Source organism: Lagenorhynchus albirostris, chromosome X (genome assembly GCF_949774975.1).
Source record: "Lagenorhynchus albirostris chromosome X, mLagAlb1.1, whole genome shotgun sequence".
Taxonomy (NCBI): domain Eukaryota; kingdom Metazoa; phylum Chordata; class Mammalia; order Artiodactyla; family Delphinidae; genus Lagenorhynchus; species Lagenorhynchus albirostris.
Genome location: NC_083116.1, coordinates 15,209,667 through 15,353,845, shown reverse-complemented (window position 1 = coordinate 15,353,845; position 144,179 = coordinate 15,209,667). Strand labels below are relative to the sequence as shown.

Genomic DNA, 144,179 nt, shown 5'->3' with positions numbered 1-144,179 from the left:
AAGAAAAAGTAGGTCTGCATATTACCACCGTATTCAAATGTTCAGTTGGACATCAGTGAAATTTTTAAAGCCAACACTAGTTTATTCTGCTTTCAGACGTTTCACATTTGTTTTAAATTTTTATTGGAGAATTGTTGCTTTACAATGTTGTTAGTTTCTGCTGTACAGCAAAGTGAATCAGCTATACATATACATATACCCCCTCTTTTTTGGATTTCCTTCCCATTTAGGTCACCACAGAGCATTGAGCAGAGTTCCCTGTGCTATACAGTAGGTTCTCCAGACATCTCACATTTCTCAACAACCCATACCCATTTTCCCAATGAAAGTTTACAGAGAAAGACTATCTGGACCCAAAGGGCAAGGAACAGTAGACTGCATTATTTTTTTCTTTTTTTTTTCTTTTCTTTTTCTTTTTTTCTTTTCTCAGTGCATTTAGAATAAGAATCCTGTTCCTCACGCTGGGCTGGAGCTGGCCCTTGTGGGTTTCACCAAACTTGCTTCCTTCTAGTCTGCCTTTTGTTCACTAGGCCACACTGGCCACCTTTCTGGAAATGACCAGCTTTTTTCCATCTTGGAGACTTCAGATTTTCTGTTCCCACTGCTTGGAATGTTCTTTCCCCAGCTCTGGGCTTAGCTAGTTCCTTTTCACCCATGGGGCCTCAGCTGAAATAGCACCCCTTGGGAGAGGTCTTCTCTGACCATCCTTTGTTTCTTTGTTTGTTTCTTTTATCATAACCCACAATTAGGTTAATTCTTTTGTTTGCTTATTTGTAGTCTTTCTCCCTCACTAGAAGGAAAACTTCTCAGAGCAAGGCTGTCTTATTCCTATGAAAAATGTTGACCCCCCCCCCAGTAGTATCCCCTGCCCCCCATGGCGCTTACGATGCCTCCCTGTTTATGCCCATTGTAGCTGTCCTTACAACCTGAAATGCTCTTTCTTTCTTTTCTTGTTTATGGTCTGGCTCTCTACTAGACTCTGAGCTCCACGAGGGCACAGAATGGGCCTGTCTTATTCATTTCTATATCCCCTGTACCCAGCACAGGCCTGGACACTGGATGAATGTCAGAGCCTTAGCATTTGTGTTTAGGACAAAACACCATGGTCACCTCTTCCTGAGTAAACGCTGACTGCTTTTAACTGTCTAGTCTAGAATTGTGGTGGTGTTGGCTGCTAAGTCCAAAGGCATCTCAGTCTAGGCTGCTATAACAAATTACCACAGGCTGGGTAGCTTATGAACAACAGAAATTTATTTCTCACAATTCTGGGGGCTGGAAGTACAAGATCAAGGTGCTGAGAGATTTGGTGTCTGGTGAGAGCCTTCTTCCTGGTTCACAGATAGCCATCTTCTCTCTGTGTCCTCACATGGTGGAATGAGCAAGAGAGCTCTCTGGAATCTCTTTTATAAGGGCACTAATCCCATTCATGAGGGCTCCACCCCCACGACCTAGCCACCTCCCAAAGGCCCCACCTCCTAATATCATCACATTGGGAGTTAGGATTTCAACATATGAATTGTGGGGGGGGCATACAAACATTCAGTCTAGCAAAAGAAATAATAAACAAGAAATGATGTTTCCTATGCCGGTTGTGCATCTAAATCATGGAGAACTTAAGCACAACTTCTGAATGGTATCATAGGAATGCAGAAGTGCATAATCAAGTGTTTAGGAGACTGGAAAACTATTTGTGTTACTTAGCAGCTGCAATGTTGAGAAACATATTTTATGCCTTGTGTGCACTGTGAAAATACAAACAATCTCTCATTTTTGAGCATTCTCCCAGCTCTTAATTTTTAAAATCTTTTTCATATTACAGAAGTAGCCATGAAGCCAAACCAGATAATACAAGCTACATTGACTAGCTTAGAAAATCCAGAGATTAACAGAGTTAATTGCTACAAGTTGGAGCAAACTGGGAGGGTCCCAAATTTTGAAGGAGATCTTCTTTGAGGTGGAGTACCTGCTGAGAGTTGTGGTGGGGTGGACCCAGCTCCCCACCTTGCCCCTCACCGCCACTAACATGACTCTTTTGTCTTCCACCCCTGTATCTGGCTTCTTGCCTTGGTAACTTGTCTTCATGCAGTTAACAGATCTTTTTTATTTTATGGACACAATATCATGTCATACTCAATAAGACTCTAAACTTAAATGCCTAGGAATTTGCAAACACTACACATGGATGAATGGACTTAGTCTATACCCTGCCTAGCAATTGCTGAGATGGTGGGGTTTATATAGAACCTTGCCTTGCTTGTGTCCTTTACCCATCTACTTTTCCTTAAAGTTAGATCTTCAGAGTTCCAAGAGGATTCAGGAAGTGGGCTTGCAGATTAAGTGTACTCTCAGTTGTTTTCAGCTAGGAACCAACATGTCTTTCTTATTTTCTAATATACTGATGCAAAACTCCTTTGGCACTGCTTATAGACTGTTGTACAACTTGGTATAATACTTCTCAGGCACTGAGCCTTTTGAGTTATTGCTTTCTCAAATTCCAACCAAGGCTATGGGAATTCTGTACAAAATTCTGTTAAAATACCTTGTTCGAGAATATCCAGATCATGGTTTTTCAACTCTGTCTTTGATCCTGTTCTATTTGCTAAAGATAAAGAGAACGGAATCTTGGAAACCCTAAAGCTCTTAGGTCCAGCTAGAACAATCCCTACCCGCCATCCCCACTAACCATTTACCTGGGGCTACACACGTCAGCGTTACAGAGCTTGCCTGTGCTCCTGTAGCAAGCTGTCACCCTGCTTTCCGTAAGGTTAAGTGGGTCCCACTCTATTCTGTCATTTTGGGGGCAGAAGAGTCAAGAATGATATAGCTATTGTTTTATTGCCATCTAAGGAAGCATTTATTTTATAAATAAGCACCACCTTAGGAATCAGAAAGAATGCAAGCTGGCCTTGCAAAAATGTGTCAAGATTTATTCATTCACTCACTCAACAAATATTTATCAAGTTTCTACAGGTGTCACTCACTGTGCTATATGAGGCAGATACTGTAGTGAACAAAATAGATAAGGTCCTTTCTTGGAAGGAGATTACATTCTAATGAGTCTCCTAACAGAAAAGGTCTTCGTGAATATAAATTGAATAAATCTGGTTGAACATTTGTTTGCCTGACCAGCCTAGTTTAGACCCTTATTATCTCTTGTCAGAGCTATTGCACCATCCTTCTAATTAAGTTTCAACCCTCTCCAGGTCAAACTTCACAACACATCCAGGGTTGGATTTTTTAATAATTGCATAATTTAAATATGTATTATATAATGTATGAAAATTATAAAAACAAACAATTCAGAATCAAATATCACATAATGAAAAACTACAGTCCTCCTACCCACATTTTACCACACCCTAGTTCTGTTCCACAGAAGTAACCACTTAAATACTTTTTGCTGTTTCTTCTAGTAATTATGACCACATTTCTTTAAAGTATGATTTTATTGGTACTTCTAGGTTCACCAGTTTCAGACAACATCTATTGATTTCTTGTTATGCTCAAAGAGCACTAAACAGATGAAGATCTAACAATCTGACACTATATAGTTCTGTTGTAATTATATTTTAAAATAAAACAAGTGTTTACACTGTTACAACTATGTTAATATCCTTTATTGTAGAGTCAAATAATATAATATTCATTTTTTCCTGGCATGTCTAATTACCTACTGTTTTGTTTTCTTTTATTTTATCTATTAATCTACATACCCTAAATGTTCTACAACTTCTCCGTAATATTAGATATTTCATCAAGTACTCTTTTTTTCCCGCCAGAAATCACGCTCCGAGGGTCTCCTATCTTCCCACACCGGTCTAGACTTAAGGCCTGCTTAAGTTTTCATCCTGAAACTTCCCCACACTACACTCCCAGGCAGGATCCAGTTTCCTGAATCCCATTTCTTTTCCAGTCTTGTTTAATTCCCTCATTTTGCTAGAACATATCTTCCAGTAGTTTCTAAGAAAGATGCGTGATCCTTTGCTTTTCTTGCATTGAATTAATGATTGAATATTATTTTTCCTCACATTTTTTATGGCATCGCTCCATTACTTTCTAGCCTCCAGTGTCGCTCTTGAGAAGCCTGATAGTGTTCTGATTCTCCTTGGTATCATATGTGACTGGTTTTCCAGAAGGTTTAAGATATTTCCGTAAGTCCCTCTAGTTCTGACATTTCAGCCTCCTCTGTGCTGTGCCTGGTGTCTTCAAGTCATGAGCCTCTCTAGTCCATTTGCTTGGATCTCTTTCTTGAGGATGACAGGTGTAGTTGTTGCTGTGTGATTCAGGGTGAGGGTGAGGGTGGCGGTGGAGGTAGGGTGGGGGTCAAGGGTATCTGTCTAAGGCGCAGTTCTGATCAGGTAATGCCCCTGCTCAAAAGCCTTCATGTTTCTTTCTTGCCCAGTAAAGCCAACTCCAAACTCTTTAGCATGGCATTCAATGCCCTCCAGGATATGGCCTAACTTTCCTGTCCTGATTTAGGGGGCCACTAAACCCCAGTGTTCACCTCCAGGCCAACTGGGGTCTTGACATCTCCCAAACACAATAGGGGCCTCTCATTTCCATTGTTTCTATTGTGCATTGGTATCCCACACACAGCTAGAATGCTTCTCTCACTGAACGATACCTGTTAAAACTCCACTACCCTTCAACGCCTCAAATGGTGCCTGCCCAAATTAAGAATTGATCTTATCATCATCAGAACTTTTAGTACTTCTTTGGGTTCAGTCTTCACTTTGTCTTCCATGTACTATAGTCATTGGTGCACATGACTGTACTGAAAACTCTTTGTGACGATTCTAATGTAAAATTTAGGGGGTTTGGCTCCAAAGTCACCTAGCACACCAAATGGCATATAGTAGGTACTCTGTCAATGTTTGTGAAATAGATAAATCTGCGAGTTTTGTAAATGTGGAAGAATACTGTCACATTTTAACAGCTTTATGGGAATATAATTCGCATACCAGGCAGTTCTGTATAGTTGAATGGTTTTTAGTATATTCATAGACTTGAGCAGCCATCACCACAGTCAGTTTTAGAACATTCTCATCCCCCCAAAGCAAAGCCCTGTAGCCGTTAGCAGACACTCCCCACCCCCCAAATCCCCAGCCCATGGCAAACACCTACTTCCTGTCTCTAATTCTGGACGTTTATTAACCGAAACCATAAATATGTGTGTTTTTTTAAATAAATTTATTTATTTATTTATTTTTGGCTGTGTTGGGTCTTCGTTTCTGTGCGCAGGCTTTCTCTAGTTGCGGCGCGCAGGGACTGCTCTTTATCGCGGTGCGGGGGCTTCTCATTGTCATGGCTTCTCTTGTTGTGGAGCACGGGCTCTAGACGCGCAGGCTCAGTGGTTGTAGCTCACGGGCTTAGTTGCTCCGCAGCATGTGGGATCTTCCCAGAGCAGGGCTCGAACCTGTGTCCCCTGCATTGGCAGGCAGATTCTTAACCACTGAGCCACCAGGGAAGCCCAATATGTGGGGTTTTGCAACTGGTTTATTTTACTTAGCATGTTTTCAAGGTTCATATCGTAGCATGTATCAGTTCTTCATTCCTTTTTATTGACAAACAGTATTCCATTGTATAAATATACCACACTTCATCCGTTCATCAGTTGAACGACATTTAGTTTGTTTCCACTTTTTGGCTATTTTGAATAATGTCACTATGAACACAATATATGTAGCACGTGTGTATACACAAACACATAGATACATATGTGTGTGTGTGTGTGTGTACATATGTTTTCATTTTTCTTGGATATATACCTAGGGGTAAAATAGCTAGAACACATGTTAACTCCATGTTTAGCTTTTTGAGGAGCTGCCAAACTGTTTTTCAATGTGACTGCACAGTTTTTCCACCAGTAATATAGGAAGGGTCCAGTTTCTTTACAACCTGGAGAATACTAGTTATTGTCTGTCTTTTTAGTTTTAGCCATCCTAGCAGGTGTGCATTGGTATCTCTTTTTTTTTTTTTTTTTTTTTTGCGGTACGCGGGCCTCTCACCGCCGCGGCCTCTCCCGTTGCGGAGCACAGGCTCCCGACGCGCAGGCCCAGCGGCCATGGCTCACGGGCCCAGCCGCTCCGCGGCATGTGGGATCCTCCCCGACCGGGGCACGAACCCGCGTCCCCTGCATCGGCAGGCGGACTCCCAACCACTGCGCCACCTGGGAAGCCCTGGTATCTCATTTTGATCTTCATTTCCCTAGTGGCTAATGATGTTGAACATTTTTTCACATGCTTATTGGCCATTTGTATATTTTCCTTGGAGAAGTATCTATTCAAATCCTTTGCCAATTTAAAAAATTATTTCTAATTGTATAAAATACACATAGCATAAAATTGACCATCTTCACTATTTTTAAGCGTACAGTTGGGTGACATTGAGTACATTCACATTGCTGTACAGCCATCACCACCATCCATCTCCAGAACTCTTTCATCTTGCAAAACTGAAACTCTGTACCCATTAAACAAGGCGTCTCCCTTCCCTCCTCCCCTTAACCCCTGGCAACCATCATTCTACTTCTGTTTCTATGAATCTGACTACTCTAGGTACTTCATATAAGTGGAATCATACCGTATTTTTCTTTTTGTGACTGGCTTCTTTCACTTAGCATTTTATCCTCAAGGTTCATCCATGTAGGAGCATGCCTCAGAATTTCATTCCTTTTTAAGGCTGAATAATGTTCCATTGTATGTGTATACTACATTTTATTTATCCATTCATCCATTGAGGGACACTTGGGTGCTTCCACCTTTTGACTGTTATGAGTAAGGGTGCTATAAAAGTGTGCATTCAAATATCTCTTCAAGAGCCTGCTTTCAATTATTTTGGGTATATACCCAGAAGTGGAATTGTTGGATCATATAGTAATTCAATGTTTAAGTTTTTGAGGAACTGCCATACTGCTTTCCATAGTGCCTACATCATTTACATTTTCACCAACAGTGTACAGAGTTCCAATTTCTCCACATCCTTCTCCAACATTTATTTTCTTTCATAAAAATAATTTTTCACTTACTTTCTTTCCAGTTTTATTGAGATATAATTGACATATAACATTGTATTAGTTTAAGGTGTACAACATAATGATTTGATATATGTCACATTGCAAAATGATAGCACAATAAGTTTAGTTGACATCCATTAACTCACATAGTTACAATTTTTTTTCCTTGTGATGAGAACTTTTAAGATCTACTCTGTCACTGCGGTTTTGATTTGCATTTCCCTAATAATTAGTGATTTTGAGCATATTTTCATGTGTTTATTGGCCGTTTGTATGTCTTCTTTGGAGAAATGTCTATTCAAGTCTTTTCTCCATTCTTTAATCGGGTTGTCTTTTTATTATGGAGTTGTATTTTTTATATATGCTGTTACAGGCACCTTCCAAGATATATGATTTGCAAATGTTTTCTCACGTGTGTTGTTTTTTCACTTCCTTGATGGTGCCTTTTTTTTATTGAAGTATAATAGTTGATTTACAATGCTGTGTTAATTCCTGCTGTACAGCAAAGTGACAGTTATACATATATATACATTCTTTTTCTTATATTCTTTTCCATTATGGTTTATCCCAGGAGATTGGATATAGTTCCCTGTGCTATACAGTGGGACTTTGTTGTTTATCCATTCTAAGTAGAATACTTTGCATCTACTAACCCCAAACTCCCAGTCCATCCCTCTCGTACCCCCCTCCCCCTTGGCAACTACAAGTCTGTTCTCTATGTCTGTGAGTCTCTTTCTGTTTCATAGATAAGTTCATTTGTGTCATATTTCAGATTACACATATAATTGATATATGGTATTTGTCTTTCTCTGTATGACTTACTTCACTTAGTATGGTAATCTCTAGTTGCATCCATGTTGCTGCAAATGGCATTATTTCATTCTTTTTTATGGCTGAGTTGTATTCCATTGTATATATGTATTGATGGTGCCCTTTTGAAGCATAACATTTGTTAGTTTTGATGCATTCCAATTTATCTATTTTTTCTTTTGTCACTTGTGCCTTTGCTGTCATATCTAAGAAGGTTTTCCCTAACCCAAAGTCAGCAAGATATACTCCTATATTTTCTTCCAAGAGTTTTTTTTTCTCTTCATATTTTGGTTTATTTCCTTTCCATTTTAAATATTTGACTGTTATAAAGGGTACTAGTTTTGTTTCACTAAATTGTTATTGTTGAGCATAAGATTGTTTCTCATTTTAGAGTAAACATTCTCATAGTTAAAATATCATATTTAATTTTTTTCTTTCTATTTTTAATAGTATTTATTGTTTTCTTTCTAATTTTATAAGCAATACCTATTCATAACAGACAGCTAGAAATGCATAAAAGCATAAAGTAAAAAATAACATTCACCCATAACCCCCCCATCAAGATAACCCATTAGCATTTTGATACATTTCCTCCCAGTGTCTCCATATTTTTTTCTTTTTTTAAATTCTTTTCCATTATGGTTTATCACAGGATATTCAATATAGTTCCCTGTGCTATACATTAGGACCTTGTGGTTTATCTGTCAAGAGTTTTATAGTTTAGCTCTTACACTAAGGTCTTTGATCCATTCACAGTTAATATTTGTATATGGTGTGAGGTAGGGACCCGAGTTCATCCTTTCACATGTGGATATCCAGTTCTCCCCACATCTGTTGAAGAGACTATTCTTTCCCCACTGAATGGCCTTGGCACCCTTGTGAAGAATTAATTGATCATCCATGTTAATGGGTTAATTTTTTGACTCTCAATTCCATTCTGTTGTTCTATATGCCTGTCCTTATGCCAGTACCACACTGTTTTGATTGTTGTAGCTTTGTAGTAAGTTTCAATATTGGGAAGTGTGAGTCTTCCAACTTTATTTTTCTTTTTCAGTATTGTCTTGGCTATCAACCTCAACCACTGTGCCACCAGGGAAGCCCTTATACCTCTTTTTAAAAATTTATTCCTAAGTATTTTATTTGCTTTGATGCTATTGTAAATGGAATTTTTCTTAATTTTATTTTCAGATTGTTACTGTGACATTTTGAATAAGAGGTAAAAAATCACCATGAGCAACTTCTAAGTTTAAAATCAAAGTTTGGGGCTTTCCTGGTGGCGCAGTGGTTGAGAGTCTGCCTGCCGATGTAGGGGACACTGGTTTGTGCCCCGGTCCGGGAGGATCCCACATGCCGCGGAGCAGCTAGGCCCGTGAGCCATGGCCGCTGAGCCTGCGCGTCCGGAGCCTGTGTTCCGCAGCGGGAGGGGCCGCAACAGTGAGAGGCCCGCGTGCCGCAAAAAAAAAAAAAAAAAGATAAATAAAATCAAAGGTTGTTCATATTTTTATGTTGCTGTTTTCAAGGCGTCCCAATGTTTTACAATACTTTACACAGTAATACAGCTTTAAAAAATTATCTCATTAGTATGTTTTGGTAATGTGGAAACAATTGACTTCACTAATGGATTTAATATCATCATAAAAATTCCAAGCCAACCCCATCCTATCTGAGAAAAGTTAATGTGAAACTGCTTACTTTGGTTCTTCCCGAAACTTGTCTGCTAATAAAGTATTTAATATGTTTCTTTCATGAGTGGGTATTTCTATATAGTTTTCTAGAGGACATGGAAAATTCCAGGTGCCAGTATTAATCTCCTCCTTTCTTTAATGAACTGAGAATCTGATCCAATGAGATTAAACTTTCCTCACAGACCAAGATCAGGACTCTGCTGTTAAAGTTCTGGATGAATTTTGGTTTTTGCACTAGACATAAATTCACAGCAACTCCTCACCTACAGAGGTTAATCTCTCTATCTCTTCTCCACCCTGGCCTTAAGACATCACAGCTAGCATGCTGTCCTATCCTTAGATGGCTGGCTCCCCTTGCTCCATGTTTAATTAAATAGTGAACAACATCATCAAAACATCTAGTATATTGGTCAGAACTCAAGTACACAGTGAATATTAATATATTTCCCTTGAAACAATGTCTTCTTTTGATATTAAAAAAAGGTTTCTGTGCTAATTAGGGGCTTTAAATTATTTATCCAGATTTTGTGTCAACTTTGAAAAAGAAATTTCATAGACTGGAGGCATTAGGGAAGTTGGAAGGAAACTTAGAAAGCCAGGGCAAGGGCCCATGAGCCAAGTTCAGCCTGTAGACATGTTTTATTTGGCCCCTGTGAATATTTTAAAACTATTTAGATTAGTTGCCAACATTGAAAAATCAGGCAGTTTCACATAAAAGTCTGGATCTCTGGCTTTTCTTGAAAAAGTGGGTAAACTTGGCCATGTCAGGCCCACACTGCAGCATGGCACATATGGGGGCAAGCATGCTCCCGGGTGTCAAGGTCCTCCCTGCCTGACCTGTCTGACCCCAGGAGGCCTTTGAGTCTGTGACTCCTGAGCTAATTCAATTCCCTCCTGAGGTGTGGAGACAGGCTTGGAGATTACTGCTCAAAACTAGTCATCAGCTGATTACTTATCAATTCCTCAATTTGTTTTGACTCAAATGCCAAGAGTATTATTCATAAACAGATAAAATTAGGGAAGAGCTAATTCTTCTAAATGTTCAAAGGATTTTCTTGCTTGAATGGCATCTCCATTGGTGTGTTTAGGCTTTTGAAATATAATTAACTGAGAGAGGAGCTAAAAGGAGCCACAGCTAAACAAAGATCAGACACATCTTAAAACAATAAAATGTGCTTGGAATCATTTTTTAAACCTGTGTCCCACTTTAACTCTGACCTCCTCTTTACAATTTTCTTTCATTTCTCTCCTCTTCTTCTGAACTCGTAAGCTTTACTTATAGACCCGGGTAACAAGTAAGTTAGTACTTAAGCATTCATTCATTTAATAAATATTTATTTGAGCACTTACGAGATGCCAGGGGCTGATCTAGGCACTTGGGATGGCACAGAGGACAGAGACAAAAGTCCCTTGTGCAGTTTACAATATATTGGTCATGGCTTATATTTCTTGGGAGTCTTCCACAGCAGACTGCACAGTGTTAGGCACTTAGTAGTACATGAATAAATACTAATCAATTCATTAGCCAATTGATGATTGAGTCAAGGACCCTGGACAGTCTTCTAGGAGCAGGCTGTCAGTAGGAGAACCTGGTATGGCAGGGCTTAGGAATGCCCTATTTGCAAGAGATAATGTCCCTGGGATAAAACAAGGGGAATAAAGCAAGCATGAGGAGTTCTTCAGTCTTTTTACCTCTCACATAGGTCATGAGAACTCTGTAATACCTCTATGGAGAAGTGAGCAAACCTGCACCTCAGCCCCTCAAACGTGAAAGGAGACGTTGTAACTGAATGTCGTCCGTGTCCATCCTCTTGGGTATAAAAGATAGAAACAGGTCTCTTCCGAGAGGAGAAGCAGTGACCAGGTGGGGTCTAGTGTTTGGCTGTGGACAAGCCTCTTGTCTGGCCCTTGGAGGACTGCGGGTAGCAGTTGGTGTGCGTATTGGTGAGGGGGAGGTTGGCCTCTGGAATCTGATCGGACTATTGAAATAGTTCAGAAATTAAGACAGAAAACTCCCAGTAGAGATCAGAGAAACCAGAGCTGGTCATAGCTGATGATTACTAAATCGTATCTTAGTAAAAACTAGAGGGGTTCCACTGAGAACTCCTGGCTGCGGTCTCAGAGTTCTGAACCTTCCATTCCTTCTATGATTAAAAGTGACAGGGAGAAGGGAATCTTGCCGATCTATGATCCAAAATTCCCCCCAAACAATTATGTAAGTCAATGGTAAATCATGATCCAATATCTCTTTTAAAAATTATATGCAACGGTGAGGAACACATACATGAAAAGAAGTCAATCTGTGCAAGTGTAGTGGAGTCAGAGTGCCTAGGGTTGAATACCGGGCAGCCCTCTTGACTGTGCAAGCCTTGGTAAGTTGCTTAACTTCTCTGAACCTTCAGTTTCCTCATCTATTAAATAGGATAATATAGTACCTCCTCTGTAGGGTTGCTAGGTTGGCATATAAGCCTCAATTGGCCGACCTGCCTTTGGGTCTCATATTTTTATGGAGCTCCTGGACATAAGTAATTAAATTTGTTTTTCTCTTCTTAAAAAAAAAAAGATTCAGTGAGGTTGTACATGTAAAGCTCTTTTTAAAATGTCAGGCACAGAGTGGTCAACAAACATGAACTATTTTTCTTTCTTTATTCCCGCCTTGTTTTAAAAAATCACATAGAACTAAGGCAGTTTATATTTGTACTGAATTCGCAGCAATTAACAATGTGGTATGCGAGCTAAGAGACTGGGGGTTGGAGCAGATAAGAAAAAGTGATGCCTTAAAGCGATGGTAATTTCAGTCAGTCTCTTCTACTTCATGGCTATCTTCAGAGTGAGTTTTGCAGAGAAGTGCCTCTTACCCAATTCCCAAATATAGACCTAACTGCACCGAGAATGGCTCTCACTCCTAAATCATTCCAGTCTAGAAAACAAGTCAAGAATTATTTTGCCTCCATTTTTGTTCAATTTTGCCAAACCCATTAATCAGTAAACAACATAAATCATCTAGCTCTTCAGAATTCAACTGCTGTTAACAGTCAGCCAACTCTAAGCTCGATTTAAACTGAGGGTGAGAGAGTGATGTGTATTCGTACTATAAGCATATATGGTAGGAGTCTGCATGTGATGATCTGGACTAAGAAAATAATTATACTGACATGATTTAATCCCAAACAGAACAAATCTCCCAAGCCTAAGCTGGCTTTTCCTCACTGGGTGTCTCTGGCCTCCCTCATCTCTAGTAATTCTAAAAAGGGAATGCTAGGCTATGATACGTGTGACCGCATTTAAAAAAAAAAAAGTTTTACAGTTATCAGTGGCTTTCAGTTCTCAAGTAACAGAAAAATGGTTGACTATTACACCTAAATATTCTGAATACGTATGTGCCTTTGTTTTGAATTGCTTTTTCTCCAGTGATATTGTTTGCTATTAAACAGTGAACAACTGAAAAATTAATGGTTGAAAAGTAATGTTTAATTAACTTTTTATCAGACACCAAGTCCACTGCTATATTTAGCAACTGAACTGATAGAGGAAGCTGCTGCGGAATTAGTCAGCACATCAGCCTGTTAAATATCAAAGAGCAGAGGAGGCCTTTTGTCTCAGCATTGAACCAGAGACTGAAAATGCATCTAATTTTAGCATTTCCAGAGGAGGATAAAAAGATGTGAAACACAATAATCGGGAAAAATGTCATGCACAGCCTCAGTATGTGTTTGTCAGAGGAGAAATGCTGGGAGAATGGCAGCAGAAAGTAAGAGGTCTGCCCAGAAGCTAGAATTCATCATCACAAGTAAATTCTTTAAAATAATTTATCATTAAGCTAAGACTCCCATCTACACAAGAGGTCCTACAGACTAATACAGAATATTGATTAGGTGGCGGGTTTTTTTTCTAGAAGCAGTTGCACGTGGTCTACTTTCCCATTTAAGGGCTCCAGGGCATCATCAGTGCAATTGAAGGGAAGGATTAAAGGGATAAAGGAAAAGCTTTCTTTTCAGGGTGAGTTTTTATTTTCTATAGAAGAGCTTCTTTTATTTTGAGGGTGTATATCCAGGTACAGGTGGAGGGAGGAGAAAGTGGGTGAGATGGACACTCCAAGAGATCCCAGCAATCCTAATATATTTTAATGTTTTAATTGTATTATGAAGGCAAAGCTCACATTCTTAATGAACAAAGTGGAAAGAAAAAGAAATGTGAGCTTTGATTACTTATGATAATTTTTTAATTATTATTACTTTTAACATCTTTATTGGAGTATAATTGCTTTACAATGGTGTGTTAGTTTCTGCTTTATAACAAAGCCCAGAGGTAAACCCACACACCTATGGTCACCTTATCTTTGATAAAGGAGGCAAGAATATACAATGGAGAAAAGACAGCCTCTTCAATAAGTGGTGCTGGGAAAACTGGACAGCTACATGTAAAAGAATGAAATTAGAACACTCCCCAACACCACACACAAAACTAAACTCAAAATGGATTAGAGACCTAAATGTAAGGCCAGACACTATAAAGCTCTTAGAGGAAAACATAGCCAGAACACTCTATGACATACATCACAGCAAGATCCTTTTTGCCCCACCTCCTAGAGAAATGGAAATAAAACAAAAATAAACAAATGGGACCTAATGAAACTTAAAAGCTTTTGCACAGCAAAGGAAAACATAAGACGAAAAGACAACCCTCAGTGTGATAATTTCTTAAAATTTATTTCGGTGTCCCAAGACTCTGGACCAGTGCTTGGCACATAGTAGGTCTCAATAAATATTTGTTGAATAAATGAATGAATGGTTTCATGTCAAGATGGTGAAGTGAGCATATGCATAATTCTCCCCACACTATTTCAAACACATAGGAATGATCTATAAGGTCTTTAAAGATATATTTAAAAGTACATAATAATCAAATGTGAGAAGAAAATCAGCATGGATCTAAACTCCAGTGGTAAGCCATGAGCAGTCAGGGCCAGGACTTCAAGTCCATGGGGGAATGGGGCCAAACTTGCCCAGTATGTGGTACAGGACTGGAACCAGGATCCCAGTGTGAAGCCAGAGTCAAGGACCATGCTTTCTCCCTGCAAGCAGTGGCTGAAAGACCTCTGCCTACCCACGGGGATTGCGCCAGGATCTCCTGCTTGTCTTAGGCGGCGGCTAAAGCAGAGAACTCTAACTAACATGAGACTTATACCTGGGCTTGTGCCATGTGGGTATGGGCATTAGGACTGCTAAATCTTGCAGGGAAGAAGCCTTGAGCTGAGCTCCTAGTAACTTGAGGCAGCTGAGAAACCACCCCCACAGGGATAAGCATGCTGAAGAAAAGCCCCAAAGAAGATTAGCTCCCAAACAAAACTGTTTAATTTATAGGAAGTTGGACACCATGAAAAGTAGTCAACAGACCCAATATCTGAGGAAACAGAGATAACAGAATGGTCTAAAAAGGACCGTTAAGCAAGCTTGTGTAAAATCTTCAAAGACTATATTGTGTTTGCCTGATGTGAAATACCATTATATAGTATGCTAGCTTTTGTGTAAGAAAGAAAGAGAAATATGTATATATGCATCTGCTAATATCTGCAAAATATATTTTGCAGGAAGGATAAACCAGAAATTAAGGAAATTGATTGCCTAAAGTAAGTGGATATGAATGGGATGCAAGGGAAGGCAATGGGACTTCTCTGAGTGTATTTTTGTATATTTTGTCTGCTAATTACATTAATATTTTAGATTTTTTAAAATAAAATTGAATCAGTATGAGAAAAAAACTAAACTTTAATATAAACAAATAAACTAACCTAACTGTATATCACATTGAAAATATAACTACATAGTAGAATAAAAAGGAATTAGTCCAATAACTTTTAACGCAGTACTCTCACTGTACACCCTCAGTAGGCTACATTATACAGATAAAAAATAGCTACAAAGCAATCATGAATATTTTTAGTAGGTTTATTATTGGTAAAATATTGCTATAGCAATTCTGAAGCTATTTTGTACATATCATTGGATTGAGCAAATAAGTAAATATACTGTAAATGAGCAAATACATTAGGAGTCAGGATTCTCACTGTGGGTAAAGGGAAGTACAGACTACATTTTGGGGAAAAGAGAGGAAGAACCATGTGGTGTTAGACTGGCATATAGCTATTAGAATGAACTCATGATTTTAAAATATGTATCTATCTACTAAAAGGGCTTAGAAGCAATGATACCCCAGTTGTGATGAGCACAGAGCACCTTGATCTTGTACTCTAAATACCACATGCCTCAGGTTGAGTTCTCTGCAAACAGACATTGGGATGGAGTTCAAAGTACAAGATACTTACTAGGGATCAATAAATGTATAAAGATTGGGGAGGGGAGGAAGCAGTGTTGAGGAGAGAAAGAAGATTGCAAGCCTGCCAAAGCTTTAGTAAACCCAACAGGGAGCTCTGGAGCTGGTATTTTGCCTCCAAAGAGTGACCCACATCGAGGTGAAAAGCTGGGTCTTTATATCCTTGTCTCACTCAGTCACTGGTTGTGGGCTCCTCCAGGAGGACATACATATAGGTGAAGTGGTTTTGCAGCTGAGGCAGACCCTGAAGGAGCTGACAGCTGGAGGCTACCCACTGACTACACTCCCCACAGCTGGGCAGTAAGTCCTTTCCTACAGGGTGATCTGGACGGCACATCTCCATGACTACCACGCTATTCCTCACTAAAAGGAGCTAGATCTCCTTGGAAAAGGGGCTCATTCCATGTCCAGGGCAAGGAAAGAACAAAGTGAGCCTGGAACATCTTGATATGTGAAAAAGTGAGGAAATACCCTAAATTTGATAGACTTTTGTAAAAAAAAAAAAAAAAGACAGGAGGCAGCTAGAAGGGGCCCCCACTAGCCAAATTTGAGATAATGTGAGCATCAAAATGAATAAGGGCAGGAAAGAATTATAACACATTGAATAATAATAATAAATAAAGAGCCCATGAGTTCATACTGATACTGAAAAAAAGTTCCAAAAAAAGTGGGAGGAGAAGGGAAAGCTCTTATTTATAGGAAAATTCCAACTGATCAATGTAGAAGAAATGATAGAAAGTCATTTTATAACCACCACACTAACAACTGATTCAGGCAAAAATCATCACTGGGGACTTCCCTGGTGGCACAGTGATTAAGAATCCTCCTGCCAACGCAGGGGACAGGGCTTCGAGCCCTGGTCTGGGAAGATCCCACATGCCACAGAGCAACTAAGCCCGTGCGCCATAACTACTGAGCCTGCGCTCTAGAGCCCGTGAGCCACAATTACTGAGCCCGCGCACCTAGAGACCGTGCTCCACAACAAGAGAAGCCACCACAATGAGAAGCCCGCGCACCGCAACGAAGAGTAGCCCCCAGTCGACACAACTAGAGAACACCTGCGCACAGCAACGAAGACCCAACACAGCCAAAAAAAAAAAAAAGCATCACTGGATGCTAAAACTATCAGGTGAAATCATGTTGAGGACTAGGACATTCACACTGTCTCAAAATATCACTTCACAGATCTTACTAATTACAAGGGGTAAAGGAACCGTTACAATTGGGAAGTCTGGTGGAAACCACCTGAACCAAGTGGTCAAACCTCTCATTACAATAACGGGACAAGCCGACATCACGTGCCTTCCGATGTGATGCACTAAGGCACTAAGAACACATCACTTATGTTGTATCCCTGCCAAAATGTAAAAAGTCACACAAATCTAAACTGAGGTACATTCTAGAAGAAAAACTGACCTGGGCTCTTCAAATTGTCAATATTGTGAAAGCCAAAAAATAAAACTGGGAAATCATTTTAGATCAAAGCAGACTAAAGAGACATGACGTGTAATGCTGGATTCTTGATTGGATTCGGGATTAAAAACAGCTATAAAGGATGTTATTGGAACAACTGGGGAAATTTGATTATGGGTGCAAACTCAATGATATTACATCAATGTTAAATTTCCCAAGTGTAATAATTGTACTGTGGTTATGTAGGCATATGCCCTAATTTTTAGAAAATGCATGTTGAAGTATTTAGGGGTGAAGTGTCATGTCACGTGTAACCACAGCTACCAAATAGTACAGGTAGATAGATGGACAGATAGATACATAGATAGACGCATAGATAGATGGATATAGACATCCACACACACATAAAGCCAATGTGGAAAGCTATTAACAGTTGGTGAATCTAGGTGAGGTATATATGGATTTTCATTATACTGTTCTTGCAACTTTTCGAAAGGTTTGAAATATTTCAAATTAAAAGTTGAGAAAAATACAAACAAAATACCCACAAAATTTCCAATGATAAAAAGGGGAAATTAGCATACATAAAATTATAATAATAGATTTTGAAATCAGAGCATGCAATTATAAATCAATTGAATAAAGAATAGAAAAGCAATAGAACAAAACAAAAAGATGTTTCTTTGAAAATATCAACAAAATTGAAAGCCTTTAGTTAGAATGTTCAAGGGAAAAAAGTAGAGAAGACTCAAATTATTAAAATCTGAAATGAAAGAAGTTACATTACTACTGAACTTACAGAAATTAAAAGGATTATAAGTGAGTACTATGAACAAATATATGCCAACAAATTAACCTAGATGAGAAAGAAAAATTCCTAGAAAGACACAAACTACTGAAATTGACGCAAAAAAATAGGAAATCTGGAGAGCTATAGTAAATAAAGAGACTGAACTAGTAATTTTAAAATTTCACACAAAGAAAAGCTCAGGACCAGATGTCTTCACTAGTGAATTTATCAAATATTCAAAAAAGAATTAATATCAATTCTTCACAAACTCTTCTAAAAAGTAGAAGAGGAAACCCATCCTGACTCATTCTATGAGGTGAGTATTACCCTGTTACCAAAGCCAAATGAAGACGTCACAAGAAAGAAAACTATACACCAGTATCTCTGATGAATATAGATGCAAAAATCCTCAACAAAGTACTAGCAAAACGAAGTCAGCAACATGTAAATATATAAGAAGTATTATACACCTGACCAAGTGGGATTTATCCCAGGAATGCAAGGTTAATTTAACATCAGAAAGGCAATTTACGTAATTCAACATATCAGTAGAATCAATAGAATTGATATAGAATATCTATATCAGCAGAATAAAGGACATGTGATCATCTCAATACACTCAGAAAAAGCATTCTCAAAATCCAACATCCCTTCATGATAAAAACACTCAACAAACTAGCAAGATAAAGGACCTTCCTCTACAAAAAATCCACCACTAACATAATATTTAATGGTGAAAACCTGAAAGCTTTCGCTCTAAGAGCAGGTATAGGACAAGAATGTCCATTCTTATCACTTCTACTCTGCATTGTACTGGAGGTTCTAGCCAGTGTAATCAGGCTAGAAAAAGAAATGAAAGACGTCCAGATTGGAAAGAAAGAAGTAAATCTATCACTACTTACAGATAACATGATCTTGTATGTGAAAGTGTGTACAGAGCCCACAAACAAACCTATTAGAACTAATAAATGTGTTCAAGAAAGTTGCAAGGTAGATGATCAATACGTAAAAATCAATTGTAATTTGATATGCTAGCAATGAACAGTCCAATAGTGAACTTAAGAAAACAATTCCGTTTATAACAACATCAAAAGGATAAAATCCTCAGGGATAAATTTAACCAAAAAAGTATAAAACCTATACTCTGAAAACTATAAAATGCTTTTAAAGTAAATGGAAAGACATCCCATGTTGATGGATTTGAGGACTTAATTTGTGACGATGACGATACATCCCAAATTGATCTACAAATTCAATGCCATCTCTACCAAAATCCCACCTGGCTTTTTTGCAGAGATTGACAAACATCATTAGTCATCGGGGAAATGCAAATGAAAACCACAGTGAGATACCACTTCACACATACCAGCATGGCTATACTAAAAAAGACAAGCAATAACAAGTGTTGGTGAGAATGTGGAGAAATTGGAACTTCATATATTACTGGCGAAATTGTAAAATGGTGCAGCCACTTTGGAAAACAGTTTGTCGGTTCCCCAAAAGTTTAAACATAGAGTTACCATTTGACCCAGTATTTCCACTCCTAGGTCTATATCTAAGAGAATTGAAAACATATGTCCACACAAAAACTTGTACGCAAATATTCATAGCAGTTTTATTCATAAGAGCTAAAAAGTGGAAACAACTCAACTGTCCTTCAACTGATGTATGGATAAACAAAATGGAATGGACAAACCAAATATCCATGTAGTGGTCTGTTATTCAGCCCTGTAAAGGCTGAACCTTGAAAACACTGTGCTAAGTGAAAGAAGCCAGACACAAAAGGCCACATGTTGTGTAATTTCATTTATATGAAACATCCAGAATAAGCAAATGCATGGAGAAAGAAAGTAGATGAGTGGCTGCCAGGGGCTGGGAGCGGGGCATGGGAAATTGCTAGCCGAGTGACTGCTCACGGGGTTTGTTTTTGGGTCATGAAGAGGTGCTGGCATCAGATAGTGGTGATGGTTGCGACTCTGTGAATATGCTAAAAACCAATGAATTATACACTTTTAAAGGGTGAATTTTGATATGTCTCCGTAAGTGAATCAAGTGTGTGTAGAGCGGCATAAAAATAAATAAAGAAATAAAGGGTGAATTTTATGGTAGGTGAATTATATCTCAATTAAAAAACCAACAGGTATTAGTTAAGGCTATAATGGCAGTCATATTGTAGTATATAAATGTACCAAGTCAAGATGTTCTACGAAAACAGCAAAACAAAACTTGGAGCTAAAATCATAAACAACAAAAACGCAAGAGTTGCAGGTGGAGGTGGGAGAAGTTGTTTGGGAGAAGGATAGAGATACTCATTCCACTAGGCTAAATGATCTAAATAGAACGTATAACTTCTAAAATGATGGTGGCAGGGAGAGAAGGAGAGGAATAAAGTCATGATGTTGAGTCAAACAGATAAACAAAAATAAGTTGCAGAATGATATATACTAACGGTACCAGTATTGTACATCAAACATAAAATCGCAAAACAAAACCAACTCATAAGAGTGGTTGACTCAGGAGAGAGAAGGGAATAGAACTGAAGGCAGTGGCCAGTATTAAATATTAATCTGTACTATTTAATTATCTTATTTCCCAAAAGAGACTTAAAATATAAAGTGTTAACAGCTGTTAATTCTGAGTGGCAGAAGAATGAGTGTTTAGTCTATTACTCTTTGTACATTTATTTTAAATGTCTGAAAATTTAAAAAAATATATAGGGAAATGTCAAATTAGATTTTCAGCCCACTTTTATTGATTTCATGTGTAATCTTGAGCAAATCACATAACTTTTTTCTAACGTGATTTTTAGACTGTAAAAAAGAAAGATTTACCAATTGTACTTGTAAAAATGGGCATTTCAAGGTGGAAAGGTGGGGAAGGAATCTAATATTTGCCGACTGTATGTCTGAAATTAGGCTCTGCTCTACATGTGGTATGTAATTTAATTCCATCTTCATATTAAGCCTGTGATTTAGATAATACCAGTCCCAAATTGCAGATGTGGAAACTGGGATGAGGAAATTAAGCCAAACTAGGTTACGAATATCACTGGGGATACGTGAAGAATTGCCAGGAGTTCATGCGCACATTGAGTTGTAAAGAAATCAACGTCTAGACCTTCAACTCCCTAACATGGATCTGCAGAGAACAGTGAATCTCCCGCAGGTGGGTTCTGCATTCCCACCTCCTCTTTGTCAACAGCCCTTGTCACATTTTACAAAAGAAAAACAACCCTCTTCCCCCGCCCCACTCCATCGCTAATTTGATTTTGTTAGGCCCTCCTGGTACCTAACAAAGGGACCAGCCAAAATAAAGTGTGTTGATGTGGAAAAACGAATGACCCTAATTACTGCTTAACAAGAACTTTTGCAGCAAAGGTGGATTCTAATGCTTTGTTTTCAGCAAAATTGCTGAAGGATCTAATGGAGTTGTCAGTTAATAAAGCATTAAAATTAATTTTTGATGATAGATCACGATGGGATCTTGGGTACGCACCTCAGAAGAAATACAAAGAATTGTGTGACAATGCTGTGAGAAAAAAATTTCATTTCCTTCTGTTTCTGGGACCAAAGCTTCTTGGTGTTTACGTTCTTAAATAGTAAAAAAAAGAATCAAAATAAAATCGATACTGAACCCTATCTCATTCTAGCAATAAGTAATATTTATCCACAAATGCATGAACTAATTGAGAAACACCTTATCCATCTCTAAGATGCATTTCCAAAACATTTTTACACTGTACATTTAAATTATTTTTCAAATTTTATAAGAGTTAATTTTTTTGATCAATTGTTTATTAAGGATAACTCTATTCAGATAACTTTTTAAAAACACATAGAGCCTTATGGTGATAGGAAATATTAAAATTTCAATTGAATTGCTCTGGCTATTGGTGGGAATGTAAATTGGTGCAGCCACTATGGAAGACAGTATGTACGTTTTCAAAAAATTAAAAATAGAACTACCATATGATCCAGCAATTCCATTTCTGAGTATTTATCCAAACCAAAAACACTAACTCGAAAAGAAAAATGTGGGACTTCCCTGGTGGCCCAGTGGGTAAGACTCCACGCTCCCAATGCAGGGGGTCCGGGTTCGAACCATGGTTGGGGAACTAGATCCCGCATGCATGCTGCAACTAAGAGTTTTGCATGCTGCAATGAAGATCCCGTCTGCCACAACTAAGATCCAGCACAGCCAAAATAAGAAATAAATAAATATTTTAAAAGAAAAGATAAATGCACCCCCAGGTTCACTGCAGCATTATTTACAATAGCCAAAATAGGGAAACAACCTAACTGTCCATCAATGGATGAATGGATAAAGAAAATATGGTTTATATATACAATGGAATATTATTCAGCCATAAAAAGAATGGAATCTTGCCATTTGAAAAACATGGATGGACCCTGAGGGCATTACACTAAGTGAAATAAGTCAGACAGAGCAAGACAAATACTGTATGATCTCTCTTCTATATGGAATCTAAGAAAAAAAACACACAAAAAAACAAGCTCACACAAAGCACTGATTAGTGGTTGCCGGGGGCAGGGGGATCAAAAAGTAAAAATAAATTAAGTTTAATTCATGTTTTTATTTTTGTTGCAGAGAATTATAGAGAGAGAGCGATCAGAAGCCAACTTATAAACATAAAATATGTTACATTAGGACAAAATTCTGTGGGAGAAGTGGAATGGAGATATGAGTTTAAGGAGATAAAAAGGAATGATGGTGGGTACGAAACGGCTATTGTATTCAGATTCAATTGGACAGACTCAAAAAGTGATGTAACCATTTTATTTTAGAATGTCAGTATTTACTTTGTACCCCCAATAACTTCCCTTGTAACTATTTAAACATGGGATGAAAAACGTTTAGATATCAACTTCCAATATGTGAGTGGGTAAATAGGTTTTCAAAATTATTTTAGGGAGCATGTGAGCAAAAAATGTTTTACTTTAAAAATGTTTTCTTTGTTTTTAACCTTTTTTTCTTTTTACTATAGTCACCAGAAGAAAGTTTGAAGACACCTGAGTTTATAATTGGTCCTGGGTCTTACAGGCAACAGGTGGTCAAGCTCACTAGCTACACAGCAGTGATTACAGCACTTACTTCAAAGAGCTGGAAACTTTATAGGTGAGATAAGCTGTCTTGAGTATATTAAATGCAATCAGAGCAAGAGACATTTATGAAAAATGCTATGAGAAAAGGGAGAGGTTATTTTCAGCTGGGGTATCAGAGAGGAGTCTGAACAGGTTCTGGCATCAGAGAGATGGGTCTTTGTAAAATGGGTACAATTTGGATCAGGGGAGACGTGGGTGAGAGAAGGTATGAAGGATTAACTCATCCATCCATTCATCCAAGAACCATTAACTAGAAACATATCAACCAAATATAATAAATGAGCCTCAAAAATATCCTGATTGGAATAAACAAACTGTAAAAACCGTTTGGGAGACATCTGGGAAACTCTGAATCCTGACTGGGTATTTGCTGATATAAAGGGATTTTAGTTAATTGCTTTGAGGTGTGACAATGATATTGCACTTATGTTAAAAAAAAAAAAGAAAATCTCTATCTTTTAGCAACATATACTGAAGTATTTCTGGATGGAATATGATGTGTTGCATTTGCTTTAAAATAGTACAGTGGGGCTTCCCTGGTGGTGCAGTAGTTAAGAATCCACCTGCCAATGCAGGGGACACGGATTCGAGCCCTGGTCCAGGAAGATCCCACATGCCATGGAGCAACTAAGCCCGTGCGCCACGACTACTGAGCCTGCGCTCTAGAGCCCACGAGCCACAACTACTGAGCCCACAAGCCACAACTACTGAGCCCACGCGCCACAACTACTGAAGCCTGTGCACCTAGAGTTCGTGCTCCGCAATAAGAGAAGCCACCACAACGAGAAGCCTGTGCACCGCAACGAAGAGCAGACCCCGCTCGCCGCAACTAGAGAAAAGCCCGCGCGCAACGAAGACCCAGCACAGCCAAAAATAATTAATTAATTAATTAATTAAATTGTAAAAATTCCTTAAAAAGAATAAAATAGAGTGTGTGTGCACGTTGGAGGAAATGGATAGGGAAATGTAAATGAAATAAAATTGGTGTTGATAATTGTTGAAGATGGATGTTGGGTACATGTTAGTTCATTATACTATTTTCTCTGTTTTGTATATGTTTATATTTTATAATGAAATATTTTTAAAACAAATATTAATTGAACGCCTACCATATTCCAAGTGACTAGAGGTATAAACAGGAAAGACACGTTGCCTGCCCTCAAGAAGACTATGATCTGGTGGGGGGAAAAGATCCCCAAAATCAACAGGTCTGTACAGGATCACCTGCTGTACTCACAGTATAAACCAATTGCCTTGGGAGCAACTAATTCTGACTGACTTGGTCAGGGTTTACTCTGAAGATGAGGTAAGGCTTGACTGTTTCACGAGTAGAATTTACAGGACTTGGAGACCTATTAGACATAGAAGAAGGAGTAGAAGGAAATGGAAGTTTACCTTGGGCACCAGGGCAGGGGCGGCACACCATTAACAAAGACAGGGAATACAGGAAGAGAAATGGGTCAGGGGAGGGGTAGGCATCAGGGGTATACCTTTGAAATGTAGAGATGTCCAGGAAGACATTGAAACTGTGTTCTAGGCAGAAGTAACAAAGGTTTCCAAGAGGGATGTACAGGGTGCGTTTCAAGACCCTCCTAGACCTCAGGCAGATGGCCCATAGGGTCTGAGAGGGAAGAGGTGGGAGGTAAGGCTGGCCGAAGCGGTAATGTGCTCACTGGGGATTAAGCTGGACTCCACCATTGCCACCATGTGTGATGATCATGAAATGGTGCAACTGTCAGTAGGCTTGAGGCCCCTTGTGGAAGAAGACACTTGAACTCTGTGGGTTACAGGGATAGAGAAGTCATGAAGATGAAATATGCAGCATCACTTTGTAAAAAGAATCATTTACCAGAAAGAAGCAGCCACTTTGGATGACCACAGTAAAAGTGATTACCTCTCTTCTTGCATTGTTTTGGAAGCGGAGTACACTGATTTGGATTGAGGGCTCTGGAGCCATGCTGCTTGGTTTTAAATCCCGGCTCCAAAGTTTCTTAACCTCTTTGAGCCTCAGTTTTATCACCTGTACAGTGTGGATAATAGTGTCTAACGCGAAGAGTAAATAAAATGAGGAACAAATAAAATGCTGCATATAAACTGTCAGGTATGTAATACAGTTTCAATAACTTAGAATCATTGGTCAGAATGTACTTTTTGAAGAGAAGGCAAAGGACTCGACTACTTCATATGCCGATAAATGCTTCATATTTCCTTCCCAGGGTGCTTTAAATTCTGTCGAAATCTAAGACCCTTCTCCTCAGGCCTATTTCATTACTCAAACAGAAATGAAAAAGATCAGATCTGAGATCATACCATCTGATTTCAGTCTGTTTAATTTCTTTTTGCTTCTTGATGCTGAAAACATTACCAGAATGTGGCACACAAGTTCACAACTTGGGCCGCCTCTTTCCTTTCATCTGTTTTGCTTATTCTGCAACACAGTCTCCCACATATTTTAAGTGGAACATTGTGTTTCCATGACCCACAAAAGTTGAGTTCAAATCCAAGGAGATGAAGTGTTCAGAGGCAGACAGGGCTGGCCTAGGGTGTAGACCAAGCATGGGCAACGTGGAAGATCTGGGCCTTGCACCTAGTAGGAGCACATCAGGAATATCTAAAGAAGGGGGGAAGGGAGGAAAGAAGGTGGGGGCCGGAGAGGAGGGGGGAAGGAAAGATGGAGAAAGGAAGTGGGGAGGAAGAAAAGGATCTTGTGAGGAATGAACCACAACTAACACTGATGAGTGCCAAAGGATGGCCAGAAGGTTCCCTGGGAGAGGGCCCTTCATAGAGCCCTCCATCTTGGATGGCTGTTTGGGGGCTGGGCGCTGGGCCGCTACTCTATTCCAGGAGTTGCCTGCAGCGGAGCTAATTGTTCAGAACCTTCTTGGGATCAGGGTCTGGCAGATCGACTTCTTTTCCTAGCAAGCATGAAGCCACAGCCTCTCCTGCCAACCAGAAAGACCAAACATCAGTGCTTCTGAGGGCTTGTTATGAGAAAAGGGAAGGGCCACGCGCCTGGTGCCAGGGGAGAGAAGGGAACCTTGCAAGGGCTTAGGCTTTCTCATAAGGGAGGCCAGCGCCCAGTTTGTGTACCCCTGGGGAAAATAGGAGTCATCAGACTGGATTTGCTTGATCTATACTTACGGCTGGCCGCCCTCCACCCAGCCCTCTGATCGGCATCTTAACAGTGGAGAATTCCTTTAAGCAGATGGAGGGCCCGTCTTCCTCGTGGACCCCAGCTGTCATTTCCTCTGGGCTAGGCAGGCTTCTCTCATCAGCAATCCCTCCCTACTGATTATCCCGCCACATGCTCTCATCTCTCAATGAAAAAGAGAGAAAGGAATCTTCTCTTGTCCCTAATTGTCCCTCCCGGTCCACTCCACTTCTGTTCCCCTTTACAGTGAAACAGCTCAAAACAATTGTCTATACTATGCTGTCTCTACTTCAGCTCCAATTTCCTCTCCGAACCCGTTCCATCAAATCCTTCCACTTCCCTACACAGGCACCACCCTAATCGAAACCACCATCCGCTTTGATAGGGACTATTGGGAAAGCATCTTAACTAGTTTTCCTGTTTCGATCCTCAGTCTCCTCTGAATCTTTCTCCACATGGTAGTCAAGGTAGTCTTTTAAACACATGAAAGGATGCTCAACATCACTAATCATTAGAAAAATGCAAATCAAAACTACAATGCGATATCATCTCACACCGGTCAGAATGGCCATCATCAAAAAATCTAGAAACAATAAATGCTGGAGAGGGTGTGCAGAAAAGGGAACCCTCTTGCACTGATGGTGGGAATGTGAATTGGTACAGCCACTATGGAGAGCAGTATGGAGGTTCCTTAAAAAACTACAAATAGAACTACCATATGACCCAGGAATCCCACTACTGGGCATATACCCTGAGAAAACCATAATTCAAAAACAGTCATGTACCAAAATGTTCATTGCAGCTCTATTTACAATAGCCAGGACTTGGAAGGAACCTAAGTGTCCATCGACAGATGAATGGATAAAGAAGATGTGGCACATATATACAATGGGATATTACTCAGCCATAAAAAGAAACGAAATTGAGTTATTTGTAGTGAGGTGGATGGACCTAGAGTCTGTCATACAGAATGGAGTAAGTCAGAAAGAGAAAAACAAATACCGTATGCTAACACATATATGTGGAATGTAAAAAAAAAAAAGGTCATGAAGAACCTAGGGGCAAGATGGGAATAAAGACGCAGACCTACTAGAGAATGGACTTGAGGATATGGGGAGGGGGAAGGGTAAGCTGTGACAAAGTGAGAGAGTGGCATGGACATATATACACTACCAAATGTAAAATAGCTAGCTAGTGGGAAGCAGTCGCATAGCACAGGGAGATCAGCTCGGTGCTTTGTGACCAGCTAGAAGGATGGGATAGGGAGGGTGGGAGGGAGGGAGATGCAAGAGGGAAGAGATATTGGGGATATATGTATATGTATAACTGATTCACCTTGTTATAAAGCAGAAACTAACACACCATTGTAAAGCATTTATACTCCAATCAAAATGTTAAAAATAAATAAATAAATAAAAATACAAATAGGACCTAGAATACTACTGGACAATGAAAGAGAGCCAACTATGGATACACACAACTTGGATGACTCTCAAGGGAATTAAGCTGAGTGAAAAAACCAATCCCCAAAGGTTACAAACTGTATGGCTCATTTACATAACATTCTTGACAGGACAACATTGTAGAAATGGAGGACAGATGAATGATTGCCAATGGCAGGAGACTGGGGGGACTGGGGAGGGGGTTGAGGCTAAAGGAGCAACAGGATGGATTCTTGTAACGATGGAACTATTTTGTATCCTGACTGAGGTGGTGGATATATGAGTCTACGCGTGATAAGGTTGGATAGAACTAAATACACACACGAGCACAAGTAAAACCAGGGAAATAATAAGATTTGTAGATTGTACTAATGTCAGTATTCTGGTTATGATCTTGTACTATAGTTTTGCATCGGGGGAAACTGGGTAAGGGGTACATAGGACTTCTCTGTATTATTTCTTACAAATGTATGTGAATCTACAATTATCCCAAAAGAAAAAAGAAATAGGAAAGAAATATAAATCAGGTCATGTCATGCCCCAGGGGTGAAGCCATTCATTCACTAGCTTCCCATTGATTTTGGAATAAAACCGTCTGTTGACTAGGATGCAGTCCATGATCTAGTCTGTGCCAGTCTGTTCAGGCTTATGCTACCCTCCCCAGCTCTCCTGGTGCCAATCACAACCACCACCTCATAGTCCTAAAGCAGCAAGATTTGCCCCCTCCTGGCTTTCATATGTCTGCTCCCTCTTTTCGCAAGGCTTTTCCCTGGCTCTTCCTATGGTTGCTTCTTTCATAACTTTCAGGGCTCAGCTTAAATGCCACCTCCTCCTTTCCTAACCACACAATTTGCACCCTCTCCTTTTGCTGCACAGGCCTAATCCCAAATTTGATTATTTTCTCACTTCTTAATCGTCTGTCTCCCCACTAGATTGCAAGCTCCCAAGGCAGGGTGGCGGGTGTTCTGCTTGACTCTGCCATGTATCCTCAGCGCCTGGCACTGTGCCTGGCACACGGTGAGGGCCCAGTAAACCGAAGGCTGAGTGAATGAATGAGTAGCCACGTGCCGCTTTGCCATCAGTGCTTTTTCGAATGATGCAAAGCCCTCTGTATGGTAGCTTTGGGCTCATGATGGGGCTCCTTTCGCTCCCCCCGGCCGATTACTAAGGGAAAGGGTCGCCGGTGGGTCCTTCGGCGTCCCTCAGAACCACGGGGCTCCTGCAGTCTGGGCCGAATCCGGGTGCGCTCCGGACACGGGCCGCTTTGCAGGGGGTGTGCTGGCTAGCGTAGGCCACCGGTGAGGCCACCTTCGCTCGACTCTCTTTGTTGCTCCCACCTCCCCAGCGCCGGCCGCGGCTGCCTGCAGTGACTCGTGACTCCCCGCCGGCCTCGAGGGCTGCGGCGCGAGGGCGGGGGTCCCCGGGCGCCCCCAGCCCGCCCTCCCCTCGGCCTCCGGGGCGGGAGCCGGCCCTCCAGGAAAGCGCTCGCCCCTGTCTCCTCGCAGCCACCTTCCCCGCGCGGCCGCGCCTTGCAGTCAGCGGGCCGCCCCCCGAGACGGAGGCACGTGGCCGCACGGGGTGCGTGGCGCCCTCGCCCGGCCCCCGGCCGGGCCGGCTCCCGCGCGCGCGCGCGCGCGCGCGCCCCGCACCGCAGCCCCCGCAGGCCGAGCCCCGGCTGGCGCACGCCCCGCCCCGCCCCGGGCCAGCCGCGCCCGCCCCCGCCCCCGCGCGCGCGCGCGCGCCCTCCCTCCCCGCCTCCCCCACGTGCCCCTCCCCTCGCGCCCCTCCCGCGCCCTAGATCCACCGCCGGGCCGAGGGGGCTCAGTCCGCAGCCGCCGACGCCGCCGCCGCGCCTTGGCCTCGGTGCAGGCAGCGGCCGCCGCCGAGACAGCCGCGCGGGCGAGCATCCCCAGGCTGTAAGCCCGCTTTCTCTCCGCGTGTGCGTGCATGCGTGTGTGCCTCCCGCCCAGCGGGCCCGCGTCCTGGGGGAGCGGCTGCCCTCCTGCCCCGCCGCCGCCGGTCGCGGGCTGGCCCCCGGGGCGGGTATCTGGGGCCTCGGGCCTCGGCCGGCCGGCCGGGGACGGGGGCTGCGGGATGGCCGGCCGCGGGGTCCCCTCCTCTGCCCTCCCGCCGGTGCGTGCCTCAGCCTCCCTCGGGCTCTCGCCGCAGGGGTGGCGGGCGGAGGGGACCGGGAGCGCCTGGAGGTGGGGGAAGCGGGAGGGAGGAGGGGGCTCTCCCTGGTTTCCTCTGCGGAATGGTGGGGAGTGGAGAGAGAGGGAAGGGGTTCCCTGGGCTTTCTGCCCGAGGATGGCGGGCAGTGGGGGGAGTGGGGCGAGGTGGGGGGCACCTCTCGGTCTTCTCAACGAGGATAACCGGCTGGGAGAGAGGTAGACGGTGGGGAGAGCGGGTGAAGATGAAGTAGAGGGCTCCCCTCGGTTTCCTCCTCGAGGACGGGGAGGGAGTGAAGGGGAACCGGCCTCGGTTCGCACGACGAGGTGGGCGGGGGTGGGCGTGGGAGGGAGTGGAGGTGAGGGGCTTCCAGGGTTTGCTCGTCGGGGATGCTGTGGTGGGGAGGGGGGGGAGCCGCGCTGGTTCTTCTCTAAGGGGATGGCGGGGGGGGGGGTTGGCTAATGGGGGTGGGGGGAGGGGGGGTTCAGCTCCAGCGCGAAACCTAGAGAAGGAGGAAGGTTTTGTAACATGGGTTGAGCCTTAGAAGGTGGATTTTCAAAACTGCAGGGTGTGACCTTTCCGTCTCAGAAAGCGTGAAATCCCTACAAGGTGCCGTCTGTTCTAGGCTCTGGGAGAGAGGTTTCTGCTTTCGAAGTTTCTCTTTCTCTTCCATTCCTCGCGGCCTCTTCTCAGGCATCCAGGACTAGGTGGAGGTTTGGAAATCAGCAAGGAAAGATTGTGTGTGGTTCGTGTTCGGTGCTATATTATCTTCTGCGTTTGAGACTGTGCGGGATTCTCAGGTTTGTTTTGATTGCCCTTTACAATAAAAACCCTGTACCAGCGAGACCCCTTGGGAAAAGAAGAGAACAAGGTTTATTAAGGGGACTCCAGGTTTGGTTTTTTAATTTCCTGAAGTGCAAGAGATACGTCGTTGTAGCATTTTGCTTGGCTTTCAGAAGACGTAGTAATAGAATAAACGTATGTCTTTGCTGGAAGTCCCCTATATTCATTTAAATTACTCCATCGGGATTATCTGAGCCCCCTTTGATTTGAATTTGGAATAGATCCAGATTTCCTAATTGGAGCCATCATTTTGTAATTGCCTGTAATTCTTTCCTGGGTTATCAAATCTATGGCAAGCTTATAGAGCACCAGGAATAATTTTTTTTCGTTATCTTGATTAAGACAGTTTTAATGTAAATTTTATGTTGTTCTTTGGAAATGTGAACATTTGCAGAATAGCATACATTTAAATTATGAGCCCCTTGGAATTTTGCAAAGCCTTTCCCTCCCCAGCTCGTCTCCAGGAACAGAACCCTCCCCATTCTTTACACTGAGGAAGCAAGGGCTTCTGGGATGGTAGCTTTGCCTTTGGAAACTCATGCTCATATTTGCTTAGGAAGAATACATATTGAAAAGGTTTAGGCCTTTAATGTGGTGATGCTATACGTGCTTTCCCATTTTGGTTACATAAGGTTCCAATCTAGTCTTTACCTTCAGTCTTTAAAAATGCTTATTTAACATTTTTCAGAGCAAATATAATCTTTATGCAACAGGAAATTGGTCAGATACGCCATGATTTGTGTGAACCACCTACCAATAAGTATATAGTCTAAGACTACCATATGGATTCTGTAACCATATATGGTTTTTGAAATTCTAGGCTGCCATTCCCATATTGAATTTTTGGAGAAGGAAAGCGCTCTTTTGTTTTTTGGGTTTTTTTTAACCAAGTCTAGATTTTTGAGTGAAACTTTTAAAAAATGGTGTAAGATTTAAATTGGGAAAATTCCTCTTATATGATACCAGGAAATTGAAGCTAATTTAATATGGATCAAACTAATGGACCACTTAAACATGATAATTTACTTGTGTACTGGAAATGATAAACTGGAAATGTTTTAAGTGGAAATAGAGGTTTTGGTCTCAAAGGTGGACGAGAATGCATTTATTGTTTTTTATAAATTTATTTATTTTATTTATTTAGTTTTGGCTGTGTTGGGTCTTCGTTGCTGCACACGGGCTTTCTCTAGTTGCGGCGAGCGGGGGCTGCTCTTCGTTGCGGTGTGCGGGCTTCTAATTCCGGTGGCTTCTCTTGTTGCAGAGCACGGGCTCTAAGTGCACAAGCTTCAGTAGTTGTGGTGCACGGGCTTAGTTGCTCCGCGGCATGTGGGATCTTCCCGGACCAGGGCTCGAACCTGTGTCCCCTGCATTGGCAGGCGGACCCTCAACCACTGCGCCACCAGGGAAGCCCCGAGAATGCATTTAAACACTATTATTTGCACCATTTCTAATGTTAATGTGATACCCGTTCTATATACTGGGCAATGATCTTAAAATAATACTTTAAGAATACAATTTAAATCTGACTGTTTTTTTCTCTTACGAATAGAATGTTGGGAGTGGTGAAGTCCTTTGCAGAGAGAAGCATGTGATGGTGGTGGGCCTTAAGTTTCTCTAGACAAAAAGAGTAAATGGAGTGTCTTTTGCGCAGCTTTTTAAGAACCTGTTGTTTGCCCTGCGGGACTGGAGAAGGGAAAAAAAAAGATAAGGAACCTTGAAAAATTAACAAACATATGATCAGATATCTTTCTAAATATTCTTTAAATTTTTGCTCATATCCATTTGAAAAGTAATTTGTAAGTCAAGGCTTTGCGTAAGACATTGACTCTTACCGCTAAAGTTTTGACGTTAAAAACACCAAACAAACTGTTCACTGACGGATGGCAGCTAACCTCCTGAGGCTGATCCATCCCTGTTTTCCTGCTTCCACCGCCCGGCTGCCTCCTTGCCGTCTCGTGCCAGCAGCTTTGGCCCTTATAATCTTGCGGGAGCTGAGCAAATGTCCGTGCTTGCTCGAACTTTGGGCCTTACCTGTTGGGCTGCTTTCCCCAACTTTTGCCTACAAAATTTTTTTGGTTAATTGAATTTTCCAGTTGTTTGGGTTTGGAGTAAAAGGGAGCAGACTGTAATTATTTTCTCTTAAAAGATCTTTTCGTTCAGCTCCTGTTGAACGAGAGCAAAGAAAGTTTCTTTTTTTTTTTTCAACAGAGTACTTAATTTAGCAGAATATATGACCATTTATTTATTCAACCAACATTTACTGAGTGACCGCCTCTGTTGGAGGCTCTGTGCTAGGTGCTGGGGTGCACAGTGGATAAGAAATGGCTCCTGCTTTCTGGTGCAGTTAGTAAAATGAAAAATAGACAGTGAATTCGTTGTGAATAATCAAGAGTTGTCCAGAGTCTTTTGGACTTTAACATAGCACTTTATGTACAGTAAACATGCTTTAGCCATGCAAACAGGGGAGCCGTTTCTTTCCAGGGTATTAGTCACTGCATAAATTCCATCTCACCTTCCCAATGAAGACATACTTAGTTTGGGCAATAACATGGTTTATAAGTCATCTTAAGGTCAATGACCTTTTAACGTTTTATGTAAAGTAATTAGGACATAGCAGATTCCTTGATATTAAAAGTTCAGCATTTTGTATGACTGTATAGAGTAGTGAAAAGATAACCAGGCCAGCATTCCTTCCTGTGACTTAAAGCAGCTTCTGACAGCAAATTGGGCCAAAAAATTTATTTTTCTATGGTCACCTTTGAATTACAGGTACTAATGAATGATGGAGCCCAGAGGAGTAGATAAGACTAAATGGGAGGGCGAGTAAACCTTTGTCCTCCTGCAGGGCTGCCTACCGAGAAGTCCCATCTGCAGAAAGTGCTAGACGAGTGGTTTTTAACTGGGGCAGTTTTGTCCCCTAGGAGACATTGAACAATGTCTGGAGACAGTTTTGGCAGTCACAGCTTGGGGTGTGTCTAGTAGGTAGAGGTCAGGCAAGGGGCTTAAACATTCTAGGATGCAAGGGGCAGTCCCCCGCACTGGAGAATCATCTGACCCAAATTGTCAATAGTGCTGAGGTTGATGTAATTTCCTCTATGAAATGCAGTAGAACTTAACTTCAGGAGAGTAGAGAACACTAACAGTGTCTTGATGTGACTGAGTTGTTGGCCAAGCTTACTTTACTAGTCTTTAAAGTGACTAGTACCTGAACATCGACCCAAATCATGAAGACCAATAGAAGCTACCATTTATGGTACTTAGCTCTGTGCCAGGCACTTGTATACCTTGTCTAGTCTCTTCATTTTTAAATTAAGAGCCAGGCTCAGAGAGGTAAAGTAATTTGCCCTTGGTTGCACAGCTGGGCGCGGTTAGGAGACATCAAAATTGAGATTGTCTTACCCCTCAGAAGTTCATGGTTTTGAGCACAATGTCGTACTGTCTCCCTTACTGTGTGCTCTATTCAAAGTCTTAACAAAATTAAAATTACTACATGTGCTATATACCATTGAGTTTGCTGGAGAGTAATTAAAACCATGAACGTTAAACTTGATCATACTTGGAGTAAGTGGCCAGGAGTAGGGGGCGAAAGGGAACTGGTTACTTGAAGGCCTATGCTAGTTCTAGAAAATATGTGGGTTGAATTTACACCCATTATGTAATTTGATCCTCAGAGGAACTCTGCAGAGTGGTTATGATGCACATTTCATAGATGAGGTTAGTTAAGTAACTTGTTTAAGATTGCACAACTAATAAGCGGCAGAGTTGGGATTTGAACTTCAGTCCTGTGACTAAGCCACTGTCCCTTGCTGCTTGGTCTGGAGCTTGGTGTTGCTGAAGGGGAGTGAGGCGAGGACCCTGCTGCAGAGAGGTGAGTGACTGGTCCTGGGTAAAAAGTCGTTTCGGAGGTAATGTGTTGTAGACACAGATCACATCCAGGTGGAGAATGGAGAGGTGAACTATAATGCTATACCTTCCTCAACTGAGGAGAATTCAGCTGAACATGAAGTTTGTTCTAGAGATCTACCCTCACTGAGCCTGCAGTTGTCATTTGGGGGAACTTTATTGTCTGTCTTCCTTGAAAATTGTACTTTTTATGGTGGTGAAGCTGGAAATTACCTAATTATGTTTATATCCTTTCCGCAGCTTACCTTCAACCTTTTTTGGACTGTCGTATAGAACTTAACAATGATAGCATTTAGTTTTGTAGTCTTTGTACACAATTTAAACATTTATTTTTGCTGTGGACGTTGTTTTTATAACAAGCGTCATCAAATTCAATATTTGTGTTTTCCATATGGGGGGTATGTTTTGTTTTGACAGCTAAATATTTATTTTAACTTTTGATGTGTTGTGTTTTAGAGCATAGCAAGAGAAAAAAAAAAAACCCAGCCCAATAGCAACCATATTTTGTCTGGAAAGCTTTTTTTTTTTTTTTTTTTTTTTTTTTTTTTTTTGGTGGGTAGAAGAAGTACCTCATGTTTCATTTCATTTACTTTAAACTGGAAAGGAATTTTAACCATGCTTCTCAAGGGCCAGGATGCTGGAAAAAAAAAGTTATTTAGATAAAACGTATGTTTTGATTTCCACGTAGGACTGTGAGCCATAGATTCTGATTATAATAATAATGTCCTGATTCTGACTACAGCGGCCAGCCACTTGGGTAATCAACCACTGTGTGCAGACACGCATTGTGATACTGTCTGACTTCATATCACCGCCCCCCCGTGATTTTAGAGTAGACTTGAGAGATCTGGTAAAACTTGCAAGAATGCACTAATCCTTCTGAAAATCTATTTTTTAAATGATAAGAGTGGTACTTTTTCATTGTAGGGAAATTTAGAAAATACAGACAAGCCTAAAGAAAATAAAAATCAGTTATAATCCACCACCCAGAAGTTAGTGACAATGTTTTGTATTTCTTTGTTAAATGCAGTGATTTTTTTCATGGTGGACTCAAGTCCATTGCAGAATCTCCAACTTATAAGTGTAGTCTAAGGTTTTTTAAAAATTTTAACAAAAGATCCTCTGAATTACTGTTGCATCTCTAGATAGAAGTCATGGCCATGAAGAGTGAAATGGGAACGCCACCCGAGAGTTAGAGAATGATCATGTGGCCTCCTCATGTAAGCTCCTTAAAATTCTTTCTCCTCCAAGTTGAGTAGTAGAATTTCAGCGCTAGAAAGGGCTGTCAAGACCCCACCCCCCTGCTTTGTTTTAGAGGTGAGAAAACTGAGGCTCAAAGGGGCCAAACACCTGATCCAAGGTCATGTGATGTGTTAATGTCAGAGTTCCAATTTGAAGTTTTAGGTCCTCCATAGGTAGGTAAGTTTTAATTTCCTAATTAAAAACTCTTCACAGGCAGAACTTTTTGTTGGCTTGTCCCTCAAAAGAACAAGGTATTATGGTGAAAGTATATTAACTGTATACTGAAGGATACCAAAAAGGCCAGTTTTTTCCTAATTTCAGAAAATGATCAAAACAGTTGTTTGCAGAAATTTATCATATTATTTGCTTTACTGAAATTGAATATTAGTGGTGGGGAGCCTCTTTTGTGCATCTAGCCTTTACTTTCCTCTGGCCTAGGGAGCAAGTACAAGTACCAAGGCCTATGGAATATGCACAGAGTCACAGAAATGCAGCAACGACTTGGTAAGAGTCTTTACACATACTAGCCTGAAAGACCCCAATTGAAGCCATCGCTGCATGAAAGTTTTCTTTTCCTTTATAAAACGAAATGTCTGTTAAAATTGTGGTAAAGTTCAAATTGTGGGAAAGAAATTGTAAAGAGTGCATTTGCTTCCAAACTCAGGTAGGAAGTTATGGCCAATGCTGGCACAAGCGCATGCGCGCGCCCTCACGTGCGGTTGTTGTTTTAAATCTGGCGCTGTTAAAAAAAAAAAAAAGTTCTTCAGCTTCCCGCCCTTTCTTTCTTCGCCCTCTTTGTGCTTTCTGTAGCTGTGTGGGCCCCTCTCTCTTCGTGTCTCCTTTGCCTGGGTGTCTATTTTACTCTCAGGGTGACCTTTTTTTCGGTCCAATGGACTCTGCCCACTTTAATTTTTCCGGGCTCCAGGGTCGTCATCAAGTTTACCTGCCGCTGCGTCTTCCCCTTCCCGCATTTGCCAGTATTACAGTTACCCCCAACCTGGGCCAGGTCCGTTTTCCAGCCTAGGATGGTCAGGGAAGCTGCTCTCCAGAACAGGTGTCGGGTGAGATCTGGTGTCCCTTGATACAGAAATGTCACTGTTAGAATAGAATTCAACAAAATACATCTGGAGATTACATAGGCTGTGTACACATGTAAACCTGTGAACACAAAATCATCCCTTTTCTGTGGCCAGGGCTCCAGCAAACGCTAAAGCTACGTGAAATAATGAATATGGATACTCACTGCCAAGGGCTTACCATTGGAACAAGTGAGAAAATTGTCCCCTTGCCTATAGGGCTGTGCTGCGAAGTAGTTTCCCCTCCTGTTCCTCATTATTGCCTGCTAATGAATATGTGCATTGTCAGCGAGCCGCCAGCTCTTCCCAGCTTCCTGCAGCACACTGTACTGCTCTTCTGGAAATGGGTTTTGCTCTGTATTTAAACCAATGAGATTTGCTTGAGCTTCATTTTGGAGCTACTATGGGTGTAAAATACACAGATAGAAGATACACGTGTACCGGCTTTGTAAGTGCAGTGAAACCTAGGAAAAGAAAAGAGCAGTCAAAGTAAGTCTTGGTTGCCAGCAGTCTACATTTTGTGGGATTTATATTTTATTCACGCACCTAAAAACTCTGGTTCTAGGGGCAGGACAGGAAGAAAGATGCAGCCGTAGAGAATGGACTTGAGGATACGGGGAGGGGGAAGGGTAAGCTGGGACGAAGTGAGAGAGTGGCATGGACATATGGACACTACCAAAGGTAAAATAGATAGCTAGTGGGAAGCAGCCGCATAGCACAGGGAGATCAGCTCGGTGCTTTGTGACCGCCTAGAGGGGTGGGATAGGGAGGGTGGGAGGGAGGGAGACGCAAGAGGGAAGAGATATGGGAACGTATGTATATGTATAACTGATTCACTTTGTTATAAAGCAGAAACTAACACACCATTGTAAAGCAATTATACTCCAATAAAGATATATAAAAAAAAAAGCGAGTCATGTACCAGAATGTTCACTGCAGCTCTATTTACAATAGCCAGGACATGGAAGCAACCTAAGTGTCCAATGACAGATGAATGGATAAAGAAGATGTGGCACATATATACAATGGAATATTACTCAGCCGTAAAAAGAAACAAAATTGAGCTATTTGTAATGAGGTGGATGGACCTGTCTGTCATACAGAGTGAAGTAAGTCAGAAAGAGAGAGACAAATACCGTATGCTAACACATATATATGGAATTTAAGGAAAAAAAAGTCATGAAGAACCTAGGGGTAAGACAGGAATAAAGACACAGACCTACTAGAGAATGGACTTGAGGGTATGGGGAGGGGGAAGGGTAAGTTGTGACAAAGTGAGAGAGTGGCATGGACATATATACACTACCAAACGTAAAATAGACAGCTAGTGGGAAGCAGCTGCGTAGCACTGGGAGATCAGCTTGGTGCTTTGTGACCACCTAGAGGGGCGTGGGGTAGGGAGGGTGGGAGGGAGGGAGACGCAAGAGGGAGGGGATATGGGGATATATGTATGCATATAGGTGATTCACTTTGTTATACAGCAGAAACTAACACAACATTATAAAGCAATTATTCTCCAATAAAGATGTTAAAAAAATTAAATTAACAAACAAACCAAAAATAAAACAAACCAAAAAAACTCTGGTTCTTACATATATTCAAAGCATAAAATGTTCCATAGACCTTCTAATCACAAGAATTTGCAATATCCACCGAGTTCTAAATGTGCTTTTCAGTACTAAGGACATGATAGATGGGAGTGTAGAGATGTTACCGTCAAGGTTGTTTTGACGAGGATGGTACAAAAGTAAATTTCTCTACTCGATTAACAAGTTTTGTTATTCACTTTCACTTTTAGAGTGCGGATAAGGCTGCTTGGCTCCTGTCAGATTAAAAATGTGTGATTTATTAGGAAGAGGTTAAGGGCTGGTTTTTCACTGAATTTCTGCCTGGTCTAGTATTAGACTTTATTCTTGTTTGGGAAGCTGATGGCCAGCGTCTGTCTATAGACATAATCAATCATCTGTACTTTCGTGTGACCAGTTGAACTGAAGTTCAACAGGTGCCCCTCCCAGGTTTCTTAGAGACTAAAGCGTACACACACACACACACACACACATAAATTCCAAAAATTTTTGTATCACTAAGCCATAGTAGTGGATTTAGACATTTGAATTAACAAAAATTTATGTTTTTCAATAGTTTGTAAGAAACACCCTGTAAATAATGGTAGTTTCACATACTTAAAACGATTTTTATAAAAAGTCCTCAGGCAGATGGCTTCTAGAAGCTAAGGAGACACTTTAAGTTCCTTGTCAAAGGTTCTGTGTCTCCAGATGCCAGGGTCAGTTCAAATTTTCAAATTCTAGGCCCTTCCCTTCTAGGCCATAAGATGCAGACTTTTCCAGTGTAGTAAGCACACCTAACCACACTAAGGAAAGAAGCCAAGCAGCCCAGCTAATAGGAGGTGAAAATGCATACTCGCATCTACAGATAAAGCAGTCGGCCTTTGTTAGAGACACTTTTAAAATATCAAACCCTCCCCAATTTATTAAAGAATAATAGATATAATTGTATATAGTTAATTGTATATAGTTAAATTATATCTATATATAGATATAATTGTATATAGTTAAATTGTATATAGTTAAATTGTATATAGTTAAACTATATATATACAATAAATAAATAAATAAACTATATACAATAAATAAATCTATTTTAAATAAGTTACAATAGATAGATGAGTTTGGGATGAACAGATACACACTACCGTATACAAAACAGAGGTTCGGCTGAGGGGAGGGACGCTTCAGGGAGAGGCTCAGCCACGGTCAGCAGGCTTGTTGCTTTTCTGGTCGCCACTCCCCCGGCCAGCCCGACAAGATGCGCCAGTAGCGCGGCACCGATTCCTCTCGCTCTGAGCAGCCTCACCCTTTATACCGGAAAGCTGGAGGGCACTGTGGGGAAAACAAAACAAGAAGAAAGTGGAGGAGGTGCTAGAAGAAGAGGAAGAAGAACAAGTGGTGGAAAAAGTTCTCGAGCGTCAAGTGGTAAAGGGCCAAGTGGAGCACCTCCTAAAGTGGAAGGGGTCCTGAGATGAGGACGACACATGGGAACCAGTAGAAAACCTGGATCGCCCCGGCCTCATTGCCGAGTTCCTGCAGTCACAGAAAACAGCACACGAGACAGATAAATCAGAGAGAGGCAAGCGCAAAGCTGATTCTGATGTGCAAGATAAGGGGGAGGAGAGCAAACCAAAGAAGAAAGAAGAGTCAGAAAAGCCACGAGGCTTTGCCCGGGGTTTGGAACCGGAGCAGATTATTGGAGCTACCGACTCCAGTGGAGAACTCATGTTCCTGATGAAGTGGAAAAACTGATGAGGCTGACCTGGTCCCTGCCAAGGAGGCCAATGTCAAGTGCCCACAGGTTGTCATATCCTCCTATGAGGAAAGGCTGATGTGGCATTCCTACCCCTCGGAGGATGATGACAAAAAAGATGACAAGAATTAACTCTCCTGACTACCAGCCCCTGTCACATCTGACTGTGGGTTTCAAGCGGGGAAAGAAAGAGTTCTACTTGTCTTGACACCATAGACGTGGCTTGAGAAGATGTCCTTTGAAGAGCCAGTGTAGTTTCTGTGCCCTACAGCAGCCCAAGTGCTTTAAAAACGCTCCATGCTGTATAGTTTGCACACCCATCCCAGTGGAGGGGAAGGACGGTCAGTGTTTCAAGACAACCCATTCTGAACTTTGCTGAGAAAAGCAAAGGGCCTTCTATGAAGGACAAAACTTGCAGAATGAGATGTGGGAGAGCAAAAGATACTGTAGATCTTCAAAGAGCATCTCCACAACCCACAGCCTTCTTCCCAATAGTGTTAACTCTGCATTTTTACAGCATAGCATGTATGTAGTTTTTGAGTATTACTGGTGTATTATTTGGGGCGGGAGGGATGAGGTGGGAAAGAAGGGAGGTGGGTTAGGGTCATTTTTGTTAAAATTTGGGGCCTGATGGGGGAAGTGGTGAAACAAAGGAAAGAACAACTAATGATGATTTGGTTCTGTGTCCAGAATATTTCATCCTTTCAAAAAATGTCATTGGCAGCCTAAATGAGGACTGAGACACTGTTTAAAAGCTGTGAATGCCTGAAACTTAGAAGCCAACGTGTTCCCTGCCTGAGCTTAATGCTGTTCCCAACAAAGGACTAAGCCAGTTAAGAAGTTACCAAAGCTGTGGTCTGTGGGATGGAAACTGGTTGAGGAGGAAAAGTCTTATTGGAGTGTATACACAGGGAGATCATTCTGTCTTAGAGGTGCTAATTCTTGAAATTGACAAGAAGACCCTTTCTTTTCCAGTCACGAAGTTATAAATGTCAGCTTCTCCACCCAAGCCACTGGCTGAAGTATTTGGGGAAGGGCAGAGGGTGGTATAGGAGGTGGGAGAGTAGGGAAAGGCAAGGGCCGATGCTCTTAGGGTGGAAAACTCTTGGAGCCTCTGTTTCTTGAACTTTGAAACCATTGGTGGTAGGGTTCAGTCACTGACAGCACAAGTTCACTGAATCACTTCAGGAGTTGAATGATTTCTGAAGCCCTGGTCTCAGGAGAAGATTAAACTTTCATACTGGGGCAGTGGTTCACTTTAAAACAAAACAATTTTTTTTTAATCCTAAGAATTAACTAAAACCCAAAATGCTGTCTTGAATCATGAGATCCATCAGTTCTTGACATCGTCTAGACCTGCATCTGGAACTCCACTGTAAAATCATTTTAGGCATGTGTTAGGTTTCTGTGAACACTTTTGTTTAACTGTTAAACTTCATACCAACACTGTCAGTTTTTGTCTTAATGAAAGTATAGATTTATAAAAAAACACACTAAAAACAAAATAGATAACAAGGACCTACTGTATAGCACAGGGAACTATATTCCATATCTTGTAATGGAAAGGCATCTGAAAAAGAATAGATATATTCATATATGGATAAGTGAATCACTTTGCTGTGCACCTGAAACTAACACAACATTGTAAATTAACTATACTTCAATTTAAAAAATGGTTTAAAAAATAACAAGAAAATAGAAAAAAATGAAGTGTACAATGTGATGATTTGATACACGTGTACACTGTGGAATGATTATCAAGATGATTTAATACCCACTGTATGGAGTATCATTTATGTACAGTAAACTGCATCCAGTTAAGGCATACAACTTCACAAGTTGCGGCAGAGGCATAGAGCCTTTTGCAGCGCATCCTTCCCCAGGCAACCACTGATCTGCTTTTGTGTGAGAGCTGCTTTCTATAAACTGAGATTTGAAAGTTTGTGGGTCTTTCTCAATCCAAAGACCAGCTCTAAATCCAGAACACTGTTTTCTTCTCTATATTTAAGATCAAATAATGTGACAAGGAGATTCCAGGTTTGACTTCTTAGAACCTTTCCCTGGTGGCCTAAAGGCGAGTACTGAAGATTTTGCCTGCAAGTAAACCACAGTCTCCTTATTGAATAGCCTCATTACATACTTGGATTGAAGGGAAATCAGAACCAAGAGAGAAACAATCCTGATAAAACAGAGAAGCAGTATATGTTCTTCTGAAGTAGGTAGGGTGAGATGTCAGATCCCCCAAGGACAGGACAAATAAACTAATTTGAATTTTGCTTCACACTTTTATTCATAAATTAAAAATGAAAGCATCAGAATAAATGTTTTACATCTGTAGGTCTATACCTCCAGCTAGTGTGTGTATGTAATCATTATTCAGGAATAACCCTATCCCTAGAGCCTTCCAAAAGATTTGAAATGGGTTTCAGAGGGAATTTTCAGTGGATGGAAGGTGTACCATCTTTACACACTTAACATGCAAAGCCGGCTTTTAACATGCTGAATGTTGCTTTCCCATTGATATATTCAGTTGAATGAATGATTAGGCAATTTAAGGGCTAGAGTGTTGAGACGCACTTTGTCCCTTCCTCACTCACCCCCTCAAAATAATTCCTGTCACCGTCCTTTTATGTCTAGCTGGCTCTCCTTTCCATTGCTGCCGCTCTGTCCTGCATCTCGTGTCCATCTGCCACTCCCGATTTCGACTGTTTCTGCCCGTCCCTGCTTTCCTTTCCCAGTTTTCTTCCTCCTCTTTTCTGTCTCCCGATGCTACTTCTCTTACACTGCTCTGCTTTCTCATGACAAAGCTGTTTTTATAAACATCTCCAGACCAAGTCATCAGCAGACTAATTCCAACATGTCAGATGTCATCTTGGAGACTGTTTTTCTTACTTTTTGTTTTGTGGTCCAAGAATTTCTTCAGACTCGTTTTTTTGGGGCCATACTGGAGGTCTGAGAGTTGTGAATGGTTGGTTTTCACATAATCAGAGTTGAATATGTTTGCAGGGCTATGTTATAGTCAGTCTTTGAAACCATGAATCATTGAAAAGAAATGAATGATGTACATTACAGCGTTCCTGTGAAACTTGCCTTTACAAAGCTACAGCAATTAAAATGGTCTTGAGGTAAGGAGATTTATTGCTCCTCAGAAGGTACTGGAAACGTTTTTTTGGTTTGGTGTTTTTTTGTTTGTTTGTTTTTGGCCACACCACGCGGCTTGTGGGATTTTAGTTCCCCTACCAGGGATCAAACCCAGGCACTGGGCAGTGGAAGTGTGGGAGTCTTAACCACTGGACCGCCAGGGAATTCCCGGAAAGGGTTGGGTTTTTTTGTTTTGTTTCAAAAAACAAAAAACCTCAGCATCTGTCAAAATCTATAGAATGCACAGCAGAAAGAATGAACCCTAATGTAAACTATTGACGTTAGTTAATAATAATGTATCAGTGATAGCTCATCAACTGTAAAAAAACATACAGTAATGCAGGATATTAAAGATACAGGAAACTGGGAAGGAGGTATTGTGGAGGTATGTGGAAAATACTTTCTGCTCAGTTCTGTAAATCTAAAACTGCTTTTAAGAAATCTATTTTAAATCTATTATTTTTCACTTGGGATTCAGAAATACAATGAATATATCAGTCACTTTTTATTATTAATTTGTAGATAAAAGCGCAGTGTTTGCTTTTACGTACTAGTAATGTAAGAGAAGTGTCTCTTCGTGAGTGCTGTAACTTGTACTGTGGGTCCCCTGAATAGTGAAAATGTGATTTCCCGGGAGAGCTGCCCAGCGCTGTTCACCACTGTCTGGTTGCACAAGAGTTACTGAGAAGGTTAGTGTGAGCACTGCGTCGGGACTTTGTCTGTCTGCCACCACTGGGGCATCGTGCCATCTTTGTGGTGGAGTGGAGCCCCGGGCTTGACAAATTCCGTGCCCTACAACCCAGTGAGCCCTTTTTTGACCCTTGCATTTGTGGTATCACTAGCAACAGTGACAATCGGTGAGCTCATGCCAACGCTTGCAGCCAATATCCAGGTCAGAGTTTGATTGCTTTCGGCCAAAGGCTGTTGCTTGGCTTGTAGTAGCATGGACCTGAGACCAGAACCTCTGGGCAATTACTCAGCATGGCCAGTGTGACAGTAAAGCCATGTGAAAAGATGAGGTCTTTTAAGGTCTTCTTGCCAGTGGTTTCTGTATACTGGAACTGGCTGATTCTTTCTTTTTGACCTGGCTGATTCTTACGAGCAACTACAAGTACATGTTGCTTCCTTGAGTTGGCTGTGTAAACAGAACGTTCTCTGTAGGCGTTAGTAGGTGGGGGGGGGGGTGGTCAGGCCTGAGAAGGACATTGAGGCTGAGGGAGACAAGCAAACATGAGGATGGTGTTAAAGTCACTGGAAGAGGAAAAATTGAGAAAGCATCAAGAGTTGGAATATAAATGATGGCAGTGAAGGAATCAAGGAATGGATGTCTTGGGGATATGGTTGTTCATGGAATGCGTCCATCAGGTCTGTGATTAGACCCAGGGTCAAAAACTTCATACAGTTAGCTGCGAAAATACTCATGAAGGGGGGAGTTGGTTATAGAGGTCACCTATTTAACTTATTAAATTTTATTGTATATCGGAAGAAAACTTTTAATGTATGGATCTGTTACGTATGCTCATTGTTATACCTGTTATTAGAGAAGGGGAAAGAGGAGACAGAGAGAACCTCTCCCTTGAGCCACAGTCCATGATGGACGCTGGGGATTCCAGTTTGGCTGCCAAGGTCACGGGTTACTGTGGGCTGGTGGTGAACCAAGTGGTGGCACAGCCGCTGCATTCCTTGTGCTCACGCCTGACACCAGGTTCTGTGAGCTGACATGATTGTACAGCACTTCCTGTCCATTGTAGAGGCAGCAGAAGTCACCAGAGCATCCTGTGTTTGCCCCGCAGGTGTAGACAGGCCCGGTCAGTCAGGAGGCCGGGCCCAGTCATGCTCCTCTCAGCCAGGCTGCTGGAAATAGCTCGAAGGCCTGCGGAGGTGCAGTGGCGATGGCAGGCAGGGCGGGTGTGTCACACCGTCCTCTTGCCCCCCGTTGCTCACCCAGTCGCCGCTCGCTGCCCTTCGGCTGCTCTTCATCTCCCTTCCCCTCTATCTCCTGTTTACCCTTGATTCAGTTACTTGTGGATTTTCTGTGAAGGAACAAGGAGGCAGGACCTCAGCACCAAAAAGTCAGGGCCCCTTGGCTGAAGCCCACTGCCGGGCTGTTACAGCTGCGTGGGCCTGTTGGGTGTCACATGGAACTTGGGGTACTTGTAAAAGTTTCTGACATATAACTTGAAAGTTGATTTGTGTCACCTTATAAACGTATCTCTCCTTCCACTTTTAAAACCCTATAATTTTCCTTTACATGTGTGTGATTGTCCCTATAGCAGACACTGGCCGCGTGCATCCCGATGTGAAGGATTTATTCTGCGGCTAATTGATGGGAGCAGGGCCGCCCAGTGGCCAGCACGTAAGGAAACAGTTCATAGGGTACCAAAGGCAGCTTCTAGAGTATGAGTCCGAACACTTCCTCAAATGAAAGCAGCAAACGTTTACTGACTGCTTGCTCTATGTGCTAGATGCTGTGGGGAACGTCAAAAGCAAAAAGGATCTCCTCAAGGAAGGAACATCCATTCTAATTGGAGAAGCTGTTAGAGACGCATTAAGGATGTGGTGGGAAGAGTACTGCGCTGAGAGGGAGGAGGAGGGAGTCGGGAGTGTTGAATCCTGGCCCAAGTTCTACCGATAACCATCTGATCCCTGGGCAAAGTACTTCCCCTCAGTACTTACTTTATAAAAAGGGAATCGGACTGGATAATCCCTAAGACTTTCTATAGATTGGTTCACGAACAAATGGGTTCAAAAGGTAAACAACAGTACAAGGCAGTAATAGGATTCCAGAAGACGGTACCTTCTCTTTTGCCAGATGAAGTATGCATATAATAGTTACTGTTATGTGTAAATGGTACATATATTTATACTGTATAACTATGCTAGTTATGACTATAGACCAGTATTTCTCAAAGTAGGGTCCTTGGACCAGCAGCATCAGCATTACCTGGGAGCTCGTTAGAAATGCAGATTCAGGGGCCCCACCCCAGACCTACTGAACCAGAAGCACTGGGAATGCAGCTCAACACTTTGTGTTTTAATAATCCCCGCCCCCCCGGAGGTTGTCACGCCCACTAAACTTTGTGGGCTCTCGGAATTCGGGGCGGCGGTTCTCAAATGTGGCTGCCCATTAGATTCCTCTGGGGGAACACGGGGGGCACCGAGACGTTACTAGTTGCTCTGGCTCCCCAGGGGCAGCCAACTTGAGGATCACTGGTGTAGGGACGGTGGCGTCCACCCGAGCGCCTGTTACTCAGTCGGGGTGACAGAGCTCAGAGGCACGGAGTCAGCCAGAACCAGAGCTGAGTGTGGGAGAAGGGGAAGAGTGGGTTCGAGTATGACTGGAAGGCCTTGAATTTCATGCTAGAAATTTGGCCTTCAGATTACAATGGAGGAAAGTTGGGGGGAAAGGGAGTGAGCCGTTCAAGGTGGTACATTCGAAAGGTGATTCTGGCGGTTCTACGAAGACGGGAGTGCGTCCATAGTCGGGAAGTCTGGTGAAGTAGTCTAGGTGTGAAGTAATCATGAACCAAATTGCGAATGTAGAAATGTGATTAGAAGGAAGAAAAAGTAGGAAAGCTCTCTTGCAGGACAGATGGCTAGGATTTGGTGATAGCTGTGGGGTGAAGGCAGGGTTAGAATGAGGCTTTGGCTCAGGAGTTCCTCTCTTCTGGGACAGCCAGTGCTCTCCAGATGCAGCTCTCAGAATGGTCACGTTTTACACATCTGTACTTATCCTCTGTCCCTCATTGCTTTGATTTTGGAGTTCTAATTTGGGGGGTGTGTATTCCCCAGTGACTTATAGAAAGACACAAATTACAGTCATCCACAAAGCTACCCATGGTCATCGGGGCCGGGGGGGGGGGCGGGAAATCCTGTTTCTCTTGATGAAAGAATGCTTGGAGTTGTGGGAAAGTTGTAAACTTGGCAATGACTAATTCAAGCCTATCAGTCAATTAAGTGAATTTTTATTTTATCATTTGTTTTATTTGGGAACCGTTGTAATAGTCACTGAAAGAACATCAATCTCCATATTTTTAAAACAAAACGAAAATACCATTGAACATTAGGGCAAAGGGCAAGAATTTCGAGGTTTTACCTTTTGACTTTAGCAAATGTTTGCTGCTCCATTTTTCTTGCTGGATTTCACCATTTAATTTGCTTTTGGTTTGGGGCTTTTGGGGTTTTCTTTTGCATTGTTCCTACTTGTTCCTCATGCCTGATCATTTTAGTTCCCTTTATTCTGTTATTGATGGCTTTTTTATTCCTAAGTATTCTTAATGTTTTAGTTTTTTGTTTGTTTTTCTCCTTTTCTTTAGTCTTATAAAGCTCATTAGCCAGCAGTTATGTAAAGACATACGCAGAAAACACGTACAGTCTGGGTTTTTTTAAACCTTTTGACCCCTTCACCCATTTCCCCACCCCCTGCCTCTGGCAACTGCCAATCTGTTCTCTGTACCGATGAGCTTGTTTTTTGTTTTTAAATTTTTAGATGCTGTGTATAAGAGAGATCATGCAGTATTCGTCTTTCTCTGACTAATTTCACTTAACATAATGCCCCGGAGATCCATCCATGTTGTTGCAAATGGCAAGATTTCCTTCTTTTTATGTCTGAGTAGCATTCCGTTGCGTAAACATGTACTGCATCTTCTTTATCCATTCATCCATTGATAGGAATGTGGGTTGTTCCATATCGTGGCTATTGTAAGTAGTGCTGCAGTGAACATGGGGATGCAGATATCTCTTTGAGTTAGTTTCTTTGGATAAATACCCAGAAACAGAATTGCTGGATTATATGGTAGTTCTATTTTTTAATTTTCAGAGGAACCTCCATACTGTTCTCCATAGTGACTGCACCAATTAACATTCCCACCAACAGTGTAAGAGGGTTCCTTTTCCTCTACATCCTTGCCAACACTTGTTATTTGTGGTGTTTTGATAATAGCCATTCTGACAGGTGTGAGGTGGTATCTCATTGTGGTTTTGATTTGCATTTCCCTGATGATTAGCGATGTTGAGCATCTTCTCATGTACCTGTTGGCCATGTGTTTGTTCTTTGCGAAAATGTCTATTCAGCTCCACTGCCCATTTTTTAAATTGGATTGTTTATTTTGCCATTGAGTTGTATGAGGTCTTTGTATAGTTTGGATACTAGTTCCTGATCAGATACATGATTTGCAAATATTTTTCTCCCATTCCGTAGGTTGCCTTTTCATTTTGTTGATCATTTCCTTTGCTGTGCAGAAGCTTTTTTATTTGATGTGGTCCCACTTGATTATTTTTGTGTTTGTAGCAAAAGTATTCTTCATGTTTTAGTGTGTCAGTTAAAAAGGAACGCGTGTATTTTTATTTCTTATCCCCCCTTTGTGACCACAAATTCTTTAAATTTGCATCCAGAAATGGCCCATTGAAATTTCTCCTTAGAGCTTATTGGGGGCGTGGTGGGCACACTGCTTGCCTTTCATCCTTTTGTTAGTTTACAGGTTGTGCCGTATCTGGAAGGAGAGACCTTTTATTACTAGTTGCAAACCTGTAACAGCACGTTTGATATTTTAAAGCGTTCCATATATTCCAATGCAATATTTTAAAATGGTCACCACTCTAACTTTGGAAAAGTTGTGCACTTTTTAGTTTTCTGAAGGAACTATAAAAATCTAAGGATGAATCTAGAAGGATCACAACCTGAAATGTGTAGTATATCTAGTAGATACCTTTTAAAAAATATAACCTCTCTTTTCCCAGACTGAGTAAAGATAAAACCTTTCTCTTTGCAAATTTTGAAGAATATTATATCATATAAAATAATAGATGTAGAAACTTGTGTGGAATAAATGGTCTTCCAGACATAGTATAGAGTATATTATACTCAGTCTAAGGACACAAAATTAGACTTTATTATATTTCTATAACATAATATCCTCTTGGATTTTGTTTATTAAGTTAATGTGCTGGTAAAGACTCGATGATATTGCAGATCCTGATTATGTTGAAATTATTAAAATGAGGCATCTTTTATCTGAACCATTTATTTATACCAATTAATTATTTTGCCGGATAAGAGCCACTTTATCAGTTCTTCTGCTAAAGGAAAGAAGTCGGTGGCCATCTCGTTTGTATTTCCTGTTGCATGTTATGGTAACATTTCAAATGTGTTTCTGGATGGTGCAAATGCCGATGTCTCTAACGACCATAGCAGCGTAAGCATTTGAATCGAAGCAGGATAAATGAGAAGTCTAAGCGGCTGCTCAGTACCATCACAACTGTACCTAATTAAGAAGATATTTGGGGTTCACTGCTCTTTGGTTTCTTAGGTAGGAGAGACTATTCTGAAGGACATGATTAAGGAATGGTTACCATGACAATCGCATTCAAAGAGTTAGAGGAGACAGTGAATCTGTGGGGCTCATCCATTTTGATTGATTCAACTGGTCTTTTAGATTCATTCAAACAGCTGTTGTCTCTGGATTTTATTTTCCACGTAATTCACCCAATTGATTGGTGATTTGGGGATCATTTAAGCTTGGCTGTCCATAGTGATAGGACTGACAGTGTCTGTGACCAAAATACCGTTGTTAAACCTGAAGGAGAATGATTGTGTGTGTTAAATGTCACTGGAACACAGCTTCTGGCTTCTGGAATAACATAAATGGTTTGTCTAATTTCACTTATTAATTCTGTCAGGGTGGGATAAGATTAACGTGATTTATTTTAAAGCATGACTGACCCCAAAGTGTTTGGGTTTTATTTTGGATTACTTTGCTGTCATCACATTTTACCCAGTGTGTTTGGCTGCTGTTCTGTTTTTACTCTTTGACTTGCGCAATATCATCAACACAATTTGTGTTATGTCTGGTCGGAGCCACAGTTACACACTGCAGATTGAAAAGTGTACACGACTCTACGGCTCTGAGTGCCTTTATCCCCAACTCAGTGTTAAGCGGGACACAGTAACGTGAACTGGACGTAGAAATGCTGTTAAAATCTTGCTGTACGTTTTCATCTCTCTTTGTGGGCTAGTTCTTGATGGTCAAACTCTGAACTGTGCAACTCAAGACTCCTCTGGCAGGGGCCCAAGTTGGACCCCCATGCGAGAGCTCTGCCTGCTCAGCCTTTGGGCCTTTCTCTCTTCTGCCCTCTAGAGGCCCTCAGGGAATATGACATTCAAGGACTTCCTCTGCGAGGGAGAGCCGGCATCTTGGTGCGGTTACTAGATGCCAAGTTCTCTGGCCTCCCCCGGCCCCATCAAAGCCTGAATTTGCAGAGGTAGGGAGCAGACAGAGAGAAGGAAGGGAAGGTACTGGCCGGGTTGGGGTCTCAGGGAGGAAGCTCTTCTGGTTCTTTAGAGAACGGGATGCCTTCAAGTAGAGCCCAGCATGTATCAAATCCATCTCTAGGAAAAATTGGTTCTGGAAGGGTGAGTAAAATGGACTAGTATAATAAGGCTGGAGTGTGATGGATTCAGGTTCAAAGTTTAAGTCGGGTTCGATCTAAGTAGGGGTATATTTGGGGCCAGGTATCTGAGGCAGCATATGAAATGGTTATCCAATTTTGATAACCTTTTCACTCTGCACCTGCTGGAATAGTAGTGTTAATTATATATCTGATATTCGGTGAGTACCTTGTATGCGTGAGGCCTTGTTAAGTGCTTTATATGCACTGCCCTGTTGCCACCTTACAGCCTCTCTGTGAGGTCAGCTAACATGAGGTTCGCAGAGGTTGTACAGTTAATATGAGGCGGGGCCAGTATGTGAACCCAGGCAGCCTGACTCTGGCGCCCTTGCTATGAACAGCTGCGCCATGCTGCATTCTCCCCGCAGCTGCATGAAAGGGTGTGGCACCTTCTAGAAACTGAGTTCTGTGTGAGTGGGGTGTGGGTGGTGGGAGAAGAGACTTAGCCAAGGCTTTTGTGTGTACATACCGTGCTGAGTCCCGGGAGATAGAAGAGAAAGCAGGGATTTCTGTCCCTGTCACCAAGAAACTTAAAGTCCTGTAAGACAAATGAGGTATAATATAAAACCAATGCTGCATTATTCATATGATAGAATAAGAAAATATTATCTCTACTTAAGTATAGGTGGGAAGGGGACTAGAAGGTATTCTATTGGAGTCAGTCACTTTCAAGCATTTGCTTTTGAAAGTTAGCTCTTTGTCGCTGGCACAAATTTGCCTTCCTCTGGGCTTTTTTTTTGTTTTTTTTGTTTTTTTTTTGCGGTACGCGGGCCTCTCACTGTTGCGGCCTCTCCCGTTGCGGAGCACAGGCTCCGGACGCGCAGGCTCAGCGGCCATGGCTCACGGGCCCAGCCGCTCCGCGGCACGTGGGATCTTCCCGGACCGGGGCACGAACCCGTGTCCCCTGCATCGGCAGGCGGACTCTCAACCACTGCGCCCCCAGGGAAGCCCCTTCTGGGCTTTTGATCTGGCGGACAAGACCCCTGTCCCTATAGTCAGCGGACTTGTCCATTTCAAGTTTGGAAGAGTTGTCTTCAACTGTGACAGTTGTCATTAAGGTCTCTAAACAGATGAACCCATTAGCCTATTGAACTAACTGGACCAGGTACTTATTTTCCCATTAACAGTAAAAAAAAGAAAAAATCTCTCACCGTTGCTTGTTCGATGATTGGCCTGGAACCGGTTGGTTGGGGCGCGGGGGGCAGTCATGAGCCTGGTTATAATCCTTGGTTTATGTTTGCCTTATTTCATTGGGTGGATGCTTCTTGAGCGCCTCCTGTGTTCCAGGCACTGTTCTGGGTGTGGGAATAGAGCAGTGAACAGAGGAGACGGGGCTGGGGGGGGGCCTCCTCTCTGGGAGCTGTCTTTTCCTCAGATTTCATTTGCTCGTGTACATTTTACAGTTCATATAAAAGTGCCTTTGGTGTGAGTTTCAGCATTTCACACGTTGGGGATGATACAGTGATCACACTGCCTTTCTCCTTAGCCCCAGCCAGTCCTTTCTGAATGATGGGGGGTGGCTAAGGTGGTGATGCCAGCGTGCCCGTGGGGAGGCCTCGCGGGTGCGGAGAGGGCAGCGTGTCAGGGTATACCGTCTTTGTGTCGTGATGGGAAAAGCACAGGGCACACCTGTTTCCTAGGCATGCCTACCAGCCTGCGTCCTAATCCTGTTGTTGGTTGGAGATAACTTCAGTGGTCGCAAGGCACCTCATCTCCATGGCAACACCTCTAAATATTCCTCTGGTGACTTGTGCTCTACATTCTGTCTGGATCTGAGCCCTCCTGTGGCAAAATATTCTAGAGCTGTTAAAAGAGGGGGGGAAAAAAGGCTCAACTAATAAATCTATTCTAAACGACTGAGTCATTTGTTTTGATTACCCGGGTGATTGCCAAATGTTAATTTAAAACTGAAATAGGCCATGAGCTCACTCCGCTAACAATGCTGAGTGTTTGAGCTAATACAGCTTGATAATGAGGGGGCCAGATCCACTGCCGGTGCGAATGTTATATGATAAACAGACATTTGGGGAAATATGCAGAGCATCTTGGCAGTTTTCCTTTAGCTCTAAGGGTTGTAAATACAAAGCAGAACGTGTTACCGTGAGCCATGTCAAAGGAAGTTGATTTTTGGTTTTGTTTTTTAGGAATTTCTAACTTTTCTTCTGAAAAGGTAACTTGACCTCTTGATTCTCATTGTTTCCTAACTTAGGTACGTTGGAGGTTGTTGTCAGCTGCGTCCCGCCCTCACTGAATACATCCCGTTCTGCACACATCCAGTGTGAGGTAAGTTTTCCGAGTCGCCACACATTCTTAACACTGATCTCCACCTCCTGGTGTGTGGTGTTAGGCTCAACGTTGTACAAAGATCTCTGTCTGTACCGTAGCCTTGAAGGGGGTTTGTTTTAATTGAGCTGAGCGACATCACTGCTTACCCTAGATACTGGGTCTCTGGGGAATGCCTTTTCAAGGGCAGACACATCTCATTTGCTTTTCATTTGGGGGCATGGAACGTGAGTGTGGCAAGCACAGCAGGATGGTCAGAGGCCTGCTTGAGGGTGTAGCTCTGCTCGTGCTGCCGCGTGAACAGTAGGGAGCAGGAAAGCCGCATGGAGCAGACCCTGGGCCGGAGCCCCGCAAGGCTGGGCCGCCCGGCCAGCTGTCAGGACTCTTCCGCCTGGGGTGAGCCGAGCCGACCTGTGGAGCTGCCACTGCAGAACCTGGTGATTTGGAGTGTTTCCATGGAACCACATTACCGTGGGCCGCCAGATCTTTCTCTCGCTAGGACTGAAGTTCTAAGCGCAGCCGCGTGGGTGTGAGCAGTGGGGTGCGCCAGGCCTTCCATTTGACATGCCCTGGATAGGCATCCTCCGTCCTCTTCCTTTCGCCTCGGCGGCTTCTGGACACTCTGTGACGGTGCCGGCTTACTCATTTCTCTCTCTTGAGAGATGGGGGACGTTCACCTTTGGATGTGGAAAGGAAGGGAGTCTGCAAGACAGTTCCTCCAGGCACAGTGTAAGGGGCCACGGTCTTTCTGCTTTCCTGGGCCCCAGTCTCCTTGTGTTTATAAGAGAGGTGGTGACATTCGCTGCACCGGACCACTCAGGATTTCCACTTGCATCCATCGAAAGGTTGCTGCGTTTTTGCCTTCCCCTCCACCCTGTCCCATTCCATGCTCAGTCCCACATTCAATGTAGGGCCTTTTATTTCAGTTAGGGTTGTTGCTTCCTAGGTGGTGAGAGTTGCCTTTCTTACATCTACTTGATGCAGGATTCTCCAGAGATTTTAAAATATATATGCAAGTATATTATATTAAACCCTAAATACGACTATAAAATATAAACCCTAAAGAGTGAAAAAGTAGGACAGCTTTTTAGAAGTGTTTAATCTGAATTTGATCAATTTCATCCATTACGATGGTCGCTGGCAGTCGTTCCCAGGGCCTGGGGCTTTAAACTGGCCCTGTGACCAAAGCTGCGGCAGTTTCTCTCAGCTGTCAGCCTCAGTCGGCTCTTCCATCTTCAGATTTAAGCCCTGGCATTACTATCATCCACAGCCTTCACCTAAAAGGGTTGTTTTCAAACTTTTTTTTAAATGATAAAAGCCTGTCTTCAAATAAAAACATGAGGTCTAAAACCCCAGCCGAGAATACCCAACCAGAACTGCCTGGGCTCAAGTAGGAGGCTGCGACCCTTCTCCTCCAAGGAGCCCTAGGGCAGTTGAAAAGCAGTACCCTGTTTAAGGAGCAGAGGTTTTCACTCTGTGCCCTTTCACAGCTCTTACTTTTATTTTTCCACAGCAAGAGAGACTAGATTGTTGAAGGCCATACACAGATGAGTTAAAAACATCCTCCCGTCAACTGAGTGGGAAATGCTGGCCAGGTGAACCTTGGCCATTCGTGTGCATTGTATGCCCTTAGTAATTCCACAGCAGTCTGCAGCCTTGACAAACTCTTGTCAGTAAAAAAAACTTTAATAGAAACTACGTGTACAAGACTGTATTCCTAAAATGGAATATTTTAATTTGAAGTCCTTTGAAAACATATTTGAAGTGGTTTTGTGATATTAAGAATACCTCAATGACATCTTTAATTTGACCAAAGCTTAGCATCTTTGGGTTTTCTTTTAGAGCAGTGAGTTTCTCAAGTGAGTTAATGAAATAGAATCCATTAAATTCTGTTTCACCGTGACAGAAATCTATGGGATTGATGTAACACAGTTCAACAGTCACGATGCAGTGGTATCTTATGATCTTTCTTCATTTCTTTTATTCATTCATTCGTTCAACCCTACTGTGGACTAGGCCAGGAACGTAGGAGTGAGCAAAACAAAAAGAATGTGATGCGTTTTCGTCTGATATTCTTCAAGTATAGGACATCCCTAGATTACTTACCTTTTGCAGAAGAGGAAACTGAAAATTGATTTTCCTATTTAAATTAAATTGCCCGGTATTGAGTAGACCAGTATGGGTTGAGGCGTACAAACCAAAGTCCCTGTCTCCAGTCTGCCCCTTGAGCCACCTCCGTATAAGCGTGTGCAAATAATAAAGGATGCCTTAATTCCTGGAGATGCAGCTGTGCCTGGGACCCAAATGCCCCCCAAATGAAAACAGATGTAAACTGTATATTTCACACTCTAGATTTTTAAAGTTTATTTGGAAAAATGGGACAGTTTAGGAGAATGGACTCTGCAGTTTCCACATGAGGATATATATTTTTTAATGGTAATGTGTCCCGTTTTATGTTCAGTACAGCATTTATCACAGGTAAACTTGATAATTCAGGGACTTGAAATTGTCCCATTTGGCTGCCCTTTAGGTATGGAATTACTTGGAACAAAAACTTGAACACAACATAATTCTTAATGCATACTTGAGCTGGGTACTCTACGTATTTGTTTTTGTAGTAGAGACGATATTGTTAATGAGCATTTATTTCACATCTAGGAAATATTTGTATCATTGACATAAGGTCACTTTCATGATTGATTTGGCAGTTTTTAATATTCACAAAACAAAATTTTTAAAAGCAGTAGTCGTAGTTATTTGATTTGTACCATTGATCTTTTTTTTTTTTAACTTGGTTGACTTTTTTTTCCCCTAACATCTTTATTGGAGTATAATTGCTTTACAATGTTGTGTGAGTTGCTGCTGTATAACAAAGTGAATCATCCCCATATCCCCTCCCTCCTGCGTCTCCCTCCCACCCTCCCTATCCCACCCCTCTAGGTGGTCACAAAGCACGAGCTGATCTCCCTGTGCTGTGGGGCTGCTTCCCACTAGCTGTCTATTTGACATTTGATAGCGCATGTATGTCAGTGCCATGTACCATCGATCTTGACGTGACCTCTCTTCTTGGTGCACAGATGGGTCACACAGGCTTAAAGAGTTTGGAAACCGTCCATCTGGAGCCAAGGTCTGAAAGTGCTGGGCTGGACCTGGCACGCAGAGGGGGTTCCTTTAAGATTTTCAGTGAATTGCCAAGCATTTAGAAATTGAGAGATTTCACATTTTTCTAAAAATGCAGATTTTCATCTTCTCTTGAGATATCGGAAGATCTGACAGCATGGAGCCTGCATTCCTGTTGGGCAACGCTGGGCTGGGGCCGATAGCCGCTGGATCTTTAGATAGAGCATGAACTCTGAAACTTGCCACGGCCGCCAGCGCGCTGTGTTATCTCCTTGACACTAAGGACAAGGGTCAGGTGCCATTATCTGAATGTCTTACTCATTTGTAAGACCTGCTTGGCTCTTACGTGCATGTGACTTTTCAATCCCAGGGCTGGGTGAAATTGCGACTGCAAAGTTAGAGCCATCCTTCCTTTCAGAACCTCAGCATGTGAATTTTCAGGTGCACGATATGCTGGGTGATGTTCATTTGAAGGGGGTACCTTCAAAGGGTTGAGGGTAGACATCTGAGGGGAGGGATACCTTCTGATGGTGCCTGATTCGGAGCAGGCGCGTCAGCAGAGCTGGGGGGAATCCCGTGGTCTACGTCAGTGCTTTTCAGCCTTTAACATGTAGATTCCGGTGCAGCAGGTCTGGGGCAGGCCTGAGGTTCTGCAGTTCCAACAAGCAGCTGCTCATACTGTGGCTACTCTGAGGACTCGCCTCTTTGAGTGGCGAAGGGGACTCTACCCTAAAGCAGTCCTAAGAAAGAGCAGTCATGCAGTGGTGGTTCTAAATATCTCTTCCTTGGGCCTGAGAAAGAGAAGGAGATCTTAACCAGGCTCTTTGGGGTTGAATCTTCATTAACAAACCTGGATTCACTTCTGGTTGCAGCAGGATAATGTTTTTTAGTTAATTATTTTTAATACAACATAGCCTGTGTAAAAGAGAAGAAGTCCAACTTTTACTTTAAATCTTGTTTTAAATTAAGTGCTTCTGATAAAAAAGCTAGATATGTTAAAGGTCAAGAATCATGAAGTAGGAATTAGAGCTTTAAATTGTATAATTATAGGAGAATATATTTATGAGAGACTCCTAGAAACTTATTTAAATAAGACCACAGAAAATAGGATAATAATCAAATCCATGGAAGTATGATAACCTTGTAACTATAAAATGATACAAGTCAGGGGAATTCCCTGGTGGTCCAGTGGTTAGGACTCCACACTCTCACTGCTGTGGCCCCAGGTTCAATCCCTGGTCGGGGAACTAAGATCCCGTAAGCCACGCGGTGCAGCCGGAAAAAAAAAAATGAAAGAGGTCAGAAAGGAAAAGATCAATGGAATCAAATATATAAAAATGTGCCGAGAGAGTAGATCTTAAGTATTCTCACTACACATACACAAAATGGTAACTGTGAGGTAATGGCTGTGTTAACTTGATTGCAGTAATTATTTCACAGTGTGTGCATATGTCAGGCCATCACATTGTATACCTTAAATATGTACAATTGTTGCAATTATACTCCAGTAGAGCTGGGGGAAAAGTACTGAAAAGGAAAACACAGAACAAAAGGAGATGCTCCGTAACTGTTGGCTGAGTGAATTCTCCAGTAGGTGGACGGGTAAAAGACATTCATGTTCTATCACAGAGTAAATGAATGCCTGAAAAAATGTTCAGCCTCACTGGTATGCAAAGATGAGCATATTCAGACAGCAGTGAGGTACATTTTCCATCTGTTAAGTCAACAAACACAAAAAGAAAGCCCAGTGCTAATATGGTTACCTTGGAACCAGTAAACACTTACTCATTGCTGGTAACGTTGTAAGTTGGTAAAAAGCTTTTTGGAACATTATTTGGCAGTATATGGCAAAAGTCACAAAGATTGGTACCCCTTGATCCAGTAATCCTATCTGGGGAAGTGTTCGAAGAAACAAGCTGTTCTAAGAAAAGAAAAAAGCTGTGTGTTATGGATATTCCTCACAGTGTTCTTTGTAAGGACAAAAAATGAGAATTTAAGCATCCAACGTTAGAGAAGTGGTTCATTTATTCAACAGATAGTTTTGGTTAAGTAACTATGATATCTCTGTGAAGTAGAATTCCATGAATTTGTTCAAAATTAAAATTCTGATGCCTGCAGAGCAGTATGAAAGAATCCGTATAATACAGCCTTACTAAAAAATGCAGGATGCGAAATGGTACATGTGCTCTGATTATTACCTTGTGAAGGGATGTGTACGAATGGACAAGAACTAGAAGGCACCTGGACAAATGTAAGTAGCGCTCTGAGCTTTCGTTCGCGTTGTTGTCCTATTGTTTGTACGTTTTGGCGGTTGAGAGTCTTCAGCTTTGACCTCCTTACATCAACGCCACATCACAAACAGTGATGTTTCCACTGATCACACAGGAGGTGCTTGGTAAATAGCTGTGAAACATGATGAGGACTCCTGCTCAGGGCCTAAGCGCTGGGTTCCAGTGGTATTCTTCCTTCTGGATTGCTTTGTTCCACCATCCCGAGCCCCCCTTTTGCCTCCTGCGGTCGGTGGAGAGGCATCTTGGCGTCCCACGTGACAAAGTGTAAATGTCTGTCTCGGAGCTTCTCATTGACGTGCAGCAGGGCTGGGGCCCGGACCTTCGCGTGCCCGGGTTCCACGTTTGCTGCAGTAGAGCCTCGGTGGAGCCGCGAGGAAGGGCAACGCCCGTTTCAGCTTCTGGTTTCCTTCAGCGAAGCAGCAAACCTCCACCTCAGTGTCCTGAGCCTTCTCCCAGCGCCCCCTCCCCTCCAGTTGTGTTCCCCATCTCCCTGCTCTCAGTATACTTTTCTCCTTTAATTAGGTCAGTTACTTCATGTCTGTTTTTCTTTTTTGACATGGTTTCCTCTGGCTGTAGCGCCACATATTTTCCCCATTTGTCATTGCCTCTGCAGCTTCGTGTTGCAATCGTTTTTCAAGTGGAACAGAGAGCACACTGCTGAGGGGGGCAGCTCTTGACTCTTTGCCTGCCCTTTGCCTGCATGAGTGTTCCTGTTTCTTTTGGGCCTAGTTCTGTTTGGTTTTGTAGTCTTCATCGTCAGTTATGTTTGGACTGAAAGATACTTAAGTAAAAATAACGGTAAGTCAGAGAGATGTCTGGCAAAGGTGCAGCACATTTGTTAAGGTTGCTGGTTTATTTATCTCCCCTGTCTCTATGGTGACTAAATCCGGGGCTGGGATTTAATGGACTTAATTTTGACCTCTTGTATGTCTCCTGACTTTCCCAGCCTCTGATACAGAAGGAATTCACTTTCACTATAGGAGAGAAATTGCCTCATTTAGAGAAAGGGTCCTAACTGGACTCTGGAAAAGTGGTATCTCCAGAGTCTTCGATTCTTCTGCTGTCTTTGATCCGAGTTCACGTAGCACTTGTAGAGAAAGTGGAGAAGTCGTCTAGATAAATACGCGCACGCGCACACACGCGCACGTTACCAGGGGCTCCAGTACGGTTCCCAAATGACCACGTGCTCTGCCACAAAGGGACAAGTGCATTCCTAATTTTACTCACATGGTGTCAGATCATCCGTTCCAAAGGACTAGTGGCCTATGTTATGGACAACAGCCTTCAGGGGACTCTTTGAGTGGCCCTCACTTGCTTCCAGACACACCACCCGTCAGCCTTCCTGGCCAACCCTGGTCCTCTTCGTGAACGGTGTTTTCAACACCAAGTGCTCTCTGTCGACGGACCATAACTCAACCTGCCCCCTTGGATAAGAGTAGCATCAGAATGGGTATGCCCCTTCTGTAGAGCCAGAAACTTTCTTGCTTTAAATAAAATATGTACACTTGAATTATGTGAGGCCATTGCCTGGTTCTGTGCTAGCCCAGTTCCTGGAGTTTTAATATTCACGTAGTTGGCTACTGTCAGCAAGCCACCTGAATGAATAGTCTTTCAAGTCCTTTAAAGTGATCTCTGGGTGTTTTGTTAATCCTACTATAAGCAGTCTTTTAAGTTACTTGACTTTTTTTTTTTTTTTTTTTTTTTTTACTGTTAAGGAAATTGAGGTTCCCCAGGTCTCACATTGAAGAAAATATAGGTATCAATAATATTTCCCAGGGTCATGTCTTTATTGTTCGTTAATGTGGGTGAACTTTCAGTGAGAACTTTTTATAAGAGAATCTTTTCTAAGAATATTAAATCAATGGGAACATTGATTGGATATTCCATTCGTTTTTATTTTTTAAAAGTATCTCCTTTATCCATTACAGGATTCTACGTCTCCATGCATAGAAATGTTCGAACCATGTATCAGAGTTCAGGCGTATTAAACTGTGCCCATGGAAGTCCACAGTAAAGGTTAGGTTTGACTAGGATTCACACGGAAGAAGTCAGGTTTGGACATTGGAATTCAGATCTAGTGTTCTGTCCATACCTAATTGATGTGAAATGAAGACATGGATCTCTGACCTCTAAGGTAGCTGGAGTCAAACCATCTTGAACTTGAGTTGGTTCAAATGATCCTTTAAAACTTTTTCTCCTCTTCCATATGATGCTTTAAGACTCACAAGGACACTCCAGTTTTAGGAAGTTTAATAATGTACCCCAAATCGAGTCAGAGTGCTTTATTTAATGCTAGCGTATACTGTGTTAGTTTACTCATGGATAATTTATCTATCTGCAAGTCCTTTCATCCTCTCTAGGAACAAATTTACATGTGTGAATTTTCTTTAAAACCAAAACAAAGGAGTTAGTAAATGATTAATAAGGATTGTACAAAGACTGAGACAAGAGAAGCAACGTAAGTGCCCTTACATTCTTATTCCTCGATAAAATATTAGAGTTCAGGTCTGTCATCAAGTTCAGTTCCAGTCCAATAGGAACTTGTGAATACTTAATGTTTTTATTAAGATTTTGTAACATCATAAGACTCAATGGATATGGAAGTTGTTTGAAGATTTTCTCCATCATCAACTCTTCTATTAATAGTACAGAGACTTGAGAAGCCAACAACAGATGCTCACTTGTGAAAGAGATCCATACTTGCGAGACGAATGTTGGATACTCATAAAATTCTGGGGTTGAAACCTTGCTCATGTGCCTTATAACTGCGAACTTAGAAAATTTATGAGATTAGGGCCATAGCTAAATCATATACATTTTATCATGGTCAGTACGATAAGCATAGCTCAGGTCAAAGCTTTTAGAGAAATCAAAACATTAAGGCCCAAAGCTGTTAACAGTGCTCGAGGAAGAGCAGCAAGCGCGTTTATTCCCATCACTGTCGTCGTCATCATCATTACCATCGTATCAACCTTGTGTGTTGAAAGCCTAGTGTGGAGAACTGTGCTAATAATAGTTATAATTTATTTCCTCATCTCTTTAATTCTTAATATTTCCGTTTTGTTTAAACAGCTCTAGGGATCGAATCAATTTAAATTTTAAAAGGAGAAAGTATATAAAAATGTACTTGGAATAGTAGCCTCATTCTCCTGTCCTGTCAACCAGATAAGCTTCCCCCTCTGTATGACATCTCTCACTGAAGGGTCTCCGTTTACCGGATGAACAGTTAGTTTCTGTAACAGTTCTTCACCGAGGTAGGAAAGCAGTGGCCCTTAGGTAGTTTGGTGAGAATTTGTGGCCTTCGCGGGTCTGTGGACACCTCTTAAACCGTGTGATACGTGTGTGTGATATGACCATTTTTATACCTTCTTCAGGGCTATGAATTAATAATTTACTTAAGATATTCCAAGTGTTTCTTTCCCAGAACCAGTGGAGTTTTTTTCTGTGGATTCTGGTGACGGGTTTGTGTACGTGGTTCTCAGTGTACGTGCCTAGGGGATTCATAATCCATAGCGTCTTTTGCTCACTAAAGTGGTTCAAGTGCTCACTAATTGGAGAGGCTGAGTTCCACCCTTGGCACTGGGCTCACGTGATGGATTTGAACCTGAAAGCAGTACAACGTATTCTGTTATTTGTAGCCTGTCCTTTATGTTCCCAGCTGTGTCCTCTGTATCGTCAGTCCTTGTAGACTTTACATAGGATCTTGACCCGGCTCCTTTGGTCCTCTCCTGTGCGCTCTTTTCTATTACTAGGACAATCTAAGGCGCAAATTGAGTCAAGGATTTGGTTGGGGTTACTGCCCTAAATAGTGCTCTCTTTCCCCAGGAAGCTCCTTGGGAGCAAGAATTACTCATGATTTCTCTGGTGTCCTCCAAGTCATTTAGGCATTTACTGGAGATACAGTTAATTAAATGAAAGGCATTTTATAAATTACAAACCACAGCATTACCGTGGTATTACATAGGACGATCTCAGGATCTTTGTCTGACTTCCTGTTCCTCTGATATCAGTATTCCTGACATGGTTGGAGCATATGCTTGAATAGGACAGTCCCTCCTACCTAATCCCTTATAGCATAGCATCACATTTTTCCAGCACTTGGTTATGAAGTTTTTCAGACAGACAGAAAAGTTGAAGTTATACAGTGAACGCTCCTCGCCCACCACCCCGATCCTATAGGTAAACGTTTTGCTAAATTCGCTTCACTACGTACCCCTCCGTCCGTTGGTCCCTCTTCGTTTCTTGGCTGCATTTCAGAGCAGCCTGCGGGCATCCATACACTTTACCCCTAAACACTGCAGCATGCGTATCACTGTGTGGTTGCGGTTTTGACATTCTTAGCCCTGCTGTCAGATTTGCTAAGATTCTGACATTTATTTCGCTGGTGGCTAGGAAAAGATGGTAAGTTGAATGTGAAGTAAGCTCCATTTTCAGACCCGGGGGAGTTTTTGTTTCTAACTCCCAGCAAGTGAGCAAACACTTTGTATCACTGCCCCTTTTCCCCCACTTTACACGGTCACATTATTTGTACCGTGGAAATTTGAAAGGCCAGTCTAGGACATAAAGTTGAGAGTCTGGTTTATATGAGTAAAAGCGGAGAATTGGGGTTGAGGATAGCGGGGCAGGAAGTTACCAGCGTGATACCGCTTACTTATACAAGGTCTCGAGAGGGTTTAGTGGCTGTTTATATCCCCCAAGGGTGGTAGATTTAATAAACACTAACAGTACAAATAGAGGGTCCTTCTAACCTATTGGTTATATTCCGTGGAAGCCTAGAACTCATAGAAATGTTTCAGAGGTTTCACCAACATTTAAAACTCTAACGTGAATTAGATTTCTTTAGAAGTGTATCGAGCTATTTAGAAAGCACTGATAAAAAACAACAGACAAGACTCAACTGTGTTTTGTAGTAAATTTTAACATACTGGAGAACACTTACTGAATGACTTTAAAATAAGTAAAGGTTATTCATGTCAGCTTAAAATAAAATTTTGAATAACACGTGTCATTCATCAAAGTCAGGATAATATTTCTGTTGTGGGAATAAAGACAAAAGGTCTTCAGTGAGACCATTACACTAAAGCCATGGTGTTAGGGCATCGGCCTGCAAAAGCTGGAGTTACATTTTGGTTTCCAGTTACAGTGAGTACTTATCCATCTGTTATATTTAGATTTTTTTTTCTAGTACCTTTAGGAATCTGGAAACAGACAAGTATATGCTTTCAACTTGAAACCACCATAAAAGGGGAGAGGTAGTGAAGAGGCCGGAGGCTGGCTCCAGTGTCATCCCTCTGATGGGGCTGTGTGAATGGATTAGGGAACCTTTCGAAAGGTCTCCCTCTTGGCCCATAGCTCAAACCGCTCAACACAAGTCTGAAAATGCATGGGTGCAATGGTACGGTTTGTTATGAGATTTTCAGGGCTTCTTTGATTACGCCCGCAAAGCCTTACAATGGCTCTGGCAGATTTCTGTCACTTGGAGGCCACCGTTCTCACTTTGGTCCCTTTGTTCTGGGCGGTACCACATTCTGTGCCTGTATCTAGGCCAGTACCTGCTTGTTTGTAGCTGCAGATGATTTTTTAAATGTTCGCTTATCTATATTTTATTTTCTCCTAACATTTTATTATGAAGATTTTCAAAGTTGAAATGATGTTGCAGTGAACACCTGTATCCCCAGCATCTGGAGTCGTCTCCCATTAGCATTTTACTCATCAATGCATATGATTTGGGGATGCATTTCAAAGTAAATGTGGCAGATTGCACCAGTCAAATAAGTTCATATATTTTACACACTTTGAGTCTGGCTTTTCGAACATTGTACAAATGTGCCTAAATTGGCATCGAGTCCTGTGAAAGAAGCTGTCAAATAAATGCCCCCTTTTCACTGGGAAACAATTCAGGAGCCTTTCTTAGAAGTCACAGATTTTCTGGGGGACTTCCCTGGCGGTCCGGTGGTTAAGACTCCACGCATTCACTGCAGGGGGCACGAGTTCGATCCTTGGTCAGGGAACTAAGATCCCCGCGTGCTGGAGCACGGCCCGAAAAAAAAAGTCGCAGAGTTTCTGGAATTCTGGCATGGAGTTGGAAAAGAATACTGGCTTATTTTGAAATCTGAACTTTTTCGTGACTCAGACGTTGCTGACCTCTTGATAGAGAACGGGGATTGTACTTGTAAATTTTGTTTTCATCCTTGAGACAGGAGCCAGATAACTTCCAGTTCTTGTAGAGAGGCAGGATCATCTTTTAAAGTGTTACAAAATACATGGTGTTGGTCACTCCAACAAAACCTGTTATATTTGGAAAACGGGGGAGCAGTTAACTAAGGACTGAATTTGGTCTGTGCTGGATCCCATCCCAAACCCTGGTGTCAAGGTGTTAAGTGCAAATTATTAAAAAAAAACACTCTTGTTGCAATTGGAACCGTGAGACCGTGCTGGAGATGAGAGATTTTAGTGTGTGGCTTTTATGCCCTTTATGCGGAAAGCACTCCCTCCATCCTTGCAAAGCTGCGTCGTTGTTCCCTTTACTCTCAATCCCCAGAACCTTGTCTAAACACTCTCCCTTGGCCCCGGGGCGGGGGGCTGGATGGGTGTATTTCCTTCTGGGAGTCTTCCCTCACACTCCTGAGTTAGCTGGCGGGAGATCCCTTAAAAGCATTTCCCCCTATAGGGGCTAATCCTGCAGTTTCCACCTCAGTTCCAGCTGCTGTTGCCTTGGTAGAAGCAGATCTCTGCGATGCTGCCAATCTCTGGACCTTCCAAGAAAATGTAATGTTTAAGAACAGAAAGTTAGGAGAAAAAATCTTTGGGGCAGGGACTAGGTGGCGGGGTGTGGGTGAAGAACTGGGCGGTTAGATATATCTTAAATGTGTCAGTAGAACATGAATTTAAAAATTACCTATAGGGAGTTGTAAAACCTTAAGCAGCGCCTTCAGACAGACACGCTACTCTTTAAAACCCGTAAAAAGTCCTTGGCACCGTGGAAGGATAATGCCCTTTGGTCTTGGAAGAGACTATTAGGTTGCAGAGGTTTCAGTTCCTCTACTACCGACCTGCTCTTTGATCTCAGAATGTGACTGACTTGTTCTGTGATGGTTTCTTTCATAAGCACCGATAATAAAACTGATTTACTGTATATAGTATAATAGGGACATTTAAAAGTATATCTAGTTATAGCTCAAGTTTTTGAATGATTAACATTTAGGTATTAACATCACTCCGATTTAATTTTGTTTGAAAACTGTTGTTTTGTATATGAATACTTTATATTCTGTCATTCATATGTACAGTACCACCCTTAAGTAAATGATATGTCCACAAATCAGTTTAGAAGGTTCATTTCCTGACTGCAAAACAAGATGTTTAAAACACATAGAAATTGATTAGACTGTGCACCTATTGCTGGCAGGAGGGTGGAAAGTTTTCTAGATTTATGATTACGACAGGTGACAGTGTGAGCTTCTATTCTTAGTTCGACCTTGCTCCCCTCTCTGAAGGCAAGACACTTAATCTTTTTAACGTCTCAGTTTATCCGTGTGTAACACCTGTACTCTTCTTTCATGAAAACAGTACCTGGTTTATATTTGATAGCATTTGAGGACTGGATATAGAAGGTGGCATCAGGGTTCAAATTACTCTGTAGAAACTATTTGTATGTTGAATGATAATCTTGACAAATTACTAATTACTACATTTAGAAAGTTACAACTCTGGAGGGAACTGATATTTGATATTGTTGTCCTGGGTGTTCTAAGTTACCATCATAACAGTAGGAAAATAAACCCTGTCTTGGCTGTGTTACAAAGGGATAAACTCACTTCTTCAAGTGGTTACTGAATCTCCAGCCCTTCGGACAACAAATAAAAAGTGTCCCTTGTTTTATTTAATTTTTCTGGGAAAAAAGTCTTCTGAGTAACCTTGGCTTCATTTTTCCTCTTGTTGAGAGCTTGCCAAGTTGTTCTCTTTGTAAAGAATGAAGGGTAAACCATGTCAGTTACTTAAAGCAACAAAAATTACCCTCTACAAACAGGCAGAGGAGTATGCTTTTGATTTTTAGATCACAGCAAAGAACCAAGATTATGTGGAGCTAGCTTATAATACATTTGTACCCGGCTCCTTGTGCCTTTGCAAAGAATCAAATGTTAACTAAATAGCAAGAGGATTAAATAGCTAGATCCTGAGTAAAACTAGAATCCCCATATGACTATTTTTTAAATTCTGTATCCTTGGAAGTTTGGGCTAATGTGAGAGAGATCGCCAGGCTTTTCACAATGATCTGCTACTCGATTTTATGGTGTATGGTGTATAACTGTGTATGTGCTTACTGTGAAAACTTTGTAAGTCGTGTGAAAACTGAAATCCACTCGGAAAATTAGAAGACACTGTCTACTTAGGTACAAAGCCTGGTTTTTATATATATTTTTTCTTTTACAGACACTTTATTTTGACATGACTTTTCAGTTCATACTTTTCGGTTCAGTACTTGGACACACGTGATTTAATTTGGTTCCCAAAACAATCCTATAGAGAAAGCAGGAGCAGTATTCATGTCCCCATTTTCTCGATGAGGAAGAAAAAATAACTTGGCTTGTGAGCAGGTCAACAGAGTCAGGGATTCTACCTGGGATTTTTGATTCCATATCTGTTGCTCATTCCTTGAGTTACAGAACAGTGGAGCCAACCAGACGTTCACTGTTCTCTTCATTAAATGCCAGCTTAAAATGAATTTAACTTTTACAACGTTGTCTCCGTTTACTTTGACGGAATTAACTTGTAATTGATGTTGCACTTGCTAAAACTTTCAGAATTAAATGTCCTGTTTCACAGCTCCTGAATTCGTCTCTTCTCTGTACACTGCCTCGTCCAATATGATCATTTATGTAGCATGTATTCAGCATTTGTTTATGACATTAAATGGGTAGACAGTTTGAAGTGAACTGAAATGAATTAGTGTTACAATTTTTATTATACCCCTGGTTCTCCACACTGACCTGCTGCAACACCATGACTGAGGACCCCTATTTTAACACCTAACAAAAACTGCTGGTAGACAGACTTTTTAATGATTTACGTATATTATGCTGATTTATAAACATGAACCCCTTTTCCCGAAACCCAAAGAGTTAATTTTTTAAATGTTCGCTGTGAGATTGGAGTCGGGGTACAAATGACACTTCTGTTTCTTGTTTGTTGGAGAAACAGGGAGGTACAATCTAAGTTGCGAAATCAGTGACACACAGAGCACGAGTCACCTGGCTTCCGTTAGTTATGCGTCCTTTCAAAAACCAAGTGCCCGTTTCAGAAAAGACTGACTTTTGAGACGACAGACATCAAGCTACTCTTCTTGCAGGGTTCATTTAAAGCTCTGATGCAGACAGAGCTGGAAAATCCCTGACAGGTTTCCAGAAGGAAGGTGTGCAATGTTGCCTTCCAGGCAGGCAAGGTGAAGGTCAGCCTCGTGACTCAGCTGCACCGGCTTGGTGCAGAGCATGGGCACCCATGCTCCAGACCCTGGCTGAGAAGCCACCTTTCATTTTGTTCAATAGATAAAGAAGAGAATGTGAACACTTGAAAGTCAAATACCATAGGTACTTTATAGCTTTTCCACCTAAAGACCTGATGAACGCTAAGCACCTCCTAATCTCAAGGGGTAACGTCTCCGTTGCCACCAGTGCATCACGGTGCACCACAGTGAGCACGTGTGTACGTTGTCAGGATAAGCGTTTGACTCAGTTTATTGTCTCGTAATTCATTGGCCGAGACCTGTGGTTTGGTGCAAAGAGCACTCGACTTGGAATCAAAAGCCACTTCCTGTCTGGGTGGCTTATTAGCTGAGGGTAACCTTAGCATAGTTGGCGTGGGATTTCCAGATGGCGTCTTTTCTGCCTGAACAAAAATAATCTACCACTTCAGTAAGCCTTGGGGGGGTGCTGCCTGATCCACGTGAGACCCCTTCATCCTTTTCCTTTCTCTGTCTCTCTTTCCTTGTAAATAAATCACAACTCTGGTTCTTTGAGTGCAGCTGACCCTTGTCGGGTATTAGGGGAAGGCAATCTGGTCAGACTCACTAACGGTACTTTTTCTAATTGATTCATTGCATCGTTTTAAACTTTGTGTATTTCTTACATCATTGTTTGTAATAGCAGGCTGGAAACAACTTAAATGTCTATCAGTAACGAACTGTAAATCGTGGTACAGCTACACAGTTGAATACTATGTACATGTTACAGAAGTGGAGCTCTTGATGTACTAACATGGAAACTCTAAAATATATCTATCAAATAGAAAAGGCAAGCTGTAGAAGAGTATGTATAGTATCTCACTGTTACGTTTTTCAAAAAGGAAAAAGAAAAAAGTGTACGTGGCTGCCTAGTTTTCATATGCCCAGCGCCTCTGGAAACATAAGACACCGGTATCATTGGTTCCTGATGGAGAGGGGGAAATAGGTGTCTGGGGCCGGCAGGAGAGGAAGACTTTTCACTACCTTTTCATCAATAGATATTTAAAAAATGCAGTAAATCCACATGCAAAACAGGATGTTCACAGCAGCATTTTTCATAATAGCTAAAAAGTAGAAACAATTCATGTCCATCAACTGGTGAATGAATAAATGGGGTGTGGTATATCCAGACAATGGAATATCATTCAGCAATAAAAAAGGAATGAAGTACTTACACATTTACAACATGCATGAGCCTTGAAAACATGCTAAGTGAAAGAAACCAGCCACAAAAGGTCACACACTGTGTGATTCCATTGGTATGAAAATGTCCAGACTAGGCAGATCCCCAGAGACAGAAAGCAGATTAGTGGTTACCAGGGGCTGGGGGAGGGGGAATAGGGGGCGACTGCTGGTGACTGTCGGGTCTGTTTTCTGATGATGAAAATGTTCTGTAATTAGATGAGGCTGATGCTTGCGCAACTTTATGAATGTACTGAAACCCACTGAAGTGCACACTTTAAAGGGATGAATTTTATGTTGTGTAAATTGTATCCCAGTAAATAAAAGAAAAAACAACTTGGTGAAGTCATGAACCTGGAAACTTTAAGAATCACCGTGAGTATATTAAACAGGGAACAACTTTCTTAAGTTTCCACCTAAGAAACCTTTCCGTCGTAAAATACTTTACGTAGTATCGCTGATGACGCCGGAAGACTTCGTATCCTTTAGGTACTTTCACTAACACCCACCAATGATCTTTTTATTTTCTGGGGGAATATTGTTAACCCACATGAAGCCCTGGTTGATTGAATTTTAAGCAAAATAGCCGAAAAAAAGGATTTACAGTTATATGAGATTGAGAGATTGTGGCTGCAGGCCTTCCCCACTCCCTGCCACGTGGAGAGAAGGTTATGGGAGTTCTCAAAGGAGCCTCAGAATCTTTGGAGCAGCTGCCCTTCCTCTCGCCGCAGCTGATGTCAGAGCAACTCCTGCCCCTAACCTGTCTTGCCAGTGAACCACCCCACACCCTTCCTTGGGCTCTCCTGGGTCAAGCTGAGTCTCGGGGTTTGAGGGGCCATTCCTAATCGGAGGGGGTTAGCCTTAGGGCTCTCGGGTGAGATCGGTGGACCTGACTGTGTGACCTCTCGTCCCCCAGTCACGGAGTGTTCACAGGTGCTGGGCCGTTGCCGTCATAGCATCGGCCTGTCCGTAGGCTGGTCAGATAACAGTCTTCTGTCAGTCTTCCCAACTCCAGGTGCCTAAAGCTGCGCTCGTCTTGGGGTTGGGCCCGGGGGGTTGAGCACAATGTATCTTTGCTCAGGGGTGGGATAGACGACGCACAGCTCAGTTCTGCCGCCCCGAGACTTTCGGCCTGACCGTGCTCACTCAAGCGAAGTCTCTCCCCGAGCAGCCTTACCTCAGCCGAGCTGCTGAGTCCTCCTTGCAAGTGGCCTAAGAAGATGGCGTCTTCAGATGCGTGTCCTTGGCATTCATTCCGAATGAATTCATGCGACCCAAGACTAACCTGTGTTCTGGCCGGAGCTGTGGCTCCCAGTGATACAGGCAGCCTCTTCTCATTGTTGCTCTTCGTAGGCCAACTGAAGATCAGAGCTGTGAGCCGCAGGGGCCCACCTCATTAATTAGTCTCAACGAAGCAAGGCCTTATTCATCGTGTAGGAAGGTCTGATCATCCGTTGGGCTCACTGGGCCCTTACTTGTAGGAGGGATGTAGGGAAGATCCCTCCCCAGCCGAAGACTGAGCAGGAGACCTAGACCTAGTGGGTCTTTTATTTTCACTAGAGGATCGAAAGGGCAGAGTTTTGTCCTCCGTAGGTCTCCGTCACGTGTTCATAAACCCTCCTTGTCCGTATGGGAGGTACAGCTGTCCCCTCTGGGCTGATTCCTCTGAGTTCCTAGGACTTTCAGCATTGTTCTTGGGTGCCCCAGTCATTCTCAGGCCCATAATCCTTGCAGCTGGGCTCTGGGCCAAGATCCTGAGCTCTTGTCTCTTTCCACATATCCCCTGTGGATTGGTAAACTTGAGGATAAATTCCTGTTTTGCAGGAATCTGCTTCTTGGGACATCCGTATTTTTAGAGTGAAATTGAATAAATAACACGTTGTGCTTACTGTGTACCAGTCACTGTTGTAAATGTTGCCAGTATTTACTCTTTCTCATGACAGCCCTGTTAAGGTAGGTACTCTTGTTATCCCCATTTTAAAGATGAGCAAATTGAGTCACAGAGAAGTTAAGTAATACTTGCTCGCACACAACCACTAAGTGGTGGAGGCAGGAGTTGATTCTAGATGTTCTGGCTCCAGAGTCCATGCCCTTAGCCACTGTGCTGTATCCCCTTGAAACTTTATGAAACAACCCCGTATTTAACCCTAGGGCAAATTCTATGTTATTTGTCTTAGAACAATGTTGCTTGCTCAGACAATCTCGTATAAAGTTAAGACTTGAATTTCTTTCGTGGAAGCCTTCAGAAACAGTCATGGTCCAGTCTAAACCATTTCATCTGAGTTCCATTGAATGCGGTGATCACCGTCACTGTTCATTTGGGTTTCCCTACCTCCGACAATCTGGTCTTGTTTACGCTCAGTCCGTAGTCACGTGCTTGTTCTCTTTGATTGTCGCACTGCTGGAAAACCAACAGGAAATGTTGGAGTTTGAGGTGAACGTGATGTAATCTCTCCGAGCGCGTGACCTGTGGTGGCTTCTGCCACTCCAGCTACAGACTGCTCCTTGGGCTGTGTTTGCTGGACCTCGTGTCCCTGTCGTTCTGGTCGTGTGCTGCCCGCCTGGCACGGTGAACGTGCTGCTTGACTTCCAGAGCTTTGAAACGACTCGCTCATGCTTCTGGAGTGTCAGCCGTTTCAGGGAGACCCTCTGCTCCTCCATCGACCGGGCCCTGCTCTCTCGGCCCCGTAGCAGCTGCCGCTTCCCACTGAGCTCGGCTGAAGTGTACGGTCACTTTGACTAGACCCTGGCTGTAGCGTGAGAGAACCTACGAGGTGTCCCCTAGTCTCGGTGTCGGTGACTCAGGCACCCAGCCTCTGCCGATGATGACCAGAGGTCAAGGGACCGTGACCCCCATTGAGCATAAATAAACCCGCGAGCAGGTTTTCCGGCGTCGTGAGCAGAGCCCTTGCTGGCGGCAGCGTGATGTGCCCGGAGTGGCGCCTCGGGGGGCCCGACACCCGGGTTCCAGACCTAGAGCTGCTGCTAACGCAGTGAGGAAGTCACCCCCCGTCTCTGGGCCTTAGTTTTCCCGTCCGTAAGATGAGGCCTCTGAGGTCGCTTCCGACTCTGTCATCGTGCGGTCTTGGTGAAGGTGGAGCCTGTGCCCCCGTGCCGCGCCCTCCCCGTGCACAGACTGACGGGCAGTGACCTCACGGCAGGGCGCACTGGCCTTTACTCCGTCTCGCCACTGAGTTTTCCGGTAATAGTGCCTGTCGTCGCCAACAGGGTAGCTCTTTCCGCAGGAAGTTCTTCACGTTTGCTCTCCCAGACGTGAGTCACCACGGACCAGCACCCTCCTGGGTCAGGCAGACAAACAGTGGCCCTCGGCGAAACTTGACAGATGGGGACCAAGTGAGGCTTTCGATCCTCCAGGAACGCGATCGGCCCTGCTATCAAACCGTCAGCCCTGCTGCCTGACAAAACCTAGACTTCCTGAGTGACGCCCAGATCACAGCTTGACGCCCTTCCTCCCGCTGTGCTCCCACACCCACTTCTGTGCCCCATGACCAACCCCGCAGAACCACTCATGTTTCCAACCTCTACCCTGAATTCTGGGGCTTTCCCCTGTTTCGGAGTTGAAAGCACCAGCGCATAATGAGGGGATGTAGTAATTCCAGTCCTTTGGTACATGAGCACAGGTTGTATGTTACTAGTTGAGATCTCACACCCCAAAGCAGGGCTCGTGAGTTATGATCACGCCTCTGGTCAAGGCAGTCGGTCCCAGGTAGCAGAATTAAGAGTAAGGAGATGGAAGCTTATTTGATCTGCTGTTCTGTCCTGTTACGGATACTAATCAGCTGGCTAAGTTATAGACTAGGGTCATGGAATGTTTAGCTCTCAAGCATCTATCAGAGGCTTGAAATGTCCATAACAGGTGGGCTTGGTGAATGCCAGGAGTTAGCATGATTGAAAGGGTGTTTTGAGTCATGGCACATGGCAACATGGAAATAAAACAGATATATCACAGGTGGGTGGTGGTGGTAGAAATAGACTGGAAGAGAATTTTAACACCGAAAATATGAGAAAGATTTATCCCTACAAGCTTCTCCGTTTCATGAAATATTCGTTTTCCTCTGATCTGAAATTCTGTATTTGTATTGTGTATTGCCTTCTAAAACTCTTACTGATTTCTGTTTCGTTTCGTTTATCGCTTTCTCTTTATTTCCTCTTTTAAGTGCCACTTCAAATATGTATTTTTAAATCTGAGATCATCGTAGTGGCTAACTTTGAAAGTCATTTGTTCATGTTGTCCTGGTGGTGATTTCTGGTTAGAAGCCCACAGAAATATCTCTGGGATGTGGTTGGTACAGTTCCTACATCTTGGCAAGAGTCTAGGAGCAGTATAGGAAGGGGCAGGCTTTGGGGACAGGAGACATTTAAAATTAGTTACTAATCATGGAATGACATTTTCAAAAAATCAAATGGCAGAGGCCATGGCACGTGTTTAAATGCTTAATCTCTGAGTCTTACACGGAGATTTTCTAAGCCCTGATGAATTGTGAAATGAACAGGCCTTCCCTGGAGTGAATTAGCGCTTGCAAGGTGCTTGGCCATTTCCAGGGTCTTCTGTTTCATGTATTTTAGCTCATTTGTAACAGGTCTTCCCCTTTCACAGCCACCCTTTCCTTCGCTCCGAGATTCAGAGGCCCTTTGGGGAGGCAGAATTCCAGGTTTGCTTTCATTCGGGCCTTACCTGATATAATTGCCCCTCGTGTGGTTCCGGGGGGTCCCCTCGTTTTATTCTTTGACTCGTTGTGACACTGAGTTGTGACACTTAAGCGGTGACTATGCAAAATTTGGCTACTCGGTAAGAAAAAGTACTCTTTCCCACCCTGAAGGTTGACAGGAACATGAGATGGCAGAAGCTGTCCCGGGCTTTTTCTTGCCAGAAATACTCTGGAGAGCTCAACTCTGAATCACACCGCGTCTCGGTGCATGACTAGGTGCCTTAATCGCGCAGTTGGAGTCACTCGGGAAGATTGTTGGTGGGGGGACTGGGGAGTCTGATGAAGTTGTATTGAGAAAAAACTTGCCGTGTGTTAATGCATTAGTAGTAGGCGTGGGGAGGAGAAGAAGAATGGAAGAGAAAAATTAAGATGAAACCACTGATACATCCACAAAGACTCCATTCCAGCTTGTTATCGTTCTCTCGCCTCTGGCGGCGACTCACAGCCAGTAGGTGAACCTGAGTACGTTTTCAGATTTCTTCGGGAGAAGAAAACTGCAGTCGGGAGAAGCGTGACCACAGCCAAGCCGTGAGTGAGGAACTCCCGAGATGGGGGCCAACTAGGTCACTGAATTTGTCATGTTCGACTCTTAGGTTGCACCCCTTTGAACTTCGGAAGTTTGATCCTCCCAGTGGTATTTGTGAGGTAGAGATTCTGAGGTGCGATTGCAGGGCAAGAATCCCCACAAACATGATTCCACTGGAACCTCACCCTCATCCCTGGTTCTCTCTTGGCTTGACAACTTGGACCCTATTAAAGGGGCTTAGTTGTTGACATCTCAGAAGAACCTCCTTATAAAGCCCAAAATAAAGTGCCGTTTTTCCCCACAGCGGCTCCGCCTCCCACGTCCCCATCACCCAGAATCACGACCTCAGAGGGGTCACGGCTCCTCCCCTAAGCCGTCCTCTTGGTCCTGCCCCACAGTGTCCCTTCCAGCTCTCCTCTCCGTGCCCACTGCCCTGAGTGCCCTCATTCAGGCTGGTGCCCGCACCATTCCTTGCCAGGCTGTGCACCCTCCCCTTGCGCGTGTCTGTGTGTGCCACCTCGCTCTCGTCCTGCGCTCCCGCCCGCAGGGGATTGCGTCCTGCCTCTGGAGCGGGCCCTGCCCTGCTCGTACCTTTGCTCGCGCTGTACCCTTTCTTGGAGTGGCCCCTGCCCTTCTCTGTGTGCTGCAGTATCCCCCGTTCTTCAGGGACCAGGGCACATACCGTCCCAGCCATCTAGTCTTGTCCGGTCCCCCAAACCCGATGTGATCCTGCCTGTGATAAATCTCGACACCACTTCCCATCTGTGTGGTCGCACTCGCCGTGCTGTGCCTTGCATTGCTAGTCATCTGTATGTCGATCTTGGTACACTGCAAAGGAAGGACTGTCTCTTATTCTTTGTGACCAGCAAAATATCTTGCACTGCACAGTAGGACATGTGTTCAGCAAGTGCTCTTATACAATCAGCGAATGCGTGGGGCGGCACTCTCCACAGTTGGAGCCAAAGGCAGGTTAAATGGAAGTGCAGTGTGGTTGGGGGACAGGAGTGTGTAGATACGCTGAGGCAAGCGGAGCCTCAGGGGTCCCCACGCGACGGGGGCCCGAGGAGCTGCGATGCACAGCACTCACCGACAGGTCATCCTGATGTTCGCGAGAGCAGGGGAGGCCGGAAGGCCCGAAGTGCGGCCTTCACACGCTAAAGCGATTTGTTCATGAAACGCCAGCCAGCTCCACCAGAAGCGTAGGAAGGTGCTTTGTAAACAGGACAGTGATTATTAGGGATGCTGGTACACGTCCCGCTGGTGATGCGGAATGAAGGTGGCTCAGACGCTGATGAAAGCAGTGCCCGTTCGGGTGTCTGCTGAGTGACCGTCAAAGCTTTGGAGCCACTGAGCCCCGCAGTCTTCTTACTGAGAAGTTGATTTTCAGCTGACAGAGGGCCTTCTCTGTTTTGTGAAAGTTACAGCTTTGTGACTTGAGGACATGGGCAGTGGGGACAGATGTCAGAGCAGGTGTTGGTCGCACCTCATGAAGCTCCTCGGAAGGCCGACTGCACCTGGTTGGCGCAGACTGCAGAGTAAATGCTGTTGTCGTCGTCCGAGCTCCCGGTCCAGCCCGGCCGGTCGGAGTTGACTAATTAATGAACGGTCAGAAAGCAGTTCTCTCGTTTTTGTGTTTTTTCTCGTGTTTCGGGCAAAAGAGATTTAGGTGTATTTGCTCATTTTGTATGGCTCTGGGTCTGTCCGTGTTCTGTTGTCACCTTTCACTTCCTGGAGGAGAGCCTTGGGCGCGCCGAGCTTATTGTTCGTGGCACGGCGAGAGGGGCGTTTAAAAATACCTCAGCTCGGGCTTCCCTGGTGTTGCAGTGGTTGAAAGTCCGCCTGCCGATGCAGGGGACACGGGTTCGTGCCCCGGTCCGGGAAGATCCCACGTGCCGCGGAGCGGCTGGGCCCGTGAGCCATGGCCGCTGAGCCTGCGCGTCCGGAGCCTGTGCTCCGCAACGGGAGAGGCCACAACAGTGAGAGGCCCGTGTACAGCAAAGAAAAAAAAAAAAAAAAAAAAAAAAACTCAGGTGTACCTAAAAATACACCTCACTAAAACTGAAAATTTAGGGTTCGTAAAGGTTAATCCTCTAATAAACTAAGAGCGTTTCCTCTGGGTGAAAAGTTTGAGTTTGTTTTAGGGGCGTGGCGTCCTTCAGACTGGCCAGTCTCCCTGCCAGAACGCAATCAGCCGAGATAAGAAAGGCTGCGGAGGCGTGGTGGGAGCGCAGCGCCCCTTCCCTTCTTTTCCCAGGCTTTCTTTCCTTTTTTTTAAATCTTTACTTTCTTGACATGTAATAAATCTGCCTGTAACGTCCGGGGTTTTACCGTTATATCATTTTCCAGCTAACTAGGAGTTACTGGCAGTTTTAGCTATCTTTTAGAGTAACTCTTTTTCTTTTAAGTTGGATGCATACCATACTTTAATAATCCAAGACAGTTCAGCTGTGTTTCCTGAGTGTGTTTCATCTAACCCGTATATGACAATATTGCTGTGTTCTTAGTCATTTTTACGTTTAAGGGTCCAGAATATATTTCGAATAACTTTTCATTAAACGTTTGAAGAGCATAAGAGCCGGGAAGCTCATTGACTCATTCCTCGTGAAGCGTGTATCGCTTACCTGCTGGTTCTGGGAGCGGGAAGCCAAGTAAAGCATGATCCCGGCCCTCAGCCTGGGGGGAAGATGCATGAAGAGGGTGACACCAGTGACGAGCGCTAGACGAGACATGGCCTGACCCGGAGCGCAGGTCGTCCCCTTTCCTTGAAGTTCAATGGCTGAAGCCACCTTTGGGTTCCAGGTGGGGCTACGTTTCCGTTTCATATGTGACTTGGTTAACACTTTCCACGTCTTTTAATTCATTTTTTCAGCATAGAGTTTTCGCGGGGAACAAATTGGGGAAGAGGTAGGGAGAGCGGGGGTGGGGAGCATGTTTGCGATGTTCAACAGGGTGGCCAAAGAAGACGGCACTGAGAAAGTGACTTGGAGCAAAGCCTCGAAGGAAGCAGAGGAGCAGCTGGGAGAGGCTCCATGTTGAGGGGATGGCCGCCAGGACCCTGAGGTGGGGCATATCTGGAGGGCGCAGGGGCCAGCAAGGCATGAGGGCGAGGGGGGCAGGGATGAGGCTAGAGAAGGATCTGGACGGGGGTTGGGGAGGGACTCACAGGCCCCTCCTAGAGCTCCATCCTGATGACCAGCCTCCGGCCAGTGGATGACCTGCTGAGCTGTTACAACATGTTAGGGCGCCATGTTTTCGTCCATATTTTTACATTCATGGCTCCTGACAGTGAAAAGCGAGAGATTCCGTTTGTGGGACGATGTCTCTTCCTTGGTGTTCATAGCGGGCGTGTATGTCTCCCTCCTGCCCTGCTCTGACACTAAGGAGATACGAGGCTAGGATTGCTGTCTTCAGTATTCTCCTCATCTCTGATGCAGACCAAGTAGGACAGAGATAGTGCCCTTGATCTGTATATTCATACTGTCTAATCCCTTTTAATTACACTGGTAGCACAAGTCTGTCTCTTATAGTTACTTTTATCATTAACGGCACAAAAATGAATTCTTCAAAGGACCAAATGCAAGCTCTTTAGGCATATAAAGTGGATTAATGAGGGTGGCTCAGCGTTAAGGTATGCCAGGGCCGAGTCCAAATTTTATTCCGGTACAGGGATCACTTTCTATGTGGCCTCTCTGGCTCTGGAGCTAATTTGGATGCTGAGTAGCCCCACAGGTATTTATATGTAGTGTTTGGTATTTTTACTGGGTCCTATTCTTCTCCCTTGGATCACCTAAAATGGTTAAGAATTTTCTAGTGGGATTAAGGTTGTGATCTCTGGGGAGGGGTGGGCCATCTGCTCTTGGTTATTTTTGTGTTAGCCGCTTCCCCTTAAATGTATGTTCACAACTGAGCCACAGCCTTATCAGCTGGGCTTGAGGGAAGACTGGTCTAGGTGCCGCTCCTGAACTTGGTCTCTAAGCCATGGCTTCCCATAGACACTCAGGTAAAACTGCATATTCTTTATCTTCTAGGAAGCACAGTTTTATTTGGGCACTGAATCTTATGATTTGTCTAAAAGCTACTTTTCGACGAAATGATTTTAGCCTTGTCTATAAATAGTAAATCGTAGCTCGTCTCTGTTCTGTCCTTGCCTTCTTCGAATGCTGTTTCCAAGACAAAAGATTATTCTTATTCAAGTAAAATCAGCAGTTTGAGTGCCTTATTTCTTTTAATGTATAAGCATACTACTGTATTGTACATTTTCCAGGACATCTTATGAAGCTGAAAGAGATTGTGTGAGGAAGGAGGTTTTCTTTGTTGTTTTAGGAATTTTTTTGTTATTTATAAGATACAAGTCTTCATCTTGACAGTGCTATGAATCGAATTTAAAGTGTTTAGAAAAGGTCAATCGAATATGGAGCTGGAAGGAGGAAGATTTATAACTAAGAAGGTCCATACTGACTTAACCACATCTTCTCCTTTTCTGAGCCGTCTCTTTTCTTCCTGAAGAAATTGCTGTGATACTTTTGACATGACACATAGGTTATTAATTGTTCTGATCAGAAAAAGGGGCAAAGGTTTGGAACTTCTAGACCGTCATTACCGTGAGACTCTTCCTGACACCGAGGAAGCCCTTGGGCCATGGGCAAGACTCCCCCGGGATAGGGACTGAAGGACCGCCAGTTTCCCCAGAAAGCCCGGTTCTGTGGAGTCAGCCTGCTGCCACTCTCTCCTGCGAAGCCAGGAATGTCGCCGTGGCTCTGTTGCCCTCTGCCTGAGTAACAGTCCCCTTTCTTAGCAACCAGGCACTTTGTCCCATCTCCCAGCTTTCAGATTAAGGGGCAAAGTATTATGATTATCAGCGTCAGTCTTTTGGAAAAATTGATTTTGAAAGCTTGTAACTGCTTGCCAATAATATATATATACATATATATATATATATATATATATTTTTTTTTTTGCCTGTCAATACTTAAACAGTGGAAATACTTTGAGAAATTTCTCTTTCGTTGTTTTAAGACGAATATGCTGTGATGGAATGCACTGCTTTAATGAATCAGTGTGCAATGTCTTCCCTGTTCCCAAGGGTTCAAGAGCCGTCTGTTTTTCTCCCCACCCCCCAGGAGCCATTTTACAGACATGGCACCACACGCCTGACGTTGTGGTAATCGGCCAACATACATATTCTCTGGGTGTAGACAGCAGTCAGCTGTAGCAGTTGTTCCAGTGGGCCTTGAACTCACGTTAACTCCCCGTTTTATTTACTAATTAAATGACAGGGAAATGTATCTCAAAGGTGACATACTTATAACACGCCCAACCTTGGTTTTTAAAGTGCACCAAATCCCGATGTTATTCTTATAGTAAATCTGGAGGCTATAACCGTGACTAGACAAATTACTGACACCTTCTAGATGATTTTTAAAATCAGGAACTATCATCTTGTGTTACATTAGGTTCATAGGTCCATGAAAGCAGTTGAGAAAGAAGTGCTCACAGAAAGAAGCCCCACAGTACCCTGAAATGGACTTTGTGTGGACACAATAGAGGCTCGGATAATTGGATGGATGAGACTCCGTTTTCAGGGACCATCCACATACTTGAGAGGACGTTTCAAGGACAAGAATTGATCCTTTTGTTATTGAACACTTACCGTCTGCAAAGTTGTGCAGATTTCATTCCTTTACCCTTTGGCCTTTTAGGTTGAGGATGGGGTGGGTGGGAGGGCAGTGAAGTCACCCAGCATCCTCTCCAGGCAGGGATGTGACGGGAATGGGTGGGCGAGGGGAGCAGACCCGGTGGACTGGCTTCCTGAAATAACTGGGAAGTGGTAGTCAGAAGCCTTGGTCTAGGGTGAAACTGAACGTTTTGTACTTTTAATGACCACCAAACGACCGCCTGCTACTGTGCCACAACTAGAAAAGCTGAAAACGCATGTTGTGTTGGCTACCAGGTCAGAAGCCCTCTCTCTACGGCGCGAGAGGCAGAACGTGCTGCACGTGTTGTGTGCGACGTTCAGAAAAGCCCTGTGTCAGGACAGAGTGGCTCTGGGATAGGATCTGCCCGGGGTAAGTTCAGGGGCACGTAATGTTTCGTTTGATCATCTCTGTGCAGCCCTCCTGATCCCGGGTGTCATCTAAACCGGGTTACCTGTGACCAGCAAAAGCCAAAGGAGAGTTGGCGGGGGTTTTCCTAAACGCAGCGTACCGGCGAAGTTGCTAATAACATGGAACTGTTTCCTGGTCTGTTTGTAAGGGAAAAACCACTTTCCCATTTTCTGTGAAATTCTCTGAAAGCCCACTTTTCAGTGACTCGTGAGCCCTTCCCTGTCGCAGCTGTGCAGGTGTTTATCCCCCACGTGGGGCGGCGCCTCCAGGTGCGCAGGCGCGACTGCTGCGCAAGCCTCCCTTTCATCAGCGAAGGCTTCGTTCCGTGTGTTGAATGTTCTCATACGTGGAGTGACTAACGTCCTGGTATGTTGCACTTAGCCATTAACAGACCAGAAATAACCTGCATTTTTTCCCATTTGAGTTGCTGTTCACTGTTTATACTGTACATTATACCACTCAGGGAAAGCACATAGTTAGAAAAATGCTACCTAGTAATAATACTCACTTCTTCCCTAAATATTCTTAATTTGAGCCACTTGGGCAGGAGGGGAAAAATGAAGATTAGCAAGAAATCCATGAGAGAATACATATAAAGCAGAAACAAGATTATTAAATACAAATTAGATCTTCTCTAATGAGGTTTATAGTAAAAATCAAAAAAACAAACAAAAAACCCCAGATGTTGCAGTGTTATATTTCTTGTATGTGTACATGATTAAATCGGAAGCCAAAACTTTTTATTGAGATACTGAGGTTTATATAGGCCCCTCTTAGAATGTTGGATGTACTTCAGGAATTTTCTGAAAGAGGAAGCTTGTTTATTAAGTGAAGAATGATGTGTCTTTTGAAGCAGGCATAGCAAGAAAATCAGGCTACCATCTTGGAATAAATACCTAAAATTTGACACATTTCCAACTGCATTCCGACCGGCTAAGTCTTATAAAGGACTGTCAGTTAGACGTCAGCACCTTAGGGTCACAGGCGCTGCCCCCTGATTTTCTAAAACAGAAATCTTTGTTATAAAATGATTAGTCAGGGGCTTCCCTGGTGGCGCAGTGGTTGAGAGTCCGCCTGCCGATGCAGGGGACACGGGTTCGTGCCCCGGTCCGGGAAGATCCCACGTGCCGCGGAGCGGCTGGGCCCGTGAGCCATGGCCGCTGAGCCTGTGCGTCCGGAGCCTGTGCTCCGCAATGGGAGAGGCCACAACAACAGTGAGAGGCCCGCGTACCGCAGGGAAAAAAAAAAATAAAGATTAGTCAGAGAGCTTCCCTGGGGCAGACATGTCCTGGACAAAGGCAGGAAGGGAAGTAGTGTCCTACTGGTATGTATCCAGTGTTTCATCTCACGATTGATGACGCCCTTTCCCAGATAACAGCAATAGGTCAAGGCAAACAGATCTGGAAGTTTTGGGAGGTTAAAAGGTTTTGTATTTCACGAACTTAGAAATTGCTAAGGGGGTAAAAAATTGTTCCCTAAGAGATACACCTCACCTAAGTCTATGTCATTCACTAAGATTAAAGAGAGCCCCAAAGAGGAGGTAAAAATGCCACCTTCATTTTTTTTTCTCTATTCTTTTATTTCTAACAAGGGGAGAGAAGGGGAAGCGTAGAGCTTCTCTCTCCTCATGAAGTCAGTGCTTCACTGTGGCTCATTCGGTGCAGCCCACAAATCAGGGTATTTGCTGTCTTTTAGGAACCTGTCAGCGTTGTCATTTATAAGCCGTTTTCTTAGAGTTGTTAATCTCTTAGAGGATAAGTAGTAACGAAATATTTTGCTCTTCTGCACATTGTCGATATTTTATGCAGAGGTCTGATGTGGTAACTATCTCATCAGCAGGAATGTATTACTCCAGCTTCTTCCTAAGTACACTGTGTGAAGGTTTGAAATAGTTTTGGACCAAATAATCATAAGGTTAGAAAACCACAAGGTAAGCTCATTCCCGTCGCCCAAAGTTCCACTTACTGGATTTATTGCAAAAAGGTACTAAAGTTCATGAATTTGACATCGACATTGTTAACATGCTTTAAGTATTTCCAGCCTGTTTACTTCTTAGGCAATAAAGCCTGCATTCCTAGAAGTGCCTATTTTATCTTGACAAGTAAGTGTTCGCACACACATGAAAGAGGCTCGAGGCAGCTGTGGAAAGCTGTTCTAAAGGGTGTGCCCTTTGAAATCTGTCACTCATCTGGATACACACTCTCTGGGTTTAAGTACACATTGGCGGGGAATATGAGATGACCCTGGGCTTTTCATACTGAAGAAAGAAAAAATAATAATGCCTACAGCTGGGACTCAAAAACACCGAGTGGTGGGGCTTTCCGTAGTGGTGTTCACTGAATTTCCCTTCTGCTTGGTTTTACGACCCTGCACTGTAGGTGTGATAAAGTGGTGAACAGATTCGGTGACTCCATTTTCAACACTCTCTGGTTCTGCCATGTTCATTGCTAAGCCATGGATTAGTTCATCGTGTGGATGCCTAGAAACTCTTGGGCGAGTCGTGTTCTAGAACGATAAAAATAACCAATGAAGAACTTGGCATTGGTAGAATAGTAGTTTGAAAGTATGTGGTTTTAAGGCGGGAAAGGCTTGGCAGGTAAGATCTCTCTGGTAATATGAAACCATAGTGGTTTTCCTTCTCTCCAAAAGCTCTAAATGGAATCCACTGTGTCTTCTGGTAGTTTGTTTTTTTGTATGACGTAAGTACCTGTATTTTTACCATAAAGCTAGGATTCAGAAATACCATGAGACAGAACCATCCCTTAGGTGGGTCTCTGTATGGTACTCTAGTACAGAAATATTTAGAATCCATTTCTTCTTTGAATGACATCAAAAGAGAGTGATATTGGGGCTTCCCTGGTGGCGCAGTGGTTGAGGGTCCGCCTGCCGATGCAGGGAACACGGGTTCATGCCCCGGTCCGGGAAGATCCCACGTGCCGCGGAGCAACTAAGCCTGTGAGCCATGGCCGCTGAGCCTGCGCGTCCGGCGCCCGGAGCCTGTGCTCCGCAACGGGAGAGGCCACAACAGTGAGAGGCCCGCGTACCGCAAAAAAACAAAAAAGAGAGAGAGTGATATTAAAATGAGTTGGGTTCAGACTTACTCTAAATAGAGACTTTGGTAAGAGAGAAGGAGGGATTTTCAAATGTGGTCCAAGAAGATAGTCTCTAGCCACGCAGGAAGCCAGCGCTGTCTAATCTTACAAATTCTGACTTCCTGCCAAATGGCATTTAGGACCCACTGATAATTTAATTTCCTGGCACTTACTGTTACCGGAGATTTATTTGGTTTCTCTACACAGCTCTAAACAAGAAAGTAAGTCTTCGCTGAGTGCACAGTTTCAATATGGAAGAGCTAATAAGACAAGGATTTTATGTGACATGTGAAAGGCCAACAAGAATGAATTAAGGAGAGTGATTTTCAACGTTCTATCCCTGTGACAGGCGCCCTTTCCGGTGTACACGGGGGCTAAAGACAGTTTAAAACCTGCCTTTAGTAAACAGTGCGTAGTTCAAGGAGATGGACCCTGGTTTCATCATGTCTCTAGTTTTCCTTTCTAACCCAGTTATGTAAGGGAACACCCCGGTTTTCTTTTGGGGGAAAAGTGCCGGTAAGAACCATTCTCTAGTCTCAGTAAATCTCTGAACTGGTACGTGACTGTCCCAAGCACCTGTCTTCGCACAAGACTGTCACTGCTTGGCTTCAGTCGTCAGGTGTCTGGAGAGCCGATGGGCCTGGGGCGCTGCTCACCTGCCCTTGTCAGAGGCTGGTCTGAGTGCGAGTCCCCTGCCTTAGCCCAGCCCCGGCGGTGCTCAGACACAGGGTGTGGTTTCCTTAGCTCGCTCTGCTGTTTGGTTGCCTACAGCAACAGGATCCAAACAACTTGGACATGTGTTTGTATTAAAACAAAAACTGGGAATGGGACCCAAAGTGGGAGTCTGGGGCTGGCCAGTTAGTGGAAGAGCTGCGGTGAGTACCGGGCAACTGCTCGTTTCTTTTCCCTCCTTCTTTCTCTCTAAATTACTCCTGGGGTGTTGTTCACTTGCACAATAACCACGTTTGTGGGTAGTTGGAGAAATAGTCTCTGTTTTCCTGTTTCCTGGGCAAATTAAATAATTGCTGTCTATTTACCCGTGTAAGTTTCTTTCTCAGGGAGAGAGGAGGAAATTAGCGTCTGCTTACAGAAGTTGGGAGCTAATAGAAACTCACATTTGGTACCTCTTTGGTGGCAGGATTAACAGAGTGTTCTTTAGTGCCTGTGATTCCGGGGGCGGGAGTGGGATGGGGTGGGGTGGGGTGGGAGGGAGTAGTTATATGAAGGCAATGGAAGGGGTTCTTGGATAACCATTTTCCCCCAAATTATACTTGAAAATTGCAAATGTCCTAAATCATATAGTTCATTGACCATATTGACCCTTAGTTGCTTAAACAAAGGGGGATTTGATTTTGGCGCATCACAAAACCGAACGTCACCGTGACAGATAGTTCACAAAACTGGCCGGTACGCGTCAAGAGTGCCTTTTAAATAAGTCCTCTCTTGCCTGATCGCTTGGGCCTCAAAAGTCAGTAAACTATCTGGGAAATAATTCTTTAGGTTCTTTTCAGGGATTAAAAAGTGCTCTGGCAGACTTAAAAGTCGCCATTTAAAATGAATTAATAAGCATTGCTTACGTGCCTAGCGTGGTCCAGGGTCAGCAGTAAGTTTCTGTTCAGATGAACTGCATTTTGCAGGTAGGAGGACAGCTGGGCGTCCGGAGGACGCTCTCCCCGCTGAGAAAGTTGTAGGCGGGGGTTCCTGGTTGGGTCTCTAGTGAGGGCCTGGGCACCTCCCTCCCTGCCAGCTGGGCTGCCCGCCTGCAGACTCGGCCCAGAGAGCTGTGTCCTTGTCCTTTGGTGTAGGCTCGGCCTCCCCTCTCCTGCCTGCCCCGTCCCAGCCCTGCCCTCACTCACCCCACCACTTGGGGCCCCGTGCCCGCCAGAACCCCTGTCCCCCTCCCCCAGTGTCCTCTGTGAGGCAGCACTGTGTTGGGATGGCCCAGCAGGACTCTCTCTCCCGGGGCCCCAGTGACTCACCGCGGGGCGCTTTCGTCGCAGGAGTCACGGTGAAGCGCCTGTCGCCTGGGTCCCGTGGTGGCCTCCCCAGAGCCCCTCGGGCCACGCTCCAGCCTTCCCGTTGGTCATTTGTCCCACCTGCTCGTCCCCCGCAGGTCCCTCCAGCTACAAGGTGGGCACCATGGCTGAGAAATTCGACTGCCACTACTGCAGGGACAACCTGCAGGGAAAGAAGTACGTGCAGAAGGACGGCCACCACTGCTGCCTCAAGTGCTTCGACAAGTTCTGCGCCAACACGTGCGTGGAGTGCCGCAAGCCCATCGGGGCCGACTCCAAGGTAGCGGCCGCGGGGGCGGGCGGGGCTGAGGGTGGACCTGGACGGGGCACCGGCCCTTCCGCTCGGGCTCTGGTGTGAGGGACCATGTCGTCTTGACGGGACGCCCCGCTCACGGCGTCCGGCCCCCTGCTTGGTTCCAGGAGGTGCACTACAAGAACCGCTACTGGCACGACACCTGCTTCCGCTGCGCCAAGTGCCTCCGCTCCTTGGCCAATGAGACCTTCGTGGCCAAGGACAACAAGATCCTGTGCAACAAGTGCACCACTCGGGAGGACTCCCCCAAGTGCAAGGGCTGCTTCAAGCCCATCGTGGCAGGTACCGGCCGCACTCAGCCCCGGGGCAGCCAGGGAGGAGGCCCTGGGGGCAGACGTGGCGTGGGGTTGCTTGCGGTGATGGGGCTGGCGCTGCTGGGAGCCGCGGCTGGAGTTCAGCGTATATATGCACGCATATATATACACGTATATATGTGTACACATATATGCTCGCACACACGCACACACGGCAACTAAAGAACACTGGAGAGAACTGTCTGTGGCAAGAGAAGGAAGTGAAAAGTATGTAGCGCTTTCTCACTTGGGATAGTAAGTGATCGAAGCATGCTTCTTCCTTAGGGTGTAATTCCGGGTCACATAGTCCCCCGTTGAATCTCGGAGTCCACAAAGGCCATGGGGGGTGGGGGGGCGGGGATTCAGGCATCTGACCCTAAATCACTACAGCCGGGGTCCCCTCCCTGACAGAGTCTGGGTTGGCATGACCACAGGAGGACGCGGTAGAGAAGCCCCTGCGGGTAGGTGACTGGAAGCGTGAGGCCAAGAACTGCAGGGCCTGCATTTCCTCCCCTCTGGAGGGCCCAGGACGGCACCAGCGGATGCAGCCCCCTGCAGAGCACTGTCAGTGGGGCTACCCCGCCTCTTCCCCCCGCAGGAGATCAGAACGTGGAGTACAAGGGCACCGTCTGGCACAAAGACTGCTTCACCTGCAGCAACTGCAAGCAAGTCATCGGGACGGGAAGCTTCTTCCCTAAAGGGGAGGACTTCTACTGCGTGACTTGCCACGAGGCCAAGTTTGCCAAGCACTGCGTGAAGTGCAACAAGGTACGTGTCAAGGGAGTTCTGCGCTGACCGTTGCTTCTAGTGGCGTTTGACAGTTTGCAGAGCACTTGCACACACACTATCCCATTCCATCCTCACGACAGCCCTGTGACGTAGGGATTATTATTCTCGTTTTACAGATGATGAGACTGTGGTAGTAGAAAGCCACGCCCAGGCCAAGGCAGGCTGTCCGCGGGCACACCGGCCCTGGAGGCCGGCCTCCTCCCCCCAGTTGCTGTGTAGTAACCTCGCACAGGGGCCTGCCTTCTCTGAACCCCAGTGTCTTCATCTGTAACTGGGGGATAATAATAGCGCCTGCCTCCCATGGCCGTTGTGGCGATTCAATGAGATATTGTAGACCAGAGCGCCCAGCACAGTGCCTGGCACGTAGTAGGCACTCAACAAAATGGTTGTTGAATCTGAATCCGGTGCTACACTCCCTGGTCTAGGCCATCACATCTGGAGGAATCACTTACCAGGATCAGCCCTGGCATGCCGAGTGCTTTGTGTGTGTTACCTGCTCTAAGAAGCTGGCTGGGCAGCGTTTCACCGCTGTGGAGGACCAGTATTACTGCGTGGATTGCTACAAGAACTTTGTGGCCAAGAAGTGTGCTGGATGCAAGAACCCCATCACTGGTAGGCTAAAGAGTCCTTGCTAAGTCTGCCAGGCTAGGTTTTGCGCATGGTAACCATCTCTCATTTTCCTACGTCGTCGGTTTCATCCACAAAGGCCCCAAAGAATGCCCTCTCCCCCTGCCACTGTGGTCCCGAAGGCCCCCAAATAGTTTGGATTCTCCCCCAGGCCAGGTTAGCCTTTGCAACACAGAACACTTCTGACGACTGCCGACTAACTAACGCTGCTGCCGGAGATCACGAGCCTGAGACCCACGGCCACGGGCAGGCACTGCGCGGGGATGCTGGGGGGTAGGGGTGGGGGGAGAGGAGCGGGGTGGGCTGGGGTGGGGGAGGGGAGGGGAGGGGAAGTGGGGGAGGCCGGAGAGCGAGAAGCTGGGATGAGAACACCCCATAGCGGAAGGCTAGCTCAGAGGTGCCAGTGGGCAGTTTTTTTTGCGATCAGGAGCCGAGCCAATCACTTCATTCCTCATCTCGCGGCCGCGGTCCACGTGCCCTGGGCCCTCTCCCCCGCCTCCAATTTTCCCATCTCCCGGGGAGCCTTGAAATGTACATTTGAGAAGACTTTTGCCATCCTCAGGGAAAAGGACTGTGTCAAGAGTGAGCCACCCAGTCTCTAAAGCTAGGAAGCCCCCAGTGTGCCACGGGAAACGCTTGCCTCTCACCCTGTTTCCCAGCGCCAACCTCCGGGGCAGGCATCCGGGTGGAGAGAGGACTTGTCCCTCGTGGGTGGTGGTTCTTTATAGAAAAAATCGAAGCTTAGCAGCTCCTCGAGGCCCGGTAAGTGCACACCCCACAAACAGCCCAAGTTTGCCTCCTGGTGGCCACTTTGATGCCATGGCCCTGACCTAAATCAAAGAAACTGGTTGTGCTGGGAGGTCGGTGCGCATCAGTCACAGGGCGATGGCGGTGGCAGGGGATGTGGGTTCTGGAGAGCAAGGGGGCCCTCGACTGAGCTCTGGCATCTTCTCAGGTCCCGGCGGCGCGGGGGACGGTGCGCGGTGGAGTGGGGGGCCGGGCGCCGGGCGGACGCTGCCCGCGTGCTTGTCGGCTCCGTGAATGGGCAAGGCGGCGGCCTGGCTGCCACCTGTGTCCACTCAGCTGTCGCTTTTGTTTGCTTTTGTTTCCTCCACAGGGTTTGGTAAAGGCTCCAGTGTGGTGGCCTATGAAGGACAATCCTGGCACGACTACTGCTTCCACTGCAAAAAATGCTCCATGAATCTGGCCAACAAGCGCTTTGTTTTCCATCAGGAGCAAGTGTATTGCCCCGACTGTGCCAAAAAGCTGTAAAGTGACAGGGGCTCCTGTCCTGTAAAATGGAATTTGAGTCTTGTTCCTCGTGTCCTCGCCCTCTGCCCGGCACCACCCATAGGGCGAGAGCGGCCTTTCACCTCTTCAGGGTTGCTCCTTCTGTCTTTTCTCCCATTTTACAGTTATTACTCAAGTAAGGGCACACAGTGATCATTATTAGGATTTAGCAAAAAGCAACCCTGCAGCAAAGTCAGTTTCTCCATAGCTGCAATTAGCAAACGAACACTTAGCTAGATTGACTCTTCTGCATGTTTATCATAGAGCAGAAAAGTGCTGACCATGTAGCTGCTTAGTGACGTAAGCAAGAAGCCTAAGAGATAAAGCCCCCCACTGAGATGCCTCTTGTGGCTCAGCTGGGACCCACCGTGTCGGTCACACGACACATCAGAGTTGCAGCGGCTGCTCCAACTCGGCTGCTCACCCTGTTCTGTGAGCAGAAAGAACTTAGCGAAATGCATGGTTTAACTTCCTCATCAGAACCTTCCCTCTGTTCTTTTGTGCTTTCAAAAGACTAACATGGACTTCCAGAAAATTAACATTTGAATTTAGCTGTAATTCTCAACTGACCTTTTCCCCTGTACTAACGTTTGATTTCCCCGTGTGGCGTGTTTTCTGAGCGTTCCTACTTTCAAACATGGAACGTGCAGGTGACTTGGAAAGTGCAGGCAGATCTGAGAAAACAAACAAGCCTGTTTCAGAAGAACGTCATCACAGCGAATACTTCTGGAAGCTTAACAAAACTAACCCAGCTGTCCTTTATCTTTTTTTAATTAACAATATTTTCGTTTTAATTAATAGCAACATAGCTTATTGGGTTTGGAGACTTGCATGGAAATATTTTAGCCCCCTCAGACGTTCCTGCAGTTTTGAAAGTCATCCTACAGAAGTAAGCATAAGACTCGAGAGGGGTAGGTGAGCAGGCGCCAGGACTGTCATTGACACGGATATGACATTTCCCAACAGTGACAAGTGGAATCCCTTGTAACATAGTACTTGTCTGCTCTGTGTCCGTGTGTTAATAAGCAGGCCCGCCAAGTCCCTTCTCTTGGGATTCTAAGGACTGTTCCTCAAGAGCTTAGCTGGCTCTCTGGGGGCATGCGGAGGCCACTGTCCCCGCAGGCAGAAGCGGATTTCCACGTAGCGCTTACCTGAGATGCAGGATCACCTACTTACTGTATTCTAGCTACATTGTTATATTACATAGTATAATGAGACGATATCAAGAGTACACATGTAATGACAGTGCATATTAACATTCTCGTAGGAGTGGTTAGAGAAGCCGATGCCTCATTTCTACATTTTGTCATTAGCTATGATCATCTGACAGTTCAGTGTATCCTTTCAGAAATAAAGCAGCATATAAATAACTTGCCTCCCGACTTCTAATTCTGTCCGGTGCAATTGTTCCGAGGTGATACTGCTGGTCCAGAGACCTGAACAACTAACTTTTCCTTCCTTCGAGGACGTGCTCAGTTCAGTGCGGTTGAGTGCAACTACACGAATTACAAGATAAAACCAACCTGTAACAGCACTTGGATCCAGTTAAAAACAGTAACAAAAAACCCCATTCTGACCCAAAATAACATTTCCCAGATGTTCATATCCCTTAAAAAGAGCACACTGATTTCCTTTGGCCAGGGGGCTGGAGGCGGGAAGGGAACTGCAGCTGAAGTTTGTCATCGGGAAGTCATCCCGTCCCTATTTTGTTGGCTGCCCTTTCCCTGTGCCCCCCACCCCGCCCCAGAGCCCTGAGCTGTGGCGAACGCCGCTGTGCCCTCCACTGCCGCTCCTCCACCACCGTCGGAAGAAGGCACCCCCTCGAGGCTGCCGCTCATTTGGGAGGATGCTCACTGGGGCCTCTGTATCTCAGGGGTGGGGGGCGTGGGGACGGTGTGGGCAGAGGTGGAGGTAGCTTGCAGATCACAGCCACACCCACGAGGCTCAGGTTCTTCGGGTGTCCAAGCCGTCCACGCCACGTGGTCGTTTCAGGATGGCGTTGGGTGCCCAGTGACATGGGTGTCTGCTGCAGACTCCTCAGGTGGAAGGGTCCCCAGGATACTTCAGCTAAAGGCTGAGGCAGGAGGAGAGGGCCTCATCTTTGAGGAGCCTCACGCCCGGGCTAATCAAAGGACAGAACCCCTTTGGGGCTAAGGAGTCAAAACCTGTCTATAGGAAACCGTGAGTGTTTCTATGAAGGGGGAATAGACGTGTGTGTGAGAGGGAGAGGGAGAGAGGAGAGGAGAGGAGAGGGAGGGAGGGAGGGAGAGAGAGAGAGAGAGAGAGAGAGAGAGAGAGAGAGAGAGAGAGAGCGCGCGAGCCTGGCACCAAGGAAGCAGGTGTGGGGTAGGGAGTTGGGATGGTGACCCTCTGCTTCTCAAGGGAGCTTACAGGGTTGTTGTGAGGGTTTAAAATGATACCTATAAAGTACCTGGCACATAGAATGTGTAAACATAACTACGGTTATTACAACACAGTTGTTTGGGAAATTATGAGACGAGCCCATCTGGAAACACTGGAACTGGATTGGTGGGGAGGGAGACCGAGGGCAAGGAGGCCTTTCTGGGACCTGCTTCGACTGACCAGGCCTGCAGGGTGTGCAGGGATCAGACTGAGCCCTGATAGGACAGGCCGGGCAGTCTGCCTCCGGGCTGTGCGTCTTGGCACCAGCTGCTGCTGCGGTTCTACGCCCACCTCGCGACCCTCTAGCTCTCGCCAGTGAGTTAGCGACTCCTGAGAACTGAGGGCCCTCCGAGATCCTAGCGCAGGCCCCCAGCCCGCTCACCAGACAGCAACGGCTCAGAGGGGCCATGACGGGCGCAGTTGCTTGGAGGGCTTGCAGCCCCCTCGGCAGGAATTCGGGTCCTCAGACCTCCTGTCCAGCATCCTTTCTAAAAGTGTTCTCACCGCGTTTCTCTGGTCACCGGGGATTGGAGCTATTGAAGAGCTTCACTGCACACACACGGGGGCAGTGGGGGGCGCGGATGACACGGGTGTGGGAAATGCGCTATCATCTGCAGAATCCACCGGGAGAAGCCAGGGGCCTGCCCTCAGCCTACGGCAAGCACGGAGGCCGGGTCAGCGTCCATCACCTCAGGGCTGTCAGCAGGGTGCTCTGACCGTACTTCAGGTTGTCTGCGCACCAGGGAATGTCCTGGTTCAACAGCCCCAGTGGATGGCCCGGTACTGAATGCCAAGTGCGGAATGGCTGCCACTGTTCTCAAAGCACCAGGTGCCAAAGATCAGGGATAAACAAGGACCTCACCTTATCAAACACAAAACCTAGTGCAGTGGAACACGTTTCCAGATTAGAAACTAAACATGTATGGGCAGATCAAAACACTGGTTTGGCCACACACCATAACAGTGATGTCATGAAGGGATGCGCATGTTAACGGAGCACAATTACTGCCCGAGTGCACGCTCGGACTTTCAAAAGCAAATGTGTTTGCCTCATGTGCAGCCAGCACCAAATGTGATGTTTAAAAGGGCTGTGGGAGGGGCTTCCCTGGTGGCGCTAGTGGTTGTGAATCCGCCTGCCAATGCAGGGGACACGGGTTCGAGCCCTGGTCCGGGAAGATCCCACATGCCGCGGAGCAACTAAGCCCGTGCCCCACAACTACTGAGCCCGTGCTCTAGAGCCCGCGAGCCACAACTCCTGAAGCCCGCGCGCCTGGAGCCCGTGCTCCGCAACAAGAGAAGCCACCGCAATGAGAAGCCCGCGCACCACAACAAAGAGTAGCCCCCGCTCGCTGCAACTAGAGAAAGCCCGCACGCAGCAACGAAGACCCAACGCAGCCAAAAATAATAAATAAATAAATTTATATTAAAAAAAAAGGGCTGTGGGAGAGGGAATGGGGAGTGACTGCTTGAAGGGTACGGGGTTTCTTCTTAGGATAATGAAAACATTCTGGAACTAGAGAGCGGTGATGGCTGTACATTGTAAATGTACTAAATGCCACTTACGTGAATTTTACCACAGCAGAAAGAAAGATACTTTAATCACTGGCCTCAGGTCACAGCCGTCACAGGGAAGAGTTAACAAGCACTGAAACGGGTGCAGGAAGAAGACCAGAGTTCAAAATTCCCATCTTAATGTCCCACGGCGGAAGTGACTGCAGAGGGGCATCAGAGGATTTGATTACTTATCAGAGGATCTGATTACTTATCGAACATACCGGTTGCCTGTGTTCATAGCTTGGTTAACAACTGGTGTCACCTTTATACCACCACCAGTACATTTTTTATTATTAAAATAAGAAGAAAACTTGCTTTACCTGCAAAGTTTATTGCATAGAACACACACATTTATATGAAGGCGTAACAGTGTTTCGACATGTGAAATCTGTACAGAAAAATCTCAGAATCACATCTGTTAAGATGACTGTCTCTGCCTTTTGTATAAAAGAGCAAGTGTATAAACAGTTTTTAAACCTAAGGCACCAAGCTCTATTCTATAACAGAGATACAGTACTCTGAATAGCAAAGAACTAGGGGATCAAAGAATAACTACTTTCTTTTACTAATCGGAGACTGGTGGCTACAAAGAACACAGGCCTGCTTCAAACTATTTGTGATTCACCAGAAAACTCATTAGCATTAGGACCACTAATTTGAATTCAAGTTTTAGTCAATGGTTTAAGCAGGATTCAATGGATTTCAGGAAACATATATTCTGTGTACACGTGTGTGCGTGTACACATGTGTGCGTGTTCACCGTGTATGTCTCTGTGCCTATCAAGGGGACCGAAGAATAACACTGCTCCTGTACTCACTCGCAGCCAGCCGCTAGAGAAAGGCAAGCAAATTTTGATTCCACATCTCAAGCCTGAGTGTATACTGAAGGGCAGGCCTGGAGAGCACAAGCAGAAAAAGATTATACACAGTAAACATTTAGAGGAGTTAAACATACCCCATCAGACAACAGCCAAATACTGCCTCATGTACACAATAAACATAATAACATGTTTTTATAGATAAACCGCAGTATGTACTTCAAAATGAAACACTGACAAGATGCTAAAGATCACACCTTCTAGGGCTCCCAGTATTTGGGGGTATCAGTGCCTGTGTATGGGGCTGGCAGACTATGGCAGAGTTAGCAATATACATACATAGCGGTAAAATGTGATTTAGTATTTTGCAACCTTCTGTATTTGTACGTTAAGAACAATCCAAACAAAGCTCTTGTGAGGAACCTCGAGGCCCTCACACAACAAGCCGTCATGTTCTCTACAAGATCAAATGTGAGTTTTTATTGGTAAATTAATTGTTAAATGGAGTAAACGTGATTTTAAGATTTCAAATATATACTGAGAAAAAACTATTCCTCTGGTAGAGATTCTCTTAGAAACTCAAGAGTTAGCATTTTATAAAGACACCCTTGATACATACTCAAACGTGTTGGCAGGAAAACACAAGAACGAGAGACATGAAGATTTTTACAGGAAAACAAAACGACTCTTTACTCAGAACCCTTGCTTGTGGGCAAGAGTCAAGATGATATGAGCATCTTCTGAGATATGTTAAGATGACGTTTTGATGTTTCCCGTTTTTTTTTTTTTTTTTTGAGAGTCATTTTCTTTGCCAGGTTCAAGTAGGAGGTGGAGAAATTTTGAGAGGTGTGCCTGGAGGTCAAAATCCAGAGTGGAGAATGGCTTCTCTTCCAGGCTGGATGAGGTTTACATATCTGACCAGAGGGAAAAAGAAAAGAAAGAAGGTTAGTAGAGAAAATGCTGGTTCCACACCAAGTGGGCCCTGGCTCCGCTCTGAGGTGCGCCTGGGACCCTCAAGTAGCACCCCTGGAGAGTTGCTGACACACTGGTGCTCTTATAAACGTTCCCCAACCCCCAAATGGGCCCAAGCTCCTCTCAATTTCAAAGAGAGCTTCTCAAGGAAAGAAAAACAGAGGCCTTTTGGTTTTGGAAACACAAGTTGAGAGACTAATTCCAAAAAACTCACTAACCCTCTGCCCTGAATGATGATCTGTGTGCTGTAGAGCAGCCAGTGGATCAGGAGCGCAGAGGAACCTGAGGGGTCTGGGGTTTGAAATGAACCCCACTTTGTATATCTGGCAGGAAATGCAGGCCATAAAAATTAGAATCAAGTCATTTACCCTCTCAAAACTAACTTAACGGAGGGCTCTTCTACATCAACCTAGTTTTAGACCAACCACTGTCTTCTCCCTCACCAAGACAACCCTGGAACAGCTGGAAACACAGGAGGGTTCAAGGTCAACTACCTTTCAAGTGAAGTGAAGATGGGATGAGGCCTTACCCAATAGAGCAGAAACAGATTTGCTTGTTTTCTTGTTGTCTACAGGTGGCTGGTGACTTAGGCAGGATGTCATGGGACCTTTCAGATGGTGTTTTCGGCTATCAGGAGGGATACTGGACTTAGGTGGTTCTATCTCGCTTGTGATGTCAATAATCTTGTCACAGACCCAATCCTGTGCCTCTGAATGTAAGCTCTTGGAAGGTCCCACGGTGTTGCTGGTTTCTGCCTTTCCGGTTTTGGCTGCTCGGTTGGCTGTTCTTTTGGTGGAGGATCTGGAAAGAGGTATTTTGGTTATAATCCAGATTATCCCCAAACCAAGGCTTTGCCTGAAGGAAGTTTTATTATTTAATTCTAAGAAATGCCTTGGACATAAACTTTCAGAATCACAGAATGGGAAGGCTGGATGGAAGGGACCCTGGAGATCACAGAACACACTGGTTTCCAAATTGTGTCCTCCCAGGTCCTAGGGCTCCACGGGAACGCTGAGGGGACCAGAAGCAGCTGCGCATGCAGGGCTCTAGGGACGCTGTCCCTACCGCAAGCAGATCCAGGACACGGCCAGTAAGGCGGAGTGAGGACTCATGTGGGTTTACCAGCTCCACTGCTCTTTCCACGCCATCACTGAGTCTCTTAGCAGATTGCTTCCACAGGCCTTGCAGGTTAATGTCTTTTCAGGCCATCGCCCAAGGAGCCTACCTTTCCAGGAATCTGGTCCTGTTCTTCTGACCTAACCTTTGACCCTCAGTTTCCCATATGTACAGTGAGGACTTTAGTATCAAACTCAGAGTTGCAATGAGAATTAAGATAGTTGAAATGCCTGGTATACTGCAGTCACTCTATCCATGTCCCCTCCCGGACTGTATGAGACAATACTAACCAGCATGAATAAAGGCACAGTTTGGAGTCAGGTGTATCTGGGTTTGAATTTGGGCTCTGCCCTTGAACGGTGGGATGCTGGGCAAATGAGGCCCATAATCTCTGCACGTCTGAGTTTCCTCGCCTGTAAAAATAGGGATGCTCATCCTCACTAAGCAAGGCTGCTGTGGGGATCAGTTTGTTTCTCTAAGTCGAGTGCTTGACACAGTGTTTGGTATAAACTGAGAGCTCAGTCAATCATCTCGTGCATCATTCTAAGAATGCCAATCATAACCCTTCCAAGTGTATTCTGATGAACTCACCTAGGGACTCACCTGGCACTCTTTGTCTGATTCAAAGGGTCTTTCACTCTTTTTTGTCTGAAGGTTTTCATGTCACAATTTAAAAGTGTTTTTGTCTCTTTACGGATGTAGCTACAAGTCTCATCTAAAAACACCAGCTTGCGAGTGTTCTTCACATTTTTAAAATGTGTTTTTGGTTTTGTGGATGACTCTGTGCCATTTATAAAAGCTAGAGAAAACAAAAAGAGCAAGAAGATTAAAACTGGAGGTTCAACAACAAGACAAGCAAGGTGCCCGCCGGCTCGGGAGGGAGCCTGCCTGAAGGCAGGAGCCGTCTCGTGGCAGCGCTTCCTGGAGGCATGGCCTGGACTACTGCCCAGCGCACAAACCCAGCCAGCCCTCAAAGCACAAAGCGCCACCTTTAAGGAACTTGCCCTCTCTCCTTTGCCAGCAAAGAATGACGCACCGCGCTTCTTGTCCCTCCTCCTGGTGACCCTCTTATTTTAGTCTCACCTCCGACCTCAAGCTTTTCCAACGCCCTAAGGTGGAGCCTACAGCTCAGCTGCCCCTACTGCTCCGTTCTCGTGGCATTCTGGCCAACCTTCTTTTACGTGTGACCAGCTTGTGGCAGCACCACGGTCTGTTCATGTCTAGCTCCCCACTGGCTGTGGTTCCTCGAGGCCCCAGTAGCTAGCAGAGCGCCCAACTTGTGTGTTCAATACCCGCTACGCCATAAAGGGTGAACGAATCGTGTTTTCTCAAATGCCATTACTGTGGCCATTAAGTGGTTCCTACTCACCAGGGAATGAACGAGACTCAACAATACACCTTAGGGGCGCTCATATCACAACATGATTCTCATTTTCTCTCAGTGAGGCGGGGAGTGGCATTCTACCTATGGTCAGTCATGAATGCGCCACAAGGCCCTGAACTGCGAGATGCTGGTAAGCCTCACACTGAGCTGAGAAAGAGCTGCCATTTACAGTCTCTCAGCACAACCTGAAACACAGTAACAGCTGTAGCAGCAGCTAATATTTATTGAGAGTTTGCTATGTGTCAGGCACTGTTAGCACTACACGATCTCACTGCAATCTCATGCCCACCCTAGGGAGAGAACAATATTAGCTTCTCCTTTTTCAGATGGGAAAACTGTACACAGAGAGGTTGAGTAACTTACTCAAATCCACACAGCTCAGAAGTGGAGAAACCTTTGGATGAGCCTAGACAGTCCAACTTCTAAATACTGACTAACAGAACTCAGAAGGCAAGCAAACCTGATGGATGCATGTCATCAAAGGAATCACTGTCACTTTCTGACTCGTCCTCATCGTCTGCCTCGTCCTCCTCATATGCATCACTGCTGAATGTTTCTGTAGCCTACCATGAAAAATGAAAGTCATGATTACATCTAATATTCAGTCATCCTGACTTAGTTATTTCAAAGAAGACAGATTTCAGGGCTTCCCTGGTGGCGCAGTGGTTAAGAATCCACCTGCCAATGCAGGGGACATGGGTTCAAGCCCTGGCCCGGGAAGATCCCACATGCCGCAGAGCAAGTAAGCCCGTGCGCCACAACTCCTGAGCCTGCGCTCTAGAGCCCGCGAGCCACAACTACTGAAACCCGTGCGCCTAGAGCCCGTGCTCCGCAACAAGAGGAGCCACCGCAATGAGATGCCTGCGCACTGCAACGAAGAGTAGCCCCCGCTCGCTGCAACTAGAGCCCGCGTGCAGCAACAAAGACCTAATGCAGCCAAAAATAAAAATAAATAAAATAAATAAATTTAAAAAGGCAGATTTCACACCTGGATTGATGGCTAATTTTTGTCATTTCAGTTAAAAGGTAAAAAAAAAAAAAACTAACCTCTTTGGCCCACAGAATCTACAGAGGACAGGACAGGTGGCCCGTGTCTTGCAGCTCAGGAAAGCCACTCAAGAATGAAAGACTTCCCTGAGTGGGAGCCAAGGGGCAACAGCTTTGGGCTGGCACGGGGAATCTGCCAAGGTGGGGCCCTGGCTAAAAAAGTTCCTGGCTGCTGCTTGAGGCAGGGCATCTCAGGCCAATGGGCTAAACGATCCTTGAGATGGCAACACCCAGCACTTTTCAGGAATGACATTTCTATTCTAAATTTTCATGGTATGAGTGACCACAACTGGGCAACTGTAAATAGGCAAAATATCAGTTTTGTAGCTCAGAGGGTAAAGAACACAGAATCTGGGGGCAAAAGACCTTAGATGCACGCAAACCATCAAAAGACAGGACACTGGGGCCAGGGAGGGAAGGGTGGCAGTAAACAAATACTTATGAGACACACCCTGAAAGCACTAACCATAAAGGAAAGAAGCTGCTAAATTTCAGTTCATTAAAATAAGCTTCTGTTTATCAAAAGACATTATGAGAGTGTGAGGCAAACTACTGCACAGGGGCTAATAACTGCAATACAGATGTCCCAAGGGCTCAGAAGTAGAGCAGGTAAAATCTCCTACAGATCAATACGGAAAAGGCAGGTGACCGACTGGAAACAGGGGCAAAGGACTTGAAAAGGCACTTCACCAAAGTGAATCTCCAAATGGCCAATAAGGCACCCGACTCCATTAGTCATCCAAAAATATGGATAAATTCAGCGATGTGAAAATCAAGAACTTCTATGTAGCAGCAGACAGCAAGAAGACAAGCCACAAACTGGGAGAAGATATCTGCAACACATACAAGAAAGGAGAAGTTTCTAGAAGATTTAAAGAACTACCAATGAGTAAGGAATAGACAAGTCAGCCAGAAAGTTTTGGGCAAAAGACCTAAACAAGCGTTCCACACAAGAAAAAACATGAAAGCTAACTAAAGGTATGAAAACATGCTCAACCTTTTTAATAATCAGGGAAATGCCAATGTGACATGTTATTTCATTACCACCAGAGATGGGCAAAAATGAAAAAGTCGGCAAGAATGTGAAGCAACAGGAATTCGTATGCACTGCTGGCAGGAGCACACAGACTACCTTTGAGGTATTTGAATCTGGCCTTCTTGTCCGCTTCATAATTTCCTCAATTCTCTATTTAAAGGAAAATAAAAATCAAACATGAAAACAGATTAAAAACAAAACACTGGTCCTGAAGAAGTTGATTATTTCCATGTTCCAGAAGCGGACAATATATATCAGTGACTGCTCCAACGCCACAGATATAACCGACGCAAGACCCTGGGCCGGCACCTGGGTGCCTTCCTTCAAGCCCAGTTTCATGATCATCTAGAAAACACCCTGAGCAGTGATGGGCGTACTTGTTATCCTAACACAGAAATCCAAATGACTTCTCACTCCTGATTTTGCCGACATGGAAGTTTATTACTTAGACTGAGCACATATTATTGCAAACCAATTAGAACTTGTGAACATGATTTTAGTCAGAACAGACCACGAGTGAAGCCGAGTTAATGAAAAGAATGCACCCCAACAATGCAACCCCGTCAGAGGTTTTGTTACTAGAAGGAGCACATGCAGGAGGGATAAGAGTTCCCTTCTTTCCTGAAGGTGAGGAGAGCTACAGCTCTCTGGCCTCCTCAGGGTGACTGATCTCCGGACAGAGACGCCATGAAGTACCTTGCTTGGTCCAGAGCCTTCCTTGCTCCCAGACAAGCCACGTGGGTTGCACAAAGTGAGGTCCTACCTTACAAACAGCCTGCGCCTTGGCTTCTCAGGGAAGCCTCCACCTCCTGCTTCTTCCCACTCAGTTGCTGAAATTTCCAGCCCAGTTTAGAAACAACTCTAACTTCCACCAACCCCTACCATGACCTGAGTGACTCTATTCAAAGGAGCTTTGTTCCCAGAGATTTGCTGTACAGAGATATCCCTGTAATGGTCATCAGTGGTCCACGAGGGAGACGTATGATCAGTAAGAGGAGATCATTCTAGGGAGAAGGGGTCAGATCCTTGGATAAGAGAGCACAGAGGGAAAACAACCAAGGCTAGCATATCACTTACTTGTCATTTTCTAAAACATGTTTTGATATCACATGCCCAACATTGTTTTAAACAAAGAATCAAACCCCCCAAACCGAGAGAAGGAGTACCTTTTTTCTTTCTAATCTCTCCTGCAAATTCTGTAACATGATTCTCTCGTGTTCCTTCTTGCGTTTGTCAGCCTCCTCCTGAGCTTTTATTTTCGCATCACTTTTCTAGAAAATTTGTACAAAAATATCATTTAATCTCAATATATCTGAATGACATCAGTGAAACAGTAAGATGTTATCCAGAATAAAAGAATGTAACCTTTTGATTGAGTACCCACATATATAACATTCATGGATCATCAGTTTTCAAACCATTAGCAAAAATACACAAGAACTAGCTTATTATCACAAGGATTTACAAGCCATGCTAATCCCCTTCAGGACCTCAGGGCTGTCAGACCACGACTGTTTCAAGTATGTATGTGATTGTGTAGTCTTCCACTGACACAGGCATCAGAAGCCAAGTCTTACACTTCTCAAAAGCAGCAAGAGGATTCCTAAAGGTACTTTCTCGAGGAATGCAAATGCATTACAATCATTTATGTAACATATTAATTGATTTTGATTAATGATATACTAAAACTGGAATATAAATTAGGCTACAACAATAATTTAAACTGAGTATAGTCTGAGCTCAGTTTGGGGGTTTATTTACCTGGTGATTTAAATTTACATGGGTGACATTCTCATCAGTGAATCTGATGAGGCATTCATAATTTGTATCTTATCTGTTGTGGCACAGGTGTTAAGTGTCACCACAGAATGCAGGGCTGGGAAGAGCGATCTGGATTTCCCGAAACCAAGCTGTAATATTATTTATGGAGACGAACTAAAGGACTGCTCATCTGTAATCTGCTGCTTTCTGCTTCTGTTTCACTTGTAAAACATTCTGGGATTCGGCCAAGGGTGGCTGAGAACAACTCACACAGACATGGTAACAGCGAGACTGTAATGTGAATGCAACCAGAGCATGCAGCATCTGCTTGTTTTCTGTCTTGGAGAAATAGACTTTTGCTTTGGGTTTCTACTGAATTTTAGAATCTGGTTCTCATCCCTTGATCAAGTGGGGAGCCAGCAAACCTGGAGTTCCACTCTTTGGTCTTGTTGTTCTTGACTTCCTTCCTTCTTTATCTCCTTTGGTGGTTGCCCATCTCCAAATTCTGAGAACTCCTCTTGTTGGCCTTCATCTGCTTTCTTTGCTATGTCTTTCATTTTCCTGATGACACAGAATATTTAAATAACTCTTACTATGTGCATTTTTATAGTAAAGCTGCTTGTGTATAGTAATACAATTTCTATTTACACCAGATTCACCACTTTTTCTGTGTTGTTACTACACAGGATTTGCATAATTTCATCTTTTTTAAATGGGGGAAGCTAGCCCTTGGGAGTAGAAAAAGATTTCTGTCAAGTAGTGGGCTACTTTGCGTCTTAAAACACAAATGCGCATGCTATAAAATCACTCCTTCTTAACTGTTTTAGACGTATGCTCACACCCAGTCTCACATGGGGGTGTGAGAGACGAATTTAGAGGAGGGTCTGGTGGTGCTCAGAGGAGAAAAGCCCAGTCTACAGTGACTGGTCTTCAGGGCTTTTAAAATGTTAAACTAGCTCTGTTTTACATGAAGCAATGAATAATATTCTTCAAGTTATAGGGGTGTTTTTTCTATTCATAATGTCTCCTCCTCCTTTCTCCCAAACCCATATAAGGTACATGGAAAGCATGTGACTGTGATTCAAAAACACTTAATACTTAAAAACAAAGTCAGGACTGTAGTTATTCCTTTGCAGGGAGTGGACAGAGGTTTACATCAGAAGGCCCCAAATCAAATGGGCCTTGAGATCGAAGATCAAGAAACCTTTAGATTGAGGTAGAATGCACACAACTGTACATGACAATGGCAGCCCACAAGCCACTGGAAACCCAGTAAAACACAAGAAGTATCCTTTCCAGGTTTACAGATTTTTTCTTTTTTGGTAACTTTTTATTTTCAAACTTACAAAAAAGTTTCAAGCAAAGCTGCTTTACCAGTTACTAACTCTATGTGTGTGTATGTATTATTTTTTATGAACCGTCTAAGGATTGAATTCTGAACTAAAACGAAACTGTATTAAGAATGTCACTGGGACAAATGGCAAATTGAACTGCTGACTCTGAATTAGAAAATAAAATAATATTTTCCTGATATTAGTTATTATACTCTGGTTATGTCAGAGAATGGTTTTGTTCTTAGGAAGTATACACGGAAGTATTTAGTAGGAAAGGGTCATGATGTATGCAACTTATTCTTAAACAGGTTTACAAATTCTAAAGTTATAAAGGACTTCTGAAATAGAGAAAGGGGCTGATGCCAGTGAATGGCAACAGAAAGAGTCTTGTGTGATCACTCAGGTGCTCCTACTGAGATCCAGGCCCCTGACATGAGTTCAGGTCTCTATGCATCTTTACAGCACACCTGACGGCACATGACACATAGAGACTAAAAAGGACCATACGGTCATCTACACACCAGCGTCCTGTCTGCTTGAAATGCTCCCCACATTTGTTTAAAAGGCGACGAGTCATTTCTGATTCACACTGGACAAAATGTCAGTTACTATTTGAGAACTTATAATACATCTAACTTGAGGATAAAGTCTGACTTCCAGAATTCAGGCCCCAGCCAAGATTTACAATATAGAAAGGATGATTTTGTGCCAACCTTTGTTCCATCTCTTTTTGTAGTCTTTCTTCCTCTTTTTCCTTTTGTTCACGAGCAAGGCGTCGTTTCTCTGCCAAAATTTTTGTTGCCTCCTCGGCATTCATAGGCCCTGGTGTGCTTTTATTACCAGACTCTAATTTAAATTAACATGTAAAACAGTTAAGTTTAGGGAACTTACTGCCTCTAAGTCCAACAAAGAGGTGCAAGACAACCTGTGATGTTAAAAAAAACCAAACAGTATGTCCGTGGTCTAAAATGTATAAATAAACTATAAGTGATTTATGTAACAGCTTTTGTTCAAAAGCCCAGCTCCCGCCCCCTCACCCCCACCCCCCAACGACAGAAGTAGCATATTGTTGATTTTTAACAACTACCTGTTCCAAAATGAAATAATGTACTCCTGCTTTGGTTTAGCTGTTTTGAGATACCTGACTGAATTGCCTCTATGGGAAAAAACTTAAGATATACTGAATACAGAGGAAGACAAGCTTATGCTCGGTCCAAATGAAGTGTACAGATCTTTTATTTTTTAAGTTATTTTGTCATGCCATGCAGCTTGCAGGATCTTAGTTCCCTGACCAGGGATCGAACCTGGGCCCTGGCAGCAAAAGCGTCGAGTCCTTAACCACTGGACCGCCAAGGAATTCCCTGAAGTGTACAAATCTTAATTACTCAATTAAACAAAAATATATCCAGTGTACATTGTGCAGCATCTTTACTAAATAAATACTGTTTAGCTAACTGTTGATAATAGTATGCTAACATATTTGGTTGATCATAAAGTGGTTAACTGTAGATAATCAAAGAAACCAAGACTATCACTAAAATAAAGTGACCACATGGAGGCATAACATTTTAGTTCATGTGACGAATTTGTTTTAAGTATGACGAATTTGTTTTAAATAAACTACATACAAAAATGAGGATTTCAGGGCTTCCCTGGTGGCGCAGTGGTTGAGAGTCCGCCTGCTGATGCGGGGGACATGGGTTTGCGCCCCAGTCCAGGAAGATCCCACATGCCGCAGAGCGGCTGGGCCCGTGAGCCATGGCCGCTGAGCCTGCGCATCCGGAGCCTGTGCTCCGCAATGCAAGAGGCCACAACGGTGAGAGGCCTGCATACCGCAAAAAAAAAAAAAAAAAAAAAAGATTTCAAAAAATCAGGAATAAATAATTTGTAATAAAAAGATCATTTCTGTTACAAAGAATTCACAGTGGAATTCCTTCAAAAAGCAAAATTCACGAGTGTATTTAAAATTAAGTAATGTCAATGGATATTAAGAATGCATGTAATACCAAAAAAGAAAATTACAGGCCAATATCTTTGATGAATATAGATGCAAAAATTCTCAAAAAAAGACGTTAGCAAACCAAATCCAACGACACAAAAAAGATCATACACCATGATCAAGTTGGATTCATCACAGGGTCACAAGGATGGTTCAACAAACGCAAAGCAATCCATGTGATACAACACATCAACAAAAGAAATGACAAAAACCACATGATCATCTCAGTAGATGCAGAAAAGGCTTCTGATAAAATTCAGCATCTCTTCATGATAAACTCTTACCAAAGTTGGTATAGAGGGAACATACCTCAACATAATAAAAGCTTTGACAAACCTACAGCCAATCTAATACTCAAAAGTGAAAAGTTAAAAGCCTTCCTGCTAAAATCTGGAAGAAGACAAGGATGCCCACTCTCACCACTTCTATTCAACAACAGTATCGGAAGTCCTAGCCATAGCAATCAGAGAAGAAGAAGAAATAAAAGGTATCCAAATTGGAAGCAAAGAGGAAAATTGTCATTATATGTAGTTGACATGATATTATATATAGGAAACCCACAGAAGACTCCACACAGAAACTACTAGAACTGATAAACAAATTCAAATTTTTGCATCTATATTCAACAAAGTAGCAGGATACAAGATTAACATACAGAAATCCGTTGCATTTCTTTACACTAACAATGAAGTATCAGAAAGGGGAAAAAAATCCCTTTTAAAATTGCATCAAAAACAATAAAACACTTAGGAGTAAACCTGACTAAGGAGATAAAAGAGTTATATGCTGAGAACTATAAAACATTGATAAAGGAAACTGAAGATGATTTAAAGAAATAGAAAGATATCCCATGCTCTTGGATTGGAAGAATTAATATTGTTAAAATGGCCACACTACCCAAAGCAATCTACAGATTTAATGTGATCCCTATCAAATTACCCATGACATTTTTCACAGAACCAGAATAATCCTAAAATTTTTATGAAACCATACATAAAAGACTCAGAATATCCAAAGCAATCCCAAGGAAAAAGAACAAAGCTGGAGGCATAACCCTCCCAGACTTCAGACAATACTACAAAGCTATAGTAATCAAAACAGTGTGGTACAGGCACAAAAACAGACATATGGATCAATGGAACAGAATAGAGAGCCCAGAAATAAACCCACATATCTATGCTCAATTAATCTTTGACAAAGGAGGCAAGAATATACAACAGAGAAGACACGGTCTTTTCTGTAAGTGGTGTTGGGAAAGCTGGACAGCCACATGTAAGTCAATGAAGTCAGAACACTCCCTCACACCATACACAAAAATAAACTCAAAATAGCTTAAAGACTATTAAAATATAAAACAGGACACCATAAAACTCCTAGAAGAGAACATAGGCAAAACATTCTCTGTCATAAATCGTAGCAATGTTTTCTTAGGTCAGTCTCCCAAGGCAATAGGAATAAAAGCAAAAATAAACAAATGGGACCTAATCAAACTTATAAGCTTTTCACAGCAAAGGAAACCATAAGCAAAACAAAAAGACAACCTATGGACTGGGAGAAAATATCTGCAAATAATGTGACCTACAAGGTCTTAATTTCCAAGATATATAAACAGCTTATACAACTCAGTAACAAAAAAACAAAAGCCCAATCAAAAAATGGACAGAACTAAATAGACATTTCTCTAAAGAAGCCATATAGATGACCAAAAGGCACACGAAAAGATGCTCAACACCACAAATTATCAGAGAAATGCAAATCAAAACTACAATGAGGTATCACCTCACACCAGTCAGAATGGCCATCATGAAAAAGTCTACAAACAATCAGTGTTGAAGAGGGTGTGGAGAAATAGGAACCCTCCTACACTGCTGGTGGGAATGTAAATTGGTAGAGCCTCTATGGAGAACAGTATGGAGGTTCCTTAAAAACTAAAAATAGGGGGTTTCCCTGGTGGCGCAGTGGTTGAGAGTCCACCTGCCGATGCAGGGGACACAGGTTCGTGCCCTGGTCCGGGAAAATCCCACATGCCGCAGAGCGGCTAGGCCCATGAGCCATGGCCGCTGAGTCTGCGCGTCCAGAGCCTGTGTTCCGCAACGGGAGAGGCCACAACAGTGAGAGGCCCGCGTACCACAAAAAAAAAAAAAAAAAACCAAACAACTAAAAATAGAGCTACCATATGATCCTGCAATCCCACTCCTGGGCATATATCTGGAGAAAACCATTAATTCGAAAAGATACATGCACCCCATTGTTCACAGCAGCATTATTTACATTAGCCAAGACATGGAAGCAAACCAAATGTCCATCGGCAAAGGAGTGGATAAAGAAGATGTGGTACATATATACAATGGAATATTACTCAGCCATAAAAAAGAATGAAATAATGCCATTTGCAGCAACATATTAGGACCAAGATGTTATCATACTAAGTGAAGTAAGCTAGACAGAGAAAGACAAATAACATATGATATCGCTTATATGTGGAATCTAAGAAAATGATACAAATGAAGTTATTTACAATACAGAAATAGACTCACAGACATAGGAAACAATCTTATGGTTACCAAAGGGGAGGGGTGGGGAGGGATAAATTAGGAGTTTGGGGGCTTCCCTGGTGGCGCAGTAGTTGAGAATCTGCCTGCCAATGCAGGGGACACGGGTTTGAGCCCTGGTCTGGGAAGATCCCACATGCCGCGGAGCAACTAGGCCCGTGAGCCACAATTACTGAGCCTGTGCGTCTGGAGCCTGTGCTCCGCAACAAGAGAGGCCGCGATAGTGAGAGGCCCGCGCACCGTGATGAAGAGTGGCCCCCGCTTGCCCCAACTAGAGAAAGCCCTCGCACAGAAACGAAGACCCAACACAGCCATAAAAAATAAATAAATAAAATTTTAAAAAAAATTAGGAGTTTGGGATTAAAATATACACACTACTATATATAAAACAGAAAACCAACAAGGACCTACTATATAGCACATGGAACTATACTCAGTATCTTGTAATAACCTATAATGGAAGAGAATTTAAAAAAAGAATGTGTATATTTATATATATATATGTGTGTGTATATATATATATATATATATATGTATTAACTGAATCACTTTGCTGTACACCTGAAACTAACACAACATTGTAAGTCAACTGTATTTCAATTAAAATTTAAAAAAAACAAAACAGAAACAGACTCACAGACATAGAAAACAAACTTACGGTTACCAAAGGGGAAAGGAGCAGGGGGAGGGATAAATTAGGAGTTTGGGATTAGCAGATATGAACTACTATATATAAAATAAACAATAAGGTCCTACTGTATAGCACTGGAAACTACATTCAATATCTTGCAATAACCTATAATGAAAAAGAATATGAAAAAGAATACATATATAGCTGATTCACTTTGCTATATACCAGAAACTAACACAACATTGTAAATCAACTGTACTTCAATTAAAAAAAAGAATGGCAAAATACCAATATGATACTTTTTGGAACCCACATACTGACCTGACACATGTATGGTCTATGTATGGAAACTGCCCTACAGCTCCTGAAGGAAAGCTGCTCAGCCACAAATGGCTGGCGTGCTCTCTGCAAGGACGGAAAATACCTTAGGGCCATCCGCTATCGGAGCTGGAGGGGAATGCAGGCACCACCTAGACCATGGCACTCATCCAACGCATCCATACTTCCAATATCAGTTCCAGAAATGGGGGTAAGAAGTTCCAGCAAGCAGACAAAAAGCAGTGTGCCAGCGTGGCTGGTGAGATTCTCTTTATTTAAAAGAAAGTCCGCTTCCTAAAGTTCTCTGCACTGGGGAGTAAAATGACGTTGACAGCTCCCAAACTACCTTTTCTGTGTTGCTGAAATGAACTTCTTAGTGAACGAACTCACCTTCACAGATCATATCCTTTTGGCTTGCAGTCTCAGAGCTGTTAATGGTGTTAGAGATGGCTTCATTTCTCATTCCAATAGTACCTAATGCATTTTGTGCAAATACGGTACGCTGCATAGGAATTACTCCACAGGAAAAAGAAAACTGCGTCGACTGTTTTGACGTGGCGGGTGAAGGTGACGGGGGGCGATTCTTTTGGATTTGCCTGCTGGGAAAAAGTAATAGTTAATGGGGGAAGTCTGGTATGGTTTTGTAATACATATGTGATGATTTTTAGTGTACCATTGCATAAGCTGTAATGTCTTGACTTTATGATATAATGATATTTTATAACAAAGGTAAATCCATTTTTAAAGGCTCTTCCCTTTATATTTACATTACCATGCATACTAAATTATTTATGAAACACTGATGTGAAATTTATCCTGGTAAAATACGTATCAGGAACAGTGGCAAATAAGCTACTTACCTAGCACTGATGGGAGATGGAGGACACCACCTGCTTGTAGGAGAAGATGACCATCTATAACACGGTATCTGTGATGGTGATAGGCGCTTCTTCGTAATCGGGTTTGAGGCCTGTTTGTCCGTTCCTGATTTCTGAACAGATCAATACAATCAGATAAGAAATTACTAGCATTACCTTTTGCAGCTGGCTTTTCAAGAGAAAAATATTCTGAATAACATATAATTATAGCTCCTTAAACTCCCAATTTTCCTTTCATGCATGAGCATTAGGTACAGAGATACATTCTTCCAGACTAACAATTTATATTACACAATTCAAGCATGTCATAGAAATAATTAAAAAGAATTCTTTTACTTCAAAACCTACTTTTATTTTTAAATCCTAATTGAGGTTTGCAATAGTTCTCAAAAACGTTCCTTCAGAGTTTAGAAACACAGTTCATATAAACTGCTTTATTTTGTCTCTTCTACTAAAAATTAACCAATATTCCAGCTTTGGGGGGGTAAACTCTGCAACAACGAATATCATATAATTTTAAATTATTAAAGTGAATTTATTTTATCACAGAACGCTATAAATAAGAAGTTGCTTATGTTGTGAAATCTGACCTATCATAATCTATACAACAAAACATACAGATTTTAATAGAAAATTTCTCAATGAAAGGCACTTGTCGAACCTGTGAAGAGTCTTTCATTTTCACCTTGGAAGACATTCCCATGGTCACCGCAGGGGAGGCCTCGGGGGGCGCCTCCATACTTGCCTCAGAGGGCACTTCTGTACTCTCCTCTGGGGATGCTTCCACGGTCGCCTCAGGAGATGCTTCCACACTAGCCTCAGATGACGCTTCCGTGCTCACCTCTGGGGACGAGTCCACGCTCACCTCTGGGGATGAGTCCATGCTCACCTGTGGGGACGGATCCACACTCGCCTCAAGGAACAGATCCTCGCTTGCCTCAGGTGATGTTTCCACGCTAGTGGGGGGTGTTCCTGCGCTCGCCTCTGGAGGTGCTTCCAGGCTCACCTCGGTGGATACTTCCAAGCTTGCCTCGGGAGGTGCTTCCACGCTCACCTCAGGGGATACTTCCAAGCTTGCCTCGGGGGATACTTCCAAGCTTGCCTTGGGGGGTGCTTCCACGCTCACCTCCAGGGGCACTTCCACACTCGCCTTGGGGGCCGTTTCCACGCTTGTCTTGGAGGGTGTGTCTACTTTCTCCTGGGGAGGTATTACCACTGTTGACTTGTGAGGCACTATGGTACTCTTCAATTCATCACTGCTGTGCTTAAGCAGGGGCATGTTTACATATTGGAATATATTGTGGATGCCTGTAGGTAAATGAGGACAGAGAGTGAAATTCCACACAGCTAGAAATTTGATAAGACAGAAATGCACCATGTAACAATATAAAAACAAAGAGACTGCGTTTATTAGGAAATGACAGGGATTACACACAACACAGAAATGTTTACTGAAATGGATCACAGACACAGAACAGAAGCATCGCAAAGTTGGTACTTCAGAAGCAGCACCACCACCAAGAGAGGCATTGTGAAAACAGTCCACTCCAGACGAAAATAAGATGCTTCTCCAAAGCTGATGTTTGCCGTAAGCCATTTCTATTTTAATCACACTATAGTTCAGAAATGATTTTCATAGAAAATTACAAGACCTTCAATGCTTTTTAAAAGTAATCTAAACAACGTCACCAAGGCCAGGGATCTTACCATTACAGGTGATTACATAAGGCATTCTATATATGATCGTTTTAAAATAGAGTATAAAAAAGCATTTTCTCACCCATACTAAAAATTGTAATAAGACATTAATCAGAATGGGCTGGATCTCCAAGTCTCTTCCAGCTTTAACAATCTAAATATTTTTAGCCTAACAAATGGACAAAAGTCCTAATATCCGGTACCAGCTAAGATAGAGGAAAGTGATAATACTAATGTTGGGAACCAGGCAACCTCATGCACTGCTGGTGGAAGTATGGATTGGTATATGCTCCCTGGGAAGCATGTTGGCAATAGTGTATCAAAAGCCATTCTAAAAAGTACACACTCAGGGCTTCCCTGGTGGCGCAGTGGTTGAGAGTCCGCCTGCCGATGCAGGGGACACGGGTTCGTGCCCCGGTCCAGGAAGATCCCACATGTCGCGGAGCGGCTGGGCCCGTGAGCCATGGCCGCTGAGCCTGCACGTCCGGAGCCTGTGCTCCGCAACGGGAGAGGCCACAACAGTGAGAGGCCCGCATACCGCAAAAAATAAAAAAATAAAAAAATAAATAAAAAGTACACACTCGGGACGTCCCTGGTGGTCCAGTGGCTAAGAATCTGCCTTCCAATGCAGGAGACAAGGGTTCGAGCCCTGTTTGGGGAACTAAGATCCCACATGCCGCGGGGCACTTAAGCCTGCATGCTCTAGAGCCCACGCGCCGCAACTAGAGAGCCTGCGTGCCGCAACTACTGAGCCCACGCATGCACACCAGAGAGAAGCCTGTGCACCACAACAAAGATCCCGCATGCCGCAACTAAGACCCAACGCAGCCAAATCAATCAATCAATCAATATTTTTTTAAAATAAAAAGTCCACACTCTTTGTTCTTGCAATTTCACTTTTAGGTTATTCTGAAGAAAAAATCAGATAAATAAATGAAAATGTATGTATGAGATTACTTACTACAGCATTGTTTAATAATATAATTTAATAATTATATTTAAATATAATCCAAATATTCAACACAAAACTTGGACTATACTAAGGCAGTCATTAAGAGTAATAATATACAATTTTTGGACATAGAAAACAGTATATGTTGAGTTTAAACAAAAGCAGGTTATGATCCCATTCTATTAAAAAATATGTAAACGCAAAGAAAATATTCAGTTATCAGTGGGTATTGGAATAATAGAAAATTATATTTAAAAATTTTCTACACTAAATATTTATTGCTTTATAATAAAGTGATTTTTTTTTTTTTTGGCCATACCACGTGGCTTGTGGGATCTTAGTTCCCTGACCAGGAACAGAACCTGGGCCCTCGGCATTGAGAGCATGGAGTCCTAACCACTGGACCACCAGGGCATTCCCTAAAGTAAACATTTTAAGGAAGGTGTTTGGTGGTAGCTTTCTAAAGACTTGGTAAATATAAGACTCGGTTATTTTTTAGTCCCTCACTTTTGGTAGAGAAAGCATTTTACTTACATACTTGTATGTGCCTAAACAGTCACTTATTTAACACTGACTGTGCTACAGAAAATAGAGTAAGTATAATAACCAGATTTCTAATAACTACAGAAATTTAAGGTAAAATATTGAGGTTTTTAATAGGAGTAATATATTAAAATAAAATGAAAGTAATTAGAATACCTTACAATAGACTCAGGGGAGACTGGTAGAAAATAATCTGACACACATACAACTAGGCATAAACAAAGTTGAGGATTACCAAGAGAAGTAAAGCTGCACTACCACAAAGTCTATGACAGCACTTTGGTTTACTAATCATACGGATATAGACATAAAAATAAGCAAAGGGGGTGGGATATATTCTGGAAAGGAAAAAGTGGAGAAAAAAAGACAAAAAGGATGGGAACAATGCACTAGAGCTCTCCATTACTAAGGACTTACTATCTAAAGGCATGTCTAACATGATATGTAACCTATAAATGAGAAAATCCACATAACCCTGAAGATCTGTTTTATTTTACTAACAATCTTTATGTTCTTAATTAAAAGCTAAAGAGCTGCTCAATGTTGTTCTTCCACATTTTAAGAAAAAAAGAAGGGTGGAGTAGGACACTTTCTCCCTTGATATTATTTAAGTTTTTCTATATTTTTAAAATCCAGTACTTTTCACAGTACTGTGATACGCTTAAACACAGGTTAAGAAACCCACTGTTTTACAATTTAACAACCAAAGGTCCCTATCTCATCCTATAAATTAAACTGATAACTATTCTACCCTGCTAGAAATCATAAATATGCAACATAAAATGTTGGGTAGAATCACTCATTTGCAAAGTATTGATTCAAATTATTTTTATGCCTTACTGTAGAAAACTAAGTGATACAACCTACTTTTAAGCACAAATACTAACACTTTCAGGCACTCTACTCTATGCCTGTTACCTGGAGTACTGCTTCCAGAAATTAATAATGAAACAGCACTTTTGTTCCTGGCTACTGACGCTTTTGTTGGGATGAACAGGAGACGGATTAAATTATTCTCCCAAAGACTAGTGTATAACTGACAAACTAAATGATGAGAAAAAAACAGAAAGGATTTGATTCGAGGTCTCACAAATAAATGCAAAGCAAGAAGGAGCAATGTGAACTGCTGCAAATGATAACTTTCCCAGCCTAAAAGCAGAGGCAATGAGAGCCACACATATATAACAGGACTGAAAACTGCCACCTGATGGGACTACACTGTTAGGGAAAAGAATACCTGAATAGAGGGGCAAAGGCCCCAGCATACCACAATAACCCCAAAGCAGGAATCCAGGTAATGTATCTAGCAGAACCATACCCAATGTATGGAGTCTCTACAGAGGAACTCACACGTGGAGAAAATAGTTGTACATGACAAAACAACTCTGACATGGATTCCTCCAGATGTATGTCACTGACAGTCATATTGGTCAAGTCGATTGCCAATAGCTCCAAGAGACTGAGTGAATTATTCTGTTAAAAGTAAATCTTGTAAATAACTTGCTCCAATAAATTTTTATGTTCAAAAAGATCCCTGTGGGGGCTTCCCTGGTGGCGCAGTGGTTAAGAATCCACCTGCCAATGCAGGGGACACGGGTTCGAGCCCTGGTCCGGGAAGATCCCACATGCCACAGAGCAACTAAGCCCATGAGCCACAACTACTGAAGCCCACGTGCCTACAGCCCGTGCTCCACAACAAGAGAAGCCACTGCAACAAGAAGCCCACACACCGCGACGAAGGGTAGCCCCTGCTCGCTGCAACTAGAGAAAGCCCGTGCACAGCAACAAAGACCCAACACAGGGCTTCCCTGGTGGCGCAGTGGTTGAGAGTCCCCCTGCCGATGCAGGGGACACGGGTTCATGCCCCAGTCCGGGGAGATCCCACATGCCGCGGAGCGGCTGGGCCCGTGAGCCATGGCCGTTGAGCCTACATGTCCGGAAAAAAAGACCCAACACAGCCAAAAATAAAAATAAATAAATTTATAAAAAAAAGAAAAAAGATCCCTGTGACAATGACATTTGTTATAAGAGGATGTGACCTGAATCAATTAAATGGAGAGTCTTCTGTAAGTGAACAGTTTGTTACGGAAAAGAAAGGAAAATCATGTTTAACAGGGAAAACTTAGGGGGGTGTTAGAAACAACTTTACATAAAGAAGTACTTCAGTAATAATTTGGAAATCTTGTGTGTAATCATCAGCAGTGAAAACACACCCAAAGGATAGATGTAGATTATGCTGTGAAGCAACAAAGCAAAGCTTTGAAGTTCAAAATGTTGCCGGTAATTTAGAACTTCAATGTGCGAACTGATGAAACATTTGAAGGGAATCAAGTGCTTCAGGACAACTCTGTCTATACCAACATTCTGTGACCTCCTCAGCTTCACTGCAGAATTATATATTTCATTTGAAGACTCTTCTGGCTTCAGCCAAATAAGCATGGCACCAAAGTACATTTTTTAGTTAAAGAAGGGATATTTTGGCTTCCAATGTTTTGGAATGGCTTTTCAAGCAGCTGAATGTTGACATAAATATAATGCTTTTAAACCACCATTTAAGACCGGTACATAGAAATAACTAACCAGGTGTTTTTTCTTCCACTTGTTCTGTAGATGAATGCAGTTTGCTACATCTTCTATTCAGAGATGAGCTTCTCCGCTTTTCTGTTGTTTCTGGAGATCAAGGGCAAAGAATTTTACCTTTTACAAGCTGTTTATATATATTATTTCAGGGGTGAGCCACCCGTTCCCAAACATTTTTTATCTTATTTAAATTTCAAGTATTATGCAGAAATTTTACATGCCCAAACTTAAAACTAGTTTACTCTTTAAGTAAGTTATACGAAGTGAAATAAAATTATTTAGGAAACAGTAAAAATTAAGCGGGAAAATCTGATACTGACAACATCAAAGTTCCCAAATTAGGAATATACAACATTTAATTTTGGACACAGTCCATAACATCTATTACTAAAGTAATTTATAGTTCAGTTTTAACTTGGTTTTTTTGGTTTTTTTTTTTTTTGGCTGTGCCACGCGGCTTGTGGGATCTTAGTTCCCTGACCAGGGATTGAACCCAGGCCACGGCAAGGAAAGCACCAAGTCCTAACCACTGGACTGCCAGGAAAGTCCCTTAACTAGCATTTTTTAAATAAAAATGATCATTAACATTTGGTATAGATGTCACAATTTTATCAACCCAAACCAGTCATATGGGAAAAGACACTTTTGTGTCTTTTCCATTTCACTTGAAATATTATGGTTCAGGATACTGATGAAAGTCTTTAAAGAAGAACTTCTCTTTTGGGAACCTCTAAATTAAAGTACGTATGACAACATAGCGTCTTGTGAAAATTCTTGAATTGATAATGTAATTGCACAGCATGAACCACAGAAGTGTAATCAATTCGACCATGTGATGAAATCACCTATCCCTCATTATCACACTGCAAGAAATGACAAAATAGTGTGAACAGTTATTATAAGTCAGCAGTGAGCAGAAGAAAAACAGACTATTTGAATCAGTCAAGATTTAAAGCAACGCTACTTAAAATATCACAGGTTAGATTATAAACTTCATTTGAGTTTGAAATGTTCATCTCTCTGGATTGAACAGGTTTTATTTCAATTTGAAGGGATTTTACAAAGGTAAGCCACTGACAATATTGATTTTATTTTCAATAAAATTTTTGGAATCATTAATTTAACGGCATTCATCATTTCAGAGTGTGCAATATACTGTAACTTTAAGCAAACTCTTTCATAAAGTATCCTCCACACATACCTTCTTATATTAAAAAGTTACTTGGAATTGCTCCTTCAGCGCAATTCAACTAATTACTAACTTGAAAGTCATCACCTGTCCCTTCTCCTTACATGTCTCATTGACACAGCAGGCACACATATTAACGAAAACACACTAGTGTTTGCTCATCATATTAAAAATGTAATAAATGTCTGTGCAAGAAATCTCTGCTAATTCCTCCAAGCAATTAGATAGTAAAACATGGCCAATGCTTATGAAACAATTAAAATAAATTAAAATGAAAGTATATAAACATAACATTACAATGAATGTTACCTAGTTTTTCTAAAGGATTGAGTTTGTGAATAATAAATTAATTATATGACAAGCAAGGTGTTAAAGAAAATCCTCCCACATTAATCTATGAATGAACCTGGACTATACATAAAAGTGCTCTGGGAAAGCATATTGAGGGTAAGGGTGGAAAGTGGATCAACTTTTATTGGACCACTACAAGAGAAAATTAGATGCACCAAGACTGACAAACAATGAAAGACCTCTCAAGTTCATCGTTGGAAACTGTAAGAGTTCTAAAAGTACAAATAACGTAAGGATGAACAAAACAAAAATCCTTTTCAACATATTAAAACTATAATATTTAGACAAAAATGGAAATCTTTCCTATTAAGTTAGACAATTAACTAATTATACTTTAAATGAGGTCCAGAATCTTTTGCTGTAGTGGAATTTTAGAGCAATCAGCATTGCTCAAAAAACTGCCAAGGCACCTAATAATACAAAAGAAACATTTTTAATTCAAACTATAATTATGCCTTTGTCTCAATTCACAAGGTACAAAGGTGGTATTTCTTCTTTTCTTACGGCTAAGTTTGAGGGAATGATGTGGAGTATATCTGCCATGTCTTTTTCCTGCCCAGATCACTTCTGTTTTTTTCTCCATATGGGTATGGCTGTCTAATCCATTTCAATTATCAATGAGAAGCACCATGTACTACAAGCCAGAAATGGTCACTGACACACACTCTGGTAAAGATTTTTTTTAAAGATAAGGAACTCTAGGGAATTCCCTGGCTGTCCAGTGGTTAGGACTCCGTGCTTTCACTGCGTAGGGTACGGGTTCAATCCCTGGTCGAGGAACTAAGTAAAATCCCACAAGCCGGGCAGCCAAAAGAAAAAGAAAAAAAGGAACGCTAATTAAAAGTGCAAACACTAGGAGCAAAAGGTATTTGAAGTATCCATAGTAGATAACTTTGTTTTATTTTAAAGAACACTGCATTACCTGCAGGAAGAGTTGTAAAGTGGAGCTTAGCAATACTTCTCTCATTAAACACTGTTACCACTTTATTTGCTTTGGGGGAAAACATGGACTTGCTAGTGGAATGTACAATTTAAATACCATGATCCATCCATCAAATGACTAAAATATAAACCATAAATAAGTATGGAGGAGTGGAAATCACCGAATTTCTTGGGGTCTTAACTATACAACTAGGAAGGTAATTATACTTGCCTGTCAACTTTATATATATGTGAAGCAGATCAACCTGTCCACTGCTATACATATGCTATTATTTTCCTTAAATGAGGTAATATTCATGAAACTTAATGAAAACTGAATGACCAGTCTAGTCCCTAGAAAAAGTGATTTCATTTATAGGTTAAATAGAATATGAATTAATTCTAAAAATAAATTATTGTACCACCTAATGGCAATGTCTTTTGGTCAAAATATGTTTCATATTTGTTGGGCTACCTAAGCCCAACAAACCCATCTGATATGATTAGTACACAAATCAAGAAACAAGTATTTATACTGATGAAAATACAGAATAGTAATGACCATCTCTACTGTAAAACAAGGTGGTGTTCTTCTGAAATGTCCTACAATCTAAATAAGTGGTACTGTGGAAATACATATAAAGAATTGATTTCATTGGTTTGAAACTCAGTAGAATACACGAAATAACTACTTACTCTTGGCAATAGAATTTTGAGGACTTGCAGATGACACTTGTTTATGTAATCCAGAAGTCCCCTGTTCAAGCTTTTCAGTAGATACAGAATGTCTGTTGGCTGAGAAAAGATATAAGATTTACTGTACTCATATTTAAAAAAGCATCACTAGCTGAAACAAAATGAGTTCATGATGTACTTCTATGGAGCATAAACTATATAAATTTTACTTACATTTTATGCAACGGTATAGAATTATGTCCACACATAGGAAAAATTTACAGTACATCAATATTAAACAAGACTATTTTTAAAATATGCACTGGATAAAGCTGTGTAAAACTTATCAATTATTATTCATTTTTACACTGATTACAAGTTTAAATGGTAAGATTTTGGATATAGTGGATAAAATACAATTACTATAAAATTTCACCTGGTTCTTTGGCGATCTCACATGACACAAATTTAAACGCATGCCAAAGAGTAAGTACATGGCAGTGTTTTCACCTAGGATACAAACCTCAAAACCTTCTGTAGTAAATGCAACCTTATACTAGTAGCCAATATTTACATGTGAAAATGAATGAACTTAAAGTTTAGCAGCTGTATTAATTACCAGTTTTATTCTGATAGTTCACTGTTGTAGAGCCTTCCCATGACCATCTTTTTTGATAATCAATACGGCTGCTCCGTTCCAGTGTACGATGAAGGGCAGCTTTGAATCTCTCCTATTTAAAAAAAATGCCAACAAATTTTTACATATGCATTATATTGATTAGTATAATTTTGATCTGTCGGTTATAAAATACCCCCACTACCAAATTTTCCAATCAGGCAAATTTTTTTAAATAAAAGATAGAACTGGAAACATCTCAGGTAAAAAGTTAAAGTTCAATACATCTCGGGTATCAATCCACGTTCTCCCGAATAACTAGGTTTTAATCTTATGGACACGAATCAAGGAGCTGACTGTGCTTCCCTCTTTGCTTATTATATCATTAGGAAATTTAGAACCAAACGTGTAGCCTATTCTAGCAACTATACAAAGACTGAGTGGTACACTTTGGTGTATGCTAATTATACCTTATGTTTTATTATTTTCTTACTTTAATTTCCCCCTCTGCTTGATTCCCTCAACCACTTATTTTCTCATCTGGTTGTGGTATGTCTTTTTTAAAATATACCTTAAATTCTTTGTAGAATGAGGCAGGAAAAACAAATCAACTAATACACATATGTGAAATCTATGCCAGATCATCTGTTATACCCACATTTGTAACATCTTAAATTCTGGCGTTAACTAATCAAATTTTTAAAGAGATGTGTTTGTCTTGACCTCAGCTTCAATTTGAACTGGGCAGGATAACAGCTCTACAAATGTAAATGCTACACTGTGGCGAAACAAGGCCATTGCTGGAAATGAGAGGCAGTTTTCTTTTTTCAGCTATTCCTCACCCTGTGCTGTAACATACCATGGACTACACTCAGGTAAGCAAATCAACTCAGGGCCAGAAGGTTTTCTATTCTTCCCTGACAACAATCGTTTCATAGCAACATCATCCTTACGATGTTCCCACCGTTTCTCTGAGGGCAAATAGGGTAAACATACTAGGAAAACAGAGAGTCACCCATATCCTCTGAGAAAAGCAACTGCAATTCTTAAAATAAAACTTATCTAATGGCAATATTTTAAAATTATATTTTCTAACAGAAAGTAAGTTTTTTTTCTAAATTAGTTAGACACCCAAAAAGTATAATAAAGACTAAAAACAGAGAATCTTCTTGTATTTCTCAAACATCTCTGATTCCTAAGCATTCTAACCTGCTGTTTGCAGATGCGCTGACCCTCTGTGCTCTTTCAGGTTCCTTCCAGGAAGGCACCTGTGGCTCCCGTGCAAGCTCCCGGCCTGCCTCCCGTGCAGCCCCGCCCACACTCGCCCCTCCTCAGCACTCCTCTTTTCCTCCGTGCAGCCTCCTCACAGTGTCGACCTGTCCCTGCTCTGTCTGGGACTCCCCCATGCTGGCTCTCAGGGGTCGGTTCTCTTTTGCCCTTTCTCCTTGTCTTCTGGCCTCTTCCCCTGCCCTGTCTCTGGCTCCCGCTCTGTCTACAGTATCATTTTGTTGCTTCTTTCTTGGTGTTCTCTCTCTCAGGTTCCTCTTTCTCTAAGATTGTCTTTTTTTCTCCCAGTCCCCAGGACTCTCTCTCCTCCAAGGACCCTCCCCGACTCTGTGCACAGTTTTCTATTTTACTTTCTTTGGTTCTCTCTTTACCTAGTTCAGTCTCTCTGGCCTTCACTCTCTTTACCACAGAGAAGTAAATTAAGGAGATGTTTCACAGAGGAAGACAGAGAGTGACACAAGTTCTGAATGAGAATTCATTAAATACTGGAATGTGCTAGAAGGAAAAAAAAGACAGAGAAGGTGCTAGTGGACCATGGACAGGGAAGAAACAGCACAGGAATAGTCCTAGAATAAGGAAGATTCGCCAACGGGGGTAAGGGCTGGGGGGTGAGGCATTTGCAAGAGCCAACTGTGTGCAAAAATTAGGAGGAAAAGCGAGCACCACAGAGAAGGGGGCTCTTAGGGAGAAATGAAACCAAAGAGAAAAGGAGAGGGAAAAACATTTTAAAATTGGACCAACAGAAAAAAAAGAGAGGGAGATAAAAACCCATATACTGAGAGAGGCAGAAACTCTATAAAGATGGGGAGAGAAAAGAGGGAGAAGCTAAGACAAAGAAAGCAGAAAGAAAAGGGAGGTGCCTCGGGCAGAAAAAGGTCAGTCAGTCAGACAGAGAGCCAAAGACAGACCAAGGCTCACTCAGGGACACTTGAGAGTCACTGGAACAAAGAAAAGAGGGAATGACAGCGAGGAACAGGACAGAACATGTGAATTCAGAAGGAGCCAAGGACACTCAGGAGAGCTGTGGAACAACCTACAGGGGAACAACTTGGAGCCACAGAGAATCATACAGATTGAGACAGGCAGCCAGATGCCCACACAACAGTCAAAGACAAAGTGAATGAAGAGCGCCAGAGGGGGAACGAGAGGGCACGACAGAGGCGGTGACTCATAGCAACAGAGTGCCAAAGACACCAAAGCAGAGTCCCCACAGGAAAAGAGAGCAGGGCTACAGAACAACAGAGGGAAAAAAGGAACAAGAAGGGGTGGGGGGAGAGAGCGCAAAGGAGAGAGAGCCAGGGAACCGTGGGAGAGTGCGAGGCTCTCGCTTGGCTGGGCCTCTGCCACTCACGCCACTCACTCGATGAGCCGAGTGCTGAGGTGAGAAGCAGAGCCGGTCAGGGTCACAAGGGGGCCTCTCAGGGGCCCTGGGACGGTGGATAGGTGAATACTAGGCAATGGGACAACACTTTTGTAGGATAGAAAGCCGCTCAGAGCAAAGCCCAGGCCGCAGGCACCCTGCAAGTGGACAGGGTTCTCTCCCTGGACGTGCAAGGCTCGGATCAGGATGGGGCAAGAGGTGCTAATGTTGAAGGAAAGATGAAAGAAGAATTGGGATTGGTTCCAGTAAAAGCAGAGAAGGGCTAAGAAAAAAGTACTGCAGAACCAGGCAACACAGTGCATCATCTGATTAACAGCCTAGAAAAACATGTACCCTTTCTTCCTGTAACTTTTCGTTTCTCTTTTTTTCTGCAGATATTCTCCGTTGTTCATCCTTTTCTTTCTGTTCCCTCAGCTTTCGCTGCTTTTCTTCCATCTGTTTTTCGTATAGGATCTTAGACTTTCTTTCTTTTTCAAGTAGTTGTGTCTCTTTATTAGCTGAAATATTCCAAATGCAAGGTAAGAGCCAAGAAAATATTTACGTTTTCCACATTACAGACAGAGAAGGAAAAAGTTTATATTTTATTCTCTTTCTTAAAAATAACATAACCTGTGCTAATGACTAAAGACTTATTATATAAGTGAACAGAGATGGCCACAAAAGAATCATTTCCACTGGGTGTTCGTTTAACTCCTGAGAACTGAATTGGCTTAGATGACTCTCCTGTCCGAACTAAAATTCCAAATTCAGAAGAAATGTTTTCTTTCATGTGATGTTTCTGCTGACTTGAGCTGAAGTCAAACCCCATCAGATTAATATGCTACACATTAACACAAGATGTAAAAACAACACATGGCCAGAATATGTGTTTTTTCCCTTCTACTAGGAAACTTCTTTTCAAAGGCCTCATCTAGACAGACCATATTAAGCACATGCCAGTTTGACCTTCGTGGGCTTTAGGCACATACCACATTACTGACCAGCATGATGCTTTCCTGCGATCAAATTTCCCCTCACTAAAGCCTGGAGAGCCATCTATGAAGGTGTAAAATACTCTTCTAAAGAGCTACAGGAAGAAACAGCTCCTCACCAAAACAAAGACAATTGCTATTTTATTTGAATGAACTTGAGCACTAGTTTTGCAGTGGATTTACAGGGCCAGATGAGAAAAATACATAGATGAAAAAGTATTCTCTCAAGGTGTAGAAAGATTATTCTTTTAGATCCTAATTGATACAAAGTTACACTTGAAAAGCATAGCAATCAGTGAAAGATACCATATCCATGTTAGGATTATTAGCAACTCCATTTTTTGTTTTTTTGGTTTTTGTTTTTGTTTTGGAACCCACCCCCAGCAGTGAAAGCAGACTGCTAACCACTGGACCGCCAGGGAATTTCCTCATTTTTGTTTCTAAGTCATTTTTCTGAAATCCCATTTTGCTTGTTTCTACAAATGTTGAAGAAATTTTCATACCTTAATTTTCAGAAAATTAAAGCTAACAGAAACTACTAGTTCAAAAATAAAACAATTTGGTAAAATATTTTTCATGGACCTTCTTTATCTCATTTAGTATAAGCTCTTAATCCAGTATAACACATACTGTAAAACGTGTAATCTATCATATGAACAGATTAAAAAGTAAGTAAAACCACTTTGGAAATATATAACTTTAACGTAAAATTCACTCATTTTAATTTTTTTAAAAAAAGTCTAAAATATACCATCATCTTGTCTTTTTTTCTCCTCTCTGCGCTCCTTTGCTAATCTTTGCTTTACATCATTTTTAAGCACAGATCCATCTATTACTAAAAAAAAAGAAAGAATACAGTTAGACATAGGATATCAAACTTTAAGGATATAACACTTTGACATCTATCAAAGCATTCTAGAAATTATACCTGGTTTAAATGCTGATTTTATATTTGAGGGCTGTGATGGAAGAGCGCTAAAGCTACCCTGACTCCGTCTTTCTTCAGCAATGGCATTAGCAGCAGCAACTAAAATACAGGGAGATAAAGGAAAGGGATTCGATATTAAGAATACAAACAGTGGGACTTCCCTGGTGGCACAGTGGTTAGGAGTCCACCTGCCAATGTAGGGGACGCGGGTTCGAGCCCTGGTCCGGGAGGATCCCACATACCCCAGAGCAAGTGGGCCCGTGCGCCACAGCTACTGAGCCTGCGCTCTAGAGACCAGGAACCACAACTACTGAGCCCACGTGCCACAGCTACTGAAGCCTGCACACCTGGAGCCCGTGCTCTGAGACAGGGGAGGCCACTGCGGTGAGAAGCCCACGCACCACAACGACCCAGCTCGCCACAGCTGGAGAAGGCCCGCATGCAGCAACGAAGACCCAACACAACCATAAATAAATTAATTAATTTTTTAAAAAAGAAAGAATACGAACAGCTAATCCAGGGGTGGCAAAGCACAGCCAATTGTATCTTCGATGATAAAGGACAGAATCTCTTCTACAAGGCAAAATCATGACAGACTCTGGGTCAGCAAAGACATAATGAGTACCTATGATGTTCAACAATAATTCAACAAAGAATTAACAGTGTTTACCGTAGACATGCCAGCCTATCTGTGCACACAGAGTTGTCAGTAGAAGTAGCAGCACGAGCTGGTAGGTGAGTAAGAGCTGATTAATAGCTTTCAAAAATGCCTCAGACAGACATTACAGCAAGTACTAGAAAAACTGAGCTGGCAAGGATTTGGAAAAATGTTTCACCATAAATTGGGGGAATTTAGAAAACATTTGGAGTTTATGGATCTGAATTTGGATGCAGAAGTGTCAACAGTGAGAGCCTCAGAGATTGGGCCCAATATAAGGAGTACATGTATAAATTACCTAGGTCAGGGGCTTCCAACCCTGGCTCCACACGAGAGTCACCCAAATTGCTTTTAAAAAAAATTAGCAAAGCCTTCCCCTCCCCGCCTCCACTCTCTGAGAATGGGGCCCAGGCCTTTGCAGTTGCTAAAAGCTCTATTCTGATGCACAGTGAAGGTGGAGAAAACATTCAAGGAATTGAAAATGTGATGGTATTTTTCTAGGTAGGAAAATGTCAAGCAAATAAATATAAATTATATAATATAAATTTACACATCTTGTGTGAACAGGTAGAAAATGGCAAATAAACTTCAATAAGGGTGAAATATAAGAGTATGGGAGCACAATTTGAGGGAAAGTAAGAAAAACTAAAATTCTAAGATGATACAAAAACAAGTTCTTGGGGAATTCCCTGAACTCTAATTCCATATATGGCTGTATCTAAAATGCCCCATAGTGACAAAGCGAGAGAGAGGCATGGACATATATACACTACCAAACATAAGGTAGATAGCTAGTGGGAAGCAGCCGCATAGCACAGGGAGATCAGCTCGGTGCTTTGTGACCGCCTGGAGGGGTGGGACAGGGAGGGTGGGAGGGAGGGAGACGCAAGAGGGAAGAGATATGGGAACATATATATATGCATAACTGATTCACTTTGTAATAAAGCAGAAACTAACACACCATTGTAAAGCAATTATACCCCAATAAAGATGTTAAAAAATAAAATAAAGAGGTAGAACAAGTTTTCAAATAAAATAAAATAAAATGCCCCATGGTACCAGGCATCTTCAGGAAGGAGCTGGAGAATAACACTGAAAACTCCTCTTCTACTCTCATATAAAAGCACAGGAGGACTTCCCTGGTGGCGCAGTGGTTGAGAGTCTGCCTGCCGATGCAGGGGACACAGGTTCGTGCCCCGGTCCGGGAAGATCCCACATGCCGCAGAGCGGCTAGGCCCGTGAGCCATGGCCGCTGAGCCTGCGCGTCCGGAGCCTGTGCTCCGCAACGGGAGAGGCCACAACAGTGAGAGGCCCGCGTACCGCAAAAAAAAAAAAAAAAAAAAATCCTAACGAAAGTCCATATTTTGGCATAATTTAGTTGGCCATAAGGACAATTTTTCTCAAAATGTACAATTTTACCAGATTTAAGATCTTATTAATCAGAAGTAACCTAAGAAATAGCTGTGATGGCAATAACGAACCAAATCGTATAAAGGTTATAATATCAAATATGATTTTTATTTATTTTTTTAAAATTTTGGTTGTGCCGCACCACTTGAGGGATCTCAGTTCCCCGACCAGGGATTGAACCCGGGCCACGGCAGTGAAAGCACTGAGTCCTAACCACTAGACCGCCAGGGAAGTCCCCTCAAAACTTATTTTTAGATCTTTACATCCAAATTCCTACTGGCAAGAAATACATTCACCAAAAGAACAGGCTCTAAAAATGTCCAAACAATGGGAGAAAGCCTTTATGTCTGGACTTAACAAAATGAACATTTTATTCAACTCCATTCAATGAGAGAATTTACTTAATTCACTTTAAAGTAACAGGTGCAATAGAGTACTTCTATAGTTCTTATACTAACTCTAAGTCCAAAATTAAAGTTAAAAGTTACCTTTTGCCTGGAGATTACATAAGAAAACATGTAGAGTTTATTACTAAAACTGAATTATGAATCTTAATCTGTATTTCCAAAAATCTGCCATAACAAATAATGTATACCACCATTTATGAAGTTGTTTTCATTGGTTATTACCTCATTTAATTCTCATAACAATCCTATAAAGTGGATATTATTATTTTCCCCTCCTTATTTTACAGATGAGAAAACTGAGGCTAAACATAACTTTCCCAGATCACACAGGTAGCAACTGGTAAAACCAGAACTTAATTGTAGATTAAGAAGCAACTTAACTTTGAAACATTATGTAATTATCAAGGACCAGACTGTACAAAACCCACATCAACCTTTATATGACTTAGTTTAATATTCCCACCTCAGCTACTTCTAAGGTTACTTCTTTTTAAAATATCACAATGAAGGAATTAAGAGCTAAATGTATAAAATTTATTCAACAATAAGTAAATGAAATATACGGGCTTTGGTTTAAAATATACTTTGGAAATACAGCAATGGAAATATTTTAAAATAAAGCATTTACTTTTTTTTTCCTCTAAAGTAAGCACTGTTATGCTGTGGCTAAGAAAAGCTTATAGAGAAAGTGTGTAAAAGATGTTACAAAAAGAAAATCATTCTCCTTTTTTGGCCGCACCTCGCGGCTTGTGTGATCTTAGTTCCCTGACCAGGGATTGAACCCGGGCCCTCGGCAGTGAGAGTGCAGAGTCCTAACCCCTGGACCACCAGGGAATTCCCCCATTCTCCTTCTATGATGGGAAAACAACAAACTCAATCATCCTAGCCATCTAGCCCAATAAAAACCTCAGAATGAAATGAACCAAAAATAGATGCCACTAGGATGCCAAAATTAAAGAATGCTTTATACTTGATAGATTTCTAAAAGATGTCATTGAAATTTTGAGGCCCCTTCTGGACATAAAGCATTTTAGCTCACTACTGACTTCAACATAGTGGAATATTTCTGCTTCTCTCCAGAAACCCCACCCCCCCTTCCTCAACACACACACACACACACACACACACACACACACACACACACACACACACACACACACACACACACACACACACACACACACACACACACACACACACACACACACACTCTGTGTCACAAGAGCTCTGCTCCACTAGGTCAAGCTAAATGCAAGAAAGGAAGGAAGAACACTTTTCCATGACAATTAGTTCAAGAATCTTCCTAAAGCTGCACCCAAGCACAATCACCCCAAAATGCTTAATCCCATGAGATGCCAATGATACATACTCATCCCAGTACTTATTAGCAATTCTGTATTGTCTGCCTCAGCTGCTGCTCTTGACATCACTCAGTCAGAGTTCGACCTAAAATCTGTAGCCCCGGGCTTCCCTGGTGGTGCAGTGGTTGAGAGTCCGCCTGCCGATGCAGGGGACACGGGTTCGTGCCCCAGTCCGGGAAGATCCCACATGCTGCGGAGCGGCTGTGCCCGTGAGCCATGGCCGCTGAGCCTGCGCGTCCGGAGCCTGTTGCTCCGCAACGGGAGAGGCCACAACTGTGAGAGGCCCGCGTTCCGCACAAAAAAAAAAAAAAAAAATCTGTAGCCCCACCTCTCCATGACCTTTCTTCTGTACTAATTAGAAACATTAGATTACACAAACTAGTACACTAGTATTTCTCATTAGGTAGCAAAGGGCATAGATTGCAAAAAAAAATCATTGAAAGGTTTTTTTTTAATTATTATAAGAAGGGCTAGGGCTAACTGCTACAGATTAGTGCTACTCACCATTATTTGGATAACAGAATAAAAAGCAATTGCTACTAAGTCTTATCTTGCACTCCTGCTGGATGTAGCCCTCAAAGTGTAGGCTGTGGGGTGTCTAGCAGCAGACTCTCTTCCAGCAGCCCAGTCCCTGACCCTTCGCACAGTTGCCGGCCCAGTCCTGGATCCACCCTCATTCAAAGCTGAGCAGTTGGGAGTGCAGATCCATTCCACCCATACCAAGGGTCTCTCTTCATGGCCTTATTACAGTTTGCATGTCATTAGGCCAGGGAGAGGGTGAGAAAATATTTAGAAAAAAATAGAAAACCAAAGACATTTGCAATCAGGGAACCACAAAAATAAGGCAGATTCAGGAAGCTTTGCCTAAAACAGCAACAAAAGCTACTCACTGTTATCTGGATAACAGAAAAGAAGCAATTGCCACAAAGTGGCAGAATATTTCACTGACTCTGTCCCCTTCAGGAAAATGCTGAGACCATGAAGTAAGTTCTTTCTGGTCAAGGTGGTCCTCTGTAGAAGTTTAACATGTGATGTTTTCAATTCCTAATACAAAATGGGCAGCAAGGAGGTCAACTAGGTTCTCGGTTAAGCCTTTTTTGCTTAAGTTTTTAGTTTGAAATACTGTGAATTCAAGCAACTGTCCCATATAAAATTTAAAAATACTTTTCAACATTCAGTATGCAAATACTTTGGGGGGGCTATCCAGAAAGAAGGCCGGTTAGTTTAAATCAGTGAAATAATTCAATGTCAGAGGACCTTAGGTGTCAATAAGCAATAAAACAATGAATTTATTGCAAACTCTCCCTGTAGGTGAACCATAATAAGCTAGAGACAGAAGAGTTTTTCACGCTATGCAATAATGAAAGTGTTTTTGCTTCTGACATTATTCTCTGGGGAGTTGATTCAAAGCGTTCTGAAGTAACATAAACCCTCCCAAATCGCAGCCGGTCTAATTTTTCAACTGCAAATGAAAAAAATCCCTAAGGATTTCAGTAAAATCAGCAAGGCTGTTTTATTCAAGTTCATATAGGAGGAAATTAGCCCGAGAACTAAAAGCAACCTCCCACAAGCAAGAAATACTATCTCGCTCAAGTAGCGAAGCAGTCTCCTGGGCTAAGCAATGCCAAATCCTGCCAAATTTTATAAAATTAACGATTTCGCGGCGGGGGGGGACTTTTTGGCGATGGGACCAGTTTAGAAGAAAGCACTCTGAAGCGCTGAGTCCCTTTCAGTCCAGCCTAGGGTCTGCAAGATGTCCCACGGAAGGTGACATCCTGGAGAAGTCATGTGCTGAGGCAAACCAGGAGGAGCAGGGGGACCAAGTTTTATCCCAAATTTCAAAGCCAGACCCCCAAGGCCCCCTCCTCACCGGACCTTAACCAGACCTTGACCAGGAGGATGCGGGAGAGACCGGGGTTGCGACCGTGGGAGGGGATGAAAGCGCGAGCGCCCCGGGCAGAGGGAAGATTCCAGGGCTGCCCCGAGCCACGAGGGCCGTCTCGGCGCCCGCACCTCCCAGGCAGCGGCGCGTCCGTTCCGGCGGCTGCGAGAGCGTCCGCCTCTCCCCTACGGCAGGCGGGGCTCGGGACCGTCCGCGGGCTACGGGGTGCCAGGCCCCCGGCCTCCCGCCCCAGCACCGCCCGTTAGTTCTCTCGCGCCCCGCCCGCCCGCGGGACTACGGCCGTTGGCGGTGGCAGCTGGGCCGCGGGACTTGGGCCGTTGGTGGCGCGGGCCGGCCGTCTCCCCTCCCGCCCGCGTACCCTCTCGGCGCCCCGTCCCGTCCCAGGGCGCTCCGGCGGGGGTGAGGGGAGCACCCGACGGCGCGCGAGGCGACTCCGAAGTGAAGGTTTCCGGCGCGGATCGCGCCGCTCCGACAGTCCCCGGGGCCGCGGGAACCCCGCCTCCCGCGCGGGCCCAAGCCCCCCCGGGAGCCGCCGGCCCGCTCACCCATCCGTTCCCGCAGCCCCCTCAGGGATGTGCCACCACCGGCGCGCTCCGCCATCTTCAGAGCAGCCGAGCGGGGAGCCGCCGCAGGCACTGGGTCCCCAGTGCGCAGGCTCTGGCGCGGCCGCCGCGGGGGCTGGGGCCGTGGCGCCGGGGGGCGGGAAGGGGCGGGGCCCAAAGGGCCGCCGCGCGCGCCTCGGACAGGCGATTGCCGAAGCGCTGCTTTTTGCGCACCACGTGGTGAGCCGCTGGGCGGCGACCACCTGGTGTAAATAAACCCTCTCCTACGTCCCGCGCTCTCCCAGCACCCTCCATCCTGGATGCCAGCCAATCATCAGCCGGCGTGGCCCTCCAACATTCCTTTTTTCTTTTCGACTCTTTTACCTAGAAACGCAGTAATGTTCTTTCCTTTCTTCATTCGTTCACTTAGGGAGCACTTCCTGAGTGCCTCCTGGGTGCGCTTGCATCAAGAGTTTGCTAGTCTTTGAAACACGACAGAAAGGCCCAAGTTGGGTGAAGAGGCCTAGAGAGGGGTTGGGAGAGAGATAGGTTCCTGTGAGGTGCTAGGGGTCCTGATCATGAGTAAAGACTTTAAGTTGTTGAGAATAAATCGTGACACTATTAGGTCTCAAAGTTGTGTGAATTATCTTAGGGTGTTTGTGGATCTTTAAAGTGAAGGAGAGGACTTATTGGTGTTAATCTCGCCAGATAGATATATAATATTCGTAAATGATTAGTATCCAGAATGCATAAAGATTTTAAAATTACTTAAGAAATAGGCAACCCCCCCAAAGTGAGCAAAAGGCATAAAGATGCCTTTCACAGGAAAGAAAACACAAATGGTCAATAAGCATAAGAAAAGATGCTCAAACTCTTAAGCACTCGAGAGAATACAAATGGAAACCACAGATATCATGTTACACCTACAGATCTGGCAAAAATTAAAGAGTGGAAAATAAGGGTTGGTTAGGATGTAGTTTAATATTAGTGGAGAAAAATAATACTGTAAATCAACTATACTTCAATTAAAAAGACACTAGTGAAAGAAAAAAACACTAGCGGGGGGAAGAAGTTTGGCATTATATCACCTGAAGCCCTGTTGCTACATATATACAGACACCAATGCTTTGCATGAGCTATGATTATTATGACACATGATTGGGGCACTAGCAAAACACATATACCTACACACAAATTCAGCTTTGATGAATTTATCTGGAACTTCACAAACAGAAAATCTAGAAAAATGCAACATCAGCTTTGTAGTTTCTTGCAAAACTGCTGAAAGTGAACCCATCTAATAATAAGGAAACATTCGCCCAAATCCAAACTGTGGCATATTCTGCAAAACAACTGACCTGGATGCTTCAAAATGAAAGATTTTTAAAAACAAGCATGGGGGAAGTGTTTCAGATCAGAGGAGGCAACAGAGACCAGGTGTAATAATGCATTATCCTTGATTAGAACCTAGATTAAAAAAATTTTTTACAGGGCATTCATTATTGGAACAATTGGGAAAATTCAAATATGAACTGTATATTATATATTATTGTATCAAAGTCAAATTTCTTGGGTGTGAGAATGGTATCGTGGTCATGTAGGAAAATGTCCTTTTTCTTAAGAAGTAACTGCTGGATAAAGCATCATAATGTCTGAAACTTACTGTCAAGTAGTTCATAGGAACAAACAGAGCAAATATCACGCATATTAAAAACTTGTGAATCTAGGTGGTTACACAGAAGCTCGTTTTACTCTTCTTTCAACTCTTAACATGGATTTGAAATTTTTCAAAATAAGTTGGAGAATTTATTTTAAATCTAGAAAGATTGTCTTCAGCTTACTTCTAAACATCACCACTTTGAAAAATAAAACTTGATTTGGCATTACATATACAGGGAGGCACCCTCCATAATCTTTGCAGCATTTAGAACTTCTAAAGGTCTTAATCCTGCCCAGGTGTGTGTTGTGGGGGGCAAGTAGCAATAAGAGGTCTCTACAAGAAAACAAATACAGGCGGCATAGGCTGGGAGCTGGGTGAGTAAGTAAAATGGGTCCCATCAACAAGAACCTACTGTATAGCACAGGGAACTCTACTCAGTACTCTGTAATAACCTACATGGGAAAAGAATCTAAAAAAGAGTGAGTATATGCATATGTATAACTGATTCACTTTACTGTACACCTAAAAGTAACACAACATTGTAAACCAACTATACTCCAATAAAAATTTTTCAAGAAATAAAATAAAATGGGTCCCAAGAGCTCAGAGGGATGGGAAATCACTCGTGGTTGGGGTGATCAGAGAACCCTTTGTGGAAAAATTGGCACTTGTTTTGGACCTGAGGACCAAATGAGAGGTCCTCAGGTAGCTTAGTGAGGCAATGCGCCCATCTGTGGCTAGATTGCACTATTTCTCAAAATAAGATGGAAATCTAGGTTTTAATGTAAAATCTTTTTTTAAACAATGATGACAAAGTTAAAAGTTTTGCAAAACAGGGTGCAGGGCAAATAAAATGATCAGATAGCTAATCAATGTTCGACTTTCCCAATTATCTCATTTTTTATGTTCAAATGAAAATCCAAACAAGGTCCACACGTGGCATTAATTGATATGCCTTTTAGGTCTCTTTTAATCTATAGATAAACTCTTCTTTTCCTCTAACATCTTTGACAGATCACTGAAATTTACAACTCATTCATTCATTCAGTATTGGGGAGAAAGAGACAGGGAAGATCCCCTCAGATGTTTCCTTGGGGCTAGGGCAGCTCCCTAAGGAGCCCCCCACGAGACTGTCTGTACATTTCTCAGAAAATGAGTGGAACTGAAGACCGCCAGCTTGGGGAGAGTTAGTCTATTCTGAAGCCAACTCAGTCAGAGCTGGGAAAGAACCCAGGAGGCTTGACTCCTCTCTGCCCCTGTTTGGAAAGCCTATGTTCCCCAGTGAGCGAAAAAGAACTGGAATCCTGCTCACTATTTTTTTACTTGGCTATTTTTTCCCTTAAACCTGATACCAGCAGGAAAAATATTCAGAAACCCCGCAGTCATAATAGGTCTGGGAAGTGTCACTAAAACATTGAATTCACATGTAATAAACACCCAGTGGACTTATCAAGTCTAACAAATTTGCATTTAAACTGCCACCATCACAGCTCTGTAGTAAGAGTTTTAAGCTTCACAGCCTTGAGGTGGCTGTTCCTCTCCATCCTTAACTACCTGTCGGATTCAGCCATCACACACACAGCGGAGTCAGGGCTCTGGTTTTTCATTCTCCTCTCATTTCTGACTCTTGCCTCGCATCTGTTGCAGCTTGGCTGTGATGCAGGGGGAAGCGTGATGTTTCATTCTGGACTCAGCTCTTGCCAATTCTACTCACATTTTCCTTTCTTTTCCCAAATCTGCACTTTCCTTCTCTCCTCAGTTACAGACTCACCTCAGGCTTTGGTCATTTCTTGTTTGGTTGATGGCAGCTTTCCCAGCTCCGGAATTCCTGCTGCAGCACCTCGCCCCCGCTCCCCACAATGCCCCTTCACCACCCCTCCCCCATTCCCCTTCCCCTTCCCTTTGCACTGAGGACCAGGGTGACCTTGCTCTCTTTCCAGGGATAGGGTGGGGGGCTGATTCTCATGGCCTGAGCTCACCAGGGTGGGGGGCTGGGAGCTTCCGAGGAGAGGAAGAAGAGGCACCACTGTCAGTTGGATCAGACAAACCTCAGAGGGGGAGAGCACGGTGGCAGCGATGGCAATCTGCTTGGAGCAGTAGGTGCATCTCGGATACTCACAAGTAAACAGTAAGAAATATGTCATTTGTCCAGTGCCTACGCACTGGCAGGCACAGTGCTTAAGGTTTTACATGGATTGTTTCATATAATCCTCACCACTGCTTCATGGGATAGCTTCTGTTATCATCCTCATTTTGCAGATAAGGAAAGAGTTAACCTCCCCAGGGTTAGCACAGCTAGGAAGTGGCAGAGTCAGGATTCAAAGCCATGTATATCTAGTACTCCTTCCACTGTGTCTCCCAATTTACCAGGTGATGAGCCCTAGTCTACTCATCTAACCCACGTCTTCACTTCTCCATTGATCCAGCCCCCACACTCAGGCTACTCACCTTGTGTCATGTGGGATCTTAGTTCCCGATGACCAGGGATCAAACCTGTGCCCCCTGCAGTGGAAGCTCGGAGTCTTCACCACTAGACCATCAGGGAAGTCCCGAGATGCACTTTTTATCAGTGGTAACGTCTTCATACAACTACATCTCTTAACCCAAGTATCACTATAGCAGTCTCTTAAGTCTTTACTAGGATTGAATCAAACTATTCCATAAGAAACCATTGAAAAATGGGTGTTTAACATGTCTGGCAGTAAAGATAAATAAGACTCCTCCTAAGCAGCCTTCCTTCTAGAAAGGCTCACAGGGTCCATAAATGCCAGGTACTCAGGACTGACTTCAAAATGCATGTGTAAAGGAAAATGTGCCACATCTAGTGCACTGTTTATCCTGCAATGAATATTTGTTGAATGAATGAAAGAGTATTGAAAGCCTCCACAGTACCGAAGGCGGAATTTTCGATGGCCACCGGGGTGTTGAAAAGGTGTAGACTTAAAATTATCAAAGGGCAAGAAAATGTCCTCATTTTTTTTCTTAACTTCAAATAAAGTAGAGCAAACATGGGCTGTGTCTTCTCATTCTAAATACAGGGCCTATAATATAAAGGAAGCTTCAGGGGATGCCAGAAAGTATAAAATATCAAAGAATGCCCTTTAAAGACACTTTGGAATTTCTAATAGAGCTAAAAATTGGTAAAATCTAGATGGGAGAAAATGAGAAGAAAAGAGGAGTCGGGATGGTTTGTTAAAACACAGATTGCTCGGCCTCATTCCCAGAGTTTCTGATTCTCTAAGTGTTATTAGTTGTATAACTAACATATACCCCTAAGGAAATGTACCGAATGTCTACTGTGATGTCAAGTACAGCTGAGTGCTTAATATCATTACACTCTGATGATGCTAAATATTTAAAAATTCTAATACAGATCTAGTGTCGTGTACATCCTGATACTTGACATTTGTTTACTAGGGGAAGACAGATACTTTGCCCTAGGTTTCACTGCAAGTCAAGATCTGGCCAAGACCTTGTGGGTGAGCACCGCAATGGAGGCAGGGGCATCACAGACAGGGAGCTGCCTGCAAGGATGCCTGAGAGCATTTTGTACCGCAGCTTCTTGTGACAGAGTGTAGTACAACACACTGAATACACGGTTTTCCTTCTCTTCCCCACCTCCACCTGCTCAGGACAGTCCACGTGCATACACACCTACATTTGAAAAGGAGTTAACATAGGTACGGGGCGGCGGGGGGGAGGGGGGGCGGAGTAAAGACATCCAGATCACAGACGGGAAATGAAATGCAGAAGAAACTCCTCTCCTCACGACCCAAGGGGGGAATGTTTCCCGGGGTCAGAATGGTTAAACAATTGTGTCCTTAACTCTGCCTCTTCTTGAGGACCCCTTTGCAAAACTCAATTGTTTGTCGCTGAACTGCTACAGTTGCAGAGCCGAAAGCCTGCACTGTAAACCTCATTGTTTTTTCATGGCCGGCTCCCAGAGCTATTTAGAGAATGTATACTTTGAGAGACAAAAGGACCCAAGAGGACAAAGGGGAACTGTGCGCACACTCTTCTTCGGGAAACGTGGGTCTGTGGGGATGCACACGTGGGCTGCGGAGAGCTGAAGCAGGCTTCCAGCAGGGCTCTCATCTCTACGCAGCTGGGGTAAAGGACTCAGCAACAACACGGAACAAAACTTCTAAAGGCCCCACAGCCAGCCCCTCGAAAAGAAAACCCTCCAGAGTTTTCAGAGAAGACTCTTGGAGTGGATGAGGGGGAGAAGAGGAAAAGAGCAGGTCATCCCTGAGGCCAAGTGAATAGACCATCGTTCTCTGCTCTCAGGAAAGACACATACGCTTGACTTTGCTTTTCTTTAGTTTCCAGATATTAGTGTCTGTTGAGGACACATCACTGAATGTGAGAGCTGGGAAGGAACGTCAAGGCCACTAAGTTGAGTCCTCTCATTTTCCCCTGAGGCTCAGAGAGGCGTGTTGACTCAAGTTCCCACTGCTGGAACCCAGGTCTCCCTACACCCTATCTAATGCCCTTACCTCTGCCCACAAGTGAAAGGCTGTCCAAACAATCTTTTGGAAGAAGAAAAAAAAAGTGAGAATTGCTGACCCAGTGCTGGGAACCACTATGTCATCCAGCTGGAATTTGACCTATATCCTCCCAATGAAACTGAAACGGACACGGGAGGGAAACAGATGGAGACCCCGCGAAGTTGAGAAAGACACACTTAAAGGATGTTGAACCGGCGTTATTTCTGTGAAGGAATCAATGAGCTGGCCCCTACCTGCTGCTGCACACAATTCCCACTACTTCCTCTCAGGAACCCTGTTCTGCAACAGCAAGACCAGGCAAACGCCTGGGCTCCAGCTGGCCTCTTGATCTACTCTTCCCACACCTGACAGAAGTGTGATTCAAGTTCAGGATAATCGGACTCCAGACTTCTCTGGAGCTTTCCAGAGGTCTGAGGAGCTACAGCAAGAGAGGGCTGCTCAAAACAGTGCCTGGCGGGAGGCTTCATGGAAGGAACGGCTCTTAAAACCAGGCTTTATAAATGGGGGCTATTTATTGGCTAGTACATTCTTTTTTTTTTTCGGTAGGTGAGCCTCTCACTGTTGTGGCCTCTCCCGTCGCGGAGCACAGGCTCCGGACGCGCAGGCTCGGCAGCCATGGCTCACGGGCCCAGCCGCTCCACGGCACGTGGGATCTTCCCGGACCGGGGCACGAACCTGCGTCCCCTGCATCGGCAGGCGGACTCTCAACCACTGCACCACCAGGGAAGCCCTGGCTAGTTTGTTATACGTGTTACCCTCAGAACTCTGCGCAGTGCTCTGTAGAGGGTTTGTATTCAATATGTTTTTGTTGTCGATATTATTATGCCTGGAGATAATTAATTCAACTGAAACACACCCAGGAGGAACTGTTCAGGACTACCCAGTTCTTTTCTCTCTCTCTTTGGCAGGAGGGGCGTGTATGCCGAATTCTGGTTCCTTCTGGATACGCCTGCACTGGGAAGCTGCCGATGAGGCTGACTTCAGAAAGAAGGTGTGAGGAATAAAGCACTGAGTTCAATTTTAGTTCTGTAGAAATATTTGAGCAATCTGCTTGGTGGTGTTTTCATGATTAAAAATGACCCCGTGCATGCACTCGACAGGAACACAGGCCACAGCCGGCCTGACATATGCTTTTTCTCATCTCCATATGTTTCATTTATATCTTAATCCCCAGCCTGCTGGGAAAGAGCCGGGTAGGATGACACTTTGGGGACTGCTGTCAGTTGGTTTCATGCTATTTTCTTAGCCTATGGTTTTCACACATCCTTCACTATGAGCTGGAATCTGGCGCTGGGCCTGTGGAATTGCCATAGGGCTGACTGCAGGGGAAAGAAAATTCGAAATGTGAAATGACTTTTGTTCACATGTGAGTCGGGGATGTGTTTACTCTGTTTATAGAAGGAGGAAATGACATTTGAAGAAAATTGGTTCAGGGAGAAATGCTGTCATTATATAAGCATTCGAAATTTAGTGACTAACTGGCATCCTTACGAAGTTCCCAAACGTGCCCTTTGCCCGTTGCCGTGTGGTGAAAACAGAATGGGCTTTGGAGCGCAGTACATCTGGGCTTGCTTCCCGGTCCTGCCACTTAAAGACTCTTCGACCCTGAGCCTCAGTTTCCTCATCTGTAAAATGAGGATAATAACAGTTGCTTAAACAGTTTTACTGATCTTGAAATCAGTTGATATAAAGCTCAATATACAGTATGAGCTCAATATAAAATAATAGTAGGGGCTTCCCTGGTGGCGCAGTGGATAAGAATCTGCCTGCCAATGCAGGAGACACGGGTTCAAGCCCTGGTCCGGGAAGATCCCACATGCCGCAGAGCCACTGAGCCCGTGCATCACAACTACTGAGCCTGCGTGCCACAGCTACTGAAGCCCACGCGCCTAGAGCCCGTGCTCTGCAACGAGAGAAGCCACCACAATGAGAAGCCCGCGCACGGCAACGAAGAGCAGCCCCCGCTCACCGCAACTAGAGAAAGCCCACGCACAGCAACGAAGACCCAACGCAGCCAAAAATAAATAAATAAATAACAAAATAAAATAGTAATAATAACTATAGCTAATATTTCAGAGGCAGGTACTGTGTGCTGGGTACCGAGTTATGCACTTGCTTTTTTCACATTGTCCCACTTATTTTGACAATAATGCTATGAGGTCAGTAGAATTATCCCCTAAAATGCTAGTACTATTAATCATGACGATATACCACACAGCTCAGATTGGGATAATCGCATGCTTTTTAATCTTGCTTTTTCTCCCTCATCTGCCCGCACACCTCCCCACCCCCATCCGCACTGGTTTTCATTTGTGGTCAGAGGGCTGGAGATATCTCACCAGGTGATAGGGGAATGGAGACAGGAGGCCAAGGGAACAAGCATTTTGCCACCCAAATGCTGGAAGAGGGCTTTGCAGTCAGAGACAAGCGATCAAATTTTCATGCAAAGAATACTAATTGTGTGGAACTAACAAAGAGGCTTGTTTGAGGGGAAACAAACACGAGAGTCATTCAGATACTTGAAATCTTTTTTTTAAATCAGAATACTGGAGCTTCACAGAGGCCAGTCCCTTTGTGTTCCTACTCCCCCGCCCCCCTTCCTTCTTAGCTTCCCTCAGCGGTTGGGGGGCGGGGGAGAAGGCCTGTTTCAGAGCGGGGCCAGGTAGGGCCTATTCCCTTCAGGTGGCGGCAAAGCCTGAGGTGCAGAGACCCAGCCGCTCCCTCCCCCGGGCACGTCTCCCTGTGGGGAAGACACAGGCGGGAGCAGACAGATGGCAGCCACTAGGATGCTTTCTGTCCCCTCATTTCTTACAAACAGAAACGGCCTTGTTGGAAGTTAGCTCTTGCGATCTCTCTTGAGGGTAAGGCAAGAGCTGAAGCAGCATCAGATGAGAATCTGCCTCAGGAGCTCACAGTCAGCCTCAGCGGCTCATGGCACAGAGGGAAGCATAGGGACCTTGAAGGTCTAGAAGGGGTTAACCCAGGTCACGTGTCTGAACACACCGCCCCGCCCACCTCCGAAGGACGGCGGGCACTCGGAAGTGAAGCCTCCTGCGTGACAAGCTTATTTAAATGCTAACTGAAAACAGCAGATTCTATTTTCCCTTTGGCCTCCGGGAAGCCACAGCACAGAATTTTGACATTTTTCACTAACGCTGCCTGTGCACGGTCCCAAATTCTTTCTGAGCACGCCTCCCCGTCCCTGCCACTTCTGCCACGTTTCTGGGTGTGGTAGAAAAGAAGCGCTTTCAGTCTGGTCCCCAGAATTCATGGAAATATGAAAGAGAGTATTATAACATTTTGTATTGTGTCTTGTTTTAAAATCGAAAAGTCCTGTTTTTCTCCAGTGGCGTTTTAATCACACTTCAAGACAACCTGTTGTGAAGGGACACTTTTGGGGTAAGGCCAGGGACAGAAAAACTCAAATTAGGACTTTTTAGATAGCTCAAAGACAATTTTGAGAGCTTAGAGATTTACAATTTAATCAGCTTCCCTCTTCATTTTACAAAGGAGGCAACTTAGAGAGAGACTTGTCCAAGGTCACACAGTGAGTAAATGGCAGACCCATATATTTTGAAGTCCCATTTTCAAAATGCTGTTATACACAATCCAAATGATCAACTCAGCAGGGGGCATTTTTGTGTGTAGAAATTGACAAGCTGATGGGTTGTCACCAGGATTAAATAACAATAACGTCTGCAAGGTGGCATGCACAGTAGCTAAGCAAAACGAAATTAAAATGTTCTATCCATTACACACTCCTTTCCTTGATATTTATGTCCACATACATTTTGAGTTTACAGAGTTGTAACATTTGTGTCTATGTCACATCTTGATCTCTCTTTTTCACTTAACACAGACCCCATACTTACCATTTTAATGCCGAAAGAACATTCCATCTGGTCCATAGACTCTGCTTTTTTTATACACGCTACCATTATTGAACATTTGGGCGGTTTCCAGTGTTTCACCGTTATATATAGCAGGGCTAGGAACAACCTTACATAGCTTCCCACTCCCCACCCCATGCTCCTTTTTAGTTGATTTCTGTGGAGAATGTTCTCAAAAATGGAATGAGACGTATAAAGAGCTTTCAAAGCAGATTCTCTCCAGAGAAATCCCACCAGTTTACTGTGTTTGTGTGTCATCGGTGATGGAAGACTATAGCATTGGAGAAAAAAGTGGTTTAACTCTTCTGTCTGGGCATAGAAAAGGAACTTGGGGGTTCTTGACTGAAACTTCCTAGCCTGCCCCTGGTCACCCCACCCTTCAACCCTCGGCAGTGTTAGTGCTTTCCTGGCCTTTTTTCTAACTTCCCCCTTCTGCACAGAGTCTTGGAGCGGAAGCAACCATACTAATACAGAAGAGGATGAACAGTTTTGAATCAAGAGGTAAAGTCTAACAAAAGCAACACACGGAAGTGTGACTGTCCCAAGTGCTTCACCAAATAAAATGTTGGGGATTCACCTGTAAATTTCCGTCATGGACAAAAAGGTGATTTTAGTTTCAAAGATCAGTTGATAAGAAAAGCCTGCCAATTCAGAGAGAAAAATCTCACTGTGGATCTGTGTATCCATGTGTTTGAATTTGAACATTTGGCCCAGTGGACTTGGGGTGTCTCTTCTGACTTCTGTCACTCACAAACTGTCAATGATTCAATAATAACAAGTTACATTTTTGAGTGTTAAGGCCCTGTGCTTCCATGCATCATCTCATTTAATCCTCATAACCACCTTTGGAGTGGATACTATGATCATCCCCATTTTACAGATGAGGAAACTGAGGTTTAGAAAGATTAACTTGCCCAGAGTCACACAGCTGGCAAGTGCCAGAGCTGTCATATGAACTCAGGTCTGTTTGATTCCAAGGCCTTTGTGCTTGATCTTGTCCTGCCTCTCATACTTTCTTGGTTTACATGATGGTGACTTATCTGCCGTACTGACTCCAGTGTTGTTTCAAGGATCAAATGAGAGAAAAATCCCAAAGTGCTTTGTAAAGAGTAAACAAGACATTGTATAGATGTGCAGGCATTTTATAAATGTGAGGCATGATCATCACTTGGATTTAATTTAGCTACTGTGATGCTATAGGACTCTACCGGGCCACATCACCTGACCCAGTCCTAGGCTTTCCGGAGAGACTCCATCATTTCTGTTTTAAGAACAATTTCTGAGAAGTGGGTCCCCAGTTATAGTTACACTGTGATATTTGCAAATGCAGTGCTCCCCCCACGATAGAGCTGTGAGGAGAAAGATGAGACACACAGGTGCTGGTGCCATTGCTCCGATGGCCTGATCCGTGTTTCAAAAGGAGTCACGTGGACTACATGGGGGCGTGGTACTCATCCGGCCCAGGTCTTACTGGAGTGGGTAAGTCGTGAAACTGGCAGGTTAGCAAAGGAGCTGCTGCGTCTCATTTCCTCTCCTGAGGGAGAAACCAGGAGTTAGGCACAGTTCACCTTAATACCTGAACCAGAGACCGTTGGGAGGCTGTTAGCCATGAAAGAGGCCTTAGATAGCCTCTCACCGGACACCGACCCCTACCATTTCTTATTTCCTGAATAGAGCTTTATTGTTTTTGTTAAAAATGCATGCACTGTTCGTTGACTTTAATGAGCTCTGATGTGGCACAGTTGTTATTTCTATCATTCTTCTCTCACACATAAAGTGTTTCATTATTACGGTACTAGAAGGTTTCCCCCATGAGCCTACAGGGCATTTGTCATGACAGCTTTAAAAAAATTTCTCCTCGCAGGGGAGGGGGCTGCAAGATGTCAGAGAGTAGGGGTTGGGAAATAGGAAAGATGTATTATTTCTTTTTGAAATTATATGCTACAAAATGAGTGATTATTACATATACAATGTCATATATTAACATGAAAAAAAGTTCAGTTCCCAAGCTTGCAAAAAAATTTACATGAGCTCTCTAGATTCCGTGTTTCTAATGGAATGTAGAGTGGTAAACAGATCTTTTAAAGATAAAGAGAATTTTCAACAGAAAAAAATAACAAGATCAATGGATGAATGTTGTTTGTCACATGCTCAATAAATTATGTTAATTCTTTTTTAAAATAAATTTTATTATTTATTTATGTATGTATTTGGCTGTGTTGGGTCTTTGTTGCTGCACGCGGGGGCTTTCTCTTTGTTGCTGCACGCGGTGAGCAGGGGCTACTCTTCACTGCGGTGCGGGGGCTTCTCATTGCAGTGGCTTCTCTCATTGTGGAGCACGGGCTCTAGGCGCGCAGGCTCAGTAGTTGTGGCACATGGACTCAGTAGTTGGGGTTCACGGGCTCTAGAGCACAGACTCAGTAGTTGTGGTGCACGGGCTTAGTTGCTCCACAGCATGTGGGATCCTCCCGGACCAGGGATTGAACCCGTTTCCCCTGCATTGGCAGGCAGATTCTCAACCACTGTGCCACCAGGGAAGCCCTATGTTAATTCTTTTTTTTTTTTTTTTTTTTTTTTTTTTTTTTGCAGTACGCGGGCCTCTCACTGTTGTGGCCTCTCCCATTGCGGAGCACAGGCTCCGGACGCGCAGGCTTAGCGGCCATGGCTCACGGGCCCAGCCGCTCCATGGCATGTGGGATCTTCCCAGACTGGGGCACGAACCCACATCCCCTGCATCGGCAGGCGGACTCTCAACCACTGCGCCACCAGGGAAGCCCTATGTTAATTCTTAATTTAAAAAAATGCATGCACTGTGCCTATGCAGAAAAGAGAAGGAAAACTGTGTATGTCGTGTGTTGTATCAGACTCTGTCATGGGAAATTGTGGAACAACATGCCTTTGGGCATACCTGCGTGTGATGCAGCTGCTTGTGTGACATGCCTGCCTGTCTGTGACACGTCTTCCTGAGTGTGCTCTGATTCCCGGTCCCCTACATGCATGGTCTCTAATTCTAGTAAAACCCTATGAGGTAGACACTATTATTATGCCCATATTACAGATGAGGAACTCAGTCTGCCCCAGGGTACACAGCTACTAAATGAAACTATCAGCATATTCACCTCCCAAAAGAAGGAAAGGAGAAGACATGGGGATTGTGACTTAAGAGACTCGAGTTCTAGTTCCCACAGTGCCACTACCTACCTGGGTGACCTTGGCCAAGTCACTCCAATTCTATTCCATCCTCTACAAATTAAAGGCTCCTACTCCCTTATGGCTTTGGTTCTTTCCAGCTTTACATTCTATGTCTTCTTCTGAAGTCTGTATCATTATTTGCGATTACTTGTAATTGGAATTAAACCTGTTTAGTTGCTCAGGAGACTAGAACTAGAAATACTAAGTGTCAAGGTCCCGAATCCAACATATAGGTGAGGAGGTCATCATAGAAACGACAGTAGAAAGGACATTGTTTCTATTGATATTTGGCAAAGCTGAGTGTTGCTGCCACCTAGTGGAGAAAAGGAGCGTGGCTTCCAGGCAAGGTCCGCTCCTTCTGTGCTAACCTAGGGAAAAGCTAGCAGAAATCATCCAGTTGACCAGTAATACGGGACTTCCCAGATACGTTAAATCTTACAAGGTTTCTACAAGCCAATCGCTTTTCCTTTGACTAAAATGAGGTTGGGAGAATTGCTTCTCTGGGCATTATTATTAAGTAGATGTGATATTGTGTATACACTGGATCCTTTCCCGAGGTCCTCTGTCTCTCTCAGGTGGAATCCCAGAACCCTAGAAGGTCTGAGCAGGAAGGAAACATCCTCAAACAATTTCTAGGGCAACCCATTTCATAGTACAGAGGAAAAATGTTTTGGCCAAGGTCACACAGGTAGTTAACATAGGCAGAGGTGACAAGAGATTGCTCCCAGAACTCTGAAAACTGCTCTGATAAAATCCACCCCAAATGGACAAGATTAGATATTTGTAAAATCAACTTTTTAGGTGAATATAGCTCCCGGGCCTGGAACAAGATTAGGAGACGTAATCAAAGATGTTTACATATTTAAAGAAAGCCTGAGGGTGCTGGTGGGAAGGCAGGGGTGGTCAGGCCAGAAACCAGGAGGCTCAGACCCTGAGGGGAGCTTTAAGCAGTAGAAGGCACTCTCTGTGCAGGGAGGAGGGAAGGGCTCGGTCCCTGGGACTCCTGGAATCCCCCAGCCGGCGATTTCAATCTTCCTGAGAGGCAGTCCCACCCCTGGGGGAGTGACCATACCTTTTCCTCTGCCTGTAAGAAAGAATATCAGACCAATAAAGATGTAAAAAAAAAAAAAGAAGAAAGAATATCAGAAGTGAGAGTGAAAGCAATGGTTATTGCTGGATAACTTGCCTCTGCTAGAATGTATTTTAAAAGTCAAAAGCTTTTGCTACTATTATAAGAAATCACTTGCAACAAACTCATAGGCCCTAGTTGAAGTGGCCCACGTACCCTTGTAATGATCCTCTGCACAGTCAACCACCTTTAATGATGACGATGATGACGGCTAACATCACCAAGGGCATCCATTGAGGCAGGGCCTTTGCCTTTATTATCTCATTTACATCTGACAAAAGCCCAACGAGGTAATAATTACGATCCTCATTTTACAGCAGAGTAAAATGCGCTAATGCCAGGAAGCAGGAAGTGTACACTCTGGCTAGGGGACTTGTACCTTTCCACCTCTAGGACAGGAGTCCCTTCTCGCCTCGCGGACCCCATTGTAAATGTACGCAGATGCATTCTAGTAATCCAGCCTCTCCTCAGGGAACTGATCCAGCAGTTTGGTAGGCTAGTTGCCTGTAGGGGGAGAGATTACCTCGGGAAAACATTTTCCTAATTTCCAACAAATTGTTTGCTGGG

At 43.4% G+C, this 144,179-nt stretch overlaps 2 protein-coding genes, 2 non-coding genes and 1 pseudogene across 10 annotated transcripts; 3 read left to right on the top strand and 2 right to left on the bottom strand.

Annotated features, from left to right (window-relative positions):
* The first annotated feature begins 29,623 nt into the window (after nucleotides 1-29,623).
* Nucleotides 29,624-90,427, top strand: FHL1 (four and a half LIM domains 1). 4 transcript variants are annotated; one of them, XM_060137055.1, is made up of 8 exons: nucleotides 29,624-29,678; nucleotides 53,113-53,186; nucleotides 85,844-86,025; nucleotides 86,166-86,340; nucleotides 86,950-87,119; nucleotides 87,566-87,752; nucleotides 88,330-88,529; nucleotides 88,885-90,427. In XM_060137055.1, exons 3-8 carry the CDS (start codon nucleotides 85,870-85,872, stop codon nucleotides 88,966-88,968), a joined length of 972 nt encoding a protein of 323 aa, XP_059993038.1. In that variant the 5' UTR covers nucleotides 29,624-29,678; nucleotides 53,113-53,186; nucleotides 85,844-85,869; the 3' UTR covers nucleotides 88,969-90,427. The 4 variants fall into 4 exon arrangements, with proteins under 4 accessions (XP_059993038.1, XP_059993037.1, XP_059993040.1 ...); XM_060137054.1 differs by lacking the exons at nucleotides 29,624-29,678; nucleotides 53,113-53,186 and adding an exon at nucleotides 78,379-78,534; XM_060137056.1 differs by lacking the exons at nucleotides 29,624-29,678; nucleotides 53,113-53,186; nucleotides 88,330-88,529 and adding an exon at nucleotides 78,380-78,534.
* Nucleotides 37,399-40,801, top strand: LOC132513045 (chromobox protein homolog 1-like; annotated as a pseudogene).
* TRNAE-CUC (transfer RNA glutamic acid (anticodon CUC)) lies at nucleotides 57,481-57,553 on the top strand. The gene has a single exon. It is a non-coding gene; the product is annotated as a tRNA-Glu (tRNA).
* Nucleotides 90,428-93,325: 2,898 nt separating the features above from the next.
* Nucleotides 93,326-129,335, bottom strand: MAP7D3 (MAP7 domain containing 3). Of its 4 annotated transcripts, XM_060138114.1 has the most exons (19): nucleotides 129,237-129,335; nucleotides 122,953-123,051; nucleotides 122,776-122,859; nucleotides 121,387-121,550; nucleotides 118,389-118,500; nucleotides 117,791-117,889; nucleotides 114,634-114,723; nucleotides 109,915-110,168; nucleotides 109,522-109,866; nucleotides 108,843-108,973; nucleotides 108,373-108,581; nucleotides 103,196-103,328; nucleotides 101,574-101,709; nucleotides 100,554-100,658; nucleotides 99,484-99,537; nucleotides 97,765-97,867; nucleotides 96,524-96,719; nucleotides 95,334-95,605; nucleotides 93,326-94,746 (listed from the first exon to the last, which is right to left on the bottom strand). In XM_060138114.1, exons 1-19 carry the CDS (start codon nucleotides 129,289-129,291, stop codon nucleotides 94,739-94,741), a joined length of 2,649 nt encoding a protein of 882 aa, XP_059994097.1. In that variant the 5' UTR covers nucleotides 129,292-129,335; the 3' UTR covers nucleotides 93,326-94,738. The 4 variants fall into 4 exon arrangements, with proteins under 4 accessions (XP_059994097.1, XP_059994095.1, XP_059994096.1 ...); XM_060138112.1 differs by having other exon boundaries at nucleotides 109,522-110,168; XM_060138113.1 differs by having other exon boundaries at nucleotides 108,373-108,578; nucleotides 109,522-110,168.
* On the bottom strand, nucleotides 126,189-126,261 carry TRNAE-CUC (transfer RNA glutamic acid (anticodon CUC)). Its single transcript has one exon. It is a non-coding gene; the product is annotated as a tRNA-Glu (tRNA).
* Nucleotides 129,336-144,179: the final 14,844 nt, after the last annotated feature.

Coding starts and splice junctions, on each gene's coding strand:
- FHL1 (XM_060137054.1), top strand. CDS start 78,513: ATGGCTTCCCATAGACACTCAG. Junction 87,753..88,329: donor ATGCAAGAACCCCATCACTG/GTAGGCTAAAGA, acceptor TGCCATCCTCAG/GGAAAAGGACTGTGTCAAGA. Junction 88,530..88,884: donor TAGCAGCTCCTCGAGGCCCG/GTAAGTGCACAC, acceptor TTTCCTCCACAG/GGTTTGGTAAAGGCTCCAGT.
- MAP7D3 (XM_060138112.1), bottom strand. CDS start 129,291: ATGGCGGAGCGCGCCGGTGGTGGCACATCCCTGAGGGGGCTGCGGGAA. Junction 110,169..114,633: donor AGTGGAAGAAAAAACACCTG/GTTAGTTATTTC, acceptor ATTTACCTACAG/GCATCCACAATATATTCCAA. Junction 108,582..108,842: donor CCATCTCCCATCAGTGCTAG/GTAAGTAGCTTA, acceptor ACTTTTTCCCAG/CAGGCAAATCCAAAAGAATC.